The 144,179-nt window shown below is 43.5% G+C and overlaps 5 protein-coding genes and 1 non-coding gene across 9 annotated transcripts; 2 read left to right on the plus strand and 4 right to left on the minus strand.

The window, feature by feature from the left end:
* Positions 1-8,582: 8,582 nt before the first annotated feature.
* On the minus strand, positions 8,583-28,970 carry fbxw10 (F-box and WD repeat domain containing 10). Its single transcript, XM_036956071.2, has 15 exons — positions 28,312-28,970; positions 26,985-27,182; positions 25,569-25,811; positions 22,104-22,231; positions 20,476-20,589; positions 20,139-20,245; positions 19,720-19,923; positions 19,318-19,439; positions 18,421-18,575; positions 18,049-18,191; positions 17,771-17,929; positions 10,819-11,105; positions 10,144-10,344; positions 9,293-10,001; positions 8,583-9,137 (listed from the first exon to the last, which is right to left on the minus strand). The coding sequence occupies exons 1-15, from the start codon at positions 28,847-28,849 to the stop codon at positions 8,909-8,911; spliced, it is 3,537 nt and encodes a 1,178-aa protein (XP_036811966.2). The 5' UTR covers positions 28,850-28,970; the 3' UTR covers positions 8,583-8,908.
* An 809-nt stretch (positions 28,971-29,779) lies between these two features.
* On the minus strand, positions 29,780-29,850 carry trnag-ccc (transfer RNA glycine (anticodon CCC)). The gene has a single exon. It is a non-coding gene; the product is annotated as a tRNA-Gly (tRNA).
* A 189-nt stretch (positions 29,851-30,039) lies between these two features.
* LOC110499247 (histone-lysine N-methyltransferase PRDM9) lies at positions 30,040-35,463 on the plus strand. 3 transcript variants are annotated; one of them, XM_021576257.3, is made up of 7 exons: positions 30,040-30,239; positions 30,537-30,632; positions 30,754-30,852; positions 31,049-31,308; positions 31,741-31,808; positions 31,889-32,079; positions 32,275-35,463. In XM_021576257.3, the coding sequence occupies exons 2-7, from the start codon at positions 30,539-30,541 to the stop codon at positions 34,401-34,403; spliced, it is 2,841 nt and encodes a 946-aa protein (XP_021431932.2). In that variant the 5' UTR covers positions 30,040-30,239; positions 30,537-30,538; the 3' UTR covers positions 34,404-35,463. The 3 variants fall into 3 exon arrangements, with proteins under 3 accessions (XP_021431932.2, XP_021431930.2, XP_036811967.1); XM_021576255.3 differs by having other exon boundaries at positions 30,044-30,239; positions 30,530-30,632; XM_036956072.2 differs by lacking the exon at positions 30,040-30,239 and having other exon boundaries at positions 30,398-30,632.
* On the minus strand, positions 34,814-61,438 carry LOC110499248 (neurabin-2). The gene is made up of 11 exons (XM_021576258.3): positions 60,739-61,438; positions 59,010-60,601; positions 42,994-43,126; positions 42,544-42,664; positions 42,056-42,160; positions 39,259-39,391; positions 37,854-38,006; positions 37,696-37,749; positions 37,047-37,276; positions 36,715-36,808; positions 34,814-36,459 (listed from the first exon to the last, which is right to left on the minus strand). Exons 2-11 carry the CDS (start codon positions 60,462-60,464, stop codon positions 36,409-36,411), a joined length of 2,529 nt encoding a protein of 842 aa, XP_021431933.2. The 5' UTR covers positions 60,465-60,601; positions 60,739-61,438; the 3' UTR covers positions 34,814-36,408.
* sgca (sarcoglycan, alpha) lies at positions 61,031-75,039 on the plus strand. Of its 2 annotated transcripts, XM_021576259.3 has the most exons (11): positions 61,031-63,089; positions 63,480-63,608; positions 65,634-65,782; positions 68,786-68,855; positions 71,188-71,386; positions 72,126-72,294; positions 72,676-72,884; positions 73,018-73,044; positions 73,224-73,403; positions 74,273-74,299; positions 74,419-75,039. In XM_021576259.3, the coding sequence occupies exons 1-11, from the start codon at positions 63,053-63,055 to the stop codon at positions 74,423-74,425; spliced, it is 1,203 nt and encodes a 400-aa protein (XP_021431934.2). In that variant the 5' UTR covers positions 61,031-63,052; the 3' UTR covers positions 74,426-75,039. The 2 variants fall into 2 exon arrangements, with proteins under 2 accessions (XP_021431934.2, XP_090068998.1); XM_090212872.1 differs by lacking the exon at positions 74,419-75,039 and having other exon boundaries at positions 61,261-63,089; positions 74,273-74,303.
* Positions 75,040-77,333: 2,294 nt separating this feature from the next.
* col1a1b (collagen, type I, alpha 1b) lies at positions 77,334-99,062 on the minus strand. The gene is given in 49 exon segments (NM_001124206.1): positions 77,334-77,494; positions 77,907-78,149; positions 78,313-78,503; positions 78,747-79,038; positions 79,144-79,251; positions 79,579-79,632; positions 79,859-79,966; positions 80,084-80,137; positions 80,734-80,841; positions 81,180-81,341; positions 81,524-81,631; positions 81,958-82,119; positions 82,298-82,351; positions 82,517-82,570; positions 83,124-83,231; positions 83,359-83,412; positions 83,566-83,619; positions 83,824-84,039; positions 84,276-84,374; positions 84,831-84,875; positions 85,144-85,197; positions 85,321-85,374; positions 85,564-85,617; positions 85,812-85,865; positions 86,052-86,150; positions 86,396-86,449; positions 86,695-86,793; positions 87,217-87,270; positions 88,352-88,459; positions 88,787-88,840; positions 89,135-89,233; positions 89,438-89,482; positions 89,753-89,851; positions 90,432-90,485; positions 90,610-90,654; positions 90,938-90,991; positions 91,258-91,302; positions 91,421-91,474; positions 91,747-91,800; positions 92,028-92,081; positions 92,452-92,505; positions 92,856-92,909; positions 93,320-93,364; positions 94,219-94,290; positions 94,971-95,066; positions 95,765-95,800; positions 96,226-96,251; positions 96,953-97,156; positions 98,870-99,062. Coding segments are annotated over 49 exon segments (4,377 nt in total). The 5' UTR covers positions 98,952-99,062; the 3' UTR covers positions 77,334-77,347.
* Between the last annotated feature and the right edge of the window lie 45,117 nt (positions 99,063-144,179).

The following is a 144,179-nucleotide window of genomic DNA, read 5'->3' on the forward strand; positions in this document are numbered from 1 at the left end:
CGCTAAGTGCCCTTAGTCCTAGAGTTCAAATCTGCCACCGAAACAGCATGAAAAATAAGAAAATTGATTTGACAAATTAACTATAGGAAATGCAAATATCTGCCTATGTCACTGAGTCTATGCAGATGCAAAACCATGAAGATTATGTCATGGGGTCAACAAGGTCCTATTCCAAAAAGTCTCTTTGTATCCTCTGGCCCAACCTCCACCCCATAGCCTCCCATATATCTATGGGTAACTGTCCTTTCTTTAAAGCTTTTACCCCCCTGTCCTCTACCCCAACCTCCAACATCCCCTCCCCCTTACGTCACCCCACCCCTAGGCCAACTCTAGGAGCAGAAGGTCTCTGGGCATTCCACCATCCATGAAGACTTTCTCTTTTCTACCTTTACTTTGATTTCACGCTCGTTATTTCCCCGTGGCTCTGGTGACCCCAGACAAGGGCTTCCATACCTGGGGGAACAATGGAGGTTTGAACTGCCTGATCGGGCTAAGCTGGAGAGGGGAACAGGGGGTGTTTTGTCCTCTTGCTACCTCACACAGCCGGTTCCCGGGGAGAAAAGGGAGAGGGGGAAGACGCATTGCCGTAAACCCCCAATTTTCTGCAGATTAAATCAAATTAGCAGCAGGGCTGCCTCTGAATGAGGATCATCTCAGAAGGGGGTGTCTTCTCTTCTCCTGCCGTTATCCTCTCTACCTCTTTGCTATAGTTTCCAGCTGTTCTGCTGCTGTAGTCAAAGGAAGAGTCCAACCTTCCCTCCCCAAATCTCCTCCTCCTCTACCCTTTAATGATGCCCCAAAGGCACCGGGGCCAGAGGGCAGGTGGCAGATTGAATGGCTTTGGTTTGTTGGAAAGGACAATTCAACCAACTGGTCTCGTTCTAATGACCTCATAGCTCCTCACTCAGGCATCGGAGAGAGAGAGAGAGAGGGCCGTGATTGAACTTTGAGAGCAGTGAAGTGCACAGTAAACTTGTACCAGGTATCTGTTTACAATCTCTGGAGGCGGAATTTTCTTAGACAATAAAGGGTTTTTGAAGAGGGGGATTTCTGTAGGCTACTAACACAATGCTAAAGTCATAGCTTAATACCCGTACAGCGGGTTTTGTCCAGATGCGGGCACCTCCTCTTGACATCTCTTCACTCCAACGCTTCGCTCGAAATTTGCATCAAGTAGAGCAGAGCTCAACTTTTTCTACGGCTACGCTATCAGGGTTTGCGCTGATCACTTTCCCAAATAAGCTTGTTGACCAATCAGACCTGAATATGACTGCACGTCACATAATAATTTAACGCGTTCATAATTTAATGTTATTATTACACATTGATTAGTTAGCTAAGTATATAAGGTGTTATTTTCTAAAATAACCCTAATTTATAAGACAGTTCTTATTTGATTAATGGTGTTCGGGCCCATCAATGTGAAGCTAGCCACAATAAGGATTGGCAATAAGGATTAGTGGACTTTGCGGTTAGCCTTCAAAATAAAAGTATGTAATTGACAGTTACGCAAATTTATACAAATAGTATAATTATGCCATAATTGAATAGATCATGCTAAACGAGGTTGAAATGTTGTTATATAAAATCAACAAAAGACAATAATTTGTCAATTTGACAAAAATATGTTGAAATCACATTGGATGTATTATGCTTTAATAATGCATTGGGGGCATACTTATTTCACTGTACAGCCTTACCTATGGATTGTGGATCAATGACATGGGGGTATCAGTCTACTCAGTGACACCCAGAGAACATTAGCGTCGTAGCTCTTATGGCGGGACTCTGAAACAACTGTGAATTGAGAAACATTTATTGTCAACTTATGTGTATTGAACACTATTCCTGAGAAAAAACAATACTGTGTGGATGTTTTGGAGTCATAACTCTGAGGAAGACTTTGGGTAAAACTATATTGGGTATTGAGTAGACTGATATCCCATTTCATTGATCCCCAATCCTTAGGTACAGTAAAGCTGTGCAGTGCAATGTGAATGGCAATACACATAATAGACTGGTGAGGTGATTTCACACAGTCATAGTTCCGCAATAAGAGCTACAACGCTAATATTAGCGTAAACTCTTCACAGTTGTGGTCTGTGGGTGTCACCGAGAGAGTGATACCCCATTTCATTGCTTCACATTCCAACCTTGTTTAACATTACCTAGTCTAAATATGGCATGATTCCACCAATTGTAACCTTCTGCATCACTTTCAAGTAGGTACCTATATTTTGAAGGCAAACCGCAAATTCCACTATTGAAACCGGTCAGGTCGAGCCTCCCTAGCCAGATGAAGTTGGCTGGCTGCTAATAACGTTAGCTTTGGCAACAGGGTTATGTAGCTGGCTAGCTATTTATTTTCATGAACTGAAGTTCAATTTCAATAGGCGAACAAGTGACTACCTAGCTAATAGTTACTCACGGGGATTCCCAAATCATTGCTAAGAATAATGAAAATGACTGCAGTTTCTACTGGTCAATGTTTTCAGGTTGGTTGTCCCGGTGCTAGCTAGGTACCAAGCTAAAGCTAGCTAGCTACCCCAGAAGTTGCGGTCGAACAAATAATGTTTTATTACCAATGCGGTATTGTAAACACATCGTTCCTGGCCGGTGTTTGCATACTTTTTTGTACAGCTATAACAGTGCTATTGGCAGTGGTGGCGCTTGCTTGCGCGTGAAAATTCAGAACATAACATTATATAATAGAACTGTGTTATTTGACTTGTCAAATTAAAAGCTTATTTAACGAGTCAAATAGTGTTATTTGACGTGTATCTTTTTTGACACGCAAAGACCCAAACGACGTTCCATAGTGTGTCGTGAAGCTAATAGCAGTGACGCTATTACTGTGTAACTAGTAGGTCAACATCTGAAAAATAGTGCACTTGGTAGTGTGTACTGGTGCTCGACCCCTCGCGAAAGCCAACAACACCCACGACAGAGAGAACGGTTGATTGCCAAGGGCAATGAATGCCATTATCTTGGCGTTAATGGATTTCACATTTGAGTTGTCTTGCCCCCCTCCATCCAAGGTCCATTAATTAATTCAATCTCTGAGAGACAAATTCTTCGTTTTTATAGTGTAATTGTTTCTTGCCTAACGTTAGAACCATTAGCTGCCTTCTTATTCTGTTTTTTAAATGGCTATTGGCAACCTACTGATGCATTACTGCCACCAACTAAACAGTCAGGAAATTCAAAGGCAGTCAGTGCCGTTTAAGATTAGGGAGGATTAATATTTTTTCAATGAGCATGGCCTTATTTCTATTACACAATTTTGTATATTTCTGGCCCTTTGGACACTGTTATCAAATGTCCAATGAGCTTCAATGCCATACAACACTCCTTCCATGGCCTCCAACTGCTCTTAAACGCTAGTAAAACTAAATGCATGCTCTTCAACCGATCGCTGCCTGCACCCGACTAGCATCACTACTCTGGACGGTTCTGACTTTGAATATGTGAACAACTACAAATACCTAGGTGTCTGGCTAGACTGTAAACTCCATCCAGACTCATATTAAGCATCTCCAATCCAAAGTTAAATCTAGAATCGGCTTCCTATTTCGCAACAAAGCCTCCTTCACTCACGCTGCCGAACATACCCTCATAAAACTGACTTTCCTACCGATCCTCGATTTAGGCGATGTCATTTACAAAATAGCCTCCAACACTACTCAGCAAACTGAATGCAGTCTATCACAGTGCTATCCGTTTTGTAACCAAAGCCCCACATACCACCCACCACTGCGACCTGTATGCTCGTCGGCTGGCCCTCGCTACATACTCGTCGCCAAACCCACTGGCTCCAGGTCATCTATAAGTTTTTGCTAGGTAAAGCTCCGCCTTATCTCAGCTCACTGGTCACCATAACAACACCCACCCGTAGCACGCGCTCCAGCAGGTACAGTGCCTTGCGAAAGTATTCGGCCCCCTTGAACTTTGCAACCTTTTGCCACATTTCAGGCTTCAAACATAAAGATATAAAAGTGTATTTTTTGTGAAGAATCAACAACAAGTGGGACACAATCATGAAGTGGAACGACATTTATTGGATATTTCAAACTTTCAAACAACTTGTGTCCCACTTGTTGTTGATTGATTCTTCACAAAAAAATACACTTTTATATCTTTGTTTGAAGCCTGAAATGTGGCAAAAGGTCGCAAAGTTCAAGGGGGCCGAATACTTTCGCAAGGCACTGTATATCTCACTGGTCATCCCCAAAGCCAACACCCTCTCCTTCCAGCCTTTCCTTCCAGTTCTCTGCTGCCAATGACTGGAACGAATTGCAAAAGTCGCTGAAGTTGGAGACTTATATCTCCCTCACTAACTTTAAGCATCAGCTATCTGAGCAGCTTACCGATCACTGCAGCTGTACATAGCCCACCCAACTACCTACCTCATCCCCATATTGTTTTTATTTGCTCTTTTGCACACCAGTATTACTACTTGCACATCAACATCTGCACATCTATCACTTGTGTTAATTTGATAAATTGTAATTACTTCGCTAATATGGCCTATTTATTGCCTTACCTCCTTACTCCATTTGCACACACTGTATATAGATTTTTCTATTTCTACTGTAGTTTTGTTTATCCTATGTGTAACTCTGTGTTGTTTTTTGTCACACTGCTTTGCTTTATCTTGGCCAGGTCGCAGTTGTAAATGACAACTTGTTCTCAACTGGCCTACCTGGTTAAATAAAGGTGAAACAAAACAATAAAAAAAATTGGATGACTTTCATTCACATATTCAATGTAACATTGATAGGTTTAGTAAACAATATAAAAACACAACATACACCATTTAGGTAGACCTTTACTTGACACCCAATGTCATAACACTACTACATGATACTCAAATATTCCCTATGTCCATCATGAGGTTGATATAACCTAGCCTATGAATAAAAGTTTATAACAGGTCGAGAGACAAATTGGAGTAATCAAGGTAACAGACACTGACACATTCAAACCCAGCCTTGCACACTGATCTAGGGCGTAATCATTAGTCCAAACCGTTTCTATTGGACAAATTCAGGTTTAACCCCGTTTCGCTCCATTTGCTTCTGTTTAAGAAGCGTTGGTAACACTTTACTTGACACCCAGCATCACAACACGTTATGACATGGTCATAACCATATCATAATATGTCATAACAGCTGACATAACCTGTCATAATATGATCATAACACTGTCCTGACCCATATACTTACACCTGTTGTGACATATATTGGGTTATTTAATGGGTGGTTATGACACCTACATTAGTGTCAAAACCCACATTTATAAAAAATAAAAAATCCCTGGCAAGAAGTTTCCTTTCGTTTGAAAGTTTGTTTCTTAATTCCTTTGTTGATGTTGTAATGAATTCTTATTATTTTTTGTAGAACATGCATTATGACCATCCTGTGTCATTTTGCTTGGACTAAGAAAATGCACTTTATAACACCATCATAATCATATAAGCCAGATAGGCCTATCACGTACATGCCCTTATGTCAGTCATCAGTCAAAAAGAGGATGTCTTGTCTAGAGGTTGACCGATTAATCGGAATGGCCAATTAATTAGGGCCGATTTCATGTTTTCATAACAATCGGTATTTTTGGACACCGATTTGGCCAATAATTTTTTATTTTTTACACCTTTATTTAACTAGGCAAGTCAGTTAAGAACACATTCTTATTTTCAATGACGGCCTAGGAACGGTGGGTTAACTGCCTCTTTCAGGGGGCAGAATGGCAGATTTTTACCTTGTCAGCTCGGGGGATTCAATCTTGCAACCTTACAGTTAACTAGTTCAACGCGCTAACTACCTGATTACATTGCACTCCACGAGGAGCCTGCCTGTTACGCGAATGCAGTAAGCCAAGGTAAGTTGCTAGCTAGCATTAAACTTACATTATAAAAAACAATCAATCATAATCACTAGTTAACTACACATGGTTGATGATATTACTAGTTTATCTAGCGTGTCCTGCATTGCATATAATCGATGCGGTGGCATTCGCGAAAACGACTGTCGTTGCTCCAACTTGTACCTAACCATAAACACCAATGCCTTTCTTAAAATACACAAGTATATATTTTTAAACCTGCATATTCAGCTAAAAGAAATCCAGGTTAGCAGGCAATATTAACCAGGTGAAATTGTGTCACTTCTCTTGCGTTCCTTGCACTCAGTCAAGGTATATGCAACAGTTTGGGCCGCCTGGCTCTTTGCGAACTAATTTGGGAACGTAATTATGACATAACATTAAAGGTTGTGCAATGTAACAGGAATATTTAGACTGATGGATGCCACCCGTTAAATAAAATACGGAACGGTTCTGTATTTCACTGATAGAATAAACGTTTTGCCTGCAGCTCTGCTGTTTATGACTTCAAGCCTATCAACTCTCGAGATTAGGCTGGTGTAACGATGTGATGTGAAATGGCTAGCTAGTTAGCGGGGTGCGCGCTAATAGCTTTTCAAACGTCACTCGCTCTGAGACTTGGAGTGGTTGTTCCCCTTGCTCTGCATGGGTAACGCTGCTTCGAGGGTGGCTGTTGTCGTTGTGTTCCTGGTTTGAGCCCAGGTAGGAGCGAGGAGAGGGACAGAAGCTATACTGTTAAACTGGCAATACTAAAGTGCCTATAAGAACATCCAATAGTCAAAGGTATATGAAATACCAATGGTATAGAGAGAAATAGTCCTATAATTCCTATAATAACTACAACCTAAAACTTCTTACCTGGGAGAAGGAACCACCAGCTTTCATATGTTCTCATGTTCTGAGCAAGAAACTTAAACGTTAGCTTTCTTACATGGCACATATTGCACTTCTACTTTCTTCTCCAACACTATGTTTTTGCATTATTTAAACCAAATTGAACATGTTTCATTATTTAGTTATTATATTAAGTTAAAATAAGTTTTCATTCAGTATTGTTGTAATTGTCATTATTACAAATACATGTTTTTTTTTTTTTTTTTTAATCGGCCGATTAATCGGTATCGGCTTTCCCCCCCCCCCCCTCCAATAATCGGTATCGGCGTCGGTCGACCTCTAGTCTTGTCCTGCTCCTGAAATCTGGTCCTGAAATCTGCTCATGCATGCGTCCCAGTAATCAGCAACAGAGTATTGTGGTAGGTGCATGTATGACATTAATATGTGCGCAATTACAATGATAATTGAATATGTTACATTTCTGAAAATACTGTTGCATACAATACATACTGTTTTTTAAAATTTGTATTATTATTATTATTTTTTATTTATTTCTTTATTTTACCCCTTTTTCTCCCCAATTTCGTGGTATCCAATTGTTGTAGTAGCTACTATCTTGTCTCATTGCTACAACTCCCGTACGGGCTCGGGAGAGACGAAGGCTGAATGTCATGCGTCCTCCCACAGTGCGCATCCAACCCGGAAGCCAGCCGCACCAATGTGTCGGAGGCTACACCGTGCCCCTGGCAACCTTGGCTAGCGCGCACTGCGCCCGGCCCACCACAGGAGTCGCTGGTGTGCGATGAGACAAGGTCAATACATAATGTTGACAAGTAGGCTATGGTGTAATGTTATGTTTTGCCTTGTGTGGTAGGTTGCATGTTATGACATATGTCAGCTGTTATGACATATTATAACATGGTTATGACCATGTCATAACGTGTTATGGCGCTGGGTGTCAAGTAAAGTGTTGCCAACATTTTTTCAACAGAATCGACGATATGAGTACACCCCTGATCACCAGCACAGTTCACTTTCATTGCAGCCACATACAAAGAGCATCATCACTTTGCTCGTTGTATAATTCCTTCTCTCATCTAAGTGCTCTCCTCCTCTCACTTTTTCCCATTGCTTGTGGACTTCAGTGGGGAGTAGTGATTGAGTGCCCAGTTCTGGAGGAAGGAGAGGTTATTGGGATGGAAACCCCTATGACCTCTCTCTCTGAGCTGACTGACCAACAATCAGATGGTATTATACTGACCCCTACTGGACACTGGGGCAATATTCAGGTTGAGTTTGGAACATATCAACATCAAATCAAATCAAATGTATTTGTCACATACACATGGTTGACAGATGTTGGTTGAGCAGATGTTAATGCGAGTGTAGCGAAATGCTTGTGCTTCTAGTTCCGACAATGCAGTAATAACCAACAAGTAATCTAGCTAACAATTCCAAAACGACTACCTTATAGACACAAGTGTAAGGGGATAAAGAATATGTACATAAAGATATATGAATGAGTGATGGTACAGAGCGGCATAGGCAAGATACAGTAGATGGTATTGAGTGCAGTATATACATATGAGATGAGTATGTAAACAAAGTGGCATAGTTAAAGTGGCTAGTGATACATGTATTACATAAAGATGCAGTAGATGATATAGAGTACAGTATATACGTATACATATGAGATGAATAATGTAGGGTATGTAAACATTATATTAGGTAGCATTGTTTAAAGTGGCTAGTGATATATTTTACATCATTTCCCATCAATTCCCATTATTAAAGTGGCTGGAGTTGAGTCAGTGTGTTGGCATATGCTCACTTTGAAAAAATACACATTTCTGACACAAAACAGGTGAAGTAAAAATCATTCATTAGCAGATAATTTTCTTTATCTGGTCTATCTCCTCATCACATTTCAAAAATAATATATGGATTGGTGGGAGTACAGAAATGCATCTATATATTTACATGATACACAAATAGTGGTGCATATAGTCTCTTTAAAAATAACTCTTGCATAGAAGGTCCAGGATCAGCAAACCAAGAGGGGGAGAATCATACATGCAAAAGCCCTGGGCTATATTCTTGCCCTGGCATGGTCACACAGTTCAAAAAGCTCCATGTGTGTATTGGGTTTAGCCAGCCAAACACCTGTCCAGCTGATTCTCAGACAATCTCAGATGTAGATCTCATGGCCCAGCTCGGGGGCATACACCTGGTCCTGCTTGGGGAAGTTTAAGGCAGGGACACCTTTGACCTTCCTCTTCCAGACCCCCTTCCTCTGTCTGTCCTGGTCCTCCCTGGTCCTATAGCATCCCTCCCCCTGCTGATTCAGTTGGTGGTTCTGGACCCTGAAGTACTCCTCCAGCTGGGTGTCTGTGTGGAGCCTGAAGGCCCCACGCTCCCTGAGTGAATTAATAAATAAATTAACAAATTAATTAATAGATGGATAGAAAAAAAATCAAGAAATACTTAAAAATTAGTTTGACAACATAAAGGCATACTATCATAGAGATCTTATTATGTATTTGTTCTATGTGCAATTCTATGCATATCATACCTGAATGGGTCTAGAGGGTTGTACTGGCTAATGGTCTTATTGGGCATCTCAAAGTTCACGTGGCGTCCTGGCCGCTTGCTGCTCACCTTCATGAACATGCGCTGCGGGGCCTGGACATTAGACTGGGCAGTGGTAGTGAATGCCCCCACCTTACGCACCGCCAGACCAGCAATACCACAGGAGGTCTGGGGCCTCTTCTTCTCTGACTTGGGGCATGGCGTGTGCTGGGTGGATGCTGCGTGGCTGGTGTGAGGCCGCATCACAGCTGGGGAGGGACTGCTGGAACAGATTTCACGGCTGTCGAGGGATTGCCTCAGGTTGAGATCCAGAGTGCGGGTCATAAGGGGGACGTAAGTCTTGGTCATGCCATGTTGCAAGACCTGCTGGCTGGGTCCTGCTGGGGCCTTCTGTGACTGACTCTGGGGGCTCTGTTTTGGGGTTGTAGGTGGGAATGGTGAGGCGTGGGGCTCTGGATCCATCCCCTGGACAGGTAGAGGTGGAGGGGAGCCCCAGGCGTCTCGTACCTGGGCGTTGAGGTTCATGTTGGCCCCGGCTTGGTCGCTTCCCTGCGGCTGGTGTGTGGAGTTGACCTTGAGGAGGACATGCTGAGGGGTGACGGGCCGATGGGGGCCCCTCTTCTTCACTCGGTCTTTCACTGCTTTCTCGCTGCACGTCAGCACCCACTTAGTTGTTACAGACAGCTCCCTGGCTGTGAGAGGGTGCATATACGGTTGATTACAAGGATCAATAGTAAACATGCCCCTTGTTATACAGCCATAAGGACTATAGTCTGTCTCGTTTCTGTCTCTCTCAATTATGTTGAACTTCTATTTCATTCCATTCTATCTCACCTGAGCCAGTGGTTTCGCTCCTGGGTGTGTGACTGGCCCTGCTTTGGGAGCCCTGGCTGTGTCCGCTGACTGGTCTTCCAGGAGAAATGGCAGAGGGGGGCTTGGTGATGAACTCTGGCTGCAGGTCAATGTAGGCCCGGCTCCTACGGTGGCCCTGAAGCTCACTCCACGTGGCCGGCCTCATAGACTCCTGCTGCGCAGCTTTGGAGAGCAGAGAGACCACAGAAATATAATTAGTAGAACGAGGAAAAAGGGTCTAAGATCATGGCAATTTGACTGCATCCTCATGGAAATGATTTTTCTATGTCAGAGACCTTGACAAAGTATAGTCACAGCAGGATGATATTAGCCTAGCCTGGTGGTCCAGTCTGTTTGTGCTTTATCCCATGCTCTATGTTCTGTAGACCACTATTATATGGTTGTTATGCCATACATACATGTAACAATCAATGAATACAGAGGTGTCTGCAAACGGAAATAACACACTATTTCAGAGCAATATTCAGCATTTTGTCTGGCCATAGATGAGAGACAGGAGATAAATCATGAGGGTAGAGGAAGGTGTCTGTAAAGACAAGGGGTTAATAAAAGCGAGCGATAATGGAGCGATATTCAGGTTGAATTTAAGGCTAGCAGTAGGCTAATCGGCCACCAGACCCCCAAAAAAACACTCACCCTGTGCTCGGCGCATGCTGGGGGCTGACAGAGAGCGTGCATGGTGGGACAGCGCGGGCCTCTCCGGCTTCTTGCCCTCACGGTCGTAGATCTTACGATTGGACGAGCCCACCTGTGTCATGCGCTCAGCCCGCACGTAGGAGTAGGGGTACTTGTCTTTATTGAGCATGCTTTTAAGAGTACCCCTGAACTCGTTAAAGAACTCCCTCTCGGCCAGCACGGAGTAGTCCCAGCGCACCCTGGTGAACTGGTAGATCAGAACACTGGTCCCTGTGTTCACCACCATACTGGGAGGGAGAGACGGAGGGTGGAAAGAAAGAGAGGAAGAAAAACAAAGTTATGACAATAACTACTGTTCCCTGAAGGAGGGAAATGAGAGGTACAACATACTATGGGGAGTTGCACTCCCGCGACTTCGGTTGAAGTATCTCAAATCACGCCTGACAAGGCTAATGTAATCCGCACCTCGCTGGAAGCCGCACCTTCCAAAGGTTATAAGTGTGAGACTCGGATTCATTCCTTCAATTTAACACGACTCTTCACCGAGCCCAGGAACGGGTGGCGTGTTTCCAAACAGATGTTGTACCTCAGTTCCCTCCTTCAGGGAACAGTAGTTATAGTCATAACGTTCCCTTTCAGTCAGTCAACTTCGGTACAACACACTGTGGGGAAATAGAATCACGCCCCATGACGACTCCAACAGATACTAAATAAAACGGCCCATGGCAGACCACTCAGACATGCCCCTACAAGATGTGGCACACTGTGAGCAGTGACATCCAAGCGATAAAACCTCACAAAAGTCTGTGGTGATGCCCAACTCGCCGCAGCCCAAATATCTCCTATAGTCAACCCTTTAAACAACAGCCAAAAGGCTGGCAGGGCCCTGGTTGAGTGCGCACGTACACCGCTAGGTAACCCTGGCTGCTATTTGCAAGGGAGCCTCCACAATCCAGCTGGATAAAGAGTGCCCTGCCACGACCTGGATTAGCAAAACAGACAAAAAGCTGGTCACATAACCGGACATTCCTGGTCCGTTCAATGTATGTGCATAATGCTAGCACAGGACATAGGGCATGTAACCTCTGTTGCTCTTCAGAACCAAAAGGAGGAGGCAAAAAGGAAAATGTCTCAAAAGCTAAGGACCTGTAGAACATAGCCTTGAGGTTCAGGGCAAAGGCCGCATTTGGACACGACGCGTCGTCTTGGGCGAACTGAGTACAGAAACGATGTACGAATAACGTGTGAAGGAACCTTTAGCTGAGGCCAAAGCCTCGGGTTTTACAGGAGAGGATCTTCAGACCCACAGACTCCATTGGTTCAAAAGGAGGCCACACGCAGAGCATCCTAACCCAAATCCCAAGTCAGTGGAATAGGTTGAGAAACCGGCATGAGATGGCGCACATCCTTTAAGAACCTGCCAGGACACAAGCCCTGCTGTGGCGCCATCCATTTCCACACGACACGCTCAAATAGACGCCATGTACACTTTCAAAGTGGAGAATGAATGACCCTGCTCTGAAAAGGAACAATTTATTTATTTTGGGACCAAAGTAGAGGTCTGTGCAGGACTGATTTATTTTCATACTGCACCCGCTGGCTTTCTGTCTGGCTACCACGCACACATACAGCCCTCCAGTGGGAAAAAGGCGCCCTTGCAGACGAATAGTAGTAATCATGTTCGGAGGTAAACCACCGCGAGAGTGGACATCTGAGGGGCCAAGTCCACAGACCCCATATTTCTGGCCGAGGGTGTCAAACCTGCCTGTGCGCCTGCAATAGTTGATTCCTGCACAGCGAGAGTTGCCACGGGACCCTGCCCAATAGATCTCCGCCAACCATGGTTGCTTGGGCTATGAGTAGCACAAAATTCAACTACAAGCCCTCCAGGAGCACCCTCCCCAACGCTCGGCTTCCTCATCGAGAAAAACTGACGACAATGCGCGCTTCGTAAATATATACATCGGCCCTGCCGAAAACCATCCAGGGGTGTAGCCTCCACTCCTGAGAGAGGGTGACTTCTGGATAAAAGATCTGGACCCGAGCTAAAGGCAATCGAGGACATGCATCCCCAAAGGGAGAGTATGTGTGCACTGCTCCCCAGCAATAGGGAGCGATCCAAAGTTAGGAGGGAGAGAGACAGAGTCTCTTCGGGATCGTTGAAGCACACCACCACTGACATATTGTCGGTTCTGACCAACACAAGCTGGCCCGACAAAAGTAGGGAGAAGCGCCAGATACACTTAGGACTTCCAGGTAATTGATATGCAGTGTGCTCGGCACCAGGGTCCATACCCCCCGAATAGAGTTGCCTTCGTACAGCTTACCCAACACTCAGCCCATGGGAGACCCCTGACAATAGCAGAGGGTCCCAGCACTTGGCCATGGCCCATAGGCATGACAGGGACATCTGAAGCAACCGGCTTAGGCTGCAAGATGCATCCAGGTGAGTGGCTAGCACACAGCGCTAGAAGGGCCCCATCAACAACAGCCCCACGGTAACAACTTCCATCACAGAAGCCATCATCCCCAGTAGGTGTAGGCACTGGCAAAAACGCACTGTGTGCCTCAGATGTAATTTGGCTAAGCAGAGTTGGAACCTGGACACCCTCCGTGGGGATAGAAAAGTGCAATAAGCTAATTAGTCTAGCTCGAGACCCAGAAACGGAATGTGCTGAGATGGAGTCAGACAGCTCTTTTTCAGGTTTCTTATGAAGCCTAGAGACTGAATACAGGAAAGTAGCATGGATGTGTATAACACTGCTTGCCCCCTCGACTCCGTTGCCACCAGCCAATTGGCTGTAATAGCCAGCAGCTCATGAGCATTCTGAGTTTGTAGATTCTGAGGTGCTTTTTGAGGGCATGTACTGTAGGTCTAAAATGGGAGGTAAAGACCAGTCCCTTTTCCGAACCAGGAAGTACTGGCTGTACCAGCCAACCTGGATCTTCGACATAGGAACCACTCAGATTGCCTGCTTCTAGAGACGAGAGGATATCTCCTCCCTCAAAACGGGCGTTGAGGCCTCGGGAACAGTTGACGTGATGCCACTGCAGAAGGGTGGGGGACGCACAACAAATTGTAGCCAGTACCCTGACGTCACTGTTCGCTTGATCCAGGTCGACACTGCGCATGCACGCCATTGGTCGGAGCAGACAGCGAGCTTCCTGTGAAGTGCCATCTGAAGGGGTGGAACACCACATTGTGGACTTGGATAGATTGATTATTTTTCCATTTCCACCACTCTTGACAACTATGTGTCTGAACATGGAGAAGGGACACTTTCCATCAAACTCACATGTGCGAGAAACAAAACATTTGATATGCATGAACACTGTGAAACTTGGGGTTGAAAAAACTGTGTTTATGTGCCAAGGTTTACCTAAAGCCCGGTCCACCCTGGGTACAAGGGCTATGCCAGTCAGTGATGTACCCCTATTGGCAGTGCCGTCTGGCACCCAGCACTGGTCCGCACAAATAAAAATAGACACAGGGAAAAAAACTTTATCATGGAGGTTACCCATCCACAGTCAAAGGTACAGGCAACAAAAGCACCTTGTAACCTACCTGGTAATGGGTCAGACAGCTCTGAAAAATGGCCCCCTTCTTTGGTAACAGAGGGAGGAGATTCAAAATAAAATAAAATTCCCAGGAATAAAAAGCGTTGAGCTGGAGAAAGACAACTCATTTCGGGGTTTATATGAACCACAGAGACTGTGTGTGGCAAAATAGCATGGCCGTGTCCAACCCTGCTTGTTCCCTCGACTCTGCTACCAACCACCAATCGCCTACAGGGCCCATAACCTGCATCACTAGACACCTCATAGGGACTAATTACGAACAGGCAAGAATCCGCAATGTTCCCGGATAAAGCTTTGGATAAAAGCTTCTGCTAAATGACATACAGTGCATTCGGAAAGTACTCAGTCCCCTTGACTTTTTCCACATTTGATCACTTTAAGGCCTTACTCTGAAATAGATTCAATTGTTTTTTTTACCCATCAATCTACACACCATACCCCATAATGACAAAGCAAAAATAGGCGGTAGAATTTTTAGCAAATTTATAAAAAATGTATAAACTGAAATATCACATTTACATAAGTATTCCGACACTTTACTCAGTACTTTGTTGATGCACCTTTGGCAGCGATTACAGCCTTGAATCCTCTTGGGTATGGCACACCTGTATTTGGGGAGTTTCTCCCACTCTTCTCTGCAGATCCTCTCAAACTCTGTCAGGTTGGATGGGGAGCATCGCTGCACAGTTATTTTCAGATCGGGTTCAAGTCCGGGTTCTGGCTGGGCCACTCAAGGACATTCAGAGACCACTCCTGCATTGTCTCGTTGTCCTTTTGGAAGGTGAACCTTCGCCCCAGTCTGAAATCCTAAGTGCTCTGGAGCAGGTTTTCATCAAGGATCTCGCTGTACTTTGTTCCGTTTATCCACTGAAAAACATCCCCACAGCATGATGCTGCCACCACCATCTTTCACCTTAGGGATGGTGCCAGGTTTCCTCCAGAGGTGACGCTTTGCATTCAGCCAAATAGTTCAATCTTGGTTTTATCAGACCAGAGAATCTTGTTTCTCATGGTCTGAGAGTCCTTTAGGTGCCTTTTGGCAAACTCCAAGTGGGCTGTCATGTGCCGTTCACTGAGGACTGGCTTCCGTCTGGCAACTCTACCATAAAGGCCTGATTGGTGGAGTACTGCAGAGATGATTGTCCTTCCTCCACAGAGGAACTCTGGAGCTCTGTTAGAGTGACCATCGGGTTCTTGGTCACCTCCCTGACCAAGGCCCTTCTCCCCTGATTTTTTCAGTTTGGCCGTGTAGCCAGTTCTAGGAAGAGTCTTGGTGGTTCCAAACTTTTTCCATTAAGAATGATGGAGGCCATTGTGTTCTTGGGGACCTTCAATGCTGCAGAAATGTTTTGGTACCCTTCCCCAGATATGTGCCTCGACACAATCCTGTCTCGGAGCTCTACGGACAATTCCTTCTACCTCATGGCTTGGTTTTTGCTCTGACATGCACTGTCAACTGTGAGACCTTATATAGACAAGTGTGTGCCTTTCCAAATCAATTTACCAAAGGTGGACCCCAATCAAGTTGTAGAAACATCTAAAGGATGATCAATGGAAACAGGATGCACCTGAGCTCAATTTTGAGTCACATAGCAAAGGGTCTGAATCCTTATGTAAATAAGGTATCTGTTTTTACATTTTCATACATTTGAAAAGAATTCTACAAAGCAGATTTCACTTGTCCTTATTGGTTATTGTGTGTAGATTGATGACGAAAATAAAGAATTTAATACGTTTTAGAATAAGGCTGTAACGTAACAAAATGTGGAAAAAAGGAAGGGGTCTGAATACTTTCCGATTGCACTGTATATTATTATACTATATATTATGAGCCACCTATGGGGGAGGGGTGCCCCTTGTGTAAGATTGATATGCCCCCTGAACACCATGAACAGAATGGAATGTGGGGTACCAGTGGGGCATTAAACATGGACAAGCTTCCAATACATGAGACTGAGTAGCCTGTATTAAGCCCGGGCCCTTATGGGCACAGAGGGCTCTGGAAATGGCTGACATAGTACCCCGTTTACCATAACAAAACGTGGGGGCACTGCCATCACAGTAATGTTTTTGCAGAATGCCGCACTGGTTGCTCAGACCTGTGCTAAGGCCCCTCATTCCAGGGTTACCCGAGCCAGCGATTTGGGGGCTGCTTCCTAATTGGAGGAGCACACAAGCCCCGCTTTCTCCACTCCTTCCAACTTGAAATTGAAAATAGGAATTGGGTTGCCTAATGCCAGGGGAACACTAGTAAGCTTCATTCACTGGAAGTGAAAAAAAAATGGTAACCAACGTTAGCCAGGATGTTCTTTAGTCTAAGCTAGGCTAGCTAGCATCATTGACCGCAGCACCGTCCATTTAGAATAACCAAACGACTTAACGCTACGTATACTAAACAACAGAGCTGCCCAAGCAACTCTATCGGATGCAGGAATAGCTAGTATTAGCTAGCTCTCCTCGATGAGTTAGCTAACCTGGATAGCACGCTATGCAGCGCTTGTTAGCTAGCCTGGTCTCAAGTCTATGTAGGACTGGATCACCGAGGTGGGACCGGACCCTTCATTGACAAGTCTGGGAAGAAAGGGCAAGCAGTGCCTGACCGAGGCAGACACAGGCGGTGGTGGGGTACCCACCGAAACTGGCCACCCTCTCTCTTCGAGTAGCCTCCCATAACTGGCGACAGAGCATACTGGAGTCAGGTTGAGAGCGGGCAGCCAACGCACACACCACACCCAGTCAGACACCCAGTCAGACAAAACATTTGCTCTGGCCAAAGAGCCAATCCATCTCCGCATCCCACAACTCAGACAGCCGAGGTACGGGCACTCGGGAGAGGAAGTCACTATCGGAAACACCAAGCCCCCTTAAAAATGCTACACGATTGTTAAGAGTACCTGCTCGTGGACTAGTAGGGGAACAGTGTCAGCCATCCCCTAGTCCTTCACACAAACTGATTTGAGCAAGGGCATGCCAGAGCATGCACCAAGCCGAGACATACAAGACAACAATCGTGAGTATCTATTTATTTATTTGGGCATGGTCGCAAACACTAACCCGGCTTAGCCTTCATCGTCTAGGTTGCATTTTTTGCCATCTTATTAATTGGTATAGCAAGGCCAAGCAATCCGTCAGGCGTGATTTTACATCCTTTAACCGAAGTCGCAAGAGTGTGACTCCCCATAGTAGTTTGTACCAAAGTTGACTGATTGGAAGGGAACCAGGAGGGGCAGAGAAGAGAGGGAGATGTCTTAAAGACATACGCTTCTGGGTAAAATCATGGTTGTCAAAGTAAGAATTAAATGAATGATTACTCACTTGTTAAAATAATTATCACTAACTTGTTGTGTGGGTGCAGGGAGAGTACAGTACTTACTTGTTGCTGTGTGTGTGCAGGGACTGGATAGGGCTGTGTTGACCCCCTGCCTTGATGACTCTCAGGCAGTCCCCTGTCAGGAAGTTGAAGATGCGGATCTTCCCGTCCCCACAGCCGGTAATGACACGCAGAAAGAGGTAGATCAGCGCCAGGACCTCCCTAGAGGAAGACAAACACACACTCACAGCATTCAACTAACCTCGAGATCAAGCAGTCAAAAACCGTACCAAAAACAAAAGTACTTGTTGTTCTTTGTATGACATTTTTTTTATGCTCACTTTGGATGGCGATAGGTCATCAGGTTCTTCTTTATGTCACAGTTGGTGCTCCAGGCCATGACCTGTCCATCAGAACCACCTGACAGGATGTGCCACTGGTCGAAGAACAGACACTTTACAGAGCTCTGGTGGGCATCGATTACCTGGAAGACATGGACTTTGGTGAGGGAGGACAGTGTCAATTTCACTCAAAAAACATTCAAATCGAAACCTACTGAAATGGGAGACCCAATTCCACGTGCCCTTGTTTGAGTTTACTGTACATCTTTTCTTCTGACCACTAGATAAGACTCCTGAAAATATAGATATGGATGCCTTTTGTGTAAAAAGGTCAATGAAGACATTGACCTGACTGAGTACAGACCATCTTACCTTGAGGAGTGAGGCGGTCTCCATACCCCACATTTTGACCAGCCCTTTGTCACAGCTGCTCATCACTAGAGCCTTGTCTATCTTCACACACAGGATGGGGTTGTGGTGCCTGAACTTCAGCTTCTCATAGCAATGCCCTGTCTGCAGGTTCCACACTGCCGTGAAGGTGAAAGCACACATAGTTACTAACACACAAAACAAGGTTGATACATTTACAAGCAAACTGCCTGACATGCTGACTACACCAGCCACCAACTATATTAATTAGGGGTCGAAACACATCAAATATTCATAGACATTTATCTAGCTAGCTGCTGTTGTCATGGGAGATGAACACTGGGCTGTTATTTTACCAGACATACATATAGTCTTCTTTTTATCTGCTTCTTTGTAGAATTTTGACCCGGAGTCATAAAAAAATTGTGTGTTTTTCTACTCCAATGATTAATCCACAGATAAAATGGGAAACCTAGCTAGTTTTTTAGTTAGTTATCTTTAGTTATCATTCCTCGTTTGTCTTTCAAGCATCCACGTGGGTTTGTGTCTTCCTGATATCCAACAAGGAGGAAACTTGCGGCATATTCAGGAAAAAGAACGTCAGTCAGAGAATTTGCGCTGTAGCTCTTGAAGACTTGTTATTTTGTGACATTAACGTTTAAATCCTGTAGTAATTTGACTTAAGCTAACACATCTACATTCAAGTTTTAATTGAAAGAAAGAACCAAGCTCTAGAAAATAAAAAAGATTAACATATTTTTAAAGGGGAACAAATTATCATCACCTAAATTAGCAAGGTCAACTACATATTGAGTGGTGTGGGTGAAATGATTAAATAACATGTGTAAACGCTCACGCACGCAACATGGCTGGTGAGGTTTACGTGTGACACTTACTTACCTTTGACTTTGCAATCATTGGCCCCTGAGACTAGACAATTCCCATGCAGGTCCAGGCAGTTGATGGTACCCAAGTGGCCACGGAAGAGCATAAGGCATACGCCTGTTTTCAGATTCCAACACCTATAGTGAATGTACAGTATACAATATATCAAACCAGTCATTCATAAAGAATCAATAAGTATCATCACCTAAATTAGCACGGTCAACTACAATTGATAGTAAATCACAAGTTTAGCATTAGAAACACAGTCATTCTTCATCACAGTCATTGCTGTGTTTTCAAGCCAAATTCAAAAACCCATAGAATTGAGTAAAACGGGTCCAAACTAACATGATGGTCTTATTGACTAGAGATGTCCATTCTAGTAATTCTATTTCTATGACTTTACCCTCCTCCTACCTGATGCTGAGGTCGTAGCTGGCGCTAATGACCAGTCCTCTCTCCTCACAGAGCAGCAGGGCCCTGATGGAGCCGGCGTGGCCCTGGATCACCGGGGACACCTCCTTCAGTGTCAGCACGTCCAGCAGACGCACCACGCGGTCCTTGGAGCCCACGGCCACCAGCTGACCTCCACTGTAGTGCACCACCCTGGAGGGGTCTTCCCTGTTGACCACAACAAAGATACATCAGTTACGTCTCAAATGGCCCCAATGCACTACTTTTTCATACGGCTCTGGTCAAAAGTAGTGCACTATATAGGGAATAGGGTGTCATTTCGGACACACTCCCAGACTTTGAAATATAGGCCTTGTTACTGTATTATTTGCTTGCAGCAGGTGCTATAATGTTACAAAGACACTGTGGTTACCGTTACCGACCTGTCCAGCAGCACCAGAACATTGTACACTCCACAGTAGACATTCCTCTCTTCCATCTGTATGGCTCGGGTTCTAACGCCAGCATAGATGGCCTCAAAGCCCCTCTCCTGTAGGACAGACAACCACGGATAGCCAGTACAAACGTCAGGGGATCATATTCTAGTCATCAGAATATAGAATAGAATCGTCTTCTGCTTTTCACAAGCCCCAAGAGACACACACACACAAACACACACACACATACAATGAAAGCAGCATCCCCTGGAGCAGTTTTGTCATTTGGGATAAGTGGTGACATTGATTGATATGATAATAAGGTAGATAATGATGTGTTTACCTGTCTGATTTTGGAGAAGATTTCTACGTGGTGCATGTGCTTCTCATCCTCCCTGATGGGCACTAGGACCTTGCGGACTTTGGCATATGTAGGGCTGACACCTGTATTGTTGCTCTGAGAGGGGGAAAAAAAGTCACACAGGTTTATATTAACATGTACTTAGCATGCCATGATGATAATGGACAACCTGTCATCTGTGTGATCTCTAGATTATCTTGAGCTACTTTTAAAATCAATCAATCAATATATTTGCTAAGTGGCATGAAAAAATCTAAATCCAAACACTTGTGTGGGTTTGCAAGCTAAAAAGCCTTTAAAGAGTTTTTAGAGAATCCCTTTGAAATTGGCCTATGTGGCATTGATATGAGTCAGAAACAGTTATTCTGGTGTCAAAATATACTACAAAGTGTAAATAGGATAATCTTGGTCATAAAGTCAGTCTCGTCTAAAATGGAGTTTGGAACGTCCGTGTGTCACAACGGGTAAATGTAGGTTGGGTTTGGATTTAATGATGTCCATGTACCTACTAAAATGGGGTGAACAGCTGCAGTGATTGCTCTCTATCCAATATCAAAGACAGTGAGACAGACCTGCCCAGCACAAAACAACACGTTGCGCATTTAAAAATAATATATATATATATACACTGTACACCTTAGTTTTAATATTACACAACTATAACATCCTAGCCAAAAATGTCCAAATTCTTTTAATATTTCTTCAGTTATCTTCGATTTTTTGTGTAATAAGCTTATGTATGGCATATACAGTGTGTGAAGGGGACAAACATTATTAACCAAATGCAGAATCGGTCAGAAAACACATCTCCAAGACTGAAATCTTGTTTTCCTAATGAGAAACAGAAAAACACAAGTGCCAATTGGCGTGTTCAGTCACTCTTTAATGTGTGGGCTAGATCATTATTGAAATACACTAACACGTTTCATCAAGGTGAAGGCTGAAACATGTTGGTGTATTTTAATAATGAACTAGCCCACCCATGAAAAGCTTTTTAACTTGCAAACCCACACAAGTGCCTTGACTTGGATTTTTTTATGCCACTTGGCAAAGATATTGAGTGTTTGATTGATTTTAAAAGTGGCTCAAGATACTCTGGGGATCATACCGATGCACACATTAAATCTAAATCAGGTGGTTACAAAATTTGGCACTATGTAGGGAATAGAGTGCCATTTGGGATTTATTGAGATGACTGCATCGTGGTCACTAGTTAGCACAGCCATAAAGTCCTAAAATCTGATTGGAAACCTAACCATAACCTTAATCCCACTGATAACCTTACTAAACCTTACCTTATATGCAGACCAAAAAGCACACAAAAAAAAAACATTTAATTGTTTGTTTTTTTTACCATATAGACAAATTTGACTTTGCAGCTGTCCCATCTAGCAGAAACCGATCAGTTCTGCCTTAAGGGCAAGACTCACTTAACACTTATTTGTAGTTATTCTTTTTCCATTCGCTTTTTTAGTACTATTCCCCTTCAAGAGCAGCTCCTGCTACTTATTTTTCTTCAATAATCAATATCTTTATTGTCCCGAATGTTAAAAATCTATGTGTCATTGGTGGATTTAGAGTGTGGTATTTTAATAGTTACCATACAGTACCTGCATCAACGTAGCTTGTTTCTCCACCATCTTCTTGGCATTAAGGTCCTCCTGAGTGTCTTCCGTCAGGTAGCGCCAGTGTTTGGAGACATCCCTGCAGCTGTACAGAGAGGTCTTGTCTAGAAGACCTGAAACAAACAACTTCTGCACTTAAATCTTTGAGGGTATGGTGACAAGCAGCCATCCCTCAAAGGTTGCCGCAGTCCATACTGTAGATCTAATCGATAAGTGGTCCATTGAAGGACGACTACTTGCGATTATTCATAACAGAATGAGAGAATTTGGATTGAAATTCTATTCCGTCTGCACCAAGGAAACCTAGGTGATGTCACAAGGCATTTTGTGTTTAAAAGCATGGAATGAGAAAATTATTCAGAGATAGTGGTTCAAATATTGAACAGTTGTTGAAAAGGTAAATGTCTTTTGTTTAAAAAATAGAAAACTATTATGGTATTTTAAAATTATTATTTTTTTTATATCAGAATTGGACCATCATTATGCAAACACATATCTTTCAAATGTAAATGAAGGCTACATAACAACATTTTAACAACACCTCCAAGGGAATTGTTGTACTGATTGCTAAGCAAAGGTTTGTTGCTCTTCCATCTCATCAATATCCAGGGAGAACAGCTCAAGGTGTGAAGCAGGAGAGGCATAGATCTTTAAAAGGGTAGCCTTGCAAAACAAAGTCATCACCATGGCATAGCTATTTAGCCCGGATACCTTTCTCTATGGGGCTGATTCAAGGAAATGTCAACGGGTACTTCAATCTAGACAAAAGAAGACAGTGCAGAGTATACCGCTGTCCCTGAACAGAGCCAGATAAACACTGCATATCAGGTTGCATAAGGGGTCAGCGAAGTGCACACGCACAGGTTCACTTCTGCACACACTGAATCTGCAATATGATCGACCAGATAAACTAGCAGCTAGGGAAGGTATGGAGTAATATGAAGGTAGTCTCAAGGTATTGCTCACCTGAGGTAGAGTACCTCATGATAAGCTGTAGACCACACTATCTACCACGAGAGTTTTCATCTACATTTTTTGGAGCCGTCTATTTACCACCACAAACCTATGCTGGCACTAAGACACCACTCAATGAGCTGTGTAAGGCCATAAGCAAACAAGAAAATGCTCATCCAGAAGCGGCGCTCCTAGTGGCCGGGGACATTAATGCAGGCAAACTAAAATCTGTTTTACCTCATGTCACATGTGCAACCAGAGGATAAAAAACTCTAGACCACCTTTACTCCATACACAGAAAAAAGCTCTAGCTCGCCATCCATTTGGCAAATCTGACCATAATTCTATCTTCCTGATTCCTGCTTACAAGTAAACACTCAAACAGGAAGTACCAGTGATGTGCTCAATTCGGAAGTAGTCCGATGAAGCGGAGGCTAAGCTACAGGACTGTTTTTCTAGCACAGACTGGAACATGTTCCGGGATTCATCCAATGCCATTGAGGAGTATACCACCTCAGTCACCGTCTTCATCAATAAGTGCATCGACGATGCCCCCCCCCCCCCACAGTGACTGTACGTACATGGATTACAGGCAACATCCGCACCGAGCTAAAGGCTAGAGCTACCACTTTCAAGGAGCAGGACACTAATCCGGACGCTTATAAGAAATCCCTCTATGCCCTCAGACAAACCATCAAACAGGCAAAGCGTCAATATTGAGATAGAATCGTAAGCATCAATATAATGCGTCAATATAAAGATTGAAACCTACTACACCGGCTCTGACGCTTGTTGGATGTTGTTTTATTTTATTATTTATTTAACCTTTATTTAACTAGGCAAGGCTTACAAACTATTATGGACTACAAAGGGAAACACAACCGCGAGCTGTCCAGTGACACGAGCCTACCAGGCAAGCAACACTGAAGCATGCATGAAGCTGTTCCGAGCGACTGTGTGATCATGCTTTCCGTAGCCAATGTGAGCAAGACCTTGAAAGAGGTTCACAAGGCCGCGGGGCCAGACAGATTACCAGGACGTGTACTCAATGCATGTGCGGACCAACTGGCAAGTGTCTTCACTGACATTTTCAACCTCTCCCTGACTGAGTCCGTAATACCTACATGTTTCAAGCACACCACCATATTCCCTTTGCCCAAGAAAGCTAAGGTAACCAGCCTAGCACTCATCTTGGTAGCCATGAAGTGCTTTGAAAGGCTGGTCATGGCTCACATCAACACCATCTTCCCAGAAACCCTAGACCCATGCCAATACGTATGCCGCCCCAACAGATGACGCAATCTCAATCGCACTCCACACTGCCCTTCCCCACCTGGACAAAAGTAACACCTATGTGAGAATGCTGTTCATTGACTACAACTCAGCGTTCAACACCATAGTGCCGACAAAGTTCATCACTAAACACCATCATTAAGTTCTCTGACGACACAACGGTGGTAGGCCTGATCACCAACAACGATGAGACAGCCTATAGGGAGGAGGTCAGAGACCGCAGTGCGGTGCCAGGACAACAACCTTACCCTCAATGTGAGCAAGATAAAGGAGCTGATTGTACTACACAGGAAAATGAGGGCTGAACACATACCCATTCACATCGACGAGGCTGTAGTGGAGCGGGTTGAGAGTTTCAAGTTCCTTGGTGTCCACATCACCAACAAACTTTCACGGTCCAAACACACCAAGACAGTCGTGAAGAGGGCACGACAATGCCTTTTCCCCCTCAGGAGACAGAAAAGATTTGGCATGGGTCTCCAGATCCTCAAAAAAGTTCTACAGCTGCACCATCGAGAGCATCCTGAGCGGTTACATCCCCGCCTGGTATGGTAACTGCTTGGCATCCAACCGTAAGATGCTAGAGAGGGTAATGCGTATGACCCAGTACATCACTGGGGCCAAGCTTCCTGCCATCCAGGACCTATATACTAGGCGTGTCAGAAGAAAATTGCCAAAGACTCCAGTCACCCAAGTCATAGACGGTTCTCTCTGCTCCCGCACGGCAAGCGGTACCAGAGCGTCTAGGTCCAAAAGGCACCTTAACAGCTTCTACCCCCAAGCCATAAGACTGCTGTGCAATTAATAAAATGGCCACCCGGACTATTTGACCCCCCCCCCCCTTTGTTTTTACACTGCTGCTACTCGCTGTTTATTATCTATGCACAGTCACATGTGACAAATATGATTTGATAATAGCTGCTGAGACCAGTATTATTCATGTAGAATACTGGAGAGGGGGATATGCAGTGATGTAGTAGTAAACAAAATAGGTGGGTTAACTGATCACCGATCACGGTGAAAAAAGTTATGCTCCCTATACTTTCAATGCATTTTTTTTCAATGCATGTTTAGTTGCATTTACCCTCCACTACACATCTGAGGATAGATATTCTCATGTAACACCACAGAGTCCTTTGAATGATAGCTTAGACATGTTTTGGAGGGGTAGAGGGTGGGGGGGGGGGGTACATGGTGGCTCACCTAAAATCCTCTTGGCAAGATGAACAGGGAGACCCCGGATGAAGTCTCTGTATCGGCGGACCCCAGACAGAGAGGTGGAGGACCGAGGGACCACCATCAGAGCAGGGTCGTCTGAACAGGTGGAGTCTGTGTCACTATCCTCCTTCACCACCCCCATACACACACTGCCAAAGCCCTGCAGGCCTTCAGAGGTAGGGCTGGCACCCACCACCCATGGAGCTACATGGAGTTGGCAGCTATTGGCTGAAAATAAAGAAACACAGTGAGGCAGAAATTCATAGTGGACTGGATATGGGGAACTTTGAAGAGTGCACAAACATTTGACCAACCAAAATGTCAATGATCGTTGTAGTCTACTTTGATTATAATAATAATAATTGATTGGGTGCTTATATTTGTCCTATTAATCAAACATGACATTTTTATCATATGACATTTTTATCATAACCATTCATTAACACAGGCACTGCAGGAGCGGACTGGGACAAGAATTCAGCCCTGGCATTTTATCCACACCAGCCCACATCACTGCGCCACCTCACCATTTTGTTTGCCTCCCAGTCTCAGCATCTTTTCTGCTGTCACTCTGTGCTTCTTCTTGTTCTCTGTCTGTCTGCTTATTAACCCTTATTCGTTCTACACCTACCCTAAGTGTTAATTACTATTACAGGGCTCCTAACCTCATCCCCAGGCTATTGCACACTGAGCATATACAGTAAGTCTGGGATATCAATGATTCAAAGTAGGCCTTAGTGGGAGTGAATTCTATGGGAGTGACCTACAGACTAATGTATTTGTCATCATTTCATTTTAGTGAATCACATGACTGCATGTGATTCACTAACATCACAACATTTCCCCTTGGTGTCACTGGGTAAATTCAATCAATTGAATTTACCACAGGTATACTCCAATCAAGTTGTGGAAACATCTCAAGGATGATCAATGGAAACAGGATGCACCAGAGCTCAATTTCGAGTCTCATAGGAAAATGGTCTGAATACTTTTATGTAAATAAGGTATTTCTGTTTTTTTATTTTTAATACATTTGCAAAACTTTCTAAAAACCTTTGATTCACTTTTTCATTATTTTTCATTGTGTGTAGATTAATGAGGGATAAAATAATGTAATACATTTTAGAATCAGGCTGTAATTTAACAAAATGTGGAAAAAGGGAAGAGGTCTGAATACTTTCCCGAATGCACTGTATATATTGTTTTAAATGTGTGTACATTTCAACCAGCCCACCCAACTAAAAAATGGTGCAGCCCATCTGGCATATGCCAGAATTGCCAAATGGCCAATCCAACCCTGCCCCACTGCCCTTACAGGTTGACCGTAGATAAGCCTACAGTTACTAACATTCATTCCTGATTGCAACAAAACACAAAAACATTTCTAACAGCAACACTCACAGAGCTCTGGATCATGGCATGTCTCCTGGCCTCCATCGATGGTGTTGATGTCAGTTTCATGATGCATGTTGACAGGGTCATAGAAGGAGCTGGCCCAGATGAGGAGGTCCAAGTCTGGATGACTCTCCTGCGAGTTGAAAGAGTAGGTGGATTCTGGGATAGATGAGGTGTCATCCTCATGATCCTCATCCTCCAGCACTGAAAAGAGAGGTTTGATTATTATGGGTTAAAAATACATGCAGTTTTGCAAATTAGCCTACAATTCATAGAGATAACTTTCACACTTTTGCATGGAATATCATTTCATGTGTGGTCATTATATAGGCTACAAAGGTGCTCAAATGAAAATGAACTTAGTGGAGGGTGTCAGTAAGTTGTCATAAAACTAATTAAAATCAAATGTTATTTGTCACATGCGCAGAATACAACGGTATAGACTTTACCATGAAATGCTTGCTTACGGCCCTTCCCAACGATGCTGAGTTTAAAATATATATTATATATATATATATATATATATCATAAAAATAAAGATAGTAAGACAAGAAATAAAAGTTATTATATTATATTCCTGGGGTTAGTAGTATAAAGAAAAAATTAACCCAATAATTCCAATAATTTACAGTGTTGCATTACACTAATATGTGACAAGGTTGGTAGCAACATATGAATATCGTTGTGGAGATCTGTTGCAGCTCAAGTCGACTACAACACCCACAATGCAATGCTCTCTCTTTGGGCTGCCTACCTGCATAGTACCTACTAGCAAGCGTAACTACATACACAATAATACCAAAGTCAATATGTGAAAAAGTCGGCATGTGAAGTTGCTAGTTAGCTGTAAAATCGGCTACAAATTGTACTTCACTAACAATTTAGGAGTCTACAATATCCCCATGTTCAACCTGCAGATCTGTGCGTCAGAGAGGAGTATGATATTCGCAATGGCACCATGAAATGCACCCTGGACTGAAGGAGCAGACAAACTGGAGAAACGTTAGACCCTCTGTTAAATTACACATTTCTCGAGGTAGCAATATCGCAAAAATGGCTCATTCGAGAGAAGTCAGCCTCCCGCATTATGACATCGGCCAGTATTGAAATCTGACATGTATGAAATACGTTTTTGCGATCTAAAAGTCGTATTCCTATTAACTTCCAGTGTAGTGAGAGTGGTTTTATCGCAATGCTACGTCATACAGGACGAATGTCTGCATACTTGAACGACAATAGCATACATACATGAACACATGAAATGACACAGGGAATTGATAGAACATCGCTCAGAGATCCACATTCAAAATGGGTTAATCTTTACTTTCAGTACCTGTACAGTTAAGTTGGAGGAAGGCCCGTTTTGCTCTAACTATAAGCACACTTGTCAAGTTTCCAAGCATGTGAAGAAGCCCTGTATCGCATAGGGAAAGAATTCCTAAAAGATAGTTGGATTTTGTCCAGTGGTGGCTGCGACTGAACCAGTCCCAAGTGTCAACCATCTCTATCCCAAGAAGTTTGGTGTCAAGCGCTCGGTCCTGGCTCCAAGTGGTCATATCTTCTGAAACACTTGACTTCTGTCGTGACCTAGTATAGGTGAAATCTTTCCCAAATGTCACTTGCAGTACTCTTTGGATGGTTTCGAGAATCTCGACACTTTGGCACCGCACGAGAATGCCAGTAAGGAATCTCCTTTTGGACGAGTCCCCTGCGCGCGACATCCACTGGGTCGAATCGTGGAGCTTGGAAGTGAAGATGCAAGATTGGCAATTTCCACAGATGTTGAAATCCGCATCTTCCTTCTTGCAACAAAGCCTGTCTATTGTGTCGACTCTATATCCACACTGTTCTTTTGATCCAAAGCGTTTCATTGCGTTGGTTTATTAAGCGTAGTTTAATTCCAAATCTTTAAAAAAGGTATGTTTCCGACTGGCTGCACTGCAACCTGGTTGGAACTTCTTATCGCTGTTGCTTGGTTGTTGCCATGCGACTAGCCCAAGGGTTGCTTGTCAACTTTTTTTTGGTTGCCTGGAAACCCGAGGTTGAATTGTATTGAATTCTAAAAACAGAAATTAGCGTTTGAATCAGGAAAGTTTCCTGTCACAACCTTTACAAGCCAGAATGTTAAATACATTTATATTTTAACGTACACTACCAGTTGTCTGTGCGGTAGGAATGTGAGACAATATAGAAAAGTATAATCACATCAACCTTTCAAAGCACTGCTTTCAGATTTCGATCATTAAATTATGATCAGAACCATGTAAACTGCACAAGCTCGCCAAGTATGCATGTGTCTTGTGCATGTACTATTATTTGTATATTGTGCTCATTCTTCGGGTGATGGAAATTGACATAATTATACTTTCCTGTGGATATATTGTCTCATATTCCTACCACCAAATTGACCAACCGCATGGACAACCGGTAAAGTACGTTCAAATGTAATTTTATTCACAATTCTGGCTTGGAGGGGGTCATGAGAGGAAACTTTCCAGATTCAAAATGCAATTTCTGCCCGATGTAGAGTTCAATGCAATTCAGCGTCTGTTTTCCAGGCAAGCCCAAGGGTCGAAAGATTTGTTTTTTATGTAGACAGTTTTTCTGACGATGACTAACCAAGTAAACTCGCTGTTGTTACTTTGCCAAGTATGCATGTGTCTTGTGCATGTACTATTATTTGTATATTGTGCTCATTCTTCGGGTGATGGAAATTGACATAATTATATGAAGATATATGAAGATCTCCTTCATCGTGTAAATTAAAAAAAGTCATTTCTGTGTCAAGATAGCAAAATCAGTGCGCCGCCCGGGAATCGAACCCGGGTCGAAAGAATGGGAATCTTCCATGATACCACTACACCAGCGGCGCTGCTGATAGGTAGTGTAGTTTGCGATTATATGAAGATCTCCTTCATCGTGTAAATTAATTTATAAGATTGTGTTTTGTATAGAAAAAATAAAGCGTATGACTAATACTCTGGTCATCAAAGCATAGTCAATCATTGCAAAAAGTCACATTTTAGAGGCAAGCCATCATTGTGGAAGATTTTCACTTCCGGGTCATGTAAAGGGAATTGCGATACAAGCTACCCATGAATGGTTGCGGTCCGCCATCAAAACAACTTGAAGAAGGAGAAGCTACTCATGAATTTTCTCCTCAAAAGTCAAATCCGTTTTCCAAAATTGACATACACTAGTATCTAAATGATAACGAAGATTATTAGTAAATACAGGTTTCAAGAAGATCAGGTTGTCCAGGTGTGTCAATATTATTTTGAACATTAGCTAGCTATCTTGCAAGATAATGCTAATTCCACATTGCTAGCTAGCATTTTTGTATGTAGCTTGCTAGCCAACAACATTGTGCATTTTGACATTTAGATGTTGTATTTTCTTTAGTAGCTATTAAATTAAGTCGTGAAATTGGCATAATATCAGGACAAATGGCTTTTGCCATAGTTTATCACACAGGGTGAAGGTTTTGTCCTGATACATGGCTGTTGTGCTTGCTAACACTGTCATTGCTACCCTACTAACCGAATATGGAGTCTACAGTGATGTCTGAAGAAGTGATCGTCGTGGAGTGGGCAGATCCTGGTGTGTCAGAGGAGGGATGCCAAGTCCAAATCATTACAGACAACCCCTCTGCAGGTGTGGTACTCAGGCTGCAGTAGCCAAATTCAATCAGTTTCAGATAGTGATTGTCATGTACTTCTGTGTCAGGAACATTTCTCATATACTCCCTTTTCTCACTGGATCTGTGTTGTCACAGTGTTCTCTGACAGCCTGGTCCAGAATATATTGGTGAACACTGTGGTACAAGGCCAAGAGGAGGGTCATCAACTACTAGATGACAACGGTCATGACCTCTGTGAGTGAGAACGAATTCTGTGTACTCTGACTATCTTGAATTCCAAGGCCATCATTGATCTTTGCATGCATCTTTCAAATCATAGTTGCTTAGATCTACAGTTGGTAAGTGGAAGGCCATGTTATATCCAGTTTAGCTTACCACATGATTGTACCAGCTTACTTAGGCCTATCACTTTGTATTTCTATTTTTACAGATTGTGAGGAGTGTCATACCTCCAACAAAGACCAGTGTGGTCTGTCCTTCATGCTGGACTCTCCCACTCCAATGGGTATACCCCAGAGGGCCCTCCTCACCCTACCCCATGGGCTGGTGGTAGGCAGGTCCAGTATCCCAGGGGCAGGCCTGGGGGTCCTAAACCAAGGGCCAGCTGTGGCCCCAGGAATGCACTTTGGCCCCTGTGAGGGGGAGGTGACTACCAGGGAAAGAGCAGTAGCAAGTGACTATTCCTGGGAGGTGAGTGAGTACTGATATACTGGGCAATTGTGATATGTAGGGATATTCAGATGGCTGATTTAGGACCTTTTTACTGACTAGTGTGTTTGTTTCCTATGATGTGTTTTATCTGTTTTGCTTTCTGTAGTGATATGTGTATATTTTTCTATTTGCAGGGCTCATCTATAAAAGAGACCTTGGTCTCAGCTTGACTCCCTGTCAAAATAAAGGTTAAATAATGTACAAAATACTGTACAATAGTTTCGGTTACGGCACCCTATTCCCTACTTGACCACAACCCTAGGACCCTGGGTGATATTTGGGTGCACCTATAGTGCTATTCCATGGAAATCTTAAGCATTGTCTCTATACTCTATTTATGACTGTTGTGCCGAGTCAGCTGAGATTATTTGTCATGTTTTTCTATAAAAAGCATAGCTTCTTTTTTTTCAGGTCTGGAACAGTAAGAGTGAATCTGAGTACATCGATGCTGCACGAGACACTCATTCCAACTGGATGAGGTAACTTGTAGGACGTACCCTCACTTATTCTAGAGTCTGTCTGTCTGTCTAAGTCACATTACGCTCTCTCTCTGTCTCAGGTATGTTAACTGTGCTCGTAATGAAGAGGAGGGTAATCTCATAGCACTCCAGTACAGGGGAATTGTTTTCTTCCACTGCTGCCGCTCCATCCCCCCAGGAGATGAGTTCCTGTTTTGGCCTGGGGGCAGATTCATCGAAAGGTTTAGGGACCCCTCTGACCAAATCTGGCTCCGAAAGTGCACCCCTTCAGGTACTTATCGTTCCCAGTCTCCTTTTACGACCTTGCTCAGGCACTGGGCGTCTAGAAGGCTTATGTGAGGGTGTATAAGGAATAATAATAGGGAATATTACATTTCTGAAACTCAAAAAGGTTGAAAGAATGCCAGTCACTTTAGTAATGTTTAGTAAGACCTAACTTTTGCGTCTTCTCTTCTCTCTGTTTCAGAGTTTAGAACAGATTTGTCGTCTCAGGTTTTCCTCTGCTGTCAGTGCCAGCTTACTTTCACCACCAAGTCCTACCTTCAAAAACATACAGAGAAATCACACTCTCTGGACCTATCCCCTGCGTCTGAACTGAGTGAGCTTGACAATCACCTTTCTAACGGCAATGTAAAGCCAGACCCTATGTCGTCGTCCTCTGTAGGGGAGTTGGCCTACCGGTGCCCTCAGTGTCCTAAGAGCTTTAAGCAGAAGGGCCACGTCCAGAGACACATGCGAAATGTCCACTCCAAGGTGAAACCGTACTGCTGCATCCATTGTAGGAGGTGTTTCGCTCAGCTGTCTTGTCTGGCCAGGCACCAGATACGAGTTCATGGAAAGAAGAAGAAGCAGGGAATAGAAGAGTTTATGACTGAAGAGGTCAGAGGGAAGAGTCAGCCATCCCCTGACAGGACCCAGGAAACAGAGTCTTGCACCTCCGATGCTCCACCTACAGGGACCTCTGTCTTATTCCCGTGTCCTCACTGCCCATTCTCTTCTACTGTGGAGAGCAGCCTTTGTCAGCACATGAAGAGCCATGACCAAAGGGAAAAGGTCATCAAAATGCAGGCTTTTGTAGAGGTCAGAGGGGAGAGCACCCATAAACCTGAATCCCCAGAACTCCCCTCTGATGCTATACATACAGAGCCCCAGACAGATGAGCCGGCACAAAGAGGTGAGGAGGCCAACAGCTGCTCTCAGTGTGGGAAGCGCTTTAAACAGAAAGGCCACTTTCAAAGACACATGCGAGCTGTCCACTCCAACGTCAGACCCTACTGCTGCCCCCAGTGCAGGAAGTGTTTTGCTCAGGGGTATGACCTGGCGAGGCACCAGCTACGAGTTCACGGAACGAAGAAGAAGCGTCGAGTAGTAGAGGTCAGAGGGGAGAATCTGCCCCGGCCGCCCTCTGACAGCGCCTGGGAACCGGAGCCCCCCTCCACCAATGATTCACCTACAGAGACCCAGACTGGAAGAGCTCCCTCTCAGAGACTAAGGAACCTCAGAGTAAAGTCCACCAGGACCTCTAAAGCCAAAACTAAGACAAACGCACCAAAACAAAGACAAATCAGTACCAAGAAGAGATCGCATTCAGATCCTGATTCAGATGCTCTGGACATGGAGGAGATGGAGGGAGAGGCTGTTGGAGAGGAGGCCCAGTACAGCTGCACTGAGTGTCAGGGAACCTACGACAACCCAGAGTCTCTCAGATCCCATCAGTGCATCCAGGTCGTGGTGGGGCCGCCGCCGTATTCTTGCTCTACATGTGGGGTTACCTTCAAACGGTACACCACCCTGAATAAGCACAAGCTCAACAAGCACCCGAAGGAAAATCTGCGTTATTGCTGCACCCGCTGTGGTAGGTTCTTCAGTCAGGCTGCCGGTCTACAGCGCCACCTGGAGGCAGAAGTATGTAAGGACATCCAGCTGAGCTCTGAAGCTGTCCCCTGCTCCTACTGCCAATTCTCCTTCACCGAGGAGAGGTACCTCCGGAAGCACGTTAAGAGACACCACCCTGAGGAGTATGTCTCTCAAGCCTCAGGCCTGGGCTCAGGCCTCATTCCGCCAGAGCAGAAGGCCGTGGAGGGGGGAGAGGTCCACCTCTGCTTTCAGTGTGGGAAGAGCTACAAGTATGTTAAATGCTTCAAATCTCACAGGTGTTTCCAGTCAGTCACAGCCAAACGGTACTTGTGCAATGACTGTGGGAAAGGTTTCTCTTGTTTCTACAGCCTTAAGCAGCATCAGCGGATTCACACGGGAGAGAAGCCATACCGCTGTTCTTATTGTGAGAAGTGTTTTAGCCACTCTGGACAGCTGAATGTGCACGTGAGGATACACACAGGGGAGAAGCCTTTCCTGTGTACAGAGTGCGGAGAGACTTTCCGTCAGTCTGGGGATCTGAAGCGCCATGAGAGAAAGCACACTGGGGTGAAACCATGTACCTGTCCTGAATGTGGGAAAAGCTTCAGTCGACCTCAGAGTCTGAAAGCTCACCAGCTGCTGCACAACGGAGAGAAACTGTACAAGTGTGATCAGTGTGTCAAACGGTTTTCACGAAATTATCACCTGACGAGACACCATGAAAAGATGCACTCATAATTTGGGCTGCACCACCCACACACTTTACTACTTGGTTAAGTTGATATTTCTGTAGCAGAGCAACATTCACAGATCAGAATACCATTCTATTTACAACACAAGTACAAGCATGTGATTTGTGTTTTATTATTGCTTGACCTCACTAACGCTCGTGTTTGAATGGAAGCAAGCCCCTGCAGCAATGTTCCAACATCTAGTGGAAAGCCTTCTCAGAAGAGTGGAGGCTGTTGTAGTAGCAAAGGGGGACCAACTCCATATTCATGTTCATGATTTTGGAATGAGATGTTTGACGAGCAGGTGTCCATACTTTTGGTTATGTAGTGTATCTTTGTACCTGGAGGACAATTCAGTTTGTAAACCCGAAGATGAGGGAAATAGAAAATGAATTTAAAAAAAGACTGACTTCATTATCACGGTTCACCATTTATTCCACAAAACAATGCAAAGCATGTGCCCTGTACAAGCCTAAAATCTTATGAAAATACATAACATGCTCATGAGATATTTCTTAATTTCATAAAATTATCCAACACTGTCTTTGAAATCACCCAGATCTTGCCTCCAAAATTCAACAAATATCCATTCTAGACAGTTTCTTTCTTTCCATTGCTTATCTTACCAGCTTTAATCCAATACCTCACATATGGCGTTTACCATATAAACAAGCAAATATTTCAGTCATCTTAACTATGGGAGTTGACATAAATAGGCTTTTTACAGTAAGTTTCCCTCCAAACTGTGAAGAAGCAGGTGAATACTACCCGGCAGTGATTCCATGTGCTACAGTAAGGGGAATGGGGAGTGCACAATAGCTGCTGGTGATGTTTCATCACCTTCGAAGTCCATGGTTGTGTTCATTAGGGTACACAACGGACAAGTCCAGATAGGACTAGTCCCTCCCTGTTTCAGTCCATTTTATTCTGTTTGGTTTCTAATGAACATGCACCAGTTGTGTTTCCCAACACTTTCCATCACCAGTTCTTGTGGTCTGCCATTCAGTCAGTGTTGAACACATCTTTGATAACATCCACAATAAAATTAAAAAACATCAGATTTCAAATCTTGTCCATGTCCCTTTGTAGCAGAGCAGATTTGGAAACGTTCTCTTCTGGTCCTTTTTACAATGAGTTATCTAATGTAGGTTCAGTTACTTAAGGGGTTGTTACTGAGGGTTTACTGTGCTCTTACTGAATCGCATCAGTAGCCATTACTGGGTAGCGGAGTTGACTGGCTAACAATACACATGCTCTGCGATTGTTAACTCAGAGGTAGGGAGCAGTTGACTGAAGTTGAGTGACAAGCCCCTGCAAAGGTTGGATTGCTGATCTAATTGTAGAAGGAGATGGATAACCTACGGTATTCTCTTATGTTCCAGTGAAGCACCAACACAATCATTCTACATCTTCTCCAGTGTCAACATTTTACAATTACACGTCTTCCTCAGTCACATAAGTTATCATATGCACCAACTCTTGACTCCATTAGTGCATACATGTTAAATGTTTCACATGTATTAATAAAATAATATATACAAACCACACAGTATTACAGCTGTAAAATGACAACCCCAGAAAATAAAACATCACAAAACAAAGAAAGGGAATTTGTTTTTGCAATTGAAATCAAAAGCCTGGTTTTCTAATTCACCCAAACACTATTTTCTATCGAATGGCCAAATACGGAACAACGGTTAGAGCTCCACAGAAGTTCTTGCCAGTATTTTTTTAAATGTTAAGAAAATGGTTGATTAAACTAATCAGACAAACCAGTAGCCGTTGGCAATATTACCAGATGGGAAATATTCACAAAACAAACAACAAAAACAGGATTGAAAGGGTTGTTAGATAAAGAGATTATATGCAGCAATACAAAGCCTGAGGGTACACGTATGCAACCGCAAACCAATACTAAAGTTTGAGGCAAGAAATACCCTGGGTCCACTGCAAATACACTAACATCCTGGTATTCACTTCATGTTCTTGAAGAGACATAGGAAACCAGGCTTTTATAAAGGTTCAGATTTCAGCTCTTCAACCCTGCATTCCAGATCTGCTACCTGCAACCAAAGTAACACAGAAGGTTACAGTTATGTATTATGATAGACTACTAGAAACTTTACCAATGCTCTGCTTCACCAATGGTCTCCCCAATGGCTGCACACAATGAAATATATATCATTTAACAGACACTTATCTAAAGCAACTGACAGTCATGCATGCATACATTTTTCGTATCGGTGGCCCCAGCAGGAATCGAACACACAAACCTTGGTGTTGGAGCCACACATACAGCCATCAGTCTCCACTATTACCTGTTCATGGAGCTGTCCTGACTCCTCCTTCAGTGATGCCTCGGCCCCGTCCTGTACACAGCGCTGAGTCTCCTTCTTCAGGTACTCAATCTCCCTACAGATGAGACGTCACAGAGACACTAATCACACTCAAGTTTTTCCCCTATATTAATTTAGCAGCGGTGGCCCAAATTGTTGCCACTGCAAAAATACTTTTCTGCAGAGACGCGCTTTTAAATGGATAGTCAATGGCTCCATGACTGGAAGTCTATGGGAACAGCTAGCATGTCATTGCGCTAACGCTAGTAGCAATGCCACCTCTGTGTGTGTGTGTGTGTGTGGCCCGGCCTTACTTCTGCTGGTACTCCTTGATGAGGCGCTTGGCCTTGCTGTACTTGCGCTCCAGAGCCTGGTACTGGGCCTGCGTCTCCTTCAGGTGCTCGTCCACAGCCTGACACAGACTCTGGGCCTCCATCCAGTAGCCCTCCAGCTTCTCCATGCGCTCCTTGTTCTCCTGCAGGGTCTGCTCCAGCTGGTTCTTGTCCATACGCCAGCGCTGCTTGTCCTGCTCTGCATGGTTCAGCTGGGAGTGTGGAGAAGTACACACACAGATGCGCGTAAGTACACACACACACACAGGTAAATTAACGGACTGGCCGTAAATGCCACTGAATATTAATTAAGTAGTAGATGTCCTGTACAATTAAACATTGGGACATCACATTTAATAACAATCACGATATATATATATATATATATATTTTTTTTTTTCTTCTTTTATTTAACCTAGATTTAACTGGGCAAGTCCGTTAGGAACAAATTCTTATTTACAATGACGGCCTACCAAAAGGCCCCGTGCGGGGACGGGGGCTAGAATTAAACATATTAAAATAAAAATATAGGACAAAACACACATCACGAAAAAGGGAGACACCACAACACGACATAAAGAGTGACCTAAGACAACATAGCATAGCAGCAACATAATACAACTTAACCTACCTTTCTTTTCAGCTGTTGGATCTCTGCCTGTGTTACAGCATGCTTTATTTGAAGCTGAGGAGAGAGTTAAGGAAGTTGTTGCAAAATCTGTCCAAAAGGTAGTGCAGTATATAAGGAACAGGGCAACACCGCCCTTTATCTTTAATGCTTCCTCTCACCTCCCGGTACTTATGGGCCAGCTTCTCAGGGTCCGTCTCCAGGGGAGAGATGTCCTCGTTCTCAGCCAGGTCAAACACCTCGATGGCAGACGGCTCCGTGGGGCTGACCTCCTCCTCCTCATCCTCCTCCTCATCAGTACCATATTCACCATCCTGGGGAAAGAGAGGACCGGTGAGCCCGAAAGTAACTATTCGGTTTGGGGTTTAATTTTTCTCCAGCTCTTAATTGACAGGGCCAAAGTGTCTGCATATTTGAATAGGTTTGAATAGGTTCAATATGCTTCCATCAATCCCATTTCACAGTATTTTTAGAAATGCCTGTGCCTGCTGCTACTATAACAGCATCATGGTTATAAGAATTTATTCTTAACTGACTTAAATAGTTAAATAAAGGTAAAATAAAATAATAAATGGTTGGTTGGTACTGAGACTGGCCACTAGATGGCGTATAACACCATTGAAGAGCATCCCTAGATTAGGGGAGGGAACACAGAACAAACCCTCAACCATTATGCCATCATTCTGCATGTCAACGTAATAAGATGGAGAACATAAGAATGTCCTGCATCCTCATAGGATTTTGATTGGACAGAGGTTAGAGGGGGAAAAAAATCATCCTTTTGGGTTGTAAGTACTCTAAAATCTCTAACCTAACAACCCAGAGATGAAGAGGCCAAAACACCAGAAACACTGATTCATTTTGAAAAAGAAGTCCTAGGGAGACAGAATTTAATTTATCCTATTTGGCCTATGCTCTCTAAACTGACCTGTTGGTATGCATCACAAATGGCACCCTATTGCCTATTTAGTCACAAATGGCACCCTATTGCCTATTTAGTGCACTACTTTTGACCAGAGCCCATAGGAAGAATAGGGTGTCATTTGGGAAGCGCACGTGTGTTTATACTGTCTGGAGGCTATACTGGACAGTAACAGCGTAGCTAAGGACACACGCCCATTCAGCTCACTCGATACAGCCACCGGCTTTGGGTCAATTCTGACAAAGATGTGATTGGCACACATACAGTATCTTAATCCTAAAGGGTAAAAGAGAACACACAGAGGGAAAAAATGTATCTAAAAATGCCTGTTATTATTATTTTTTTTTAAATAAATTAGTGACCAGGTGTCAGTTTCGCTCTAAACTAGCCGTGTTCAGGGTCGTGTTCTTTAAGCCACAGAGTAGCAAAACATTTCATAACATACAGAAAACATCTGTATTCTTATTGGACACGTTCTGGTAGTAACTCCCCTGTTTGTCTGTCCATCTGTACTGTACTTCTTGGTTGTCCATGTACTGGCTGTAGACTGGTTATAGACCTACCTATACTGGTTGTAGACCAACTGTATACCTACCTTCTGGTCATCTATGTACTGGTTGGTTACAGACTGGTTGTAGACCTACCTCTTGGTCGTCCATGTACTGGCTGTAGCGTTGTTCCATCATCTCTCTCTGCCAGCGCTCCTGTTCCAGGGTCTGTTGGATCAGCTGGGCCACCTCACTCTGCTCACCTGGCTTCTCCCGACCAATCAGAAACCTGCATACAATTACAGATTTTGAAAATGGCTTTCTATGTGGACTGCAATAAGACGAACCTCTATGATATGGTCCCTTAGCAAGAGGTTAAATAATCTGAATTATATAACCTCTCAACCTTGACCCAATATGCTCCAGTGTAATACTCTCCTCAGCTATGTAAGAGGAATAGGAGTAGTGCAGTTCAGAATGAGTACCCATAGTCAGTCAGTTATCAAGACCACCACAACAGCCTTAGAATGCCCCCCGTAAACTATCAGATAATTAAATGCTAAACACAGTTCCCATCCTCATTCACCCATCCATTCCCATGGCTGACATTTTTATGAATAGGCCCAACTGACCGCCTGCCTGCCTCAACCCTTCCTTCCCAGTCTACTGATCTATAATGCATGAGCTCCCTCTAAAGTCACACAACACTAACAATTACACACACACACACACACACACACACAGCTCTACTGATCACTAGTTCCAGAATTATGAATGAATGAGCCTGTATACGACGACAAAGCAGTGCTGGGGATTGAGGAACAGGCAGGCGACTCTGGTGCCCCATTCAGTCAGCCACAAATAGACCCCTCTGGCATTTCAGAATGATAATTGTGTTGATGCCTGCTGTGAGCATGATGGTGATGTTTTTTTTATGCTCTTCCATGGTTCAAACGTGAGTTTCAGCTTTGTCTGTGGTCCTGTTGCTGTATCTCGAAGGGAAGTTTTCGCTCTTCATCATGGCCCCATTTGACCTCTGATGACTGACTACTCTGCATGCCCTGGTCTACACAGTATGTATGTGGGAGGATGTGGTCATGTAGACAGTCTTCTCTAGAGTCTAAAGCCACTGCAAAACTAAGAAGAAAATGTGTACAGAAAACCTTAACGGAGTCTCGCGTCACGCAGTACTACAAAGAAAATAGAGTAGGGACTAGACTTGATGAAGTCGTTTAACCTGTCTGTATTCAAGTGTTTGAGAGAGACGTCCATCAAGGCAACTCTATTCTCTCTCAGTAGCTAATTGTTCTCAAAGCAGTAGTAAACTCAGCAAAAAAAAAAAAAAAATGTCCTCTCACTGTCAACTGCTTTTATTTTCAGCAAACTTAATGTGTGTAAATATTTGTATGACCATAACAAGATTCAACAACTGAGACATAAACTGAACAAGTTCCACAGACATGTGACTAACAGAAATGGAATAATGTGTCCCTGAACAATGGGGAGGGGTCAAAATCAAAAGTCGGTATCTGGTGTGGCCACCAGCTGCATTAAGTATTGCAGTGCATCTCCTCCTCATGGACTGCACCAGATTTGCCAGTTCTTGCTGTGAGATGTTACCCCACTCTTCCACCAAGGCACCTGAAAGTTTCCAGACATTTCTGGGGGGGAATGGCCCTAGCCCTCACCCTCTGATCCAACAGGTCCCAGACGTGCTCAATGGGATTGAGATCCGGGCTCTTCGCTGGCCATGGCAGAACACTGACATTCCTGTCTTGTAGGAAGTCATGCACAGAACGAGCAGTATGGCTGGTTGCATTGTCATGCTGGAGGGTCATGTCAGGATGAGCCTGCAGGAAGGGTACCACATGAGGGAGGAGGATGTCTTCCCTGTAACGCACAGCGTTGAGATTGCCTGCAATGACAACAAGCTCAGTCCGATGATGCTGTGACACACTGCCCCAGACCATGACGGACCCTCCACCTCGAGGCCTTGGTGTAACGCTCATTCCTTCGCCGATAAACGCGAATCCGACCATTACCCCTGGTGAGACAAAACCGCGACTCGTCAGTGAAGAGTACTTTTTGCCAGTCCTGTCTGGTCCAGTGACGGTGGGTTTGTGCCCATAGGCAAAGTTGTTGCTGGTGATGTCTGGTGAGGACCTGCCTTACAACATGCCTACAAGCCTTCAGTCCAGCCTCTCAGCCTATTGTGGACAGTCTGAGCACTGATGGAGGGATTGTGCGTTTCTGGTGTAACTCAGGCAGTTGTTGTTGCCATCCTGTACCTGTCCCGCAGGTGTGATGTTCGGATGTACCGATCCTGTGCAGGTGATGTTACATGTGGTCTGCCACTGCGAGGACAATCAGCTGTCCGCCCTGTCTCCCTGTAGCGCTGTCTTAGGCGTCTCACAGTATGGACGTTGCAATTTACGGCCTGCAGTCCTCATGCCTCCTTGCAGCATGCCTAAGGCACGTTCACGCAGATGAGCAGGGACCCTGGGCATCTTTCTTTTGGTGTTTTTCAGAGTCAGTAGAAAGGCCTCTTTAGTGTCCTAAGTTTTCATAACTGTGACCTTAATTGCCTACCGTCTGTAAGCTGTTAGTGTCTTAACGTCCTTTCCACAGGTGGATGTTCATGAATTGTTTATGGTTCATTGAAATGGGAAACAATGAAGATCTGTGAAGTAATTTGAATTTTTACAAATTATCTTTGAAAAACAGGGTCCTGAAAAAAAGGTCCTGAAAAAAAAGTGTATTTTTTTGCTGAGTTTAGTTGGTGAGGAAAAGAAACCTGCTAAAAATGATTTTTTTTTTAACTAGAAGCCTCTGTAACATCAGAGTGTTGCATCCCAAATAGCACCTTTATTCCTTATATTGTGCACTATTTTTCACCAGAGCTCTATAGACCCTAGTCAAAAGTAGCGCACTATTGCCAAAAACATATCCTCACTTGACAGTGCCTGTGGTGTTCCTGAGGACGGAGGCAGCGAAGGTCTGAGTGACCCCCACCAGACTGGTCCCATCCACCTCCACTATCAGGTCATTCACCTGGATCCTGGGTGGAGAAACACAAAGCAGCACAACAACCTCAGCACCACAGTCTAATAATATGCTTACTTTTTCATTCAACCATTCATACAGGTTTGTCTCGGAGATAGAAATCTGTTTTGCTAGCGAGACCTGCTCCCGCAAGGAACCGTAATGCGACCGAATTGACTCCCTTTATTATTCCAAACCTATTTGTGGAAAAGCAATAACATATCAAAATCCGCAAGCTAGACAGAGATGTGAATACTACTACTAGACATTCAAGTTTGGCTCATCTCACATGCTTGATTGCTTCTTAGATGTATTAAATCATGCAGAACCTGTTCAGGTAAGTCTGCCAGGAGTGTAGATGGAAAAGCCGTAGATGAAGGCCACCATTTTGTAATGTACCTGCCATCCCGGTGCGCTGCTCCTCCATCGGTGACCGTCTTGACAAAGATGCCCAGTTTCTCCAGGCCCATGTCTGCCCCCGCCCCCATCCCAATGATACTGATACCCAGCCCATCCCCATCTGAGGACAGTGAGACAGTGAGAAAACAATAAAATCATCGTAATCCATGATGAAAATGAAATGCTCTTTTGTTTCATAATAGCTTTTAAAATCAGAATGTCCCTCTTGGGAGAAGGGATAACTGGAAGGCAGATGGAGGGATGATAGATGTGTTCTGATTGAGTGAGGGGATTGATCTCTGATTGTCTCAAGAGAATGGCGATTACAACTCCTCTTTACAGTACTGTGAAGGGGAGTTTTCTTAAGTGGGCAATCTGGAATGTTCTTTGTTGTTTTTCAAATCACAGATTGCCACATTAAGGTTATGGGGTAACTGAGCTGAGGTGTACCTTTCTCCAGCTCGACGGGGAACAGATCGAGCCTCTCCACCCTCTTCTCCAGCTCGTACTCTGCAGACGCAGCCATGGGGTCCACGTCCTCATTCCGACGATCATAGTCCTCGTTGGGGTAGGTGGCAAACACCTGACAGATGAAGAGAACACAAAGTAGCTTATTACAAAACTGTTTAAACATACTTTTTACCTAGGCAGCGAAGGTCTGCGGAGGTCATGTGTAAAGCACTTTGTGACAACTGCTGGTGTAAACCGGGCTTTATAAAATATATTTTTGTTGTTGCTGATATATTTACTGATTGAGCAGTAGTTGCAGGTTTATCATTGAGTATGAGGATGTTTCTATCCGTGTTAGAAGAGGGCCTTAGTTCCATTATGTTCTGATAGGGTGGATGGAGGTGGGACACAGTGAAAAGAGTGACCACATAGTGTTTAGTGCAATATACTGTCACGTCATTCACCTAATAAAAATGGACACAAACCATTTCCATCACCAAATTTGCCTCAGTTAAAGCTGGTTTCAACTACCAAAATGCTATTATATTCAGGTAACAGACTTCAAATCAACCCCGGTATAAAACCCAGGCACCTCTCATAAAATAGATAGTGACCCATTTCAGAGCAGAGCTTCCACTTTAGCCCAGCTCCAACAGCATTATTGCATCCCAAATGGTACCATATTCCCTACATAGTGCACTACTTTTGACCAGAGCCCTATGGGTAGTGCACTATATAGGGAGCTATTTGGGAATTAGCCCATGACAGTATACATAAGCACCTTCAGCATTCTATTGCAGTCCTGGCCACTGCAGCTGCCACACACACACACACTCTCTTTCTCGGCCACTCTTCTCTCTGGTCTTCCAGGGAGGCTCAGGTCACATGTGCACCTCACATAACCACTCTCCTACTAAAGCTACACAGGACCTGCTCGGTGCTTTACCCTCTCTTCTCTTTCCATCTCACTGTTCACCCTCCCATTCGTATCCCTCATTCCTCTCCTCTTTTTCTCTCCATCCCCAATAACCTATTCTCTTCTCTCACTCTCCTCATTCCCTCTGGCTTTTATTTTTTTTTTATATCTCCCTCTTTTGCTTCTTCTCCAAACTCCCCAATATAACCTCATCTTTTAATCGTTTCCCTCCAATGAATAACCCTCCTCCTCTCTGTTACAACGGTCTTCATGTTTGCTACCTTTCGTCATCTGTTTGTGCCCGTCTCACAGTAGTCAGTACACACACACACCTCTTTGCTTGTACAGTGTCATCTAAATCACATGGTCTCTGTCTCCGTAGCAACCACAGTGAAGTGCTTGTCAGATTTGACATTGCTCTTATGATTCAACCAACCTCCCCTGAGAGAACTAAATGGACTATTATCTGTTTTCATACATCATTGAATACTAGGAAGGTTGAGGTGAGGCACATTTCTTTGGCTGGGCTAAACTGTATCTAGGTCTGTGCAGTTGGATCAAAGGTTTTCAAATAGAACACCCGGAAGAGGTCTTGCATCAAAGCAGCCGTTGTACCGTACATATACTGTTGACGACGCAGCCTATGACCACGTACATGCCAGCCCAGAGCTATACATTTAGGAACACACACACACACACACACACACACACACACACACACACGTTAATGACTACCTAAACCGGTAAACCTCTGACTGGTGTAGACCAATGGCGTGGGTTTGGCATATGGTCTAAATAGGTTGTGTGATTTAGGTTACCTTTGTATCTCGGCGGATTAGGATCATTTGGATTATAAGCAGACAGAAAATATGTTTAGCCTTCGTGTGAATGGATGTAGCCTGGCACTAGCACAGGGGTATTCAAATCTTACCCTACGAGGTCCGGACTACTGCTGGTATTCTGTTCTACCTGGTAATTAAGTACACCCCACCTGGTGTCCCAGGTCCCTGATTAGAGGGGAAGAATGACAGGAAGCAGTGGAACTGGCATGGAGGTCCAGATTTGAGTTTGAGGGCATTAGCACATCAACAGTTAAAACAACTGAAAGTGGTCCCCCAAAGCTCTCTATCTGTGTGCATCCGAAATAACCCCCTATTCCCTATATGGGGCACAACGTTTGACCAAAGCCCTATTCTTGTATCTGTGCCTGTTTGTTCTGTGTCTGAAGCACCATCATAGTGCTAATAGAATTGCCCTTAACTTGATTTGTCCACTTTTCTGAATTTAATTGAAAAGTAGTTCACTACATAGGGAGTAGAGTGTAATTTGGGATTTGGCCACCGTCTCAAATGGCAGTTCGCTCCTCGAGTTTAATGGCCACAGCTGGTGGCCCTTCCTGACTCCAAGGCCTGGTGACCAGAGACCAACTACAGTTCAGGAAGTATAGAGTATTAACATGTGTCAAAGGAAACAAGTCCCCTACATCCAGATGTGTCTGTACTCTGTACCACCTGCCTGTGTTGGGCTGCATCATCTGCCTGCAGAATCAGCTCTGCACACTGACTGACAAGGCAAAGACACACTGACATGGTGCACACACACACACTGACATGGTGCACATACACACACTGACATGGTGCACACACACACACACTGACATGGTGCACATATACACACTGACATGGTGCACACACACACACACACACACACACTGACATGGCGCACACACACACACTGACATGGCGCACACACACACACACACACTGACATGGCGCACACACACTGACATGGCGCACACACTGACATGGCGCACACACACACACACACTGACATGGTGCACACACACACACACTGACATGGTGCACACACACACACACACTGACATGGCGCACACACACACACACACACACTGACATGGCGCACACACACACTGACATGGCACACACACACACACACTGACATGGCGCACACACACACACACACTGACATGGTGCACACACACACACGCACTGACATGGCGCACACACACACACGCACTGACATGGCGCACACACACACACACACTGACATGGCGCACACACACACACTGACATGGCGCACACACACACACACTGACATGGCGCACACACACACACACTGACATAGCGCACACACACACACTGACATGGCGCACACACACGCAGAAAGCTAACACTTTCTCCTTCCAAAGTCAAGAGATTTACTTCTTCCTTATATGGGAGTATCCCACTAAAGGCCAGACAGACACTGATCATCTTACATGATGCTCTCATATCCTCCCTCCCTCCCTCCCTTCTGTACTGTATGCACGCACACACACAGTCGATGAACACTGGCTGAGCTGGGCGGGGCAGATAAGGTGGCATTGTGGCAGTCAATAAGCGACATGAGCCTGCCTGCCAGCCTTTCCCCCTTTCAGGAGACAAACATGGGGATTAAGGTGGGGGGCTGGGCAGGGGGAGGCTGGGGCAGGGCAGGGGGAGTCTGGGGCAGGGCAGGGGGAGGCTGGGGCAGGATACATGCTGCTGCTCCAGTTGTGACAGATAATAGGTCACAGTGGCTAACAGATGGCCAGGAACACCCCTCCCTCCAACCCTCTCTGCCACCAATCGCACTACAAAAGCTGTGTGTGCAGCCAGTAGCTAAACTAAGCGAACGCCTTCTGTTGTGTCAGAACAGGGAAACCAAACAGGGAAACCGCTTGGAATGTATCACATATTAAAAAGCACCAGCAACACACAAATGACTAGGTTGGTACTATGGGAGGTATATAGAGGCATGCCCTCATGCTGTTATATATTTTTTCAACAATTACCACAATGGCTCCTTGGCTGCACCCTAAATGGCACCCTAGTCCCTATGGCCCTGGTCAAATGTAGTGAAGGGGAAACAAAGCTTCCTGAAGCATTGAGCATTTCCTGCCAATTGTGTCGAAACTAGGTTAATAACTAGCGGATTTGATCAACACAGTGTACATTGCCTAAATTCAACATACCTGGTCTTCCAGGTCAGTTAAATCCAAAACACGAAGTGCCTGCGGCACTCCAGGCCCAGGGTTGCCTACCCCTGAACTAGAGAATAGGATGCCACTTGGTACACAGCCCTTGGCTGGGAGGGATGTGGTTGGGTAACATTGTGGTCAAGTGGTTACATCCTCCTGGTCCCGGGTTTCCCAACCTCTGTCCCCAGGACCCCTAAAGGGTGCACGTTTTCCTTTTTTGGGAAACACGGTCCTAGTAGAAAGCAGTTTACCCTGTTCCTCCTCTTGTTGCTTTCCCCAAAAACAAATCCAAATCTGGCTTAAACCCAATAGGCTGTGTGGATGTGGTGTTGACGGGTGAGTTTAGCTGGTTTCTCACAACAGAAATAGCATGTTCCTCTCCACACAGTCTCTCCACAAGTTCAGCTGCTAACCTATTAACATTACCACTGGGGAGTTTCACACTTTTTTTTATAACACTCTTAGTCGCTCTTCCTATTACATTTTCTTTTTTACAAGATGTTAGTTTTCACTGTATACTATTTGCTCTCCATGCATGCTAGAATCTCAATGGCTTTTCTTGATTCCTTTGCATCCTCTGTCCTGGCCTCCTCAAAACCCATTGGATGCAAAGGTCAGAGATCCCTCCCCTCTGACATTCTCATCCAATGGGTTTTGAGAAGGAGACGAGGAGAGTGGAAGTGAGGAATCAAGGCAACGCAATTGAGATTCTCCCCATGTCCCATTGAAATGGCACTTTAGTCAGAGCTTTCTTCAACTACCAAAGTAGAATTATGGGATGGAAAGTGATGAGATTGGCTGTCTTATGTGTCCTATTAACATCTTCATTCATAGACTGCCTGTTCTGAACTATCTGCTACTTGCAGTCTCAGAGCATTTCATTTCAATGTACCGGATATCTGTTGCAATTAACCCACTAGATGTGTGATAAATTGGTTTCTGAGAGCTGGCTTGTGGCTTAAAATCACACCGCAGCAGCAACAAGCTCAGTACAGACTTAACGTCCCTCCGAGAACCACTCAGGTGGGCCTACCTCCAACAAACACTCAATCTCCCACTAACTGTCCTGAAGACAATCAAACCTTAATCAAACTGCAGAAACAATCTTAGCAGGTATAACAGACTTAACATCTCTCCGAGAATTAAGCAGACGTACCTACAACAAACACCTAATCCCACTAAGTCTCCTGATGACAATTTAACCTTAATTAAACTGCATAAACAAGTTAAATATAAAGGAAGGGATAGCTCCAACAAACAATCAGTCAGTTCCAATGCGCCTGCCACCCGTTCCCCCTAATTCGTCAATATATGCAGATCTGAATGGTCTGGAAAGGTATAAGCTTCCGCATATACAGTACCAGTGAAAAGTTTAGACACACCTACTCATTCCAGGGTTTTTCTTTATTTTTACTATTTTCTACATTGTTGAATAATAGTGAAGACACGAAAACTAATAATACATATGGAATCATGTAGTAACCAAAAAAAGATAAACAAATCTAAATATATTTGATATGAGATTCTTCAAAGTAGCCACCCTTTGCCTTGATGACAGCTTTGTACAAACTTGGCATTCTCTCAATCAGCTTCATGAGGTAGTCACCTGGAATGCATTTAAATTAACAGGTGTGTCTTGTTAAAAGTGAATTTCTTTCCCTCTTAATGTGTTTGAGCCAATCAGTTGTGTTGTGACAAGGTAGGGGTGGTATACAGAATATAGCCCGATTTGGTAAAATACCAAGTCCATATTATGGCAAGAACAGGTCAAATAAGCAAAGAGAAATGACAGTCCATCATTACTTTAAGACATGAAGGTCAGTCAATGTGGAAAATTTCAAGAACTTTGAAAGTGCAGTAGTAAAAACCATCAGGCGCTACGATGAATCTAGCTCTCACGAGGACCGCCACAGGAAAGGAAGACAAGGAGTTACCTCTGCTGCAAAGGATAAGTTCATTACAGTTAACTGCACCTCAGATTGCAGCCCAAATAAATGCTTCACAAGTAACGGATGCATCTCAACATCAACTGTGAATCAGGCCTTCATGGTCGAATTGCTGCAAAGAAACCACTACTAAAGGACACCATAAGAAGAAGAGACGTGCTTGGGCCAAGAAACACGAGCAATGGACATAAGACTAGTGGAAATCTGTCCTTTGGTCTGATGAGTCCAAATTTGATATTTTTGGTATGTTTGATGTTTGTGTCTTTGTGAGATGGAGAGTAGGTGAACAGATGATCTCTGCATGTGTGGTTCCCATCGTGATGCATGGAGGAGGAGGTGTGATGGTGCTTTGCTGGTGACACTGTCTGTGATGTATTTACAACTCAAAAAAGGCACACATAACCAGCATGGCTACCACAGAATTCTGCAGCAATACACCATTCCATCTGGTTTGTGCTTAGTGAGACTATCATTTGTTTTTCAACAGAACAATGACCCAAACACCTCCAGGCTGTGTAAGGGCTATTTGACCAAGAAGGAGAGTAATGGAGTGCTGAATGATATATTAATCACTTGTGAATGATGCCCAGCTTGTGTGCAGTAAGGCAAGAAATGTCGCATGCCTCTTTTTGTTCAAATTTTTCCAATCATAGTCCCCCACCTCATGTAGCCTAGCCAGTAGGCCTATACGTTTTGATATGGTTTGTATCGCAACTAAAATGGCCAAATAACTTCTTAATTAAGCACATTAATCCGCGTTGCAACTGGTGTTGAGCCTGAACTGGCGTACAGTTTGGGGAAGATCATTTTCACCATAAAAATGCACCTTTATAATAAAAGCATTACATGAAAATGGTGTTTTCCCGCTAATTGATTGCATTTTGGAACGTTCGCACTTCTAGCCTTATGCCGTGTGCGGATTATTGAGCTTATAATGTGAAGAAATAGCCTAATAGTTTATCAACATTTCAACCTAAACATTTCGATCGGTTGCATGAGCATCATTGCTTTTGAACGTTTTTTTGATGTGAGTAGTTGTATTCATTTGGGGTCTATCGCATCCCACAACTGTCCCAGACTATGTTCGGAATATTTATGTCTCGTAGGCTAGGGCTTTTGCTGTTCATTGGGCCTACTCATCTTGTCGGCTGACGAAAAGTAAAGGTGGACAGTCCTTCTAACATCTTCAATATGGACCTCGGAATTCGATAAGGACGTGCGCAGTTGCACCCCCGATGTGTCTGTCTTCACTTGTAGCCTACTTCGGAGCGGAGATAGATGCCTGTGAGAAGAACTCAATCAAATGATGGGTATTGGCTAATAAGAATTGAGATATGAGAGAGACGTGAGTGAGAGGTGCTTCGGAATACGCAGCTGAAAGGCGGCAATTATAATTGTTATATTCAGCCCAAGGGCACAGCGTCCACTGGGCGCAAAAGGCATGGATTTGTTTAGGGGCCATTATGGCCCCACTAGGGGGATGCTGCCGGGAAATTCGAGGCATTATCAAGAGCTTGTCAAATTGTGAATGAGAGATTGATGAAGTGTGTGCAGGCTGTGAAAGAGACAAAGCAGAGAGCATGCCTTTCATTCAACTTTTCTCAAATCATCATTAGTCGCATCATGCAGCCTTGGAATATATTAAAAATCAAAACATATAGCCCAATGTTTGTATCGCAACTAAAGTTACATGAATATCTCTAAATTAAGAATAGAGGAGAACCCATTTCTTTGTTAACTTCTCTGGGGAAGGGTGCAGTATTTTGACATCCAGATGAAAAGCGTGCCCAAAGTAAACTGCCTGTTACTCAGGCCCAGAATCTAGGATATGCATATAATTGGTAGATTTGGATAGAAAACACTAAAGTTTTTAAAACTGTTAAAATAATGTCTGTGAGTATAACAGAACTGATATGGCAGGCGTAACCTAATAAATTGATAATAAATAAATAATACATTTCAGCTTACCACTATTTTCAATGGCTAGTAATTTTAATAATAAGGCCAAGTCCCCCGGATTGCAGTTCCTAGGGCTTCCAATAGATGTCAACAGTCTTTAAAAAAGAGTTTCAAGCTGGTTTTTGGAAAAATGACCTAGAAATTGTAGTTTTTCTAGGTGGCTCCCATTTTGGCTGTAGTGTTTCCAAGCGCGTGGAGGAAAACGCGTTCTTTCAAATTTATCTCCGGTAATGAACATACTATTGTCTTAAATGTTATAGTTTATTTGCGTATTAGGATACCTAAGGTTAGATTATAAACATTGTTTGACTTGTTTGGAAAAGTTTATTAAAAGTTTATTAGTAATGTTTGGAATTCATTTTTTATGTATTTTGATGGAGGGAAATTGAGTGGATTATTGACTGAAGCGCTCCAGCTAATCTAAGTTTTTATGGATATAAAAGAAGGACATTATCAAACAAAAGGACCATTTGTGATGTAACTGGGACCATTTGAAGAGCCAACAGAAGAAGATCAAAGGTAATGCATTTTTTATATCGCTATTTCTGACTTGTGTCGCACCTGCCTGGTTGAAATATGATTTATGTTTTTGTATGTTTTTGTATTTTTGAAATCTGACACGGCGGCTTGATTAACAAGAAGTTAAGCTTTATTTTGATGTATAACACATTTTCAAGAATGTTAAATATTTGAATTTAGTATTTTTGGATTTCGTGCTCTGCAATTTCACTGGATGTTGGTCAGGTGGGACGCTACCGTCCCACGTACCTTAGTTAACCGCTCAACACAGAAGAGCTGCATGTGCGCACTCCCTCAGATTTCATTTGGAGAAAACATCCTTTCTATTTTATGTTCAATTGTATTCTTCATACTATAAATATATATAAAATAATGCCACGGAATTCTAAGCAAATCTTGTCTGCTAAATGAACTAGAAGGTCAACTCAGAGTATGCTATTCTGTTCTTCTGAAATATGACATTTTCTTCATATCATGTTTCTTTAGACTTGTCTAAAATAAATACAGCGATTTATTGTGATGGTGTAGGCTATATTAAAATTGATTTCTTATACTTTTTTTTAATGTAGGATGTTCCAAAAGTCTGCGTCAGTGGCTTGTAGGCTATGCGTGGAAGCCAGGAGCTGCTAAATGTTAACGGTCAATTTCCTTGAGACTGGCAGTTATTTGCTTGACAATCACCTGCTGACAAAATGCCATGACCTCCACAGCCCTAGCTTCACATACAGAAACGACACACAGAGGCTGCATGCTGCAGGACTGTACTGTGGTGTGCATTGAGTTGGGTGGTGCAGCCCATAGACTGTATAATACGGTCCAGCCCATAGACTGTATAATACGGTGCAGCCCATAGACTGTATAATATGGTGCAGCCCATAGACTGTATAATACGGTCCAGCCCATAGACTGTATAATACGGTCCAGCCCATAGACTGTATAATACGGTGCAGCCCATAGACTGTATAATACGGTCCAGCCCATAGACTGTATAATACGGTGCAGCCCATAGACTGTATAATACGGTGCAGCCCATAGACTGTATAATACGGTCCAGCCCATAGACTGTATAATACGGTCCAGCCCATAGACTGTATAATACGGTCCAGCCCATAGACTGTATAATACGGTCCAGCCCATAGACTGTATAATACGGTGCAGCCCATAGACTGTATAATACGGTCCAGCCCATAGACTGTATAATACGGTGCAGCCCATAGACTGTATAATATGGTGCAGCCCATAGACTGTATAATACGGTCCAGCCCATAGACTGTATAATACGGTGCAGCCCATAGACTGTATAATATGGTGCAGCCCATAGACTGTATAATACGGTGCAGCCCATAGACTGTATAATACGGTGCAGCCCATAGACTGTATAATACGGTCCAGCCCATAGACTGTATAATACGGTGCAGCCCATAGACTGTATAATATGGTGCAGCCCATAGACTGTATAATACGGTCCAGCCCATAGACTGTATAATACGGTCCAGCCCATAGACTGTATAATACGGTCCAGCCCATAGACTGTATAATACGGTCCAGCCCATAGACTGTATAATACGGTCCAGCCCATAGACTGTATAATATGGTCCAGCCCATAGACTGTATAATATGGTCCAGCCCATAGACTGTATAATACGGTCCAGCCCATAGACTGTATAATACGGTCCAGCCCATAGACTGTATAATACGGTGCAGCCCATAGACTGTATAATACGGTCCAGCCCATAGACTGTATAATACGGTGCAGCCCATAGACTGTATAATACGGTCCAGCCCATAGACTGTATAATACGGTGCAGCCCATAGACTGTATAATACGGTCCAGCCCATAGACTGTATAATACGGTCCAGCCCATAGACTGTATAATACGGTGCAGCCCATAGACTGTATAATACGGTGCAGCCCATAGACTGTATAATACGGTGCAGCCCATAGACTGTATAATACGGTCCAGCCCATAGACTGTATAATACGGTCCAGCCCATAGACTGTATAATACGGTGCAGCCCATAGACTGTATAATACGGTGCAGCCCATAGACTGTATAATACGGTCCAGCCCATAGACTGTATAATACGGTCCAGCCCATAGACTGTATAATACGGTCCAGCCCATAGACTGTATAATACGGTCCAGCCCATAGACTGTATAATACGGTCCAGCCCATAGACTGTATAATACGGTCCAGCCCATAGACTGTATAATACGGTGCAGCCCATAGACTGTATAATATGGTGCAGCCCATAGACTGTATAATACGGGCCAGCCCATAGACTGTATAATACGGTCCAGCCCATAGACTGTATAATACGGGCCAGCCCATAGACTGTATAATACGGTCCAGCCCATAGACTGTATAATACGGTGCAGCCCATAGACTGTATAATACGGTGCAGCCCATAGACTGTATAATATGGTGCAGCCCATAGACTGTATAATACGGTGCAGCCCATAGACTGTATAATACGGGCCAGCCCATAGACTGTATAATACGGGCCAGCCCATAGACTGTATAATACGGTCCAGCCCATAGACTGTATAATACGGGCCAGCCCATAGACTGTATAATACGGTGCAGCCCATAGACTGTATAATACGGTGCAGCCCATAGACTGTATAATACGGTCCAGCCCATAGACTGTATAATACGGTCCAGCCCATAGACTGTATAATACGGTGCAGCCCATAGACTGTATAATACGGTGCAGCCCATAGACTGTATAATATGGTGCAGCCCAGCCAAAAAAGTGGGACAGAATGACCTTGCTGATAATCTGTCTGGTCCCCCATCCCCCTCTCATGGGCAATGTGTGACTGGCCAATAGATTCACTTGGTAGTACAGTGTGTGAGATGACTGGCCAATTGTTCCTTACCAGTGAACCTGTTTTATCATACCTGGCCACATTGTGATGCATTACATCTCTCTGGCTTCCCTTGTGTTCCAAGTAAAAACCCTCAATTTTACTAACGCTTGCAAACATACCTGCTAAATACGTTTTCAACCCATTTCAATATCTAGTCAACAAAGTCTACTGGGCTATAATCACATCAAAAACTGTTTTTCTATTCTTTATTTGTTTGAATTGCAGACAGTGTAAAAAAACAAAACAATCAAATGTGTATTCATGACTGAAGCTAGCTCCGACTATTATGGGATGCCACTGGGTAGGCTGTAAATATTCATCAGATTCTTGGTGAAGAATGGACAGAGGTGGAAAGATAGTTGAAGAGGGACAAAGGGGAATTCTGTCCCTGGTTGAAAGAGTGTACGTTGCAGATAGTTTTTTCTACACACATGGTACAAATTTTAAGGAGATTATTTTTTTTTTAAATGATTACACACACACACACACACACACACACACACACACACACACACACAAATCACTCCAATCAACATTAGGATCAATAATTGAAAGCATCTTGTACCAGGAGAATAGGAGAGAACAGTTATGAAATACAGTGATGTAAAACAGGAAATATAGAGTAAGGACAATAAAACAAATAAGAAATGAGGAACCGGAGAGCAGGTTCCTGTGTTTAAAACAAGCAGACAGCCCCCAAAGGAGAGGCCTGTCTGTGGTAATTACAATGCTGCTATTTTTATCAACTTATCATAAAACAAGAGGAGAATGGTGACAGATGGAGAAAGAGAAAAAAAAAAGAGAGGGAGTGAGAGAGAGGAGGGTGTTAGAGTGAACAAAGCCAGTAGTGTGAACTGAACTTTACCCCAGCGATGCTGTGTGTGCCAGTTTGAGAAGAGAGAAAAAAAAGAAATACATTTGACACAGACCCCAGTGGCTGTCACCACAACAACTCCTATGTGTGGGCGTCTGGGTGAGAGAGAGAGAGAGAGAGAGAGAGAGCACAGATACGATGAGGGGGAAATATTCACAAAATAATGGCTAAGCACGAGCACTTCCTGTACCAGCGAAGGAGAGAAAGACGGAGACGGAGAGAAAGACACACAGAGATAGAGAGACAGTGAGATAGAAATAGAAACAGCGAAAGAAAGACACAGAAGAAAAATACACACAGAGACAGACAGACATTCAGCAACAACAAAAAAGCTAGTGACAATACTGTGTGACCAAAGTCCTGGCAGTCATTAAACCATGACATTGTAGCCACCAAATAAAGGGCCTTCAATTTGTCCTTCCTCTGACTCCCATGCATTCCCACTGAACCCATATCAATCCAAATAACAAAAGAGACTCTGATACAGAGTGAAGGACTGTGTCAGTGTGATGGGAGGGTTTCAGAGGACAGACACTGTTGGGTACAGTAGTAGTAGACTGAACATATCAAAAAGACTGACAGTCGGCCACAAATCGCTTTGAGATTTCTTGAACATAGAGCTTGGCGATATGGACAAAAATCCATATTGAGATCAAATTGCTTGAATTGATGCGATGACGATAAATAGAATGACAAGTTCTACCCTTCATTTGCATTTTTATCAATGATCCTTTAAACGACCACCACTAGTTTGATGGTCGTAGCCATCAATTATCCCATTAACTATCACCCACATTAGCAAACACATTTAGTTTCAAACTTCACATTTCTGAAATATATTGTACCGAACGAGATCAGCAAAATGCCTGCGATAAGTTGATTGGTGTCTATAATTTTCGGTTTACTTTCCGAGCTCTACTTGAACATATCAAAAAGACAGGGAGACAGTCAGCCACAAAGCGCTTTGAGTGTTATTTCTGTTAGAAAAAAGCGCGACAGAAATGCAATAGATTATTGTTATTACTGTCGGGTACAAGACCACAGCACAGACCGACCCACTCTGCTCTCTGTTAGGTCTAATGAGCTGTCGCTGCTTTGTCACACCACGCAGATGGCGAGCCAATGTAAAACCCTACAGGAAGTCAGTTTTCTCTTTTTGATACTCTCATAGGGTCACAACTTCTACTGAAGTGATCTGGAATTATGGGTTATCATAACTGGTTGAAACATAACTTATGAAATAGCACAGATTCAACGTCTATTCCACTTTGGTTCAACGTCATTTCAGTGAAATGACATGGAAACAACATTGATTCAATTCCTTCATTGGTCAAACACAATTTGACGATGCATGACTCTGTTCGAGAGAGAGAGAGAGAGAGAGAGAACTTGGACGGTCATGATAGCTGTTTCAGTAGCTGCTTGAGCTGGCACTGCATGTGTGAGTGTGGGACTTAATAGTATCAACGCACACTTGACTTGGCAGAGCTAGGGCTTCTCTCTCTCCATGTTAATGCTGGAGACCTCCGGGCAGGGAGACTGAACTGGGGTAGCAGAGAACAGGTCTACATACCAAATAGCACCCTATTCTCTACATTTTTTTATTTTTTATTATAACATTTTTATTTCACCTTTATTAAAACAGGTAGGCAAGTTGAGAACAAGTTCTCATTTACAATTGTGACCTGGCCAAGATAAAGTAAAGCAGTTCGACAGACAACAACACAGAGTTACACATGGAGTAAAACAACCATACAGTCAATAATACAGTAGAAAAATAAGTCTACATACAATGTGAGCAAATGAGGTGAGATAAGGGAGGTAAAGGCAAAAAAAGGCCATGGTGGCAAAGTAAATACAATATAGCAAGTAAAACACTGGAATGGTTGATTTGCAGTGGAAGAATGTGCAAAGTAGAAATAATGGGGCACAAATGAGCAAAATAAATAACTACATAAACACAGTAGGGGAAGAGGTAGTTGTTTGGGCTAAATTATAGATGGGCTATGTACAGGTGCAGTAATCTGTGAGCTGCTCTGACAGCTGGTGCTTAAAGCTAGTGAGGGAGATGCATACATAGTGGACAACTTTTGACCAACGACCATTCCCTACATCTCCCATACTCAACCGGCGGACCACAGTCCGGATCCGGAACCAGAACTGGGTCAACACGGACCGCGGGTCCTGACTACAAAATGTAAATAAAATAATAACTGCATGGGGCACTACTTTTGACCAGAGCTCATTCCCTACAGTGGGCCCCGGTCAAAAGTAGCGTGCTATATAGGGAATAGGTTACCATTTGGGACACAGCTCATGACAGAGCAGTGAGACTGCGCTGGGGGAGCAGAGAATCGTACGCTGCTTCTTGGATCATTACACTTCCCAGTCAGTAGAGTCACTGAATCAACTTCTCCCCTCCTAGCCCTGACATGGGATGTAGCCTCCAGCTTATTACGGGGTCTACAATAACGTACGTCTATGTCTAGAATCATTTGTGATGGGCAACGATACGGAAATTCAATATCAGTTTCATTTTTTATTCAATATCAATATCATATCGGTTTGTAGAAAACACATTGCAAATGTGTGAATGTTCACTTCTCTGTGAAATCCAGACAACTGTTGTTTATTGCCCATTGGGATAGGTATTCTGGTAGCACAAACCTACCTAATGAGTTTGAATAAAATGGGAAGCCATCTCCAGTATATAAGCAGGCAATTAAATATGCTAAGTCTGGATAAAGGAGGCTACAGCCATATCAGGATAACTTCTTTACCATGCTGAGAGAAATCATCAGTATTACTTCTTCCTCATGTGTAACTTAGTAAAGTACATGGGAATGAACCAACCACCAACATAACTCAACCCGTCTTCTTCTTCTATGGATTTTAATGGCAGTGTACACCTGTCTTTTTAGGTGCATTACCGCCATCGATATAAAACCAACCACTGCACTGCTGTTGACCTTTTACACCTTTTATCCCGACACACAATAGGAAAGCAGCTACGCTAATTATTCTGCCTCTTTGTTCCTCCCTAACAATTATTTACAGACACAGAGAGAGAGACATACTGAGAGACAGAGAGCATTTTGGAGGGAGTTACAGAGAGAGCTACAGACAGAGATTGAGCGAGCTACAGAGAGAGAGAGAGAGAGAGAGAGAGAGAGAGATCAAGCTACAGAGAGAAAGCTACAGAGAGCTACAGACAGAGATTGAGCGAGCTACAGAGAGAGAGAGAGAGAGAGAGAGAGAGAGAGAGAGAGAGAGATCAAGCTACAGAGAGAAAGCTACAGAGAGCTACAGAGAGAGAGCAAGAGCTACAGAGAGAGCGAGAGCTACAGAGAGAGCGAGAGCTACCTAGAGAGCTACAGAGAGAGAGCTACAGAGAGAGAGCTACAGAGAGAAAGAGAGCGCTAGAGAAAGAAAGCTACAGAGAGCGAGCTAGAGAGAGAGCCAGAGAGAGCTACAGAGAGAGAGAGAGCTACAGAGAGAGCTACAGAGAGAGCTAGAGAGACAGAGCTAGAGAGAGAAAGCTATAGAGAGAGCTGCAGAGAGAGGGAGGGAGCTACCGCTAGCTCCCGCTGCATTTCAGATAAGGATCGACAGACTGGTTCTTTCAGGGCCATGTCAGCTGCACAGTGGGAATGCAGGCAGGCAGTGGCAACTGGCTGGGAACAAGGCTACTGGCACAGAGGGAGGGGGAAAGGGGGAGAGGAGGAAGGGGGGGTGACTAAGCGTATAGTAATGTATGGCGTGAAGGAAATCCGTGGTAGTGACCAAGTCAAATACTACTACAAAAGGACTGGTTGTAAAGATGGAAGCCTGTGCCGTGTTAAATATAATTGAATGCAGTGCAATAGTGTGTACGTGACCATGTATGTTCTATTAGAGTGTGAGCTCACCTTGATAGGCCCCGTGCTGAAGCAGATCTTCCGGCTGGGTGGAGGGTCCTCCTCTTCAGGCAGACCAGGTTTCTCATGACAGCTGGACTCAGGCTCATAAGGCTCATCTTCATCATCCTCTTCCTCATCCCGCTGGCTCCCTCCAGAGTCCTCCCCCACTGCGCTGTACGTTCTGATATCCACCTGTTCTCCCCCTGACTGATCCTCCTTTACAGTTCTCTCTTCTCCCTCCTCCGCTGTACCCCCCTGGCCCATCACTCCATCTCCACCCTGCCTCCCTCTCTCACTGCTAGTGCCCTTGGGAGAGGTCTCCCTCACCTGGGCCTCGCTCTCTGTACTGTTCTCCCCATTCTCCAGAGAGATGTGGTGGATGTCAGCTTTCACTAAGGTGCTGCTGGGCTCCTGGTCACCAGAGTGATCCTCAGACTGGCCTTCAGCTTTGGCCTGGGTTCCAGTCTTATCCCGGCCCTCTTTGGGCTTGGGGAGTGTCGGGACACTGTGGCCTCCATTCAGGCCATCGGAGGTGGAGGAGGATGAGGGGGCAGCCCTGAGGCTTCTGGGAGGCCCATCCAGGTCCCTCTGGCTGCGCCCCCCACCACCCTCCTCCTCCTGGCTGGCAGTTGGGAGGGCAGAAGCACGGTTCGCCCTCTTGGAGATGATTTTGGAGTTGAGCTGCACCCCCACCTTGGTGCTGACCCCCCGGGAGGGCAGTGGAGGGGTGGAGGAGAGGCGGTGCAGGTTGTTGCGGAGCTCTGAGGCCCGTTCAAAGACAGCGCTGAGCTGGGAGACAGTGGGGGACACGGCCTCGGTGGTGTCCAGGCTGTCCAGGGATTCTGTGCTGCCGTTGAACCGGGCCACCACGTCCAGCCTGCCATCATGGAAGCCCAGGCCAGAGGTCCGCTCGGTCTTCAGCAGGACCCGGTTGGTGGCAGCGGCCTGCTTCTCCCGCTCCAGCTGCTGTGCCGCCTGCTGTTGTTCAAAGATCTTCCGTGTCTCTTGCATCTTAGAGTAGCTGGGTGATGAGGCTAGGGGAGCCTGCCCGTTCTCTGCTTTGGCATTGGGGTTGAACCGGTTAACCCGCTCTGAGACAGTGGATCCCAGCTTCAGCAAGGCGCTGTGGTCCACATTCTCATTCAGGCTACCGGCTCTGGGGAGGGAGAGACGCACCCTCTCAGTAGTCTTCTCCAGGTCCTCCCCTCCCTCCCCCTCCCTGCCGGGAGATGTGCTCCCTGGGCCTTGCATCTGCTGAAACATGTTCTTGATACGGTGCACGTTGGAGCCGTAGCTCCGGCGGCCGCGGGGGCCTTCCTGCATATAATCGCCATTTGCAGCATTGTCCTTCACAGGCTTCAGCGCCTGTATCCCCGCCTCGTATGCGTTCCGGTGCGGGGATGGGCTCCTCAGCGTCGAACCAGAGCCGGTGCTCTTGGAAGATGAGGTATCGGTCTTCATCATGATCAGTCAAGCTTCACAACGGCTGCTCAGCAACGGCATCTCTCCCTTTCTCTTCCTCGGTTGTCAGCACAAATCGGTCCGTTCTCACCAACAGTCAATTATTTTGGGGAGACGGTGAACCTACGTGCCGACTAGAACTGAATAGCAGGAGAATAAAAAAAACAACGGTTATTGTTTTAGGCCGCGTGCATCCAGTATCCCAATCCTATGGAATGGAGGAAAGTGAAAAACGATGCATTCATTAGTCAAACTCGCTAGTAATTAAAACACCAACCTGACGGAAAAACCTGGAGAAAATGCCCTGGTTACAAAAACATCACTGCAGAAAACTGGAACAGTAACCCAATGAACGCTGGATTTTCCACTGACGACAGATTTATTCAGTTTAATCCCTTTTCAAGAGCAGCATCATCATTTTGATCTCTTGGTTTTCTGAACTGCTGATTTGTGGCTCTGGGTCCTCCTCGCTCGCGTAAAAGCAGACCGCTACGGAGGATGGAACGAAACTGGGTCATAGCACCGGTCGGGTTCACTCTACGTTTTTAGTCCTTGAATATTAGCCTAGCGATAATCAATATATGTGAAGGTCTACTCCATACACGAGTTCTAAATAATTACAATTATGATATCAAGTAGACGAGACAAATAAACAGAAATCTTCTTTACACGGAACTTTTTGGGCACTTTAGGACCCTGACGAAATCAAAACCAGCATGCATCAGATTACTGTGTCCAATGATGATGTATCCTTTTTATATCGTCGTTTCCTGCATTCACCAGTGCCTGTCTAGCCTACACGTTTGATGATAATATGTTATACAATGTTTTAGCAGTAGTCGGTGATAGCCTACATTCTTGTGAGGGCGTAGAGTAGACAATGCCTCGTAGTCTGCATCTAAATAATGCGCTCCATACCGTGTCAGTCCAATGCGTTTTCCCTAGCTACGAATAGACTGTAAATTAGCTATCTCAGAATATATAGGCAGATAACGGTTAACATAACGACCATTAATGTATTTTTATTCGAAATTACAACATATGGAACCAAGAAGCAGAACTCCAATTGAGATAGGCCATGTTGTGCACACCCTGACGCATACAGTACATAGTGGCATTTTCAATGCATCATAAGGCTAACCTAGTCTACTTTTTTTAATGATCCGTGATATAGTTTAAGATTACATAGTCTAAGGTGTAGGCTAGATATAGTAGCATAGCTACATATTTGATGTAATTCACGAAAGCCACTGGAAAGTCAGTGATATCAGTGTGAATAATATGGAAAGGCCCATCAACCAGCAATTACATTTTTGGAGAACACAGAAGATACATTTTAAGGGGTGTTTCAGTAGTAGAAATTAAACAGTAGAGTGACTAATCTATTTCATAGCTTTTATTTGTTAGATTTTTTATTAATTTTCTCCCCACATATATTTTGTGGAATCACAATTGCCAGATAATTAGGAGGATTGATTGAATATGATTAATGGCAATCTTCACTGAACAAAAATATAAACACAACATGTAAAGTGTTGGTCCCATGTTTCATGAACTGAAAGAAAAGATCCCAGACATTTTCCATACGCACAAAAAGCTAATTTCTCTCAAATTTTGTGCACAAATTTGTTTACATCCCTGATAGTGAGCATTTCTCCTTTTCCAAGATAATCCATCCACCTGACAGGTGCGGCATATCAAGAAGCTGATTAAACAGCATGGTCATTACACACGTGCACCTTATGCTGGGGACAATAAAAGGCCACTCTAAAAGGTGCAGTTTTGTCACACAACACAATGCCACAGATGTCTCAAGTTGTGAGGGAGCGTGCAATTGGCATGTTGACTGCAAGACTGCCCACCAGAGCTGTTGCCAGATAATTTAATGATAATTTCTCAACCATAAGCCGCCTCCAACTTCGTTTTAGAGAATTTGACAGTACGTCCAACCAGCCTCACAACCGCAAACCGCGTGTATTGTGTCGTGTGGGCAAGCGGTTTACCGATGTCAATTGTGTTCAACAATGAATACAATTACATTTTATTGATGGCAATTTGAATGCACAGAGATACCATGACGAGATCCTGAGGCCCATTGTGAGGCTAATTTTTTGTGTGTCTGTGAGTCATGTGAAACAGTCATGTGAAATCCATAGATTAGGGGCTAATACATTTTTAAAAATTGGTTGTTTTTTTCTTATGAACTTGAACTCAGTAAAATCAATCAAATTGTTGTATGTTGCATTTATATTTTTGTTCAGTATAGTTTTTTCTACCATTGTATAGGAGGGGTGGAAGACTAGGGGACACAGTTAGACAGGGAAGGCAGACTACACGGCTAGTGTTTTTATTATACCTCAAACCTACAGACATGCAGGCACACACACACACACACACACACACACACACACACACACACACAAACACACACATTCAGACAGACAAACACACACACATGTACTCACACACACACTTCAGGAAGTTATTACTGTATAGTGTGTGGGTCAGAAATAGCCCTGAAGTGCCTGCCTGACTGGGAGTGACCTAGCCCTCCTCTCCTCTTGGCCCTGTCAATCACAGCTCAAAACAAGATGGCAGACTGGACAGGCTGGAGATTTATTTTAACAGGCAAGGTTAAGTATTTGTTACTTTATAATTGTGAATATGACAACATTGACAAGCGGTTTTATTATTGACAAAGATCACTTCTTCTATAGCTAATATAATGTATGTTTTATGATGGATATTTTAGAGAACTTACCAGTGATTAACTAAAGTAGGTGAGGAGAGGAGGAGATTTGTGCTGCCAGTATATATACAATTTTGAAGTTATATGACATCATGTGAAATTACAGAAAATATAGTTTTAACAGCTATACTGCGTAGTGTTGTGGACATGGTGTTTAAGTGCAAATCAGTTCACTGTCCAAGTTTCATGCTATTTGTAACCTCATGTAACTTTGCCATATCCAATAGTGATATCCTTTGGTACTTGTGCTCCTATCTACATGTACGCAGTGTGTGTGACCAGTGTACTAGTGGTCAAGGCAGACATCAAGGCTTATACCCCTGTGGGACAGCTGTTTGTGTTCGAGCTGCAGAGAGAGGCCTTCCAGAATGAATTTGAACCCTTCCTGAAACACTATGGTAAGGCTGATATTTCAGTAAGTCACCTCTTAGTGTACAGTTTAACTTTCCACTGGGCACACCACGTCATTTCAACGTGGGTAATACTTGGTAGATACATGTACATTAATCAATGAGATTCCAACCTATTTTCACCCACTCAAAAAGACTGCCAAAAGTTTGTTGAATTCCAATTTGTTATTATGTTTTCAACCATCTAAAAGCACAACCAAATTCCAATGAAAAAAAAGTCATATTCTTGGTTAATTGTCACCTAATTGTGTTATCATCGTGCTTTCAACCATTTAAAAGCACACTATAAAGTTCAAATGGGAATACAATGTCAGGTATTTTGTTTATTTAATACAACAAGCTTAATGTGTTTTCACTGTGCTTGATCTAATAGCACAATCAAATTACCTGGATTACAGCTAGTTGAGATTACATTAAAGTATGGTACAAGTGATCAATTCTGTTTGAGATTCTGTGCAGATTAATAGAGCAATTGTGACGATTTCCACAAACCTGCGACCCTGAACATAAGAAGACATTTATTGTTACTGTATCCTCAAAATATGTCCATGGCTGTGTTACTTATTTTAAGGTTGGGTATGTACTGTTACATTAGTTTGTAAGATAGCCTTAACATTTGGGGATTTACTGTCTTCCAAATGTAATATTGAATTGTGTTTGGTTGACAACATAACCAAATATCAACATTTAAAGGAGATGTATCTACTGCTTGGATAGTTCCATCTGAGCCACTGGCTTAATCCTATTCTTTAACTTCTATTTTTGGATGAGATGGAGACCTGAATCCAGAAAATAATTTGTTAACTTGCCGAGAAGTTAAAATACTATTTACTGTATTGCAAAAGTTATATGGAGTTGTGTTTGGTTGCCAACGCAAACAAATATCAAGTTTTAAAGGAGATGTGTCTTCTACTTGGACAGCTCCATCTGTGCCACTGAGACTGGTTTTAAATCCAGTTTGTCTACAAATGAAAGAATAGGACTAAATCAAGTCAAACTTTACATATACTTTAAATACAGCTTGATTTGATCTAATCCTATTATTGCACTTTTATTTTTGGTTGAGATGGAGACTTGAATCGAACGTATTTATTATTAACATGTAGATTCTATTTGAAATCAACCAAAGCTTGAAGCCCTTGGCCTATACAGTATGTATTGTCTATTTTTAGTTGAATCCTAGGTTGAATTGAAATAACAGCTGTTGATGACTTCCCAAATGATATGGGCCTAAATAGCATCTTTGATGATATACGACTGATAAGGTTTGGTTTCATTTCATTTGCTCTGTTGAACCTACACTTTGGAATGACTTCGATATCAACAGTGAATCTATTAAGTGGATATTTTTCAACAATTGTTTCCATGATAGCACATTGGTGACAGTCATTGAAAAAGATCAAAGCTAAGCAGGGTTGGGTGTTGTTAAAACCCTGGGTGTCAGACTGGAGGGATAACTGTAGATAGATCAACTCTCCAGTAGGAGGTGCTGTCCAGCCTATTGTATTCTTATAGTGGATAATAAGTTGAAGATCTGACATGGTTTCAAAGGTACAAATTCAACATATTTTATACAAGGTTTGTCTATTTAGAAAAAAATTACCATGATTAAATAATCCTGTGGTTGAAATTTGAAACTCAAAACAACAGTTCATAACCTTTAAAAAAAAATCTAATGTATTTTCCACGTAAACTGACACGTTGACAAATGAAGTTGAAACAACATTGATTTAACCAGTTCGTGCCCAGTGGGTTGAAGCTTGTCATTACTAATAGCAATATATAACAATGTAAAGCCTTCCCAATGAATAGATATAAATGTTGGTTGTTTATTGTAATTTCTTCATATCGTTACACTTAAAGCTTCCATACATGTATTGTTATGTCCCAACTGACATTCATACAGCAAATCAGCGGGTATCATGAGGTAGGTGTCGGTAAGGTTCAAATGATATACAACCAACAACCATAATGCTTCTCTCTTCTCTCCCACTCTCTCATTCTGAAAATCAGGGCGGGTCTACAATGATCCCATGCTGTTTAAGTGCAACATGCAGTCCTTCCCGGACCTGCCTGGCTGGCTTCGATTTACCCAGAGGCACCACTATGATAACGGCTTCCTCTACGGCACCCCACTGGCCCAGGGAAAGAGTATGATAGAGGTACACAGAGCAGACTCATCAACTAATGGTGCTCTGAGATACACACAGATTACGTCCCAAATAGCAACCTATTCCCTACACAGTGCACTACTTTTGACCAGAACCAGATTGGGGATAAGAGTACCATTTGGGACTCAGTCACACTGTCATGAGGATCTAGTTTATAACTTCTCTCGGTTGAAATGTGTATGATTCTGCATTGAAAAATGTTAAACATATTTGAAGCATGAAGGTGAAGGATATTTCTGGGCACAGTATCTAGCTTGTAATGGTCAAAGGATAAGATATTTTTTATTTCCTCTTTATTTAACCAGGTAGGCTAGTTGAGAACAAGTTCTCATTTACAACTGCAACCTGGCCAAGATAAAGCAAAGCAGTGCGACACAAACAACAACACAGAGTTACACATGGAATAAGCAAACATAAAGTCAATGTGGCGAATAATTACAATTTAGCAAATTAAACACGGGAGTGATAGATGTGCAGAAGAATGTGCAAGTAAAGATACTGGGGTGCAAAGGAGCAAAAAAAATAGCAGCATGGGGATGAGGTAGTTGGATGGGATATTTACAGATGAGCTATGGACATGTGCAGTGATCTGTGAGCTGCTCTGACAACTGGTGCTTAAAGTTAGTGAGGGAGAAATGAGTCTCCAGCTTCAGTGATTTTTGCAATTCGCTTCAGTCATTGGCAGCAGAGAACTGGAAGGAAAGGCGGCCAAAATAGGAATTGGCTTTGGGGATGACCAGTGAAATATACCTGCTGGAGCATGTGCTATGGGTGGGTGCTGTTATGGTGACCAGTGAGCTGAGATAAGGCGGGGCTTTACCTAGCAAAGACTTATAGATGACCTGGAGCCAGTGGGTTTGGCGACGAATATGAAGCGAGGGCCAGCCAACGAGAGCATACAGGTCGCAGTGGTGGGTAGTATATGGGTCTTTGGTGACAAAACGGATGGCACTGTGATAGACTTCATCCAATTTGCTGAGTAGAGTGTTGGAGGCTATTTTGTAAATGACATCGCCGAAGTCAAGGATCGGCAGGATAGTCAGTTTTACGAGGGTATTTCTGGCAGCATGAGTGAAGGATGCTTTGTTGCGAAATAGGAAGCCGATTCTAGATTTAATTTTGGATTGGAGATGCTTAAGGTGAGTCTGGAAGGAGTGTTTACAGTCTAGCCAGACACCTAGGTATTTGTATTCTAAGTCAGAACCGTCCAGAGTAGTGATGCTGGACGGACGGGTAGGTGAAGGCAGCGATCGATTGAAGAGCATGCATTTAGTTTTACTTGCATTTAAGAGTAGTTGGAGGCCACGGAAGGAGTGTTTTATGGCATTGAAGCTCATCTGGAGGTTAGTTAACACAGTGTCAAAAGAAGGGCCAGAAGTACACAGAATGGTGTCGTCTACGTAGAGGTGGATCAGAGAATCACCAGCAGCAAGAGCAACATCATTGATGTATACAGAGAAAAGAGTCGGAACAAGAATTTAACCCTGTGGCACCCCCATAGAGGCTGCCAGAGGTCCGGACAACAGGCCCTCCGATTTGACACACTGAACTCTGTCTGAGAAATAGTTGGTGAACCAGGCGAGGCAGTCATTTGAGAAACCAAGGCTGTTGAATCTGCCGATAAGAATGTGGTGATTGACACAGTCGAAAGCCTTGGCCAGGTCGATGAATACAGCTGCACAGTATTGTCTCTTATCGATGGCGGTTATGATATTGTTTAGGACCTTGAGCGTGGCTGAGGTGCACCCATGACCAGCTCGGAAACCAGATTGTATAGCGGAGAAGGTACGGTGGGATTTGAAATGGTCGATGATCTCTTCGTTAACTTGGCTTTCGACAGAAAGGTAGGATAGATAAAGGTATGTAGCAGTTTGGTCTAGTCTAGAGTGTCTCCCCCTTTGAAGAGGGGGATGACCGTGGCAGCTTTCCAATCTTTGAGGATCTCAGACGATACGAAGGAGAGCTTGAACAGGCTAGTAATAGGGGTTGCAACAATTTCAGCTGATCATTTTAGAAAGAGAGGGTCCAGATTGTCTAGCCCTGCTGATATGAGGGGTACAGATTTTGCAGCTCTTTCAGAACATCAGCTATCTGGATTTGGTTGAAGGGGAAATGGGGGAGGCTTGGGCAAGTTGCTGTGGGGGGTGCAGGGCTGTTGGGGTGGCCAGGGTAGGGGTGGCAAGATGGAAAGCATGGCCAGCCGTAGAATAATGCTTATTGAAATTCTCAATTATTGTGGATTTATCGGTGGTGACAGTGTTTCCTAGCCTCAGTGCAGTGGGTAGCTGGGATGAGATGCTCTTATTCTCCATGGACTTTACAGTGTCCCCAAACTTTTTGGAGTTTGTGCTGCAGGATGCAAATTTCTGTTTGATAAAGCTAGCCTTTGCTTTCCTAACCTCCTGTGTATATTGGTTCCTAACTTTCCTGAAAAGTTGCATATCACGAGGCTAATTCGATGCTAATGCCGTACGCCACAGGATGTTTTTGTGCTGGTCAAGGGCAGTCAGGTCTGGAGTGAACCACATATGTTCCTGGTTCTACATTTTTTGAACGGGGCATGCTTATTTAAGATTGTGAGGAAAGCACTTTTAAAGAATAACCAGACATCCTCTACTGACGGAATGAGGTCAATATACTTCCAGGATACCCGGGCCAAGTCAATTAGAAAGGCCTGCTCGCTGAAGTGTTTTAGGGAGCGTTTAACAGTGATGAAGGGTGGTCGTTTGACCGCAGACCCATTACGGACGTAAGCAATGAGGCAGTGATTCGCTGAGATGTTGGTTGAAAACAGCAAAGGTGTATTTAGAGGACAGGTTGGTTAGGATGATATCTATGAGGGTGCCTGTGTTTACGGATTTGAGGTTGTACCTGGTAGATTCATTGATCATTTGTGTGAGATTGAGGGCATCAAGCTTAGATTGTAGGATGGCCGGGGTTGTTAAGACATCCCAGACACCCTTTAACATCTCACTGTTTCTCTTTCAATTTCAGATCACAGTGACTAACAAACGGAGCTATGACACATTCAGAGACAGACTGATCATAACGATTGACCCTCCAGGTATGTATTCTGTGATGGGAGAACAGTTCTGGGAAATAATATATTACATCATACTATCGAGTCTAAACATCCAAAATGGCACTACTTTTTTACCAAGGCTCAAAATGGCACCCTATTCCCTATATGAGTGATTCTACAGAAGTGGTGTAAATTGCTTTCCCGCCCCAAACAAAGTATCCAAACTTCGGCAATAACCACTGATATATATTGTTCAACTGATATAGTATAAATTCATTGTTTATACACCTATATCTATTGAGAGGTGGCTGTCCCAAACCCTGGCCCCTAAACTTTATGTTTGAAAATAAAGCAGTTCATGATTATTATTTTTTAACACTATTATTTCAATAGAACATATTGAGTTGTTCTATTATTACATTGAAAGACACTGATCTAATTATTTTTGTTTTGTTTATTTCACACGAGGTTGGTGTGGGCTTGTGTTATTGACTGGAGCGGATTGGGTGGAATGGTACCAAACACATGGTTTCCAGGTGTTTGATGTCATTCCATTTGCTCCGTTCTGGATATTATTATGAGCAGTTCTCTCCTCAGCAGGCTCCTGTGGTTTAGTTTTTTTTTTTTTTTTAAATATGCTGTCCCCAGTTTTGACGTCACCACAGAAACACACTTTAAAATACTTTTGAATGAATGTCCCTTAAGACCCTACACATATCAGGTGATGGGATTGCACCCCTCTCCACTATGGCCACAGTAGTCTGACTGCAAGCATTTTGGAGAGAATTTGTGAGCAAGTTGGAAATATGTAAAGTATGGTTTTGGGACTAAAGTATATGTTTGCTGGGATGTACATCTGTCCAAATGAACGATATGAATGATATGTTAGCTATGGGATCTCTTCAAAGTCCAAAATCAGTCAAAAACTCTCCAAACCGAAACGATCACAACCGAAACAATTGACACCATAGAGATATATATCTTTGTATCTGTGCCATTATGGAGTCTATGACAGCACGGGCTGTATCCGCTATACTCTACCAACTGAGCTACAGAGGACCACCATGTGGACAAGTGCACACTTCAGGAAAAAAGTGTAGAGTATTGAGATGCATAGCCAGCACTGGGCTCCAACCATCCAATAGCCCACACATTGACTTATGTTTGGCAAAACACAGACGTCTATAATGCTCTAATGTACTATGCTGCACTGTACACTACTGAGCTCTACTGTACTCTACTGTACTGCACTCTACTGGGCTCTCATGTTCTCTACTGTATTGTACTGGAATGTACTCTACTCTACTGTACTTTACCTGACTGTGTTCTGCTGTACTATACTGTACTGTACTGTACTGTAACCTACTCTACTGTACTATACTGCACTGTGCTCTACTATGTTGTACTGTACTGTATTCTACTGTACTGTAACCTACTCTACTGTACCCTAATTTCCTATGTTCTACTGTACTGTGCTGTACTGTGCTGTACTGTACTGTACTCAAGTTTACTCTACTTGAGTTTATTACAATTGAAGAAGGGCCCATGGACTCTTGATCTATGCGGTCTATAAGTTGTCATGGTCTCAAATCACTGGGTCTGGATCTTGGGACCAATGTCTTGGTATAAATATTGGTATTGGCTCCTGGATAGTCTTTGCTTTACAAACCATAAGCAACCCAATTTGAAGAAGACAATGTGCTCTGATCATAAGCTGATCCCTCCCAACCCATAGGAATCCCCACCCAATTGACTACTTTTAAATGGTGGAAGCCCTCAATGGCAATGCCTATACCAAAACGAGTTAGTCCCATCTAGAGCCCTGTATTTAACTTTATGATTGGCATTTGACACCAAAACGCCTGTTATTCTGCCAAAATAAAGATAGGTAAATTTAAAATTTTTAAAACTGAATTACTTATGCATCTAATTAATTATATCAACTAACAAGTTTCTTAATTTGGTATGCAAATTTCTAAAATGAATCTGTAATAGAAAATGATCACTACTGTGCATGGTTCTCCCTTTAATGCAACTTTTACACTATGCTAGTAGTGACACATTTAGTGGGATGGTAAGGAATTCAGGTAAATATTTCAAATATTCAATACAAACAGTGTGTAGATATGTCTATCTGTCATATTTTAGAAGACATATGTGCTTAAAGTTTGGGAGAAATAGGACACAAATGTGATTTTTTTTTCAACCCCCAATTTACACAAGTTCTGTAGAATGACCGATATAGTGCACACTACCTTTGAGCAGATTCCTATGAGGCCTGATCAAAAGTAATGAATTGGGTGCCATTTCAGATACACACAGTGACAGCAGTGAATACTGGTTCATTTGTTTCTCCCATTGGCCTTTCTTTCAGCAAAGAGAATGCCCTACCAGGCTGAGTTCTTCATCCCACTGAGGGAGATTGAGAAGGTGCTGCCCTCTACAGTTCAGGAAGAGATCAGGCAGGATATGATGAGGATGTGGAAGACAGACAGGCTGGACTTTGTCAATATCACGTCTGCGTTGGACCGAGGTGGCCGTGTCCCTCTGCCTCTGGCTGGACACTACGAAGGGTAAAGAAGTGTCACATTTCAACTGTCGCTGACTGTCACCTATACTAACTTTCAACAGAGAGCATCCCAGACCAGAAGGAGAAGTACACTATGAATTCACACTATTCATTCCCCAACTAGGCCTTGTAGTGTACATGTACACTACCGTTGAAAAGTTTGGGGTCACTTAGAATTGTTCTTGTTTTTTAAAGAAAAGCACATTTTTTGTTCATTACATTTTTTGTTCATTAAATTAACATCAAATAACATGTTTGGATACACTTGGATTAGCTAACACAACGTGCCATTGGAACAAAGGAGTGATGGTTGCTGATAATGGGCCTCTGTACAACTATGTAGATATCCCATAAAAAATCTGCCGTTTCCAGCACAATAGTCAATTTCAACATTAACAATGTCTACACTGTATTTCTGATCAATTTGATGTTATTTTAATGGACAAAAAATGTGCTTTTCTTTCTAAAACAAGGACATTTATAAGTGACCCCAAACTTTTCAACGGTAGTGTATCTGAACAAAAATCGTCAAATCATGCAACGTGAAGATTTAATGATCAGAAAACATTCAGCATTTTCAGTATCAAAACATTTTGGGGGGGATGAAAGAGGTCAAACTCAAACTGAAATTTAAATCAAGGGAATATTTTATTGACGTTTTCAGCACATGATACATTTTAGAATATACAGTAGGTACAGTACAGTCATTGTTAACTAAGCCAGTGTCATGCATTGGGTCCCAGGGTGTATGTGAAGGTGGGTTCAGACCAGTACTTCTCTGAGTGCTTGTTGAGGCTCCAGACTGCTGAACATAGGAGACAGTGTGAGGCCGGGGGCAGGGCCAAGATCCCTGGGGACTGCAAGGTCTGCTCCTACCCAGGCAACTGTGTCACCTGGTGCAAGTCCACACTGGTGAGTCCACAAGCACTGGTATATCCAAAACATCATTTTTTGTCATTAGATTACTTTGGGTGAAAACATAACATTACTAACAGTGACATTTATCTGAATGAATAATGAAATGAATCACCTGCAGGTATTATGTCAAATTTTTGTAGAGTGAGCTAATCTACACACATCCAAAGCCAGAGCTGCATTTAATGGTAAATCTGCCTCACACACAAGTATTGCCAACATGTTTTTGCTATTCATTTTCAAGGTGTAGATTGGTGGGAACAAGCGTTTTAATAATTTAAATAACATTAAATAGCATATCAACACGGTCATCACCTTATATTCCCTCCCTCCTAAATATGTATCCTCCTCTGCCATCCCTGTGTCTACTGTACGTAGATTGATCTGTCCAGACCAGTGATCCCCCCTCCTGCCCCCACCATGGGCCCAGGTATCCTGGATGCTGGGGGGGTCTATGACCCTCCTGAGTCCCCCCCTCCCAGAGACTTCCTGCCAGACTACATTGTGACTGTGATCGTCCCCCTGGCTCTGGCCATCATCCTGTGTCTCCTACTGGCCTACATCATGTGCTGCAGACGAGAGGGAGTGTATGTTTCTTTTGTACTCCACTGAGATTGGCTGAAAACCTAGCAACCTTCAATTATTAAATATCTTTACTGTTTGGCAACTTTGGATTACTATTCATAGTTGTTACATAACATGTTTTGTTTTTATTTGCAGTGAGAGAAGAGATGGAAAGACACCAGAGTACGTAACCTTCCATTCCACATATCTAAACCCACTACATGAGACTGAAGATGTATTACATCACACCATCAAGGAGATTAAGGAAGATGGACAATGATAATTGCCAAGGATAAGCTTAGTATCACCCCCACACTTGACTAATGTATATAAACCTTCCTCCCTTCTGTCTTTTCTTTTAGTATCCAGCTCTACCACCACCACACCATCCATGGTAACACCAGTGAGCTGCGGAGCATGGCTGGGTGTCGTGGGGTCCCTCCTCCCCTCTCCACCCTGTCCATGTTCAACGCTCGCACCGGGGAGACTGCCCCACCGTTCCAGACTGACAGCCCCAGCATCCCCCTCATCCTGGCCCAGCAGTGAGTAGTCTACTGTCACTACTATTAGTAGATTGTTCACTGCAGTAGCTCAACCTGGTGGCCCAGCAGTGAGTAGTCTACTGTTACTACTCAATCCTAGCCTGGTGGTCTAGTTGGTCTGTGCTTTAGCCAACTTGTTTGTTGCCATAGGTATTGGCTGAGAGAGAGAGAGAGAGAGAGAGAGAGAGAGAGAGAGAGAGAGAGAGAGAGAGAGAGAGAGAGAGAGAGAGAGAGAGAGAGAGAGAGAGAGAGAGAGAGAGAGAGAGAGAGAGAGAGAGAGAGAGAGAGAGAGAGAGAGAGAGAGAGAGAGAGAGAGAGAGAGAGAGAGAGAGAGAGAGAGAGAGAGAGAGAGAGAGAGAGAGAGAGAGAGAGAGAGAGAGAGAGAGAGAGAGAGAGAGAGAGAGAGAGAGAGAGAGAGAGAGAGAGAGAGAGCGAGCGAGCGAGCGATTCGGGTTGCTAGATCGAATCCCCGAGCTGGCAAGGTAAACATCTGTCATTCTGCCCCTGAACAAGGCACTGTTCCTAGGCTGTCATTGTAAATACGAATTTGTTCTTAACTGACTTGCCTAGTTAAATAAAAATGTATTCCACTTGGATTATAATATTTGGTATAACCTATACCATCGCCTAGTGGAGCAACTTCAATGTGAGCCAGTAAATTTCAAATCAGGCATAAAGGTGGTTAATATTGGGGTTGATGGTTAATATTGCAATATACAATTTACTTTTTATTTTATTCAACACATGTATGTTATAAACACATTATTACTTTAATTAAACGATCAAAAGCAGTTTAGTAAACAAAACAAAATCACAATCATTGCTATTAATTTCAACCATAACGTTCAATTCTTCATTTGTTTTCGCAGGGAAATCAACACTGACACACTACCCAGGTAACACAGTCGAATAAATGTGTCTGAATAAATGAGTAGAACTGTACAACAACAAGAAAAGAACGATTATGAAATACATACATGGATTATTTTTTACAATATTGTTTTTGTTCCAACAGGAAATGAAGCCATCCAAACAGGACATACTGTACTCCCACTGAATGTATTATGGGTTTGCTGCTGGTTTGCTGTAGGATTTGAGATGTTTTCTCTTCACATTTCTTTATCCTCTTTCTTGATCACATTATACTTTGATTACAAATACTTTGGAGTGACTCCCCTTATGGAATAACCACATGAATTTCACATGTGAATGTTTGAAGTGTTCCAAAAAAAAAAAAAAACATATTTTCATGTGATCAAATGTCATGTATGTGAAGTCAATGTGATAAAATATGACAACATGATGTAAAGTAACATGTGATAACATAAAGTTAAACATGTGAAAACGTGATCACGTGAAGTGTTCCAAAAACACCGTTTAAATATGATTTCACATGTGAAATTTATAGTGAAATCATGCGAGTTTTCTGTAAGAGTGAGTGTTGAGTGACTGTAACCTCTGAACTTGTGTTAAACATTTTTATGCATTAGTGGATTTAATTCATTGTGCCATAGGTTTGGACTAATGGAGTGCATTATTTATTTTTGAAAACAAAATCCCTGGTAGATATATAGCCTACATGTAGAGGTAGAATTAATATATTGAATGTTTTTCCTTAATAAAACCCTTAACCAACTGTATTATTGTTTTAATGGTCAGCGCGCCATCACCAAATAGTCTGTGTAATAATTATGTCATTTCCATTTAACAACATTGGTCCATTGATTGCTTATTCAGAGGAGTGCTGCCAAGACATGCCCAGTACTTACCATAATACTATCAAAGAGAAGCAAATTAGGAACACAATAAAAACAGAAAAATAGGCTACAACAAATACACAATTCAAAGTGAACCACACACAGGAGCATGCAGCATCGACTATTCCATTTGATCCAAATCATCCGTAGGAAGACAAATTCCCTTTAAAAATATATATATATTACCAGAATCAAAACTCCACTTGTCATCTGGGCTTCATATACAAAACAAAAATGCAGATGATCCATAAAAGGGCATTGTAGTAGAATAGCATCCACACGTTTCAGCATGTCTCCGTTTTGTGACTGGACTTGTGAACGTGTCTTGCCACGCAGCACTCTGGTTTGGAAGATTATGTTAAAACGTCTTTCCATAGTAGACCTGCAGTAGGTAGACGGACAGTAACCAACACAGTAGCCTGCCCCACTCTGTCGTAATTCTAGAACTGTTCCATGGAATTCCACTAGGGGTCAGTACAAGGCTACATTGCTAATTATAGGATCCAACAAAACGGTGATAAGGCTCAGAAGCTTCAATCAAAATGTGTGGCTGACTATGCAGATGGTCATGTATATTGTGGTCAACTAATATTTATTATTGCGTAATTCTTGTGTAGCTGCAAATTTGGAGCACTAGAGATGTAATTTTCTTTTCGTTTATTTCAACCAAAACAACTATGCCCAATAGCACGTCATTTTTTTTCCAAATTGCTCCTTACCATCCTGCATCTGTCCCGCAAGTCACACTCAGGGCTCGATGAGGAGGAATGGATAGCCCACCAAGTCAGTTTTGACAACTAGGGCTACAGTTAATTCCTTAATATTATGTTTCCCAAGAAAGGGGTCAACATGGGCTTTTTTTGGAATGATGTGTTTGACAATATGCCTAGAATATCACATTTCCGGATTTTAAGGGAAGGAGATTATTTTACCAACAGCCAAAAATAACCCATATAAAATATTTCATTTGTATAATCAATCAGCCACTGTCACTGGATTGTCGCCTGCTGGTTTGATTTAGGTATGATGTGAAATGAATGGAGGAAACCAAGGTGACATGTCAAACATTGAGTAGACCACTTCACATGCTTTATTCAGTATCCAAATAATTAAAAACATCTTGATTTATTATACATGTACAACATCAGTACAGATTCTCTTTTTTCAAAACCATGGAAGTGTGTCTGCTTCTCAGATTTTTTTTACTCTTTTCTTTTTTTAGAAACTCTATTTTTTCAACAAACAAAACACAAACGAAAGGATGGGGGGGGGGTTGAGTGGTGCAGTGAAAGGGACAATCGGAAGGGGAAGGCACACATAAAGGGTTGACACTTAAACATCAGGTGGGGGCAGGGGAAATGAAATATAACTAAAAACAAAACCACTTGCTTAAATCTGCACCAGACACCATAGCATGAATTATATCCACAGTAAGTCATATTCCGGAACTGTTAATTAACCAACACTTGACAAAGAAAACAATTGAACTACATTGACAACAAGGAAGACATTGTGTTGATTTGTTAGCACCAAAGATCCGATGGTTGTTAGCTAATTATGACAGGAAAGGAATTCTCTATCAAATACCAATAACTGGACCTCATGTGTTGATATTATAGCACCTTTTGACAGTTGTTTTCTTTCTAATAATACTCCTGTAGCGTAAAATCTGACCTAGAGTTCATGAAACATGTTGGGTAACATGGACTTCTTCTCTGAGGTAGCCATTAAGGTATTTAAAGTGAAGGTGAACTTTCAGATGTTTTTTTGTCATGAATTTAGAACAAGACACTCGATTTTTAAGATGTATTTAATACCAGAAAATGGTACATAGCATTTGATGGTTTCATTGTCCTTCCGCAGTGGTAAAAAAAGTCACCTGTATCTCATTGTGTTTCTCCAGGGGAGATTTTACACTTTACGACTTAAAATCATTTTCTTGTGTCCAGTGGAAACAAAATATTTTTTTTTAAGTGTCCTTGCTTGTTGTAGGTTTCGGTTGAAGTAGCAGTCCCCTCAAACAAATTATTCAGAATCAAAAACACACAAACGACGTCTTCAGCAGAGTAGTTTCAAACTCGTGGAACTGTTTGGCAACCGAATGAGTTTGTAGGTAATGCATAGAAAATAGAATTAGAGATGCCGGCTAGAAAAAAAACAATTTCATGTCCACATTTCTTTTTTTTTTTATACGAAGCAGACGGGGCCAACTTCGACGCCAAACTCCTGATCAGGTGCACCAACGTCCATAGGAGCGATGTCAATGATGGGCAGGCGAGATGTTTTTGATGTCTTGTAGTCGATGACGGTCTTGCCCCATGTGCCAGTATGTGACTGTGGAATGGAGAGAGAGAGAGAGAGGAGGGAGCATGGGTCAGAATCCAAAAACCAGTCTTGGTAAAAAGGGGTTGATAACACACTAACCTCTACATAACCTCTCTTGTATTTAATCACTTCATCTATCTGGAGTTCCTTAATATGCATTTCACACGGTCTAATCTCAAAAGGAAGCCAATACACCACCACCTCATGTGATAGCAGATGAACAAAACAAAAAAGAGAGGCGCGATATAAAGACAACAGAGTAGAAGAGAGAAGAGGAGAGTAGAAGACCGTAGAAGACAGTTAAATACGAGAGTAAAGAGAGAAGAGAATAGCAGCGAGTGGAAGAGCTCAGAAGGGAGTTGAAAGATAACGGAAGAGAGTATAGGACAGTAAAAGTAGACAGTGGTAGTAGGCGTCTCACCGTGCAGCCGTCCTCGCTGACGCTGTATGTGAAGCGGCTGTTGCCCTCGGCTCTGATCTCGATCTCGTTGGCTCCCTGGAGCAGCAGGGCCTTCTTCAGGTTGCCCGTGGCCTCGTCCATGTAGGCAATGCTGTTCTTGCAGTGGTACGTGACGTTCTGGGACGCTTCGTTGGACATCAGGCGCATGAAGGTCAGCTGGATGTTGACGTCTTCTGGGTTGGATCCCTCGCTACCATACTGGAACTGGAGAGGGAGAGAGGATGGGGGTTAGTATCATGAAGGTAGTGTTGTAGTGAAGGCAGGACACTACACCTCAAGTCCAAGTCAAGTCCCATGTCCCTAGCGATCCAGGTTTGAGTGTAAGACCGAGTCACTTTGTCACCTGGTTACGCTGAATGGTCCATACCTGGAAGCCATTGTCCATAGACTCTGAGAACCAGACGTGCTTCTTCTCCCTGATGTTCTTGCTGGTGTACCAGTTCTTCATGGGGACGGTATCCTGGGATGGATAGACACAGGTCTCTCCGGTTTCCATGTTGCAGTAGACCTGGACAGCATCCAGAGGAGAGCCCTGGTTGGGGTCCACCCAGTACTGGCCTGTGGGTTAAAGAAAGAACAGAAGATAAGCCATCAAGGTGCTTAAGATGAAAATAAAAGTTAAATAAAGTAAAGTTATTCTTTGAGTTTTTTTTATGTAGGCTGCTAGCTCTTTGATGTTTTTGGCTGTGTTTTGAGTGTCTTATAATTTCAACCAACCAACCAATCAATCACTGATCACAGCATGCCTAGTCCGTGACCAGTGTCTGTCTGGAGGTGGGCTGGACTGAGCCTGGAACTTACCGCTCTTCCACTCGGGGTGGCACATCCTGATGTCACGGCACATGCGGGCGGGGTTCTTCTGGGATCCCTCGGGGCTGCGGATGTTCTCCACCTTCTGGCTGAGGCTCTTCAGGGTGGTGTCCACATCCATGTCACGGCCGTTCATCATGTCAGGCTCGTCAGCGCGGTAGTGGTATCCTCCTCCTCCTCGCATGGGGTCAGGTCCCTTCTCCTGGTTGTAGATCGGTGCGACATGGAAGCCGCCACCAGCGGGACCTGGAGGTCCGGGCAGACCAGGAGAACCAGGAGCACCCTGGGTAGAAAAGAAGAGGATAGGAAGGGGTCAAAACTGGCCTCAAAGGCTGTGTGCTGTGTGCTGTGCTTGTGGAGGAAAGGAAGAGGTCAGTGTGAGACTTACAGCTGCTCCCATCTCTCCGTTGCGACCACGGGGTCCGGGGGGTCCAATGGGTCCAGGCAGACCGTTCATGCCATCTTTGCCAGTGGAGCCAGAAGAACCATGGGGTCCCTGTAGGACAGAGACAAAACAACAACTCCTTTAGAAGTCATATCCCTTGAAAAGGAAAAGGCACAACACTCGCTCAACATTATTTACTTAAACAACTATTAACAACTTGACATTTCAGCCTTCATCAATTGCCTTCATTTAGAGGTCCTATTCCTTCCATTCCACCGGCAACATCACTTTAATGAAGGAATAGATCGGAAATCCCTGCGTAATCTGATGTGTGTAATCGTGTTGTTATGGTAAAGAACACAACATGACATATGTATATTGTATTATCAGCCTTGATTAATGTTCTACTGGTGGGCTTGAAGTGTGTGTCACACTCACTCGGGGTCCAGAAGGTCCGTTAAGTCCAGCAGGCCCAGACTCGCCAGGGGATCCCTAGAACCAGACACATCACATTAATCACACATTAGATCAGCCATGGTAAAGCCTAGAGAACAACAGATCTTCAACCCAGAGACAATGTGCATGTTTCCTTAATGCCTCAGATAAAAACTACTTTTAAAATGGCAGTACATAAGCATAAAGAGTAGCACCTTACTTTAACATATGATGCATTAGATTAGACAGGAGTTGTATAATATAATAAGCCTGGTATACTCACAGAGGGTCCAGGAAGACCGGGCATGCCGTTTAAACCTCTGTGTCCCTTGTGGCCTCTCTCTCCACCCTCTCCAGCCTCTCCCTTGTCTCCACGAGCACCAGCAGGTCCCTGCAGATATATGCCAAGGGGTCAAACAGGTATTCAACACTGACAATAAAGATCGGACAGCCTTACAATGCATTAGGTTAAGGTGTATGGATGCCAAAATGCTGACAGAAAACTTACAAGACCACCACGACCACCAGCAGGACCGTTAGGGCCAGCGGGACCAGCAGGACCCTGAGGGAGAGAGAGAGAGAGATAAAGAGAGAGAATCAAGGATAATGATAAGTGTGTAAAGAATAACTGCATATAATAAAATATATAAATAATACCTGAATGAATGGTGATTCACTAATCTGCTCATATACAGCACACTGATGTATCACAGGGTATGTATCCCAGGGTATGTCAGGGTAACATTGATGTATCACATGGTATGTATCCCAGGGTGTGTCAGGGTAACATTGATGTATCACATGGTATGTATCCCAGGGTATGTCAGGGTAACATTGATGTATCACATGGTATGTATCCCAGGGTATGTCAGGGTAACATTGATGTATCACATGGTATGTATCCCAGGGTGTGTCAGGGTAACATTGATGTATCACATGGTATGTATCCCAGGGTATGTCAGGGTAACATTGATGTATCACATGGTATGTATCCCAGGGTATGTCAGGGTAACATTGATGTATCACAGGGTATGTATCCCAGGGTATGTCAGGGTAACATTGCGAGCTAGTCCAACAAATGTCCAAAATGAAAAAACAAATTCTAAGGCCTGAATGTTAATATAGTCGACCCCTAAATTGACGAGAAGAGGTACTTACAGACTCTCCACGGCTACCAGTCTTGCCAGAAGCACCAGAGGGACCGGGGGCACCGGGAGGTCCGGGAGCACCAGGGGAACCAGCATTACCATTCTCACCACGGTCACCCTGCAATGAACACACACACACACACACACAGACAAACACACACGGACAAACACACACACACACACACACACACACACACACAGACAAAGAGCCATCAGGGTAATGTCACCAGTGATGGGGACAAGTGTTGGTGGATGAGGTGAGGTTCCTGTTGGTGGATGAGGTGAGTTTCCTCTCTTACATTGTAAAGCTCTTTGAGCATCTTGAAAAGCTCTACTTAAAAATGCAGTAAGTGTATACATTATAAGACAAATAGTCTGTTTATATGTATTATCCAGCAGCAATGTTGTTTATAACAGAGGTTCAGTGTAGCAGGTGGTTTGATAGTGGAAGCTTACCTTGGGGCCGGGGGGTCCATCGCGGCCAGAAACACCATCGTGACCAGTGGAACCCTCACGACCAGCTTCACCGGGCGCACCAGACAAGCCAGGGGGTCCCATGGGGCCAGGGGAGCCACGCTCACCGACGGGGCCGCCAGGTCCCTGCTTACCGGGCTCTCCCTGAGAGAGGACAAGGGACAAGTCAAGGGTTAAGTGTCAAGTGTGAAGGCTTTAGGAGTAGAGACAAAGCTAAGACAAAAGTGATTTTTTTGTGAGTTAATACTTTTGATAAGAGGTTAAGAGTAATATGGTCAGTGTTTTGGGGGGGGGGGGGGGGGGTTGTTGTTGATGGGAACACTCACAGCTGTTCCTGGTATTCCTGCAGTACCGCTGGGTCCCCTTCCTCCGGGGCCACCCACAATACCACGCTGTCCAGCAATACCTCCGGGTCCGGGGGTTCCTGGGGCTCCCTGGAGAAAAAGATGACAGATTATTCATGAACAAGCCTTTATAAAGAGATTCATCAACATGGTTTCAACTTGACTACATACATATGTTACAAATAAAGTAGCATTACAGATTTTAATTTGTATTTTTTTCTGTTTTATAGTTGTTGTTTTTTAACATTCCATCTGGTACGTTACATAGTTTTCATTTTGTTTTGTAATGCTTGAAATATATAATAATTGTTGTTTTGGCCCAATATCCCTTCATCCCTTTAGTATTTAATGTGTTGTTCTGTTTACTACTTTGTTTATAGCTGCTGTTGTTGTTTACATATGTTTACTTGACTTACCATTGGACCATCGTTACCCTTAGCTCCAGAGGCTCCTGAGGGACCTGGGGGTCCGGCGGCTCCAGCCTCACCGGGGCGACCAGCGATACCAGTTTCACCACGTCCACCTCTCTGTCCCTCTTTACCAGCGGGGCCTGGGGGGCCTGCGGATCCGGGGGCTCCCTGAAAACATTTAGGAGGTGAGGCGAGTTTGTTCAGAGCAACACTTTTTAAAATATAAAAGTATGTGAGTTAAAGATGTTTAACTCAAGAAGCCAAACTTGATATGTTTCAGTGTGCATGAATGGGACTGTTTGGTAGATTGTTGAGAAGATGGAGGACCTTGGTTAGGTGAACTTACACTTCCACCAGGAGGACCGACTCTCCCACCAGGACCAGGCATACCAGAAGCACCCTACGGACACGGACACACACACACACACGCGCACACACACACATGAGATAACAGAATAGCTTTCACAAAAAAACACATACTTTACAACTATTTGTTTTGTATACATTTTTGTTCAGTTTAAAGCAATTAAAAGTGTTGCTTTGAGGAGAAGTTTAAGGTTCTTACAGGGGATCCAGGTGCACCACGAGTTCCTTTAGTACCAGAATTACCAGCGGGCCCCTGAGGACACAAACAGCAGGGAGTTAGGCCATAAAGACAATAAATATAACCTAGGATAATGAATATATGCACTGAACATTACTATATTATTTAGAACAGTGTTGTTGTCTGTGTCGAACTGCTTTGCTTTATCTTGGCCAGGTCGCAGTTGTAAATGAGAACTTGTTCTCAACTAGCCTACCTGGTTAAATAAAGGTGAAATGAAATCAAATAAAAACAAACACAGGACAAACTTACAGTCACATCACCTATTCAGTCCTCAGCACTTTTTCAATCGGTCACTGTATTACAGTACGTTTCAGGATATATATGTTGTACACAGGTGCCCTGTTAGCTAAAAGTAACTTGTCCTGTATATTTGCAAACTGCTCCTGAATTTGTTGATTCAGGAACAAACAGCAACATGAAAAATGTATTTTTCTATCTATCTTGGAAATTTGAATGCAAATGATTAGTACGCATCAGTTGGACACATTATAAAATGTTCTAGTTGGGGGGGAGGGTCTGGGGGGTCGGGAGTTAAAGCTGATTGGACAGCCTCAGACAGCCATACCTGAGGTCCGGGAGCACCAACAGGTCCACCGGGCCCGGGAGCACCAGCCTCACCCTTGGGGCCGTTGTTACCGGTCTCTCCCTTGTTGCCAGGCTGACCATCAGCACCCTGAAGTGGGAAGAGAGAAGTGGAAAGGACTGGTCATTACTGGGTTATGGGATTCCACTGGAAACAGAACTGTGACCAGCTTCAGAGTGTTCTGGACTGGACCGGGCTGGGTGATGATGCTACTCACAGGGGGTCCAGCGAATCCAGCAGGTCCAGGGGCACCATGCTCACCACGCTCACCCTGGAGGATTATGGGTAGAAAACACACAGGGTCAGAGGTTGGGAATGAAAAGCTTATACAGTGTGATAAAGAGAAATGGCGTGCCATCACTCGGCGTACTACACCACCGTCATAAGCAGGTGAAGATGTAGTATGTCATTGGACGATACTCACAGGGGAACCGCGACCTCCAGTGGGGCCAGGGGGGCCACCGAGACCACCCTCACCCTAAACACAGAGAGAGAAAGAGAGGCAGAGTGGCGACCAGATGAGAATTAAACTATCTCATATTTGTCTCAATTGAATACTTAATACTTTAAAAAATAATGTTATACATCAAGGCTGTAGCTACACTATAGTTTTTCAACAAATGATATTGCACTGTTTACTGAGTAATAAAACCGTTTCATCCAAACAGCATTTTGCTCTTACCTTCTCTCCATGAGCACCAGTGGGTCCAGGGGGTCCGATGGGTCCAGTCATACCACGCATGCCGTCTTTTCCAGGGCCACCGTCGGCTCCCTTGGGGCCACCATCACCTCGTTCTCCCTTGGCACCAGAGTTGCCGCCTGAGCCGCGCTCTCCGGGCATTCCCTGCAGACCTGGGGCTCCCATACCGCCAGGGGCACCAGCAGCACCACTCTCACCCTAAACAAATATGGTAGACAGAGACACATACATTAAAACTCCTTTCACATTATGGCCAAATAATATATCAACAAAAATATTACATCCAGAAAAATATTTGTTGTGGTGCAAAAATAAATAAGAAAATGACTAATGATATGGTTGTATGGGGCCTAATGTAATTCTCAGTCCTTGGATCAACATAAGGACCAAGTCAATGACGTCATCTGTATCTGTGCTCTCCAGTGTTCTCTTACCCTAGCTCCATCGTTACCGGGAGAACCATTGGCTCCACGGGGTCCAGCGGGGCCAGCAGATCCGATGCCACCACGCTCACCTGGGAAACCTCTGTCACCCTGAGGAGGAGAGGGGAGGAGAAGAGGTGGAAAAGAGGGGTGGAGAGGAGAAGACGGGGGGGAAGAGGAGGAGAAGGTTGGAGGAGAGGAGAAGACGGGGGGAGAAGATGGGAGGAGAGGAGACGACGGGGGGAGAAGACGGGGGGAGAAGAGGAGGAGAAGAGAAGGAGAAGAGAAGACGGGGGGAGAAGATGGGAGGAGAGGAGAAGACGGGGGGAGAAGATGGGAGGAGAGGAGAAGACGGGGGGAGAAGATGGGAGGAGAGGAGAAGACGGGGGGAGAAGAGGAGGAGAAGAGAAGACGGGGGGAGAGGAGCAGGAGACGATGGGAGGGGAGGAGAAGACCGTGAACATCATGTTTAGTAATGGAACAGCTACTGAAGAGGGAAGCTTAGACAGATGGCAGCTTCTGGGGGTTCAGATCCTATTCAGAGCTGCAGTAAGGTACTGTACTTACTCTGGATCCACTGGGGCCAGGACCTCCAACCTCACCGGGCCCACCCTGTGGAGCGACAGGGGAGAGAGGATCAGTCAATCAACCAATCAATCAATCAATCAATCAAATGTATTTATAGCCCTTTTTATAGCAACATTAGCCACATAATGACATTTATTGCTAGATAGCGGCTGATTAGACTTCAACAACTGCATTTGGGTAAAAAACTTTCTTTCCAGCAGTATATAAGATATACTTTTCCAATTTCAATTCAAAATGTCATGGAATTACATCTAGAACCTATAGGACCTCTGTGATGGAGGGTACTATTTACCTGCTCACCAGCCTTGCCAGGCTCACCAGTAGCTCCCTGAGTTCCAGGCAGACCCTATAGGGAAGATGGGAGAGGTGTGGTTGAGATTTCAGGTCAACATGTAACATTATTGGTTGAAAATGTGAATATGGAGACAAGTAATGATTGTGGAGGTTAGGTTTGTGATTGGTAACCTACTTGGAATCCATTAGGCCCGGCGGGGCCGCCCTCTCCTTTCTCTCCTTGAGAACCCTGGAACACAAGGGGGGAACTATATCAGCGCGCAGTTTAAGTATGGTGTCTGGGTGGCTCATGAATGAATTCATACAAAGGTGTCTCAATGTGTTAAGAGACAATCCAATATTGAAGGAGACAATGTACTGGGGATGTGTCTGGCTAAATGTACCATTCATTCTAAGAAAGATATTTGTGAATACGTACAGCAGGCCCTTGGGGTCCAGGAGCACCAGAGTCACCATCTTTACCAGGAGCACCCTAGACAGAAACAAGATGGCGTCTGTTACAAACCGAAGAAAACACACAAATGGCCTATAGACAAAGGGCCCTATTCTGACTTGATATAAGTTGACTTAACATGGACTTCAGTCCAAAATTGGGCCCATATCGCATAAAGGACAGTATGAAGGATCGATCCTATCTGTTTCAGGTATAAGTATAGCTTTACTTACAAGACCACCAACAGCTCCAGCTTCACCTCTCTCACCGGGCTTGCCATTGTCACCCTATACGGAAGAGACAGACAACATTTATATTTTATACAGTGTGTCAGAAAACACACTGAACACACGACCCCTAACATTCATTTAGATTTGTTCAGTATATGAAATAGTATGGTGAAAATAATTAGTTAGTAACAACTATTTAGGAGGGAAATGAATGTCAATTTGTTTGTATGTTTGTTTACTCACACCAGGTCCTTTGGGTCCGGGGAATCCCATGACTCCAGGCTGACCTCTGGCTCCTGAGGAGCCTGGGGGTCCGGAGCGACCGTCGTTTCCAGTGACACCCTACAGGACATCAGGAGAAGAGAAGGATCACACAGGTTATGAAAGGGTTTGGTGCCTTCCAGATTGAACAAATGACATGACTACCACATGATCCACTGTCGTTGCATCACGACTAAGAGACGTGGAGGACAAAACGTGTCCTCTCGATAATGTCCTCTTGCCAATATAGTTTATTATATATCATAGTAATAATATAATAATTAGGTATGCATTGCGTTTGCAGTGAATAGGTCAGTAGTACTTACAGCAGGACCAACTTTCCCATCGGGTCCGGGGCTACCAGGGCTACCAGTCATACCCTGCAGCAGGCAGGGAGAGAAGAAAACACATTAGATGACATTCTACCTGAGAATACAGGTTACAATACTCAAAGACTACAAGTCTGCACAAAATCTATGTGAATGATATATCATGTCCTAAACTGTGCATGCTCTTACAGTAAAGTTAAAGGTCACATGGTGAATTGATGGTCGTTTTTTTTTTTTTTTTTTTTTAACAATGAGAAAGAGAGAAATAGAGAGAGATGTGGACAGGTACCACTCACCTTGGATCCGGGCATGCCAGGCTCGCCAGGACGACCAGCCTCACCAGTGGCACCTTGGGCTCCCATTGGTCCATTGGCTCCACGCTCACCAGGGCCACCCTATCACATAGGAAGATCAATTGGTGATGTCTGCGCCATGTTTTGATAGGTAAGCATTACAGTAAGCTCCAGGGCTCAGAGGTGAAATAGTGCTATATGAGGGTAACCATAAGGACACACACAGACAGCATATTTAAGGATCATGTGCTGAATAAAATGTGTTTCTAGGTTCAATGCAATGTTCTGCTACGATGCTTACAGTACTCCTTCATGTCATGTATGACCAAACATGGCGCTTCACTCCACACACCAGGTGTCATGTTTCTTAGACTATGGCTTTATAGTTGAGGGTTTATTAATTATTAAAATCAAATCAAAGTGTATTGATCGTATACACACTGTACACATATTATATCATTATTATTATTATTATTATATCATTATTATTATTATTATTATTATTATATCTGACTATTGACTCACCTTGCCACCGGCAGCTCCATCAGAGCCGGGGAAACCACGCATACCAGGCATACCCTGTTGGAAGAAACAGGATCAAAATTACACATGGGACCATAGCACAGGCACATCATGTCACAAAGTCAGGGCTTGACTGACAAACACTGAGAGGCCAACGTATTCTACAGTATGCAGATGGTTGTGGGCCTAAGTAGTATAGACCGGTGGCTGAGGCTCTAAGTAGTATAGACTGGTGGCTGAGGCTCTAAGTAGTATAGACTGGTGGCTGAGGCTCTAAGTAGTATAGACTGGTGGATGAGGCTCTAAGTAGTATAGACTGGTGGATGAGGCTCTAAGTAGTATAGACTGGTGGCTGAGGCTCTAAGTAGTATAGACTGGTGGCTGAGGCTCTAAGTAGTATAGACTGGTGGATGAGGCTCTAAGTAGTATAGACTGGTGGATGAGGCTCTAAGTAGCATAGACTGGTGGCTGAGGCTCTAAGTAGTATAGACTGGTGGATGAGGCTCTAAGTAGTATAGACTGGTGGCTGAGGCTCTAAGTAGTATAGACTGGTGGCTGAGGCTCTAAGTAGTATAGACTGGTGGCTGAGGCTCTAAGTAGTATAGACTGGTGGCTGAGGCTCTAAGTAGTATAGACTGGTGGATGAGGCTCTAAGTAGTATTGACTGGTGGCTGAGGCTCTAAGTAGTATAGACTGGTGGATGAGGCTCTAAGTAGTATAGACTGGTGGATGAGGCTCTAAGTAGTATAGACTGGTGGCTGAGGCTCTAAGTAGTATAGACTGGTGGATGAGGCTCTAAGTAGTATAGACTGGTGGATGAGGCTCTAAGTAGTATAGACTGGTGGATGAGGCTCTAAGTAGTATAGACTGGTGGATGAGGCTCTAAGTAGTATAGACTGGTGGCGGAGGCTCTAAGTAGTATAGACTGGTGGCTGAGGCTCTGATGGTTGGTTTATGGTTTTTCATATTCTAAAATAAATAAACATATTTACTGTAATCATATGGAGAAAACAAAACGCAAACACTTTAAAATGAATCTGTCTATGTAGAGACACATTTGTTATGAGGAGAGGCACTTCAGGGAAGGGTTATCTGACATAGGAGAAGGGGGCTGAGGAGTCAGAGGTGGGGAACGTACACGCTCTCCAGGGGGTCCAACACCACCAGCTCCACCGGGCTCACCACGGGCGCCTCTCTTTCCCTCCTCGCCAGAGGGTCCAGGGGGTCCACCGGGACCAGCGGAACCCTGGTTGGAGAAAGAGGTGGAAAGGAGGGGTCAGACATGAGACCAAACCCATAGTACAGTAAACTCACCAGTCTAACAACAGCTTCAGAAGAAACAGGTTATACACCTGGGTTAGACACCTATGGCCCAGACACAGATTGATCATAGTCCTGAACAAAAAGCTGCATTCATTGGGATTTTCCAGTGAAGATGCTTGTTGGTCCAGAACTGGGCTTGTTTAATCTGTGTCCCGGATACAGGCTCTAAATGTTTTCAGACATGGTAAGCTACAGTGTGCAAGATTGTGTTTCCATAGGTGATATATCATAGAGTTCATTGCAAACTTACAGGCTCTCCCTTTACACCGGGCTCTCCCTTGGGGCCTTGGGCTCCGTGCTCACCCTGTAAGGGAAAACAAACAAACAAATCACATCAGGTAACACACCACTACTTCCTGGTCAATATTACACATCACAAAATGGAGTGAAGTGCTACAAAAGTTATACCCCATAGAGAGGCATTAAATTACTGTGTTCTATTGAATTTTGTGTTGTACCAATTTACAAAACAATACTCGCCATGACTGCTTGTTCAAAATAGCACAAGCACATCACAAAATAATGCAGCACAGCGAGCGTATACAATAAATGCTATTTGACCAATTTACAAAATAGTGATCGTAACAGTGGTACTCACATGGTTACCCTTGGGGCCGTTTCCACCACCAGATCCAGGGGGTCCAGCGGGGCCACGAGTTCCTGGGAAACCAGGAGCACCAGAGATACCAGCAGCACCCTTTGGGACAGACAAGAGGAGACAAACGTTAGTGTACCAGTACCCGTTGGACATACTATACTGTTAGTCGTTTTGCATAAAAGCGTCTGCTAAATGGCATATATTATCATTTCCATATGAAGTATTACCCGTATTAATTTGAACATAATCTATCATAGATCATCTGAACAATCAGTTTGATGTATCCACATGGCTCATACTTACAGTGGAACCCTTGCCTCCTGCTTGGCCATCACCTCCAGGGGCACCCTGTTTGGTTAGAGGAGAAGAGAGGAAAAGAGAGGAAGAGAGAGGGGAAAGGGTTGGGGGAACATTATATTGCAGTAAACTTCAGGGGTCAGAGGTTAGATGGTGCACTATGAGGGAAACCATAAGAATATACACACATACATACATATATATATATATATATATATATATATATAAGGATATACAGTATGTATGATAAGGACATATAAGCATTAACAACCAGGACAAATAATCATATAAGCAAGCATATGCATGCACAATAGTACTCACAGAGGGTCCAGCAGCACCAGCGGGTCCGGGGTTACCGGGCTCTCCACGAGATCCTTGGGGTCCGTCTGAGCCACGTCCTCCTTGAGGACCAGTCTCTCCCTAAGGGGGGCAGCAGAGAGGGAATTAGGAGGGTGTATGGATACTGGATATTTAGTCTTTGTGACTGATGTTACAGTTGTATGTGTGTAGGGGGACGGAGAGGGGGGGGGGGGGGTTGTGTGTGTGTGTGTGTGTGTGTGTGTGTGTGTGTGTGTGTGTGTGGGTGGGTGGGTGTGTGTGTGCATAGGAATGTAGGAAGATAATTAATAATTTGTTGTTTTTATGTCATTCATATTCTGTACGACTTCATCTTCTGACTCCTCTCATTGTTTCCTCTCTAATAGAGCTCTGTACTGACGAGGTGTACATATGCCATCTGGTGGCCACTGCCTATATCAGATCAGGTTCTCAATCTGGGTTCTAATTCTCTACCCTTCTGCCCTAAGAGTGTACTTGTTCACTTTAAATCATGGATTTGAGAGGAAAAGGCTGGTGTAAGAAATGTGGGTGAAACTGCCTCTATCCAGTGCTTTCAAATGCATGGTGAGGATTGGTACAAGGGCACACTTTGGGAGAATTGGGATGCAACAAGAGGATTAGGGTTAGGGTTAGCGGGTTGGGGTGTGGGGGTATGACATACTTTAGCTCCAGCACCTCCGGGGAATCCAGGGGCACCAGATGGGCCAGTGGGTCCCTGAAAAGATCAAATAAACACTTGTTAAATTCGCATAGTCAGGACCAACACATGACACTGAATGGTGTACCCTGAATTGCTTTGACAGGTTGACAGGTTAGTCACCAGTAATAAAGATACTTACATTAGATCCAGCAGGACCAGAGTTACCATCGTTACCACGAGCACCCTAGAGGAAGAAGCGGGGGAAATTATTATCAATTCTATTTATTTCTGGTTCTGATAAGAACAATTTATGAAAGCATATTGGCCAGGTGAACAAGTGTAAGCATACTGCACATTAAAGAAAGGAGTTGATATTTAGGGGTATTGCAGCAATGCATCAACATGACATCAAGTCTCAGACTTTTCTGTGTCATTGGAGATAGTGTCTAAGGTTTTTCTGCGATTCATGTTGTGATCAAACAATCTATCAATCAAATGAAGTGAGGGCAGTGCAGTGTGGTACTTACAGAAGAGCCAGCGGGTCCAGGGCGACCTCTCTCACCAGGAAGACCACGTGCACCCTGGGGAGACGGGAAGGGTGAGGCAGAGGGAGTTCAGTAATGCTAGATAGTACAGTAATGACCAAACAATGTCAGCGGCTGGCTACTTTCACTGGGCCATAATGTTTTGTTTAAAAAACTGACATTATTTAGTCTTTGCTACTCCTGGAAAGCAGGTTGATATCTTTAAAGTTCCTGAGAGTTAATGGGCTCTGATGTGTTTATTGAGACGAGAGCTTTACTTAAATTAAATCAAAGTGTATTTGTCATATAAACGGGATACTCACCATAGCACCGGAGTTGCCACTGGATCCAGGGGAACCACCCTCTCCCTGTGGTCGGAGGGATAAAGAGAAAAATAGGAAGAAAACACCAGGGAACAGATGAGTTCTCCACAACAGGTAATGATAGACTCACATGGTGATAGATATCATTAGATAGACTTCTAACCTTAGGGCCAGCTGGGCCACCGTCTCCCTTGGCGCCATCCATACCGTTGAAACCCTGAGGAGGAAATCAAAGAGCATTTGTTAGGTTAGATGTTATTCTGTATGGTTAGGAGTGTAATGTAGGAAAGTTGTAGTGTCATGGCCATCATATAATCGTGGGAGTAGAGTGAAGTTTCCCTTAGTAGCTTTCCTTGGGTCAGTTATTCATTTCCCCTGCTAATGGTTAGGGAAAGGATTTGGGGAGGGAAAGCTGATCCTAGATCTGTACCTAGGAAAAACTTCACCCTGGAGAATCCTCATGTCCCTCCTCCTCCTTATATTACTCACTCTGTGTCCCTTGATGCCGGGGAGGCCAGGAGTTCCGGGGGTTCCACGCCCACCCTGTAGGATAGGAGAAGAAGAAATGTTGTGGACTCGTCTTCATAAGAGACATAAAGAAAATAGTGTTGCCTTTTCAGTGTTGAAGCTAAAATGTATTTTTATTGGTCTATTAGAATGGTTCTCATCAAACACACAAATCTGCCCTGTAGGTCCTTTACTGATATGAACCAAGTCTGTTTTCACAGGAGCTACTGACCCTTGACCTATAGGGTTAAAGGGCTACTCACCTGAGGGCCAGCGGAGCCACGCTCACCGGGGCGACCAGACCTGCCAGGCTCACCCTGTAGAGTAGAGAGGAGGGATGGAGACAGAGGTTAATGGACAGACACAGAGACAGAGAGGTCCTCTCACTGTGAATAATTCTGCCGCTAATACAAACAGTGATAATAATGTGGAATAAAAAACTGTATAAAAAATGGATGATACAATTACTATGATTATATTATATATATTATTAAAATGTATGTAATGATAACATGTCAATACAATATACATTGGGGAAAATATTGTGGTGTAAGTTGCAAAGGGGGAAAACTAGACAAGTCTATGTTGAGTTCTGTTTTTACAAATGAACATGGCTTTCAAGCTACAGATCTAACAAATGGAATGAAATAGAATGAAAATTGAGATTGTGCAAAAAACATGACGTACATTATCTCCGTTCTTGCCATGGGGGCCCATTGCACCACGTTCACCCATGGGACCCTACAAGGAACAAACAAAGATGAGTGGATGTGTGTGTGTGTCCTTTCAAAATTGATGATATTGTGTGTCGATGTTGGTTCGCAAAGGTTGCTAGTGCATGAGTATAGTTACTATAACTGCTGTACATCACACATGTCAGGGCTCAGTGAAATATAAAGTAAACACAATTGGATGAAGTGTGTGTGTCTGTGTGTGTGTTTGTGGGGGGGGGGGGGGGGGGGGGGGGGCTTTTTGGGGGGTATGGAGGGGCTGCTACTACAACTATTGGTCATGGTCAGGAAGTGGTGCTTTCAGAATATGTGTCAGTTGATATTTAAATCAAAAGGAAGTTCTCATTTTTGGATACTCACAGAACCGCCAGGCTCACCGGGCTCGCCAGGGGGACCATGGTGACCGGGGGGACCCTGGTGGAGGACAGGAACACAGATCCAACCATGTGACACAGGTTATATACACTACTGTTATTAGAAATGCGGCCCAGTTTTCCTGGCCTAAAAACATGCTCAATGAAGAATCTCCATTGAATTATCTTTTTAGTTCAGGATCAAGGTTAATCTGTCTGGGAAACCGGCCCTATAAGAAGTATTGTTATAAGATATATATTACTTAAGTCAAATATAAATATACTACACTGTATACTGTATAAATGTATGTACAACAAATGTTATAACTGGAATGATTTTCACACCTATATATCACACCTGGTATAACAAAAAGAGATTCAAATAAATGTTTTGTTATTTGTCTCATAAAACATGAGATGAGTGAGGTTGTTGTTGTTGAAAATGAAAAGAAATAATGAAAGGATACTTACGGTGTTGCCTGGTGGGCCAGCAAGACCACGGGGCCCCATAGGGCCCTGATGGAAAACACAACAACCAATTAGTCAATTAATAAATGACACCATTGGTAGCAGTACATTACCTCCCTTGATTGAGATGAATATGTGAGGTATTGTAATCTAAAGCATAAAATACATAGCTGATCATTGTGAGCAATCACTACCAGAGGACTGATGCAAACCTAAAAGTGTTGTACTGTACTGTACAGCTTAGTGTAAACTACACTGCATTGGCAAATCGTCACCTAACCATGACAGGATCCATGATCTTCAAAACAGCAATACCATGTAGCTAGAGTTGATGTGTGCGCCCCCGCGGAAATTCAAATGAATTTGAATTCAACTCAAATCTTGGTAGTGTTCAGACCTGCCTAATTCTCACTTGAAACATAGTTTTTGTGTCTACTAGGCTAAATTACACATTCTATTAACATCTGACTCCAGAGTGATATGTTCTTGCAATTTGTAGTCTATGTCATTTCAGATTTAGAAATTATATTTTTTCACAAAGTAGTTTGGATGTAGTGAACTACTTTTTCAAAGTAACTATAGAGCTAAATATTTTATATGGGTATCTATAGTGTAGCGTAACTTCTTCCATTGTGAAGTAATTGGTAGCTTAAACTATATATCTTAAACACTGCTCTGAAGACTGCTTTTGTAGAGGCTTGGTATAGACCACATACATAATGGTTGTGCATTTCTGAATCCAGACAACAGAAATGTTGTCATCTAGTATGTGCTGCATACAGTTCACAATGGTGCTTGATACTGCCTGAGACCAGACCTCTTAGCTCAATTTAGCCTGCAAATGTGGCTCCACTTTGATCACTAAAACAGCACAGAGGAAGACAAGATGAGGACATTCATACCATCTGTCCCATTTGGGCCTGGCCACCGCTGGATTTCTGGTCATAACCATGGTGCATCTGAGGAGAGAAGACCTGCAGGAAAGGAAATAAATAATCAATTGTTTTCTCATTTCTTTAAGTTGTGGATGTTTCTTAAAGCATACAGCATAGAGGTGACAAAACGGCTGGTTACAACTGTTCATAACTGGTTACAACTGTTTATAAAATTGTCTGTAACTCAGTCATAGGTTGAGTCCTGGATGGCACCCTATTCCCTATATTGTGCACTACTTTTGACCAGCGCCCTACTGACCCTGGTCAAATGTAGTGCATTATATAGGGAATAGGGTTCCATTTGGGATGCAACCTTAGTCAGAAGAGGGAAATAGCAGCTTGATACATGAAACAATGAATCATACAATGTGGCTAGTCACTACTATCATCACCATCAAGAAGGAGGAATAGTCTCCCTCTACTACCAACTGTCTCAACAATCATAACAGTTTATTGTGTGCCTCTGTATTCTGTCTCTAGTCTAACTCCTCTCCTCCACAAACCAGATTTAGAGGCTAGGGAGCTGTCCACACACCGCTGGTGCTGAAAGGAGCAGGGAGATACACTCACTACTCTCTAACTTAGATATCTATTAATAATTCCTCTCAGGCATACCAAACACCATGGATATTGATAACTCTGGTACTAGACTGGTAGTGACTGGTAAATACCCACAGGAAATAGCCTTTGGATATGATTTTGTCATGGCGGTAACTTACTCCGCCGCCAAGGCCAGGAGGTCCAGGGGGGCCTGGGGGGCCGGGCAGGCCAGGCTGGCCATCCACGCCATCGTTACCTGGAACACCCTCAGGACCCTGGAGAGATGGACAGACAGACAGATACATAGGTTCTTAGTAAAAAAGACAGAGAGATGGATAAGCATCCCATGAATAGCAGTTCTGGCTCTGCTGTTTTCCCCACAAAACAGAAATCTCAAATTATTGAATCTGGGGCTCCATGTGCTAGAAAGCTACATCTGGATTTTACCACCCACAGGAGCACTTGACCTGTGATGCAAAGGTCAAAGTTCCACCAAAGGTTGATAGGTCAATAGGTCAAATCCTTGAAAAATGCATACCAGTCTCTAGAAACGAATGTCAATCATTACTTTGAAAGATTGGAATAAGTTAAGTAGTTAAAATGACATAGTATTAACTATACTGCAAAATAGCTTTTCTGTGCTGAGGTGCTTAAATCTGTACTGAACAGAAACAGCAGATAAGTCAAAGCCTTTGCCTAAACCCCAGCTCCTCCCCTTCTGAAATACCCACCCATGTTTACAATCTTTTACAATTCAAATCTCAACCTCAACCTTAAGCACCACTTCCACAAAGCCATGCTTCGTCCAAAGAATCAGTGACACTAATGCACTAGTGATTTCCCCCCTATGTCTTTCATGGAAAAACTGTACCTTTAGTAAATATATATATATATATATATATATATATATATATATATATGTATGTTTGTAGGATTTCATTTTATTTCTGAAAATAAACCGTTTAAAACTTACATCGTCACCCTTGGGGCCATCACCTCCCTGTGGTCCCTGTGGATGTACAACAAGAGGAAGAGAATCAGGTGTGCTGCAGTGCTTGTTTCACTGCACGACACTTCGATGAGAGCGGTGTAAGCCTACTGGGCTATGAACTACTAGAGTCAGTACACATGTAGAGTAGGCCTAGCATAAATGAAGGCATTGAACCTTTGGTGGAGGATTACATGGTAGGCCTACAGCACAGTTGAAAGGTATCACAGTTTGAATAAATATGAACCATAATGAACATATGGGCTTATTTATGAGGCCTGTAAGAAGGCCAGAGTTCAATCATTATTCAATAATGTTAACACATTGATCATTTGATTTTTCACTGACATAATAACGCAATAATACATGTGTTATAACACATATAAAACATGACATAATAACATAATTAACACAATCAATACTAGCTGTAAAATGTGCATAAATACCTGAGGACCTTCTGGTAACTGGGGATCTATGAAATCAATTAAGAGGAAGAGGTCATATTATTATTACCCCTTATTAACTCATATCACCCATGAACTTTGTAGTAAAAAACATATCCTGTAAAACAATGATTCTCAATGTACAATAATACCCTGTTGACAATTAATGTATGGCTGGATCCCATATAGCAGGGTGTGAAGGCATTACAGGCCTAATGCTGATTAGGCCTATATACCTGCCTTGGGGAGGCAGGTAGCCTAGTGGTAAGAGCGTTGGGCCAGTAACTGAAAGATTGCTGGATTGAATCCCGGAGCAAAATCTGTCGTTCTGCCCCTGAACAAGGCAGTTAACCCACTGTTCCCGGGTAGGCTGTCATTGTAAATAAGAATTTGTTCTTAACTGACTTGCCTAGTGAAGATGTGAGTGTAAAATGTATCTGCACATCCACATCTCCAGCATTGAACAGGGTTAATCCATTCATAAAGAAGGTGTGGGGGAAAGAAAAGCAATAGTAATATCCGATGTGATTTTTTTTTGCTGCTTATCCTCAATGAGGTATCCACAGTCCATTCTAAGTAATGGCCAGCGTGTAAGGCTGTGTAAGGCCCGATCGGTTCCCTTTGTCCCCCTCTGTCTATAACTGGAAACGTTGCAGCCTATTGGTGCCACTGGGGGCGCCAGAACGCTACCAAAAGGCACAGGTGTAAGTGGTCATCAAAGGTAGGCTACCCTCGCTCTCGGAGTCATCGGGGCAGATAGGACAGCATTCGCCGTCGGGGATGATAGGGTCCGCGCAGTCGGTTGTGTCCTCGCAAATCACTTCGTCGCACATAACGGTTCCGCTGTCGCAGACGCAGATCTGGCAGGGTTCTGGTTTCCATACATCCTTATCGTTGTACTGTTGGCCGTCCAACGAGCAGCTGCCGAATCCGCCTGCGAAGATGGAGAGTTTTGGAAACGTAAGGTAAGTCACATGGCAATTGAATAGACCTATCAGAAGTGAGCATTTCAAAAGCAAACGCTTGCTGCAATTATACTGTCTGAATGTCTGATAAAATGGGATACATTATTTAATCAGAACAAACTGTTTAAGCATACTTCTTCTAATGTGTAGGTTAGACCCAAATCTAGTTGAATAGGAATGACACAATGCACGACAAATTCGAAAATAGCAACCAGTCATGGCTGTGAAACTCGAGTCCTGCCACAGGTAGTCATAATGTAGTATCCTAGGAGACCACTCCCATTGAATGACATAGGCATAAGATTAGCAAGGCCTATACCTACCAACATCCCAGGCTCATGGCCCAACTAGAGAATATTTTTGATATATCATAGATTTAGAGAATTTTTAAGAGAAAGTAGCCTACAGAGACAGGGTTCTCTCTTCATTGTTTTCCAAACTATAGACATAAATGATCTGAATGTCCTATTGTGTTGCACTGGTTGTTGCCTTTGCAGTAGACCAGTATTGGTCAAAGGCCATGGGGATGTCTAATGGAGTTGTGACGTGGTTGGTGAAAATGCAAAACAAAAAAGTTTCCAAATGACATGAAACTCTTCGTGTCATGCATAATGTGTAATGACATTTACCCAGGCCTATGTTTGAACTTTGAACTACAAGCGAAAGGATATGAAGTAGGCCAAGGCCTATAGCCAAAATCAGACAGGCCGGTATATCCTACATGTAGCGAAGCAAGGCACACAGGCGAGGGTTCGTGTGGTGATTTGGGCAGTCGGCCCAGGCTTGTTTTGTCATTCTGGTGATGAAGCCAACATTTCCAATATCTGCCACAGAGCTGCGCTCCAAGCCTGTACAATGACATTATAATCCACCGAGCCACACCCCCCTAGCTATACCCACCCAATCTGATAAATTGATGTCTAGACAATTCCTGAAGACGTCATAGTACAACTATTTTCACTTAATTAGCCTCCCTGGTTTAAAGTTATTATAAATCAAGCAATGGAAAGTTCTTATTGCAGATGCCATGAAGTGTATTAAATAGGCTACACATTTCCATGTATACTAGTAGGCTAATGGGGAATATGGCTTTCCTATCGCCTAATCTTTCAGGAGTTTGTTTCAGTCCAGGCACAATTCGTTGTTGCCATTGTACATAATATAATTCCTCGATTTTGGTGATAGGCGTCAATGCCAATAATATTTTATTATTTTTCTGAAAAACATTTCCCTATTTCTTATTTGTATTTAACATAAGTAATATAATTGTTTCAAGTGGTTTGTAGATTTGTATTTTATTCCAATTCCATTTTAACATCATGTCATCATTGCGCATCCAAGTTTTTGCAACAGCTAGAATTTCCCTAGCCGGAGGACATGAAATAGCGCGTGAAAAACGAGCGCATGGGGCTCACTGAACATGTGTCTGCACGCCAGAGAACCAGCAGCCATGAAAGCAAAAAAATATACAATCCTTGTTCAATGCATTGAGCTTCGGAGCTCCGAAAGCAATGATATAACCCCTTTGATTATATTTGCTGACAATATAACGTCAGGTTAGGACAGGGTAGGTAAGCGTTATTTACATCATCCCAAACATAATAGAACGGTCCCTTTACGCGCTATCCATTGTTCTTGCGAGCGTCCCTGTGTCCCATAATCTCATATAAAGTGATACTTACTATCGTCCTCTCCTTGACCTCTTGCCAATAGCACTGCTGCGCTGAGCAGCAGCGCTAACCGAATATCCACAAAGCTGAACATGTCTAAATATTAGACATGTAGACTCTTTGAGGCAAGGGGAATCCTGTTTTAACTCCTCAGACTCCAACCATAAAAAGCAGGGTCCGGCACTTTGTTACTCCAATCCAGACCCTGACAGAACCTCCCTACTGCCTAAACAAATGAGTGAACTGGGTTTTTATATGCCAAACTTTTGGGGAGGTCCTGGGCGCAGAAGATAACTTGTACAAGTGAAAGGAGTCCCTCCTTCACAAGGGGGGAGGAGGGTGTCAAACAAGTTCACATTTTGGTTAAAACGTGGACATTCAAACACCGGTGCGGTTTTTTCCTTTTTCATCTTCAAACGGTTACCCGACCCGGTGGATGGTCTTTGTACTGACCACTTTTGTTCAACTTGAGGCAAGGTGTGGAGAACACTCCATCGTTTTGATCAACACTTTGGAATCTGTTTTCTCTTAGCCAAAACAGAAGGCTATATTCCCTGCTGTATATCTGCAGTGTTGGGGAAGTTGCTCTGCAAATATACTTTACCAAGCTAACAATTACTTTACAATGGAAGGAATTCAGCTAAACTTAAGCTAACCTTAATGAATAAAATATAATTTACTTAACCAAAGTTAGTTTGGGAAAGTAGTTCACTACATCTAAACTACTTTGTAATATATTATCATATCTACATCTGAAATGTCATAGACTACCAAATTGCAAGAACATATCACTCTGGAGTCAGATGTTAACAGAATGTGTAATTTAGCCTAGTAGACACAAAAACTATGTTTCAAGTGAGAATTAGGCAGGTCTGATGTTGAAAATGAGAGGACATTATTGCCTTATTCACCCATATTTTATTTTGCAAAAAAAAGTAGTGTGTAGTTCCAGTTGTTAGCTACACTGCTACATATATCAAACATGAACTAACTACTGAAAACATTACCTAGATTTGAATTTAGTTCAACTACCACCAAGCTACTGCAAAATGTAGTTTAATTACTAGTTGAACTACATGTAGTTCACTACTCCCCAACACTGTATATCTGATAGATGCAATTAAGTGTTTTATTGTTTCAATTGTGTTGTAGCCTAAGGACTTTTTTTATGTGGCATAACAGCTGGTTTTGTGTTGTGAATCTTGAGATTTTGTTGGACGGGGATGTTTTTCAGGACTGTGTCATGAAAGGCAAGATCAGAATAAGTATCTGATTGCACAGAAAGTCACCAGTGTTTCCAGATTTCTATGAAATATGACCTACAATTAATTACAATTTGAGTTAAATAGTTCAACTTCTAAAATAGTATGTTAAAAATAAGCTGTTCTGTGTTGGAATGGTGTGGGTGTATACAAGTCATAAAAAATATTCATGCAAGTAGAAGGCTGATTGGCCAGCTCATCCTCCTCAGGAGGATGACATCATCCTCTATGAGGAAATAGCAAGCATTTTTTTTTTAGAAATCTGTTTGAGATACAAGTATGATGTAGGATTTTTGAAGTGTTTGTTTATTTCCTCCAATTTATGCATTGGCCACAAATATGAGTATAGGACCTTATTTGGGTATGAGTTATTATATATGAACTTTTAAACGTGAGATTTTTACTGGACAATTACTTTAAGCGTTGATTGACTTATATACACAGACTTTTACACACAGAGATGTTAATTGTTTATGCAAGGCTGGCTAGGGAACCCTCCATCTCTCCTCCATGGGTCAGGGGCCTCATGTCATTGTATTGATTGATTGCACTGATGTTAACATTATTGAATCGTATTAGGATGAGATTAGACATAGACTATATGGCATGTGAGTGGCCCAGTTATAGATGACTTATAGAAATGCCCCGGGGGAAGCTTGAGATACTGATGTTTTGAACGATATGTGTTATGAGTTTGTGAAGTCGTTGAGATGGTTTAGAAATGAATAGATTACTTGTATACACTCTCATTCAAGTGTTTACTATTGAAGAAAACTTATATTAAATTAAATACCTAAAATGTGCATCCAACATTCTGTTTTTATTCTCAGGAGTTAGAAGGCTCATTCATTTTGTGATTTTGTTTCACTCATCACATGCAGCGTATGGTTGACACAAATTTGACAAAGACTGTTGAATGGCATACAATCGAGCACAACGATCGCTGCTGGCATTGAATGCACTGTAATTGCATGACATGCATAATGCAGCTTATCCAAATCTGAGTTGCCCCTCCCATGTGTCCGATGACGCTAGAGAACAAGAAGAGAAGAAAATGTGGCAGTCTTACAAAGCCCTCTCATTGCACTCTCAGTGAGAGGACACGTTGCAGCTTCTATAAACGTGGCCACATCTGACCTCATTCCTTCTCCCATTCGGGTTTTCTTCTGCTGTATGTCACTAAGGGCATTCAACCTAGAAACATGTCTAACGTTCTTATTACAATGAAAAAACGTCATATCAGAGGGGAAAATGAAATGTTTTGCTGCATTATTATTACAACTTTATTGAGCTACTGTTGTAAAACAAAAGATAGACTCTATGGGCTGGTATCCTGGACACAGGTTAAGCCTTGCAGAAAATATAAATTATATTTCAGAAATTATTCAACATGTATCCATACAGTTGCAGTACTTTGTGTTTTTTCTGTCCTTCCTGCACCTGCTGTTGTCTATGGGTGGTTTTCCCCCCATTTCCATATGCAGGGCCATGTTTACAGCCTTCTGCAGGCACCATTTTGTAGCTCTAAACAGTTTTTCTCTACTGTCTGTTATGTTAAAAACCAAATGAAAGTTGAGGAGAAGGACTGTCTGTTCAAACAATTGATTGACAGGCATCTGTCAATAACCTAATTCTCAATTCCATTAACACTTCTGAACATATAGTACCAGTCAAAAGTTTGGACACACCTACTCAGTCAATGGTTTTTCATTAGTTTTATTATTTTCTACATTGTAGAAAATAGTGAAGACATCAAAACTATGAAATAACACATGGAATAATGTAGTAACCAAGAAACTTTTAAACAAATAAAAATATATTTTATATATTAGATTATTTGAAGTAGCCACCCTTTGCCTTGATGACAGCTTTGCACACTCTTGGCATTCTCTCAACTATCTTCATGAGGAATGCTTTTCCAACCGTCTTGAAGGAATTCCCACATATGCTGAGCACTTGTTGACTGCTTTTCCTTCACTCTGCGGTCTGACTCATTCCAAACCATCTCAATTGGGTTGAGGTCTGGTGATTGTGGAGGCCAGGTCATCTGATGCAGCACTCCATCACTCTCCTTCTTTGTCAAATAGCCCTTAAACAGTCTGGAGGTGTGTTGGGTCATTGTCCTGTTGAAAAGCAAATGATAGTTCCACTAAGCTCAAACCAGATGGGATGGTGTATCGCTGCAGAATGCTGTGGTAGCCATGCTGGTTAAGTGTGCCTTGAATTCTAAATAAATCACAGACATTGTCACCAGTAAAGCACCCCCACACATCACACCTCCTCCTCCATGCTTCATGGTGGGAACCACACATGTGGAGATCATCCGTTCACCTACTATGCCTCTCACAAAGACACGGCGGTTGGAACCAAAAATTTGGACTCATCAGACCAAAGGACATATTTCCACTGGTCTAATGTCCATTGCTCGTGTTTCTTGGCCCAAGTAAGTATCTTATTATTATTATTATTGTACTTTAGTAGTGGTTTCTTTGCAGCAATTTGACCATGAAGGCCTGATTCACGCAGCCTTCTCTAACAGTTGATGTTGCCATGTGTCTGTTACTTGAACTCTGTGAAGCATTTATTTGGGCTGCTATCTGAGGTGCAGTTAACTCTAATGAACGTATCCTCTGCAGCAGAGGTAACTCTGGGTCTTCCTTTCCTATGGCGGTCCTCATGACAGACAGTTTCATCATAGGGCTTGATGGTTTTTGTGACTGCACTTGAGGAAACTTTCAAAGCTCTTGAAATGTTCCGTATTGACTGACCTTCACGTCATAAAGTAATGATGGACTGTCGTTTCTCTTTGCTTATTTGAGCTGTTCATTGTCTTTTACCAAATCGGGCTATATTCTGTATACCAATCCTACCTTGTCACAACACAACTGATGTGCTCAAACACATTAAGAAGGAAAGAAATTCCACAAATTAACTTTTAATAAGGCACATATGTTACTTGAAATGCATTCCAGGTGACTACCTCATGAAGCTGGTTGAGAGAATGCCAAGAGTGTGCAAAGCTATCATCAAGGTAAAGGGTGGCTACTTTGAAGAATATCAAATATCAATTAAATTTAGATTTGTTTCACACTTTTTTGCTTACGACATGATTCCATATGTGTTATTTCATAGTTTTTATGTCTTCACTATTATTCTACAGTGTAGAACATAGTAAAAATAAAGAAAAACCCTTGAATGAGTAGGTGTGTCCAAACTTTTGACTGGTACTATATGTTGATCTGTACTATTACTTGAATTCTATCACCTATTTCATCAAATCTTATGTCACCTATTTAAGATCAATTGTGCTGACTGTCATTGTGGCTCTGTGGTTAAGAAAGTACTTGTATTGTACAATGTCCTGATAATACTGTGAATACTCTTCATAAGCAGTCTATTACACATTTATAATTTCATTTCTAACATGCTTCACTGCTACAGGCCTACTATATAAAGCCATTGTTTACAAAGGACACATAATAACCCATGAAGATGGTTCATGGTGCCCTGAGGCAGAAGTTTCAAGCCACAATGCAAGCAAACTCACTTCCTGAATCTCCTTTGATAAGAGAGAGAATGTTAGGGATAATGATAGCGTGTGTGTGTGTGTGTGTGTGTGTGTGTGTGTGTGTGTGCGTGCGTGCGTGCGCGCGTGTGCGCGTGTGCGTGTGTATTTTCAACTACAATTAAAAATGCAGACACACAATCTTGCTCTCTTTCTTTCCAGCCGTCCCACAGTGTTTGCGTCTGTCCTTCAGTCCTCTGTAATCATGAATGTGTCCTGTCAGAATAGGGATATCTGGTTATTGCAGTCCCATTGTCACTATCTTTGAGTAGAAATCAGGCTTGTTCCAACTACTCAATGTCTGGCTCAGCTAACAAATTCAATTTGGGGAGAAATGTGTACTAGTTATACAGTGATCTCAAGCAGCTGTTGTTAGTTAATATCACTCACTAAGTTTATAATTTTAGGACCAGAGCAATGGGAAAGGTCTTGCTTTCAGTTGGAACGGAAGTTCATGGAGTGAGAACAGTGAGTTTCAAACACTTAATCAGAATGTCAATGTTTTATTTAAGTGCGTTGGACATCAAAGCTATACTACAGTAAATGGAAAGACAACTCAAATGCATGATGAGTTTGTGATGGTCTATCCCTGCTGTTTTAGTTTATTCTGTAACATTCATAGTCGTTAAAGATGCTAAGACACTGCCGTTCCAGTGAAACGAGGAGGAAACCTGCAGGACGGAGTTCTAAGCAGAACTTGGGATTTTGGTGTTTTTGTTGGGCTGAATTGATAGTAATCTATATTTCTGAGGTCACAGTGTCAAGGTTCAGGCTGGTGGTCAGTATGGAAACAGACTGGATGAGAGTGTGGCGTTTCAGCAGTCTGTATGGTCTCCAGGGACAACCTTTTTCTCACAAGTACTGCTAAAATACCTGCCTCACAAACTGCCAGAAGGATTTTGGATAAAAGTCTACAGTATTTGGTAGGAGGAAGCCTTCACATCTTTAAAAAGGAGAAACGAGATACCCTTACTTTTGAATCACATTCAAATAAAAGTCTGACAATAGGATTTGGGAGAAGGACGTCTTTATGACTGTCTTACAGTAATGTTATCAACAGTGGAGACTTATAGCCTCCACATCTTAATGAAAGGAGGAACAGGAAACCCCCTCGTTTGAATTAGACGCCCAGAATCCTTACAACTCTAAGAAGAAAGAGGAAATCCCAATATTTTCATTGGCCCATAGAAGTCATAACCAAAGAGTAACTGTGTGAGAGAGAAGGCGTTATGCCACAGTGGCAACTGCTACAGTCTACTCTGACATGACTTACTGTTTTCCACAATGAAACCCAATACTCATCCCTTACAGAGAATAGGCTAGGTTGAGAATGGTGGCCAAGACACTATTGTCAAAACACATCTCACTCTTGACATAAGACAACAGAAAGTCAGCCAGGACGTGAATGTAATAAAATTGTGTTCTCAAAAAAAGCACCTTTGAAGACTTTTAATACTGTAATAGGAATCTAATATCTGAACTCAAGCCTAAAGCCCATTAGGCTTTGGAGCACTGTAGCAGGCATAGTTTTAAAGGTAATATTAAAGGCAGAAAACAGAGCATTCCTCTCCAAGCCTCTGAGCTATACACTGTAGCAAGCAGCAACACAGCATCTGGCTTTGTCCACGTGTTTCTACTTGAAACGGATGGAGCTTATGCGAGATTTGCTCCAAATAATTGTGATGCCAAAATCTGGTTGATACTATCAATCATTGTGAAGACAAAGTCGTATTTGGAACCCTGAGAGGTTAATCTATAGCTAGAGGCACGGAACAGTCCCCCGATGTATCAGTTGAATATGAAATGATTCATAGTGCATAATGATTACTATGTAATGGCCAGCTCATTACGATTTAGGATTTTTGGAGCCCAGGTTTTGGGTTAACCTGGCTCCATGCAGACATGTTATGTCCTCTAAAATGAAGGCAGTCATCTTTTGTGATCCCAACCATTCCAGACAAATTGTAGGTTAGGAATGGGCAAATTGTATTTGGGATATGATTGCCTGAAATGTTTACTTTTAAATGTTAATGTCTGTTATTATGTAAAAGAAAACATATTGTTGCCATAATAGATCTGAAGTAGCTAAGATCTTTATTCTTTCTGAAGTCAGAAGCGATAGAAGTGTAAAAACATTAAGTAGTGTTATCCTGATAACACTCCAACTTTTTCTTTAGATACTGTGCAACTTGCCACAAACCGACATATTCCACAATCTCTGCAGTTATTTTTCCAAGCCACCCTACAAGCAGATATGTTCTGTGTAAACATAGATGATTAATACAACACTCTCAGGAGTAAGAATGAGTAGAGAAGTGCATCGAAATGTCCATCTACCCCAAGTAGGCACAGGCCTTCTTCTTCGCTTTCAACTCATATCTTCCTATACCTTATCAGCCTTGTGGGGTGTGTGGTAGATTTATTCAGGCCTATATCATGTTAAAATGAGTCATGGAATGTAATAAGGAAACCCTAAGAGACATTGAGCAGTGCTGTCCTGCACTCTCTGTAGCCAGCCAGACAGCTGTACCTCATTTCTGCTCCGAGTCCAGTCTCTCTCTCTCTCTCTCTCTCTCTCTCTCTCTCACTCTCTCTCTCTCTCTCTCTCTCTCTCTCTCTCTCTCTCTCTCTCACTCTCTCTCTCACTCTCTCTCTCTCTATCTCTCTCTCTCTCTCTCTCTCTCTCTCTCTCTCTCTCTCTCAAAATTCAATTTAAGGGCTTTATTAGCATGGGAAACACATGTTAACATTGCCAAAGCAAGTGAAGTAGATAATAAACACAAGTGAAATAAACGATACAAATTAACACTCACAAAAGTTCCAAAATGATGGAGACATTTCAAATGTCATATCACGTGGAAATAGTTCAAGTACAAAAGGGAAAATAAATAAACATAACAATGGGTTGTATTTACAATGGTGTTTGTTCTTCACTGGTTGCCCTTTTCTTGTGGCAACAGGTCACAAATCTTGCTTCTGTGATGGCACACTGTGGTATTTCACCCAATAGATATGGGAGTTTAATTGGGTTTGTTTTCTTTGTGGATCTGTGTAATCTGAGGGAAATGTGTGTCTTTAATATGGTCATACATTTGGCAGGAGGTTAGGAAGTGCATCTCAGTTTCCACCTCATTTTGTGGACAGTGTGCACATAGCCTGTCTTCTCTTGAGAGCCAGGTCTGCCTACAGTGGCCTTTCTCAATAGCAAGGCTATGCTCTGTACGTTGTCAAAGCTTTCCTTCAATTTGTGTCAGTCACAGTGATCAGGTTATCTGCCACTGTGTACTCTCTGTTTAGGGACAAATAGCATTCTAGTTTGCTCAGTTTGTTTGTTAATTTTTTCCAATGTGTCAAGTAATTATATTTTTGTTTTTTCATGATTTGGTTGGGTCTCATGATCCTGGGGCTCTGTGGGGTCTGTTTGTGTTTGTGAACAGAGCCCCAGGACCAACTTGCTTAGGGGACTCGTTCTCCACTCTTCTCCATCTATCTGTAGGTGCTCTTTTCTGGATTTTGATCATAAGCGGGTATCGCCCTAATTCTGCTCTGCATGCATTATTTGGTGTTTTACATCTTACATAGGATATTTTTGCAGAATTCTGCATGCAGAGTCTCAATTTGATGTTTGTCCCATTTTGTGAAATCGTGGTAGATGAGCGGACCCAAGACCTCACAACCATAAAGGGCAATGGGTTCTATAACTGGTCATCAAAAAGAAAGGAGGACCAAGGCACTCTTCATATAATGAATTAAAAGGCCTTTATTTGTATGGCATGCTCAATGGAAACAAAGTTTAAAAACTCTGATGCGTTTCGGCTGCATGGCCTTCGTCAGGGAGTACAAAGAAATTATAATACAATGTCCTCTTTTGAACAGATTTTTCCAATCAGCCCTGATTTGAAGAGGGAGTGGCTGCAGAATTCATTGGACAACATCTAGTAAGCAATACTATACACATTAAAAAGGTTATGTAACTGATTCAAGTATTTTTATAATTAGTATTTCTCTCTCCATTTCTCTCTCTTCATCTCTCTCTCTCTCAGAGTGAGAGTGACAGGGTCAAATATATGGCGTTTTAGTAGTCCTGGAGTGTTCAATGCTTCTGTGAAAATAAACCATCCAAGCTCTGTACTAGTTTGTTCAAAGTGAGAGTCCAGTATTATCAGGAGGGTACGTCTATCTGCAGCATATGGGGAAAGCTCAATTACATTTATTACAGGGTGGATGCTCCTCACCTAACCCAATCCACCTCACTTAACCTGGGGCTGGCTGTGTTGCCAGTGGTGTCGTAATGGACTGTAATCATGTAAATCCCATGGGTTTGGCTTCAGGGGACCACAAGAGTGGTGGTAGTGGAGCACCACTCTTGTCGTCTCCATACTAGTCATTTTCATCCAGGGTGGTAGTTTTCTGCTTAAGCTGGGGATGGAATGTTGGAAGAGGACTGTATCATACTGTAGGAGTATATCTCTGGACAGACTCATAAATACCAGTGGTGGGGCTTCTATTGTATTTTGGGATAACCGTATTGCCATCAATTTCACCTCACGGTGGTGGATCCATGTAGTTAGTGGGCGTTGGAATGACTTATCTCTTAGCTCTTTATTTCATGAGAGCTTTCTCCATTGACAGATAATTGAATCACAGATTTACCACCAATGAATGCATAAAAATGGAAACAAATGGAAAAAAAACACTAACTTGAAGACTTTATGCTGTTATTTAAATAATAGCCTATAAAGAAAGAGGTACCCTATTCCCTTATGAATGAACCTCCTCCCCTTGTGGTGCTACCTCCCCAACAGGCCATGGGAAAAGTAGTGAGGACTCCAAACCTTAATCCTCTGTGGTCTTCATCCTTAATAAGCCATCAAGACAGCACTCAGACACAAACCTCATTTCATATGAATATTTGGTTAAGTTGCCTCTAAACCTAGTGAGCAGATTTTGTCAGATTTGATGGAGAATGTTCAGTTGTTTAGGAAGACATTACACATACTGGTAAAAACCTATACCTCTGGAAAGCATTGGGTTTTCTGTCCTCAACTCAGCCTGAACACAAATTGTAGCGAAGGTCTTTTTCCTCTGTCTTGGTCCAGTTTTCTTCTCCTTCTCTGGAACCTGCCATTGCTGGAGGATGCCCTCTCTCCCTCCAGCCCTCTCTCCCTCCATCCCTCTCACCCTCCAGCCCTCTCTCCCTCCAGCCCTACATCCCTCTCACCCTATAGCCCTCTCTCTCCCCATCCCTCTCACCCTCCAGCCCTCTCTCTCTCCATCCCTCTCACCCTCAAGCCCTCTCTCCCTCCATCCCTCTCTCCCTCGAGCCCTCTCACCCTCCATCCCTCTCTCCCTCCCACCCTCCATCCCTCTCTCCCTCCAGCCCTCTCTCCCTCCATCCCTCTCTCCCTCCATCCCTCTCTCCCTCCATCCCTCTCTCCCTCCATCCCTCTCACCTTCCATCCCTCTCTCCCTCCATCCCTCTCTCCCTCCATCCCTCTCTCCCTCCATCCCTCTCACCCTCCAGCCCTCTCTCCCTCCATCCCTCTCACCCTCCAGCCCTCTCTCCCTCAAGCCCTCTCTCCCTCCATCCCTCTCACCCTCTCACCCTCCAGCCCTCTCTCCCTCCAGCCCTTTCTCCCTCCAGCCCTCTCACCCTCCAGCCCTCTCTCCCTCCAGCCCTCTCTCCCTCCAGCCCTCTCACCCTCCAGCCCTCTCTCACTCCAGCCCTCTCTCCCTCCACCCCTCTCTCCCTCCATCCCTCTCTGCCTCCATCCCTCTCACCCTCCAGCCCTCTCTCCCTCCAGCCCTCTCACCCTCCAGCCCTCTCTCCCCCAGCCCTCTCTCCCTCTCTCCCTCCATCCCTCTCTCCCTCCATCCCTCTCTCCCTCCAGCCCTCTCTCCCTCATCCCTCTCTCCCTCCATCCCTCTCTCCCTCCATCCATCCATTCCTCTCTCCCTCCAGCCCTCTCTCCCTCCATCCCTCTCTTCCTCCATCCCTCTCGCCCTCCAGCCCTCTCTCCCTCCAGCCCTCTCTCCCTCCCTCTGTGTTCTCCACTCATCCCACTCCCGCTCCACCACCACTCAGACATTCAGAGTCAGACACACTGAGTACATGGAAAATATGACTGAATTCTTCCCTAACTTCAGATAATGTGCAAGGCTGGTGCTGCTGCCTCTGGTGCTCTGCGGGCAGGCATGACACAACTAAACACAGGGGTAAAGAAAGCATACCAGGCAGTGAGCAGTTTCTCTGAGGTTGTGTTGCTGGTCTGGACGCAGTGTGACACATTCATCAATTGAAACCTTCTTCACAGCTGGGCAATGGTGGAACTTGTTCATACTTAATGTCTATGGCAGAGCTAAGAGTTTTTCCAACTTGTTCATAATTGTTATGGCTGTACATGCAGCTGATTATTCTTGATCTAAAAAAGGGTCTGGGGGAGTTAAGGACTTCTTGTATGAAAAGGTGAGATATTGTATCCAATGCCTCCACTCCACTGCTATAAGGGAACCGACTGATGGTTCAACTAGTTAATGTGTCATAGAGAGACGTTGGAGCACAAAGCATGAAGACAGCCGTCAACAGATATGAGTGATGACCAACTTATGACCCCCCCCCCCCACCCCCCCCAAACAGAGGGAGAGACTATTGTGTCGGAGAATAGGGGGAGTCTGGCTTTGGGTGGGGTTGAGCATTTGAGGAGAGAAAAGGGAATGCATTTTTTGCATGTGAGGTGTTCAAATTGAAATCTTATGCTGAGTGCTTTTCCGATGTAACCGCCCCAAAAACGTTATATCAAGCTTTTCTGTGTGGCATTCAGACTGTCCTCAAGAGTGCTGACGCTATCATGTATCTTTTACATTTGATCAAATGGATTATGCAGTCATTGTTATCCATGGCAGAGGGTTTCAGGGTTTGGAAATATGCAGAGGAACTCAGAAACTCTCAGCCTGTTCGACATAAGCCATAATTTCCATTCCCCCTGGCAGGCTGTCCATCTCCATCTTGGTTCAATGCCAGAGAAACATCTGGGGAAAAGGGAGTTTCACAGTTTATTTCTAACTCCTTTTATCTTTTGTTTGTTCCCTTTAATTCCTTCAAATCATCTTTATTGAGGCTGTCTTGCTGTTTATATGTCCAGCTAGCTTTAATGATCATGAAAAAAGGTCTGCATGAGGTCAGTTGTTTGAAAACTTATATGAAATCTATAAAGATCTCGCCTTGAAATTCCCTGTTTCTTTTTTTATTTTATTTTTACAAACTTGATAGTTTAAATTAAGTCTGGATTCCTAGACTGAATTCAGTTTGTCCTCAACTGCAAACCCTAACTAATAGTACAGTGTACAGGCTGGGGGAAAAACGTCTCAGACGAGGTACATTACGCCAAGGCCAAACATTACACCGAGGCCCATGTCAACAGGTGAGTATGTGAAAATGATTAGGGGAAATTAGCTCATAGAAAGAATGGTCTGGAAATCTCTTCAGTTACCCCGGTTACCTGACGCTCCAGTGTAAAGCAAGCACTCATAAATCCTGAGGCGGCTCTGGAGAGATGTTCATAGTCTGAGAGAAGGGGAAAGAAGAGGTAAGGGCAGAAGGCAAGAATAAGAAAGGGAGAGAGAGAAAGAGGAACTGAGAGACAGAGAGAAAGGGAGATAGAAAAGTGAGAGAGAGAGAACGAGGAAAAGAAAGAAAAAGGAGCGAGAGAGAGAGAAAGAAAGAGGGATGGGGGAAACCTCACCCTTGACTCAGCCAGGATGGGAAGTGGAGAAGATTGGAACCCTGGGAGGAAAATGTGCACATCTTACGGATGACTCACGCTCTCCCCTCATGCTAAAACTAAACTCACCACAACCTTTTAAGACCTCATTTTGTGCAGGGATGCTTTTATAGTCTGTGAGACACGCTATTCATATGAAGGGTTTTGTTTCCTTTCTTTGTGTTAGCGCTGCACAAAAGCATATGGAATTTGAATTTACCATGTGGAAAGTTCAATTAACCGACTGCTACCAAGTTGATATACTATATAAAAAATGAAATACCTCTACCTCAGCAGAGGCATGTGGTTTAGTCTGATTCACAGCAGGCTACTGAGAAGAAGGCCCAAAAACAAGCATGTGATCATCTCACATGGCAGCCACAGTTAGCATACTTTATCCTCCCTATCCTCTGATTTTCCCATATTTCTCTTCACTTCCAAACAGAAACAGCATGTTATGATACTGTAGCACATGGCAGCCATAGTTAGCGTACTATTTTTTCTCTCCCCTCTCCGCTTTCCCATTTTCCCTCTTCATATTCTGCCCCCTATTCTATGCTTCTCTTCAGAACAGCAGGTAAATCTATCGGTCCAGCTGCGTGACGGTTCCTCAGACACATCTGTCCCGGTATCTAAGCCAACGCACTTTGGAGGGGGACTCTTTTCCCATTGAGATTGGCTCAACTAAACAGTGTTCCTTGTAATGTAACAAAACTGCACACACAAAAACATGTTCCAGATCTACCATATCACATTGATGCTTAAAATCATTGATGCATTTATAAGAAACATAAACTACCAATGAACAAGTAAATTAATTCCTGAATCAAAAATATTTTTTCTGTCTTTGTTATAGCAACCTTAGTTTAACAGGTCTATTTTCCTGTTGTGAAAATATGGTTTGTATTTACTCTGATCGGTCTTGTAAACCCTAGATGGCTTTCAACAGCAGTCAGAGTGAACTTATAAAAACCTAAATAGCATTCACTCACAAGTAAACATCCTCACAATAAATACCTATTAGAAATCAAAACAAGTATTGAAAGAAGTCTGGAGTGCTTTTTGCAATTACATAACTTCACATGGTGGGATTCAGCATAAACAATGACAAACAATGAGAAAAGTTCACCAGCATAAATAAGAGCTGTCTATACTGTTTGCACTGGTATGTACTGTATAAGATGGAGTCACATGAGGTTGGTGGCACCTTCATTGGGGAGGACGTGCTCAAGGTATTGGCTGGAGCAGAATGAGTGGAATGGTATCACATAAATCCAACACATGGTTTCCATGTGTTTAATGCCATTCCATTTGCTCCATCCAGCCATTATTATGAGCCATCCTCCTCTCAGCAGCCTCCTGTGGATGGAATTATCACCCATCTAAATAATGTTGTGCATCACCAGTTTTACACTATACCTCTCTGCCTCGATGTCTTAAGTCCAAAGGTTAAAGTCCAAAGGTTAATGTTCAAAGGTTAGTCTCTATTCACTCCCAACTTATTTTTACAGAGCCCATAACGGCCATAAAGATTTACATGACATCAGTGAGAGGCTGTTAATGAATGATGAGAAAAGGCCTGCCTCTTGACTGTGTGTTGTGTTGGTGGTATTCCCTCTTAAGCAGGAAGTGTGGGAAATGAACCATCTGTCATGTACAGCAAATTGGCCGGTGACAATTTTTCAGTGCAGCATTTCTCGTGTAGATTCAGGAGCTACCCCTTTCCTGCAGTAAAATGACCAAATCACCCTTTAGTGGACTCATGGGTTGAATGTTCGTATAAAGACAGGTGTTTGCCTTTCCAAATAATGTCCAATCAATTGAATTTACCACAGGTGGATTCCAATCAAGTTTAAGAAACAGCTCAAGGATGATCAATGGAAACAGGATTCACCTGAGCTCAATTTGGAGTCTCATAGCAAAGGGTCTGAAAACTTATGCAAATAAGATATTTCTGTTTTTATTTGGAATAAATATGCAAACATTTCTAAAACTTGTTTTCGCTTCGTCATTATTGGGTATTGATGTTTTATTTAATACATTTTAGAATAAGGCTATAACTTAACAAAATGTGGAAAAAGTCAAGGGGTCTGCACTGTATATAAAGGGTAATATTGGGATGCAAACTCAAAATGGAATACTGACATAGTACAAGTGTCTTCTTTTTTTTAAGCCCATAACCATGTATGTGAGGTGTATACTTTTGTTTCAAAGTAGATTTGTTTAAGGCTACCAACAAACACTCTGTGTGACCCTGATTTAGCCCACTGCGGTAAAAATGTTAGATTTTTTCACGTAGTCAGCTCAGGGATTCAAACCAGCGCCATTTTGGTTACTGGCCCAACACTCTTAACCACTAGGCTATCTGCAGCCCCGACAACCAGTCTCTGTCACTAACACATACAGTCATGGGTGTTAACGCTACAATTTACTTAAAAAGAAAAGGCACCATGGGGAATATGCTAAATAGGTGTTACACCATACAGTGTTAAAACACCCAACAATGATTTACTGTAAAACTACAGGTGTTCGTTTTTTACACTGAGAAAGTGTAACAGAGTCAGCACTAAGCAAAGTGAGTCCAGTTTACTCTAAATCAAGTGTTATGTTTTACACTGTAGGTGTTGCGTATTACTCTATAGTGGAGCTGTGCAAACACCACAATTGAGTTAATTTGAACACTTTAAGAGTCAAATGGGGAACACTGCAACAAAGTTAAAGCTTTAAGACTTTCAAAAGTATTATTGTAACACCAGTACAGTGGGACTGTGACGGTTTTCTTGATGTAAAGTAGAGTCGGACCAAAATGCGGCATGTCTATTGCAATCCATGTTTAATGAAGAAACACACTAAACACAAACACTACCAAAACAATAAACTTAACGAAAACCGAAACAGCCTATACTTGTGTACCCTAACACAGAACAATGACACTAAGGACACTAAGGACAATCACCCACGACCAACTCAAAGAATATGGCTGCCTAAATATGGTTCCCAATCAGAGACAATGATAAACACCTGCCTCTGATTGAGAACCACTTCAGACAGCCATAGACTTAGCTAGAACACCCCACTAGCTACAATCCCCATACATGCACACCACCTACAAAAACCCATGCCACACCCTGGCCTGACCAAATAAATAAAGATAAACACAAAATACTTCGACCAGGGTGTGACAGAACCCCCCCCCTAAGGTGCGGACTCCCGAACGCACCTCAAAACAATAGGGAGGGTCCGGGTGGGCGTCTGTCCATGGTGGCGGCTCCGGCGCGGGATGTGGACCCCACTCAATCAATGTCTTAGTCCCCTTTCCTCGCGTCCCTGGATAGTCCACCCTCGCCGCCGAACATGGCATGGTAGTCCTCACCCAGAACCCCACTGGACTGAGGAGCAGCTCGGGACTGAGGGGCAGCTCGGGACTGAGGCAGCTCGAGACTGAGGGGAAGCTCAGGCAGGTTGATGAATCTACCAGATCCTGGTCGACTGGCAGATCTGGAAGAGTCTGGTCGACTGGCAGATCTGGAAGAGTCTGGTCGACCGGCAGATCTGGAAGAGTCTGGTCGACCGGCAGATCTGGGAGAGTCTGGTCGACCGGCAGATCTGGGAGAGTCTGGTCGACCGGCAGATCTGGGAGAGTCTGGTCGACCGGCAGATCTGGGAGAGTCTGGTCGACCGGCAGATCTGGGAGAGTCTGGTCGACCGGCAGATCTGGGAGAGTCTGGTCGACCGGCAGATCTGGGAGAGTCTGGTCGACCGGCAGATCTGGGAGAGTCTGGTCGACCGGCAGATCTGGGAGAGTCTGGTCGACCGGCAGATCTGGGAGAGTCTGGTCGACCGGCAGATCTGGGAGAGTCTGGTCGACCGGCAGATCTGGGAGAGTCTGGTCGACCGGCAGATCTGGGAGAGTCTGGTCGACCGGCAGATCTGGGAGAGTCTGGTCGACCGGCAGATCTGGGAGAGTCTGGTTGACTGGCAGCTCTGGCTGCTCCGTGCTGACTGGCTGCTCCATGATGACTGGCAGCTCTGGCTGCTCTATGCTGACTGGCAGCTCTGGCTGCTCCATGCTGACTGGCTGCTCCATGCTGACTGGCAGCTCTGGCTGCTCCATGCTGACTGGCGGCCCTGGCTGCTCCATGCTGACTGGCGGCCCTGGCTGCTCCATGCTGACTGGCGGCCCTGGCTGCTCCATGCTGACTGGCGGCCCTGGCTGCTCCATGCTGACTGGCGGCCCTGGCTGCTCCATGCTGACTGGCGGCCCTGGCTGCTCCATACTGACTGGCGGCCCTGGCTGCTCCATGCTAACTGGCAGCTCTGGCGGCTCCTTGCAGACTGGCAGCTCTGGCGGCTCCTTGCAGACTGGCAGCTCTGGCGGCTCCTTGCAGACTGGCAGCTTTGGCGGCATCCTGCAGACAGGCAGCTCTGGCGGCTCCTTGCCGACTGGCAGCTCCTTGCAGACTGGCAGCTCTATGCAGACTGGCAGCTCCTTGCAGACTGGCAGCTCCTTGCAGACTGGCAGCTCCTTGCAGACTGGCAGCTCCTTGCAGACTGGCAGCTCCATGCTGACTGGCTGCTCCATGCTGACTGGCGGCCCTGGCTGCTCCATGCTAACTGGCAGCTCTGGCGGCTCCTTGCAGACTGGCAGCTCTGGCGGCTCCTTGCAGACTGGCAGCTTTAGCGGCATCCTGCAGACAGGCAGCTCTGGCGGCTCCTTGCAGACTGGCAGCTCCATGCAGACTGACAGCTCCTTGCAGGCTGGCAGCTCCTTGCAGACTGGCAGCTCCTTGCAGACTGGCAGCTCCTTGCAGACTGGCAGCTCCTTGCAGACTGGCAGCTCTGGCTGCTTCATGTAGACTGACAGCTCAGGCTGCTCCATGCAGACTGACAGCTCAGGCTGCTCCATGCAGACTGACAGCTCCTTGCAGGCTGGCAGCTCCTTGCAGACGGGCAGCTCAGGCTGCTCCATGCAGACTGGCAGTTCTGGCTGCGCTGAACAGGCGGGAGACTCCGGCAGCGCAGGAGAGGAGAGAGGCTCCGGCTGCGCTGAACAGGCGGGAGATTCCGGCAGCGCAGGAGAGCAGAAAGGCTCTGGCTGCGCTGAACAGGCGGGAGACTCCGGCAGCGCAGGAGAGGAGAAAGGCTCTGGCTGCGCTGAACAGGCGGAAGACTCAGATAGCGCATGAGAGGAGAGAGGCTCTGGCTGCGCTGAACAGGCGGGAGACTCCGGCAGCGCAGGAGAGGAGAGAGGCTCTGGCTGCGCTGAACAGTCGGGAGACTCCGATAGCGCAGTAGAGAAGAGGCTCTGGCTGCGCTGAACAGGCGGGAGACTCCGATAGCGCAGTAGAGAAGAGAGGCTCTGGCTGCGCTGAACAGGCGGGAGACTCCGGCAGCGCTGTAGAGAAGGAAGGCTCTAACAGCGCTAAACAGGCGGGAGACTCCGACAGCGCTGGAGAGGAGGAGGGCTCCGACAGCGCTGGACAGGCGAGGCGCACTGTAGGCCTGATGCGTGGTGCTGGCACAGGACGTGCAAGGCTAGGGATGGGCACAGGAGGCCTGATGTGTGAGACTGGAACCAACTTCACCAGCCGACTAAAACGGACCTCAGGACGAGTATGGAGCGCTAACCCAGGTGCCATCAAATCCCTGACACGTTCCGTCAGGCGAATTCTATGCAAAATGCACCAACACAGCAACTCCCTCATTTCTCTCTCCTCCAATTTCCCCATTAACTCCTTCACAGTCTCTGTTTCGCTCACCTCCAACACCGGCTCTGGTTCTGGTCTCCTCCTTGGCTCCTCACGATAAACAGGAAGAGTTGGCTCAGGTCTGGCTCCTGACTCTGCCACACTCTCCCTGAGCCCCCCCCCAATAAATTTTTGGGGGTGACTATGGGGCCTCCGTCCGCGCCGCCTTGCTTCCTATATCCTTCCGCGCACTGCTCCATCGAATCCCAGGCGGGCTCCGGCACTCTCCCTGGGTCGGCCGCCCACCTGTCGATCTCCTCCCAAGTCGTATACTCCATACTGTACTCCTCTTTGGGCTGCGCCTGTTGTTTCTTCTCTCGCTGCACCTTTGGGCGGCTACACTCCCCTGGTTTAGCCCAGGGTCCTCTCCCGTCGAGGATTTCCTCCCATGTCCAGAAATCCTTATTGCGCATCTCCTCGCGCTGCTCCTGCCTGTTGACACGCTGCTTGGTCCCTTTGGGGTGGGTGATTCTGTGACGGTTTTCTTGATGTAAAGGAGAGTCGGACCAAAATGCGGCATGTCTATTGCAATCCATGTTTAATGAAGAAACACACTAAACACAAACACTACCAAAACAATAAACTTAACGAAAACCGAAACAGCCTATACTTGTGTACCCTAACACAGAACAATGACACTAAGGACAATCACCCACGACCAACTCAAAGAATATGGCTGCCTAAATATGGTTCCCAATCAGAGACAACGATAAACACCTGCCTCTGATTGAGAACCACTTCAGACAGCCATAGACTTAGCTAGAACACCCCACTAGCTACAATCCCCATACATGCACACCACCTACAAAAACCCATGCCACACCCTGGCCTGACCAAATAAATAAAGATAAACACAAAATACTTCGACCAGGGTGTGACAGGGACTCGTGTACACTGACAATAGTGTAATTTTTACAATTTAAGTGTTAAATGTACACCAGTGATTTTGCTGTGTTCTGAGAGTGAGTTTGTGTGTCTACTTGTGTGCACCACAAGCTCATACATGTGCAAACCGTATGTGTGAGCAAGAAATAATAAGCAAGAAACATAGCATGTAATTTTGTATCACTGTAACTCACTAGAATGCCAAATGTGAATGTGATGTTGTCAGCTGGCGCCCACCTGAAATACGGAATTGTCATGGACCAATATCAGTATCTGACATATACCTGAATAGTGCCTATGTATTGGTTGAGTTGCTAATTCAACCAGTGAGAACACGTAAGGGATAATCAGCAAGGGGTTATGCATTGTCTGGAAAATAATGAATGACGTTGCATTATTATATGCAACTGAGTTGCATTATTTTCCAGAGAATGCAAAGCCCCTCGATGATTATCCCTTTCATACCAAGGCTGTAATTTAACACATTTACTGCTAGAAATGTTTTCATTTGCAGGTAGAAACGTGTCCAACATCCACTAAATAGCTAGACAGTTTAGTAGATAGTAACAGTAGTTGCCTTGGTGACCTAACAGACTTGCTAGTTTAGCGAACCAAACCATCAGTCCTAGCTTGCTATTATGACAATCAAATTCAACAATGCCAATAATGTTTTCAATTCAACGTTTGCTTTCAAAAGCAGCACAAACATAGAACATGTAAGAACTATAGCCATTGAATTCTACCGTGCAAATATACTGTGCATAATTGGGAAATAATGCACGCCCTATAATGCCCTTCAAGCCAATCAGAAATGTGTATTCAACAATGCCATGGTATAATTTGACATAGTCCATGTTCTTAACCGACCTGCCTAGTTAAATAAAGGTAAAAATGTTGAAGCTAGTATATACAGTACAGGAATGTACTGTAAACCAATGAGACCTATATGAAGGGGTATACTGTGAAAAGTCAGATTCTCTGTGTTGTGGGTCATGGGGAGAGCACCATCAGACGGAAACTCTTCTGAGCTTGTGCAGACAGAGGCCCAGCACCCCAACTCTGTGCTGAAACAGCTTACAGAGGGACCAGACCAGGAGCTTTTTCTGCTCGCTGAGTAGATCAGAATGGTAGAGAGAGAAGCAGCAGCAGTGACCTCAATGGAAAAGAATTCAGCGCCGCGGTTGATTCTCCCTCCCCTAACATCCAACTCAATACGTGTTCTTCCCTGAACCCACTGTTTAGTGGAGGGAGAGAATAAGCCTTTTCCTATTTTAAAATGGCCACAACCGTTCTCTTTCCTCCCCCTTCCTCCTCCATCCACTGGATCAGTGTAACATTGGTTGCCACGTTAGACTATTTCTCCTCCCTGCTGCTGTTGTTCTCACTGGGAATAGAGATCAAAATCAAGTTATTGCTGGCACATGTTTGCATCCACTGAATTATTTCTTTATTGTACTAAATCCTCTCTTCAGTAAAGAATGAGATCCATTTGGACTGTCTCATTTTACTGGTTTGACTTTGTGGAAACGCTGAGAGTTTGCAAAAGCACAGCACAACATCCACAATTGTGGTCCTCTTCAACCTAGTCATAACATAGCCTCTAGTGAGTGGTATAGCCTACCACCGGAGATTTGGTTCTGGGTGCCGGGATTAACCTGGGCTGTGTCCTAAATGGCACCCTATTCCCTATGTAGTGCACTAGTTGGACGCAGACCTGGACATTATACTGTCGTTGACCTGTGATCCCATGTCCTCTTTATTAGTCTATTCTCCTTGTTTTGGGGAGGATTCTGTCATGGAGGCCGGTGAGGGGGATATTTCATGTGGTGCTCTTTGAGGCTCGCCTGGTGCCAGCCACATGTTCTTTTGTGACGCAGGGGCAGACGAGAACCAAGATTTATGCAGAGCCTCCTATTTCACCCAGGAAATGTGTTGCTTAAAGCTTTCAGATGTTGCTTGGGGGATGGGGATTGGAGATGGGTCATTGGTGGGCAGAACTACAATAGGATGCCAAGGCTGGAGGCAGCAGACCCTCTTTACGGTTTATTTGAGTTACCAAATGTTATTGGACTGTGTCCCAAATGGCACCCATTCCCTACTTTGTGCATTCTGGTCAAAAATAGTGCATGACATAGGAAATGATTTGGGACTTAACCTTACTTTGAGTTACATAGTGAGAGACACACTGACTCAATTAGCATGGATGGAAGTTTCCCATCATGGGAAATATAGTGTTGTGACTATGATTTGTCATGTGGCTCATCACATATGAGGCTCATGTGCAATTCATTTGACCTTAGGGCCCTGGTCAAAAGTAGTTGCTAATATGTATTTGTGGGCGTCTTTCTTTTGGTCCTCTGACGTAGATTTTTCTGAACCAATCATAGAGGTCCTCAGACGTATGGTCTGGACCGGCCTATATTTGGCCCAAACATATGCATTCAGATCAGGTCCGGTCCGGGCCAGCCTTGATTTAGACGTTCAGATCAGGTCCGGTCCGGGCCAGCCTTGATTTACACGTTCAGATCAGGTCCGGTCCAGCCTTGATTTACACGTTCAGATCTGGTCCGGTCCGGGCCAGCCTTGATTTAGACGTTCAGATCAGGTCCGGTCCGGTCCAGCCTTGATTTACACGTTTAGATCAGGTCCGGTCCGGGCCAGCCTTGATTTAGACGTTCAGATCAGGTCCGGTCCGGACCAGCCTTGATTTAGACGTTCAGGTCCGATCCGGACCAGCCTTGATTTACACGTTCAGATCAGGTCCGGTCCGGACCAGCCTTGATTTAGACATTCAGATCGATTCCGGTCCAGCCTTGATTTAGCCCAAACATAGACGTTTATAATTGGTTCAGATTTGGTCCGGACCAAATATGAACCAATCATAGACATCTATGTTTCAAAACTTTGGACAGTACTGTACAGCACAGTAAAGTAGAGCACAGCACAGAAGAGTAAAGTAGAGTCGAGTACAGTACAATACAGTAGAGCATACTAGAGTAAGTATGTGTACTTTATTGTATTTAAACTTGGGATATCACTTTTAACAGTAAAAGTCCAAAAAACACTGGAGGACATCTTTAAAGCTTTTTAAAAAACAAAAAAAAGTCCATGTGATAAATGGGAGCAATAATACATATTTTTTTGCAATCTTCAGTTCGGTCCTCTTTGTTATTAACCTCTACAGGATCACCCCCAGGACATAGACATATCTGATATGGGCAGAAAGCTTCAATTCTTGTTAATCTAACTGCAATGTTTCAGGTCCTGAGCTACAGGCAGTTAGATTTGGGTGTGTCATTTTAGGAGATTTTTTTTTTAAATGGTCCGATCCTCATTAAGAGGCACGAAAATGATTATTGTGATTTAATGCCTACTTAATTGAGAATGCATAGCAGTTGAAATTTGCCCATAGAATCAATGACAAAAAATATATATATTTTCAATGTCTGTAAATTATATATTTTCAATGTCCGGAAAATACTTATTTTCAACATCCCTAAAAATACATATTTTTGAAGGCCGGAAAATACGTATTTTCACCTTTCATTCAGCACCTAAAATACTGTACATGTGATGTCAAAGTCTGGAAAAGACTTCTAAAATATGTATTTTCAATGTAATTTTGCTTACTGGGTTCTTTCTGAGGCTGTGGCCTGAGGCTTAGCTATGTATGGTATATATTAAACAAGTTACACTTAATTTCCTGCGCTATGTTTATGCAACTGTAATTCTCAGACTCAGCTCTCAGACACCTGGACTGAACATTAGGTCCTCTCTTTCAACCTCCATTTCTTACGATTCAATGTGGCCACTGCAATTTAAAGGGGCAATCTGCGATTGCTACATCAATTTTGGAGGATTTTTAAATAATGAAAAATACCCATCGATTCTCAAAGAATATATTATGCCTCATGAGCTTAGTTCCAACTGTCGTACCCCATCAGAACCCCCCCAAAAAATTACTCCATTGTTTTTATTTGGGGGGGGGAAATGCTGTAAATCATTTAAATCTCTGGATGGTCAGTCTTTGCATCCATAGGTCTATATATGAATTTGAGAGTGGCTAAATTTCTCCAGCTCTATTCCTCAGCTGTTTTCTAAATCAGTGGCGGGTGCCCACTTGGTTGTTTAACCTGCAGATTGCCCCTTTAACCAGTGGCCGTTCCGGCCCAATTCCTCAGTTAACTGCTGTCATTAAAATGTCCCTTAAAGACAGAATGGCTGCTTATTTGAATTCTGACTTTCTTTACACGATATCAACGGAGCGTTTTCTGTTTAGCTCTTCCTATTGCAAGGGTCAAAGACATACGCAAAATCCGTAACAATGGGCTCACACAAAAGTAATCTGTTCCAAAATGGCTGACTATCCAGAACCTAAATAGACATTATTCTACTGTAAGTAGCAGAAGAGCTACTGTACTTTTCACTTCTTGAAGTGACATGTCTCCCCTGCACTAGAGGATAGGCATTGTCTTCTTCTATCATATTCTTTAGAAAATCCCATTTAGTTCTCATAGCACAGAGACACTCATTTCCCATAACTCAGTGCTCTATAATTCAGACGCCTGAAATAAAGAGCAGATTTAACCAACCCATCAGTCTCAGATGACTCATAGGCTGCATCCCAAATGGCACACTATTCCCTATTTAGTGTACTACTTTTGACCAAACCCTATGCGGAGAATTGGGTGTGCCATTTGGGATTGCATACCATAGACTACACAAAAAGAGTGGCATATGAAAGAGAATAGCGCAAGGTCATTGCCTCAAGTGATGTGGACTCTGCACAGAGAACACATTCAATATAAACTACTAAAATACTTTGTCCCCAAATTAGAGGCTTTAGAGAGAGAAGGACTGACTGGTTTGCGTAACTTGGTTTATGGCCTAGTACCACACAGATTGCAGCCTTGAATATCATTTTCTCATTTTTTATTATTACTGGTGTCCTGCCAGGTACCTCCTTCCCTGTCTGCTCTGGCTAGTGTTTGAACAGAGGGTTGGATGATACACTGATGATGTTTAAAGGGCAGCCATTTTGTGAACTTTCTGGTTTTAGAAATTCAGTCTACAGCGCTCCCACTTTTATTCTATCTATACTGATTCAGTTTATTCTAATGTTGACAGCCAGCTAGGGATTATTTTATTCTAATTGCTCAAGCATTGTATCCCTGTTCCCTAAAGAAGCTGAACAGCTATATTATCACCTTGGGCTGCTATCCAAACTTCCATAGTGTCGATTGACCAATCAGAATAGCAGGAGATTTGGATTTAAAGGACCTCACACTTATGTGTGTGCCAATGTCTGGAGTCCCATAAAGAAGTTACAAATTGAGCCGATATTATCTGTTTCAGCAGCTACTTTCTAACAGTGTTTTCTACGATGCCAAGCGGCAGACATACACAATTTCAATTCCAGTTTTTAAAACAGGTAAGGATATCCGTTCAGTGGAAAAGACTTGAAAGCACTCCAAACTCTAACTTCACAGGTTCTGTTCTCTCTCTGCTGCCTAATGTATTTTGCAGTGCCTCTATCTAGAAGCGAGTTCATTGACTTACTAACTCTCGAAAATGTTTGATGTGTGACAAAACCAGATGCTCCTTGGACTGCAGTATTGAAACTAGATAGAACATCATCTGTGACTCAGCAGCCAAGTAGCTCAGACAGGCAGTGCGAAGGCTGAAACGTGTCTGCCTGAACTCAATGTCTTTCTCACAACAACTTCTCAGTGTCTCAAATTGGAATTCACAAGTCCCCGAAAAAGCATGTTATAAAACATCCTTTTTACAATCAGCATACCTGTGCATACCTATCCGCAACCTGACCATGACTTCACTAAAGACATTAGACACCATTGCAACCAGTTTTGCCCGCTGGGAGGGCAAGTTTTTTTAAGGTGAATTGGGCACACCCTGTCTGTTTCATGGGGATCTACAGTGGCATTTTGCTGTAATCCATTTGTGGTGGTAGAAAAGTATGATATAAACAGTATGGGTCCTGTCATTGCTGTCATAATTACACCCATGCTCTATGGAATTTAGGGCTGAAGTTGTTTGGTTTACGTTGACATAAAGACCCGTCTAAACTTTGTGATAGCCAGGTAGTGCATCAAATTCCACTTCTGTCTACCTGATTAGCAAGGCACAGCACATACATGTTTTAGCCATGTAAACCATAAACATCCAAATGGGCTATAGATAAATAGGAATAACATGGGCTATAGATAAATAGGTATAACATGGGCTATAGATAAATAGGAATAAAATGGGCTATAGATAAATAGGTATAACATGGGCTATAGATAAATAGGTATAACATGGGCTATAGATAAATAGGTATAACATGGGCTATAGATAAATAGGTATAACATGGGCTATAGATAAATAGGTATAACATGGGCTATAGATAAATATGTATAACATGGGCTATAGATAAATAAGTATAACATGGGCTATAGATAAATAGGAATAAAATGGGCTATAGATTAATAGGTATAACATGGGCTATAGATAAATAGGTATAACATGGGCTATAGATAAATAGGTATAACATGGGCTATAGATAAATAGGTATAACATGGGCTATAGATAAATAGGAATAAAATGGGCTATAGATAAATAGGTATAACATGGGCTATAGATAAATAGGTATAACATGGGCTATAGATAAATAGGTATAACATGGGCTATAGATAAATAGGTATAACATGGGCTATAGATAAATAGGAATAAAATGGGCTATAGATAAATAGGTATAACATGGGCTATAGATAAATAGGTATAACATGGGCTATAGATAAATAGGTATAACATGGGCTATAGATAAATAGGAATAAAATGGGCTATAGATAAATAGGTATAACATGGGCTATAGATAAATAGGTATAACATGGGCTATAGATAAATAGGTATAACATGGGCTATAGATAAATAGGTATAACATGGGCTATAGATAAATAGGAATAAAATGGGCTATAGATAAATAGGTATAACATGGGCTATAGATAAATAGGTATAACATGGGCTATAGATAAATAGGTATAACATGGGCTATAGATAAATAGGTATAACATGGGCTATAGATAAATAGGAATAAAATGGGCTATAGATAAATAGGAATAAAATGGGCTATAGATAAATAGGAATAAAATGGGCTATAGATAAATAGGAATAAAATGGGCTATAGATAAATAGGAATAGAATGGGTGTCACGATCGTCGTATTGAGGAGACCAAAGCGCAGCGTGATGTGAATAAATATTTTTAATGAAAACACATGAAGTACACTAAACAAACAAACAAAATAACAAGACGACCGTGACCTTTTTTGCAAGGAGGAATGGGAAAACATTTCAGTCTCTCGATGTGCAAAACTGATAGAGACATACCCCAAGCGACTTACAGCTGTAATCGCAGCAAAAGGTGGCGCTACAAAGTATTAACTTAAGGGGGCTGAATAATTTTGCACGCCCAATTTTTCAGTTTTTGATTTGTTAAAAAAGTTTGAAATATCCAATAAATGTTGGTCCACTTCATGATTGTGTCCCACTTGTTGTTGATTCTTCACAAAAAAATACAGTTTTATATCTTTATGTTTGAAGCCTGAAATGTGGCAAAAGGTGGCAAAGTTCAAGGGGGCCGAATACTTTCGCAAGGCACTGTAAATAGGTATAAAATGGGTTATAGATAAATAGGTATAAAATGGGCTATAGATAAACAGCTTTAAAACGGGCTACAGGTTTTCACTTGCCCCTTCAATTGGACACAAGAGATAAACAGTACTGGAACGGAAGACAATCATCAGGGATAAGAACAGTGTGTAGTCATGGTGACGAGGCTGGAGGGAGAAGTCTTTGTTTGGTGTCTCACCAGCAAAGCTCCCCCACCCTCCCTTGCCTCCCTTCTGTTGCAAATGGACAAACATTTGACTTGAGCATGTAAAAATGTATTCTGTTGGTGAGTGAGAGAAAAACTTAGGGAGCAGCCCAACTGTCTCTCCATATTCCCCTACCAGACAGAGAGATCCACTGCAAACATCCCACATCCCATCACCCTGGCCCAGCCAACATCCCCTCTCTCTGTCAGCTGGGAACCAGAAACCCTTCAGAGGAAATACCAGGGAAGATACACAGAAGAAATCAAGAGGAGAGGAGGGAAGGGGAGACCTAGTCAGTTCAACAACTGAATGCATTCAACCAAAATGTGTCGATCGAATTTAACCCAACCCCTCTGTATCAGAGAGATGCCTTAATGGACGTCCACGTCATCGGCCCCCAGGGAGCAGTTGTTGTTGGGGGTTAACTGCATTGCTCAAGGGCAGAATGGCAGATTTTTCCACCTTGGGATTCAAACCAGCGACCTTTCAGTTACTGGCCCAACACTCTTAACTACTAGGAGAGGAGGTGATGAGAAATGGTGGTGGAGAGGAGAGGAGAGGAAAACAAAGGGGAATAAGAGGAAGGAGTGGAGGATAGATTGGGATGGGAAGAGACAGGAGGAGTTGATGGGAGGAGAGACACACTGACTGACAACTGAGCCAAGAGTAAAAAAAAAAGAAGAGAACTGTAAATAAATAAATGTCTGAATTTGAGGTTTCCACGTCACATGTTTAACTGGAAAAGGGATAAGGTGAAAGTGAGTCACTTGTGAATTAGGAATGGATGAAGCCAGAGGATACTAATTATCTGATTGGCCATGTAAAGATTGCTAGTTTTCTGATTGTGGACAGATGCTCATATTTAGATGAGCCACTAGTTTCTCCATGCTGCTAGTTTCTCCAAGCTTCGTGTTCAGCTGGACCTTTGAATGGGGTCAAGCTAGCCGCCTGTTTCCTTTCTCTACATCACAGCATAGATCAGAATCCTAGATCCAGCCTCTGGCCCACCTACACTCACTAAAATAAGGCTTCCACTGAATACGTGTTACGGTTTTCTTCTGGTGAAGGAGAGGCGGACCAAAACGCAGTGTGGTTATTTTTATTTAAAAAAAAATTATACATATACATTTAATAAAGATGAAAATAGAACAATATACAAAACAAGAACACGTGAAAAACCGAAAACAGCCCTATCTGGTGCAACAAACACAAAGACAGGAACAATCACCCACAAGAGACCTAAAGAATATGGCTGTCTAAATATGGTTCCCAATCAGAGACAACGATAAACACCTCCCTCTGATTGAGAACCACTCCAGGCAACATAGACTTACCTAGAATACTTCACTCAACACAATCCCATAACCTACAAAAAAACCCTAGACAAAACACACCACATAAATCACCCATGTCACACCCTGGCCTAACCAAAATAATAAAGAGAACACAGAATACTAAGACCAGGGCGCACACTTAAACCCATAGGGGAGGGTCTGGGTGGGCGTCTGTCCACGGTGGCGGATCTGGCGCTGGACGTGGACCCCACTCCATCATAGTCTTTGTCCACCTCCTTAGCCTCCGGCTCTGGCAGATCCTGGCTGAATTGCAGATCCTGGCTGAATGGTGGATCCTGGCTGACTGGCGGATCTGGCAGATCCTGGCTGACTGGCGGATCCTGGCTGACTGGCAGATCTGACAGATCTTGGCTGACTGGCAGATCCTGTCTGACTGGCGGATTTGGCCTATCCTGGCTGACTGGCGGATCTAGGCTGACTGGCGGCTCTGGCGGATCCTGGCAGACTGGTGGATCCTGGCAGACTGGCAGTTCTGGCGGATCCTGGCAGACTGGCTCAGGATAGACGGGAGACTCTGGCGGCTCATGACAGACGAGAGACTCTGGCGGCTCATGACAGACGGGAGACTCTGGCGGCTCATGACAGACGGGAGACTCTGGCGGCTCATGACAGACGGGAGACTCTGGCGGCTCATGACAGACGGGAGACTCTGGCGGCTCATGACAGACGGGAGACTCTGGCGGCTCATGACAGACGGGAGACTCTGGCGGCTCATGACAGACGGGAGACTCTGGCGGCTCATGACAGACGGGAGACTCTGGCGGCTCATGACAGACGGGAGACTCTGGCGGCTCATGACAGACGGGAGACTCTGGCAGCGCTGGACAGGTGGGAGACTCTGGCAGCGCTGGACAGGCGGGAGACTCCGGCAGCGCTGGCGAGGAGGAAGGCTCCGGCAGCGCTGGACAGGCGGGAGACTCCGGCAGCGCTGGAGAGGAGGAAGGCTCTGGCAGCCCTAGACAGGCGAGGCGCACTGTAGGCCTGGTGCGTGGTGCTGGCACTGGTGGTACTGGGCCGCGGACAAGCACAGGAAGCCTGGTGCGGGGAGCTGCCACCGGAGGGCTGGTGTGTGGAGGTGACACTGGATGGACCGGACCGTGAAGGCGTACTGGAGATCTTGAGAGCAGGGCTGGCACCAACCGCCCTGGCTGGATCTTCACCCTAGCCCGACAGATGTGAGGAGCTGAGATGTAGCGTACCGGGCTAAGCTTGCGTACTGTTCCACCGCATAACACGGTGCCTGACCAGTACCACGCCCGCCACGGTTAGCACTGCTAGGCGCACTGTAGCGCTGAGCTGGCACAGGACGTGCAAGGCTAGGGAGGTGCACAGGAGGCCTGGTGCGTGAGGCTGGCACAATCTTCACCAGCCGACTAGCACGCACCTCAGGACGAGTATGGAGAGCTGACCCAGGTGCCATCAAATCCCCGACACGCTCCGTCGGGCAAATTCCGTGCCTCATGCACCAACACAGCAACTCCCTCATAACTCTCTCCTCCAATTTCCCCATTAACTCCTTTACAGTCTCTGCTTCGCTCACCTCCAACACCGGCTCTGGTTCTGGTTTCCTTGGCTCCTTACGAAAAACAGGGGGAGTTGGCTCAGGTCTGACTCCTGACTCTGCCACACTCTCCCTGTGCCACCCCCAATACATTTTTGGGGCTGACTCTCGGGCGTCCATCCGCGCCGCCGTGCTTTCTCCTCATACCAGCGCCTCTCCGCTTTCGCTGCCTCCAGCTCTTCTTTGGGGCGGCGATATTCTCCTGGCTGTGCCCAGGGTCCTTTACCGTCCAATTCGTCCTCCCATGTCCATTCCTCTTTGCGCTGCTCCTGCTGCCGCTGCCTGTCACCACGCCGCTTGGTCCTGTTGTGGTGGGTGATTCTGTTACGGTTTTCTTCTGGTGAAGGAGAGGCAGACCAAAACGCAGCGTGGTTATTTTTATACATCTTTAATAAAGATGAAAATAGAACAATATACAAAACAAGAACACGTGAAAAACCGAAAACAGCCCTATCTGGTTCAACAAACACAAAGACAGGAACAATCACCCACAAGAGACCTAAAGAATATGGCTGCCTAAATATGGTTCCCAATCAGAGACAACGATAAACACCTGCCTCTGATTGAGAACCACTCCAGGCAACCATAGACTTACCTAAAATACTTCACTCAACACAATCCCATAACCTACAAAAAAACCCTAGACAAAACACACCACATAAATCACCCATGTCACACCCTGGCCTAACCAAAATAATAAAGAGAACACAGAATACTAAGACCAGGGCGTGACAATACGTTTAAATAACTTGCCTTATTGAGGTGGATTCCAGCCATGACTTTGATTCCTAATTAGTGAGTTAATTCGCCACCTTTTTAATTGCTATGCTCAATAAAATATTTAGAGGTGCAGGTCAGGGAGGCCTCTTGAGCCTCCACCTGTTTAAACCCACCTATTTAGCCATGCAAATAAACACCAGTGAAAAGAGAGAATGACACCTTTTGTCCTGGAGGCTTTGCTAACACAAATACAGATCACCATTTTATTTCTCAGCCCTGCCTGCCACATCAACAGAGGGAGTACGCTTGGCTGAGGTGCAAATAGAGAGAAGAAAAAACATGTCCTCAGATCGAACTAGAGAAAAAGAAACAACACTTAGAGCCAAAGTGGGAGAGAGAGAGGGGGAGGGAGAGAGAGAGAGAAAGGGGGGAGAGAGAGAGAAGGGGCAGGGAGGGAGATAGAGAGAGGGTGAGGGAGATAGAGAGAGGGGGGGAGAGAGAGAGGGGGAGAGAGAGAGAGGGGGGGGGAGAGAGAGAGGGGGGAGAGAGAGAGAGTGAGAGAGAGAGAGGGGGGAGAGAGAGGGGGGGAGAGAGAGAAGGGGCAGGGAGAGAGAGGGGGCAGGGAGAGAGAAGAGGCAGGGAGGGAGATAGAGAGGGGGAGAGAGAAGGGGGGGCAGAAGAGAGCACTTACACAACTTTAGTTTGTATGGATGTTGCATTTTGGATGTTGGATTAATCCACGCATGCACTGTTACTGTCAAGAGTGTAAGAAACTAATCTTCTATGCTGCGTATAGAATTCTATCTAGTCTGTTTTCTTTGTCTTTCCTGTGTCTTCAACAAATAATGATGTAACGTCGATCACGTTTTATTCTGTTTTTAGGAGAATAGCTCCACTAATAATGACTCAACATAAATATGAATGTTTTAAACTTTATTTATTTTAGCCCACCTCCTCTCCTACAATATTTTAGCCTCCCTATGTTTACACAATTGTTACGTCCCATGAATTATGCTCCATGTTCACTTCAGCGACTACGGGAACCAGACAAGTTATGTTCAAACAAAGGAAAGACATGCTTTTGTCTCAAAGATGTAGCCTATGAGTATACTTTTACTCTGCAGTCAAATGTGTATTTGAAAGCGGAAAAACATTTTTGAGCAGCCCACTTTAAACAGGGAATGAGTCATCACAGCATAGCTCCTCTTTGTTCTGGGTTTAGTCAGATGAAGATGTGGAGTTGAAGGAAGGAGGAATGGAACTTTGGAAGGGATCGAAAGTATAACAACGTGTTCATTATTTAGACAGACATTATCGGAGTTCCAAATGAGCAACAGATAGCCAAGCGGTTAGATTGTTGGGCCAGTAACCAAAAGGTTGATTGTTCAAATCCGCAAGGTGAAAAGTCTGCAAATGTGCCCTTGATCAAGGCACTTAGCCCTAATTTCTCCATGGTTGCTGTTGATAATGGCAGGGCGTGACCCCACTCTCATGGGGATATGCAAAAAACACATTTCCAATACACATTTGTTTCAAATACGTCAAATTTAAGCATCCACCAAATGATTTAGTATTATAAATGGCACCCTATTTCCTATATAGATTTTACCAAGCCCCACACAGCCAAAAATAGTGCACTATTTAGATAATAGGGTGCCATTAGGGATACATAGGTTTCGGTGAGACTCCTCCTTGCCTCTGATAGGCACAGGATATTTTACCTCAGAATTACAGTACCCCACCCAGAGATGTATATTTAAAGCATCCTCTCCCCTCCCTCTTTCCCTGTAAATGACACAAATGACTACTATTATCCTCCTTTCAAATGCACCTACTACAGTGGAAGAATCCCTAAGTGACAATTTGGGGGGGGGGGGCGTTGAAAATTGTATATAGTAAATGTTATAGTCTGGGTGTGAACATTCACAAAAACACATCTTTGAACATTCTAAACTACAAGAATGTAGCCTATGATATACAGTATGCAGTAGGGTGCCATGTTGCAGAAAAATATCAATTCTAGCCTGCATGTATAGTTATTATTTATGCATACAGTGGTAGTATCTGATTTTAGCCACAGAAAACTCCTTTGTTGTTGACCCAGTAGGAACATTATTGGAGAACATTAAGCATAAACACCTGCACCCTCTAATCTTCAGCATGTTGAGACTGAGCAGACAGCATTCCTTCACAAAACAGCTTTCCCAGAGTAGCCCCTCTTTAAAACAAGAAACCCGGCCTTAGCCATATCCTGCATTGACTTTGGCTATCATCACTATCACTAAAACGCACAGCTGAGTGTGAGAAGGAAAGTCATTCTAGAAATGTAGCCTAACAAATAACAAATGTTCATTTGGGAGAATTAATATAGAAATTTGTCCATTCACCACCACATCAGTGAATCTTTCCGTTGTACATCCCTCTCAGAGGTTCAGAGCTCAATGCAGATACAGACAGTTGGAGACCTTCCCAAAGAGAAACATTTCATTAGCTTTGTTCATGCCTGAGCTGAGAGAGATACACAAGCCATCTCTCCCCCCTCACTGCCACATCTCCAAATCTGAATCTCTCTCTCCCTCTCCCTCTCTCCACTTCTCTCTTTCCCCTCTCATTCTAGCTCTATCACCCCCCCTGTCTTTCTATCCCTCTCCTGTCTCTACCTGCCTTGTGCATGATTCTACATCATTCATCAGCTCACTATAGGGGAGAAGTAACACACACCAAATGAGTCTCTGCCTCTCCCTGCCTTTCCCCTCCTGGCCCTGCCGCACCCTGTCCTGCCCTGCCCATCCCTGTCTTTACTGAGGGAATGTTATTAGGATTGGAGGGAATGAATGATTTACTGTGGATATAGTCTAGAGCCTAACTGGCCAACCAGGCCTGGTGATCTGTACAGTTTGGGTGATATGTACTTCTACCATGTTGAGGTTCTTTGAGAATTATTTCAATGTACAATAAATGAGTTTTAGATCATTTAAAGTGAGTCACTTGTGAATACTTACATAGCTGTCATGTTTACTAGTTATTATTCCATGTTAAGTAGGATTTATATCGTATGTTATGATGTTTGTTACACTGAGTTACTGTACTTTCTACTGATTAAAGCAGAGGATTGGAGTACAGTATTCAGGCAAGAAGCTGAAGAAGAAAAAAGCATAGAAACATTTTCTAGTCCTCTAAACGGCTCTCCCATTTCCAGTCATTGGTTGGCTTTTGTTCCACTTTTTCTCCATCCCAATGAGTCTAATTTTTTCCATTCCATATTCTTGAAACTTGATCTCTTCATGGTTTCAAACACAGCTTTACCATCCATGTGTTTTCCTGCTTTTGTTTTATACCAAAGACCCCTAATAGTACCTCATGATGCCTACAGCTATAGGAGGGAGCAGACTCAGGTACTGTTAAGTTGAGTTCAGGCATGCGAGTGATGAAGATAAAAGGTTTGATTGAATCGTTAGCGCTGAAGTTCCGTATTATAGCCTGAATTAACATTTAAAGGCAATGTTCCCGCATTAGAGGAAACTGCATTCATGGTAAACGCTGCATATGTCGGTTCCATCAGAAATGACCTTTACATTTCAACCACGCTATAGCCCTCAACTTCTGTGATACGGATTGAATAGAGACCATAGGTGAGAGAAAGGGATGGCAGATTGAGGAAGGAAAGGAGAGCATCATTCTGTTCTCATAGACACATGAGTTCAATTCCTCCTGCATCTGGAATCACTTAGTTTCATGTTGCTGGATCCGTTTTAGCAGAGGTCTGCTGTATGACTTCAGCTGTGGTAACAAAACATTTACAGGGAAAAATAGTAACGACAGTGAACCTGATTGATTTATCAAAATTATTGTTTTGTTGCATTCTCACAGGTAAAATTAATCAGTGCACTTTACTTATTGTGCACTATTTAACCTCATTGGAAAATACATGGTGATTTTTGCATGAAAATTAAATCCTAGCTCGACCCAGGAAGTGTAACAATTGCAGTGGCGTGTATTCATGGCTGCCAAGGGAAGCCGCCCGTAGCATTGGCCTCCCTTGACAAAAAAAGTATAAAAATGAACCAATCAGCGTTGAGCTAAACTGAACGAGCTCAACTGTGATTGGTCCTGGCACACAAAAAGAAAGTGTCAAGGGAAGCCTGTTTGGATTTTGGCGTCACTCCTATCAAATCACATTGAGAGCATACATCATTGACAGAAAAACTTAAATTGTTGCATCTTGTGTAGTTGTCCTCCGGTGGCTAGCTAGCTAGCTAAAAATCATCCCTTTCCTGAATTAGCCATGGATGGAGATAGGGATTTGGTGTTACTTCATTCTCTGTACTGACCAATGATTGTAATGGCGAATCAGATTCAACCATTAATTCATACATTGTTGTGCCCCTGGCCTGAGAGGATGAAAGTTCAATATGTAGCTAGATGTAGAAGGCTAATGTTAACTAGCTAACGTTACTCATGAATGGAAGTTAGGCTAGCGAGCAAGCATTTTAACCAGATAGCCTAGGTCAACAAAAATAAAAGCATGTACTGTATGACAGAGTGATAAGAGGATGACATTGGCGTTTCTCTACAAGTAGGGGGGGTCAACATGTTCTTCTAATTGCATGAATGCGCACGCGCACACACACACACACACACACACACACACACACACACACACACACACACGCACACACACACGCACACACACGCACAGAAATCAGAACCATGGAGAGCCACATCATATTTAGCTTACGTTGATTGAACTAAATTGTTTTTACAATCTTTTAGTTGTCACTGTATTAGACTAAGCAGAGGTGATTTGATGATGTTGAAATGTTGAAGTTGAAATGGTGCTTGAATAGTGGAGGCAGCTCCTGTTTTCTTTGCGACTTGCAATAGTTGTTTAGCGGACCGAAAATGTCAGAAACATTATCTTGCTTGACCATGCTGTAGGTCATGTAACTTTCTGTTACTGTACATGCAATATACTTAATGAACTTCGTTGGACAGAGGTTGCTATCCGGTTTTGTAATAAAACAAAGGTGTGGTTGAATTTATTATGCCACTGTGTCTTCTTATTGTCTCGGTCTTTGAATTAACAGGTTATAGAGTAAACAATTCCATTATCACACAACACCACATAGGTTGAAATAGGTTTTTTATGAGTTTTAATTCATGAGTTTTAATTGTTTGCCCTCAATTTGCGTAGATACAATTTGGAAACTCAAGCTATAGGCTGCTGTAGGGCTGAACCTGCTGAGTTCTACAATGTTTTAATTATAACCCTTTCCCTGGCTTTTCTCCATTTTGTGTCAGGTGAAATATTAGTCACTATCGGGAGCCACTGTTAGTAATACCCACATACATTTATAACTCACTTTAGTGTTAGTTTTCTTCCATTCCGCATAATTTCATTCCATTCCATTTTCCTTTCTTTCCGCTGTCATATCCGTCCGTGTATGTTACAGTTGTTGAAGGATGAGGACCAAGGTGCAGCGTGGTGAGCGTACATTTTACTTTATTTACAAATGACGCCGACAAAAAAAACAATAAACCATGCCGCTCAATGCTATGTGCCATCAAACAAAGTTAACCTCCCACAAACACAGGTGGGAAAAAGGGCTACCTAAGTATGGTTCCCAATCAGAGACAACGATAGACAGCTGTCCCTGATTGAGAACCATACCCGGCCAAAACATAGAAATAGAAAATCATAGAAACACAAAACATATAATGCCCACCCCAACTCACGCCCTGACCAAACCAAAATAGAGACATAAAAAGGATCTCTAAGGTCAGGTGTAGTTGTTCCTGACGGTCGCTAGCAATACTGGATCATGTTAGGCTAACGTTGTGCAATAATTTGGGTCATGTAGCCTATTTGAATCATTATGTAACTCAGACCACACGTAGCAGGTTAAACCTGGAGCCTGGTACACGGTTCACCACGAGTGGATCGTTGTCATACAGCTTCATGATGAGTGAAAATTAGGGTCGATTTATAGGACTATAGTTCATCCCCTATTGTACACTTTTTTACACCATCCAATATTTAATGGATTGAACTTGAATATGAATGAATATGAATGAATCAAACAACACAGTATTTTTTATTCATCAATATATTTAGTGCTCTCCAAACTTGTTTTTTATGATTCATACATACTTTCTTAACCCTAAAATATGGCTAAATAATCTACAAGATCAGAGTATTTTTTTATCTATTAGTTGGTGCTGAAACGGAGACGAAGATGCGTAGATGATATTCTTTCATTGATCCCTGATTTCTAAACCCGTTCTCTTGATGTATTCTAGTCTCTCGACAAAATTTTAATTAAAGATACACAGTATTTAAAGGGATGTCTTGTACTAAAATCCCCATTGAATGAAAACTCCACAAGACAATCTGTTGGTCAGCAAGTGGGAGGGTTTTCAGCAGTTGAATTACACTTTTACCAGGTAAGTTGACTGAGAACACAGTCTCATTTACAGCAATGATCTGGGGAATAGTTAAAGGGGAGATGATTAGGTGGCCATGATGGTATTTAGTCAGGACACCGGGGTTAACAGCCCTACGATAAGTGCCATGGTATCTTTAGTGACCACAGAAAGTCAGGACACTCGTTTAACATCCTATCTGAAAGACAGCGCCCTACACAGGGCAATGTCCCCAATCACTGCCCTGGGGCATTTTGATATTATCTTTAGACCAGAGGAAAGAGTGCCTCCTAATTGCCTTCCAACACCAGTTCCAGTAGCATCTGGTCTCCCATCCAGGACCAACCCTGCTTATCTTCAGAGGCAAGCTAGCAGAGGGATGCAGGGTGGTATGCTGCTGGTGTTTACATTTTTTCACTGCGCGTAAGGGAACCACTCCTGCAAAGCCTGTTACGCACCTTCATAAGGTAAGTCTGAATACCAACTACTGCATAGGACAGGCGTGCATAAGAAATAACACATTTTCTAAGTAGGAACTGGGCCCTTAAGCAGATTCAACACTCAATTCAGAACATATTGAATATACTCAGCTGTAATAGATAGCATATGTGAAGCATGGACATTACCTCCCCATCATTTATTAGATATGTTTATCAGTTGTTTCTTTACTTCTGAATTGATTTGTTTAGAACCAATTATAAACATGTGGTTTGTCATGTAATGGTGCCTCTGCCTCCAGGAGTACTTGAAGAATGAGTGTTTTCATCATTGATTGTCTGGAAGACCAGACTGGGGATTGGAGAAGCAGAAATAAGTTACATAAGCCTGGGTTGGCACAATTTTGACAATAGTTTGAAATGTTTCATTGTCTAATTCAAATGAGTATTACTAAACTAGGGCCATGTTTTCTCACATCACACTTTACAATTGCTACGGGTAACTACTTAGCTTGCATGTGATGTAAGATTCCTACATTTCTGTATCTAAGATATCTTCGCTCCAGTACACAACACCAGGCACGACAAGCATTATTTTTACATGACCTCCTGTGGCCAAATTCCTTGGCCGGTTCCAGGCATAAGCAACATAAGCAGTCGCCTAGGCACTAGGGGGCCCCGGGCACTAAGGTCTAGCTAGCTATCTAAACTTGTAGTAATCATGGCTGAATGCCGACGCATGGTACGTGCCCAGGGGCCCTGAGCTCCAGGGGTGCTCCCATTGATTTTGTTGGTCATTTTCATCCAGATGTAATATTAACATGGCATAAGTCATTACAAAATGTGTAGAATTGCAGGGAATAAGCCTTAAAGGCCCAATGCAGCCATTTTTGTATCAATATCAAATTATTTGGGGGAAACAATTTAGTGCCATACTGTTAAAGATTTCCATTCTACCCCCAAAAAACGATTTCTCAAGCTAAAATTTTACCAGGACTATCTGGGAGTGGTCTGAATGGGGAGGGGAAACTGAAACTAGCTATTATTGGAAGAGGTTTGGAACCTTCTTTGTTATTGGTCTATTAACCAATTTACCATATGATGACATCACCATGGAAAGCTGAAACCCTGGTTCATGCAAACCTGCTGATTAAAAGGTTTTGTGTAGATTATATTTTCAACCAGCTATCAGGAAATAACACTGATCGTTATTTTTCACACTGATGTGTTAGTTTCACCAGCTGTTGTACAATATAGTACAAAGGAAAAACATATAGTTTTGACTGCATTGGGTCTTTAAAACTGCTACAATGTACACGATATATACAAAAGTATGTAGACACCCCTTCAAATGAGTGGATTCGGCCATTTCAGCCACACCTATTGCTGACAGGTGTGCAATCTCCATAGATAATCATTGGCAGTAGATTGGCCCTAATGAAGAGCTCAGTGACTTTCAATGTGGCACCGTCAAAGGATGCCACCTTACCAACAAGTCAGTTTGTCAAATTTCTTCCCTGCTAGAGTTGCCCCGGTCAACATAAGTCCTGTTATTGTGAAGAGGAAATGCCTAGGAGCAACAACAGCTCAGTCGCGAAGTGGTAGGCCACATAAGCTCAGAGAACGGGACCAGCGAGTGCTGAAGCGCACAGCGCATAAAAATTGTTTGTCCTCGGTTGCAACACTCACTACCAAGTTCCAAACTGCCTCTGGAAGCAACATCAGTACAAGAACTGCTTGTCGGAAACTTCATGAAATGGGTTTCCATGGCCAAGCAGCCGCACACAAGCCTAAGATCACCATGCGGAATGCCAAGTGTCGGCTGGAGTAGTGTAAAGCTCGCCGCCATTGGACTCTGGAGCAGTTGAAACGTGTTCTCTGGAATGATGAATCACGCTTCACCATCTGGCAGTTCGACGGATGGATCTGGGTTTGACGGATGTCAGGAGAACGCTATCTGCCACAATGCATAGTGCCAACTGTAATGTTTGGTGGAGGAGGAATAATGGTCTGGGGCTGTTTTTCATGTTTCGGGCTAGGCCCCTTAGTTCCAGTGAAGGGAAATCTTAATGCTACAGCATACATACCAATGACATTCTAGACGATTCAGTGCCCACGTGCACAAATCAAGGTCCATACAGAAATGGTTTGTTAAGATTGGTGTGGAAGAACTTGACAGGCACAGAGCACTGACCTCTACCCCATCAAACTCCTTTGGGACCAATCGTGAACGCCGACTGCGAGCCAGGTCCAATTGCCCAACATCAGTGCTCAACCTCACTAATGCTCTTGTGGCTGGATGGAAGCAAGTCACCTCAGCAATGTTCCAACATCTAGTGGAAAGACTTCCCAGAAGAGTGGAGGCTGTTAAATCAGCGAAGGGGGACCAATATTAATGCCATATAAATGCCTGTGATTTTTTCAATGAGATGTTCAAGCAGGTGTCAGAATAAATATATATTTTATAAATGTTTCTCTCCGCTGTCAAGAGGGGTGCAAATAAAATGTTTTGCTGCGAAGTGTTGGGCCCCCCAACCAAATCTTGTTTAGGGCCCCCAAAAGGCTAGAGCTGGCACTGACCAATTCTTATATATCTGAATGAACAATAGGTGTAACCACTGAATGGAAAAGTTTTTTTAATCAACTCAATCTACCACCATGATCTGTAATTAAAATCAGTCACGAGACCAAAATGTTCTGGGAGAAGTTGTCGTCTGAATTCACACCCATCCCATCTCTCTCCCAGCCGGCAACTCCTCCTTACCCCTCCTAACCTCCCTAACTGTTACCACCGCCACTAAGTCAGTAATGAGTCTGTCCTTATTATACAGTGACAAGCAGCACGACTACCTCATTTAACACCACAAATAGTGTTCAGGAAAAACTGTAGGCTGCTGTACCGTCTCAACACAATAAAAATCCCACATTGACTGGCAGAAAGTAAGGTTGAGAAATGGAGTCATGCTGCTTTTAATCCTAGTGTTCTCTGGTCTGGGACTGAGTCTGTGGCACAGCTTTTCAATCTGTGTCCCAAATGAAATCCCAATTGAAATCCTACTCCAGAGCCCTGGTCAAAAGTAGTGCATTATGTAGGGAATATGGTTCCATTTGGGCCACAGACTCTGTTATTGTAAGCACTGGTCCCGCTGGAAGACTAAACATTTGTGTGCGGAAAGGATGAATCATGAGGCAGAACACACTGTCCGTGCAGCTCAGACAGAACAGAACAGACTGCAGCACCAGCTCTCTGCCTCAACGCCCCGGCTGCTAGTTAGTGCACATCTGGATAGAGCGGATGAACTAAAGAATGAGGAAAAAAATGGAGTACAGACTACAGCTCAACAAATAACCCAGCTCTCTGCCTCTCTCTCTCTCTCTCTCTCTCTCTCAGCACCAACCCCAGTTGCTAGTAACAGACACATCTGGCTAGATGGGGGGGGAACTTGGGATGATTATAAAATGGAGAGAAAATAAAATTATAAAATGGAGTGAATAGATAATGAAACTTAAACACAAAAAATGGTTCATATGGAGATCTCTCTGACAATAACAGAACAATAAAGCAACGTTTAAAAATTATTATAGTCCTAAATCAAGAAAACAAGAAAAGGGCCATTATTTACCATCATGTTGGTAAAATAACATTTTATCCTAAAAAGATCATGCTCTATTATACTGTAAGTAGTAAGTTCAGCCTCAAAGCAACTTGTGAGGCAACATCCTCCCAAGATCTCTGCACTGCAGTATAAACGTGTCTGGATGGCCCGAGGGTGCAAGCTGTGCGGCCTCCTCAACTGTGTCCTAAAGGGCACTCTATTCCCTGTTTAGTACACTATCTAGGGAATGGGGTGCTATTTATGACACAACCCTCCACCGCAGTCACGACCCCATTGAGGGCTAGCCAGAGAAAAGACGACCCTCCCACACTCAGCCCCATTGAGGGCTAGCCAGAGAAAAGACCCCCTCCCACACTCAGCCCCATTGTTTTCTTTGAAAATCAGGATGGAAGAACCAGGGTCGCACCGCTGGAAAACAGAGCTGAAAGGCCTCACACAACAACCCAGACCTTGCTCCGAGTATCTCTCAGGGTTATTTTCTGGAAAAAGTGGGTTGACACATGTGAATGTTGGCTTTTTGTTACCTTGTTATTAGCATATCATTTCCATGTTATTACCTTATTGCCACTAGACTGCCATGTATGGTTGGCTAGATTTAGGTAGATGCTGTTATTTTTGTATTGATTGTTTTTGGTATGACGAACAGCATGTCAAATCATGTGAAACCATGTGATTTTGAAACACTTCACATGTGATGTTATTTCACATGTTCACATGGGATTTCACAGGTGATGCCCTGTAAACAAAGATGAGTTGTTATGATACACACACAGTGCTTTTAATACACAGCACATGTCTGACGTAGATGACTACATTGTGTATGTTTATTTATACAGTTATTATTATTCAAAATGTCCTTACCTGGGATTTGAACATTCCAATTGTCCTGCTACACCACCATGCATGTGTTAATAACTGATTTCAACTGTATTCCTACACTTTGTACTTCAAAGTTCATCTCAGCCTTGTTAAAACAACACTCATAGAAAAAAAACAAATATATTTATCATAGTGATTCAGGAGTAACATTAAAGCAGGATAATATTCCCCACCAACATTAGACAACTATACAGAAAACCCCCAAATTGCTGAAATAGTTAAATGGAATCAATTTTGAGAGAATAGTCAGAATAACTAAAATAGCAGTGCAAATGGACCTCTTTTACTAAGTGCAGATATGTATTATAGGTATTGAATGTATACAAGAAAGTTATAGCCCATTTGGTGTATCACAAAGGTCAGTATACATTAAATCCAGAGGTTGGGAGTTCAAATCCCAGGTGGGGTCCTACTTTATCTGAACAGCAATAATGCATGAAAAACATGATCACGTGTAGTTTCAAATGTTAAGTGTTTAAAAAACATGTTTTCACGTGAAATGTCACAAATGAAGTCTTCTGAAAACACTTGTTTTCACATGTGTAATGTCACATGTGAAGCGTTCCAAAAACACATGTTTTCACAAATTATCACAGGTAGAAACAAATGATTTCATATGTGGACACATGAAACGTGACATTTCATAATTGTATATTATAGTTTGATTACATTTTAGGGTATCTGAGGATTAATAGAAACGTATTTTGACTTGTTGAAACAAAGTTTAGGGGTAGATTTTCGGGTTCCTAACTTGGCATGTTGAGCGAGTGGATAACTCAAATCGATGGCGCCAACTAAACTGACTTTTTGGGATATAAAGAAGGATTTGATCTAACAAAACGTCACTACATGATATAGCTGGGACCCTTTGGATGACAAATCAGAGGAAGATTTAATCACTATTTTACCTTTATTTAACTAGGCAACTTCTACAGGCTAGGCGTCCCGCTAGCGGGACAACTTCCGGTGAAGCTGGAGGGCGCGCAATTCAAAAAAATAATCATAGGAGCCTCCTGGGTGGTGCAGTGGTTAAGGGCGCTGTACTGCAGCGCCAGCTTTGCCACCAGAGACTCTGGGTCTGTTGTAACCGGCCGCGACCGGGAGGTCCGTGGGGCGATGCACAATTGGCCTAGTGTTGTCCGGGTTAGGGAGGGTTTGGCCGGTAGGGATATCCTTGTCTCATCGTGCACCAGTGACTCCTGTGGCAGGCCGGGCACAGTGCCAAGGTTGCCAGGTGCACAGTGTTTCCACCGACACATTGGTGCGGCTGGCTTCCGGGTTGGATGCGCGCTGTGTTAAGAAGCAGTGTGGCTTGGTTGGGTTGTGTATCGGAGAACGCATGACTTTCAACCTTCGTCTCTCTCGAGCCCGAACTGGAGTTGTAGCGATGAGACAAGATAGTAGCTACTAACATTTGAATACCACGAAATTGTGGAGAAAAAGGGGTAAAATTCTATAAAAAAAATAATCATAATAATCATAAAAATGATGGATATTTAACATTTACAAGTGTCTTAATTCGGTTGAAAGCTTAAATTCTTGTTAATCTAACTGCACTGTCCGATTTACAGTAGGGTTTTCAGCGAAAGTATGCCATGCGATTGTTTGAAGATGGCGCCCCACATCAAAATATTTTTCCACTGGCGCAGGTTTCATAAATTCACTAATTGGGTGGCAGGTAGCCTAGTGGTTAGAGAGTTGGACTTGTAACTGAAAGGTGGCAGGATGGAATCCCAGAGCTGACAAAGTAAAAATATGTTGTTCTGCCCCTGAGCAAAGCAGTTACCCCACTGTTCCTAGACCAGTTACCCCACTGTTCCTAGACCAGTTACCCCACTGTTCCTAGACCAGTTACCCCACTGTTCCTAGACCAGTTACCCCACTGTTCCTAGGCCAGTTACCCCACTGTTCCTAGACCAGTTACCCCACTGTTCCTAGGCCATCAATGAAAATAAGAATTTGTTCTTAACTGACTTGTGCAGTTAAATAAAGGTTATATATATATACATAGTGTTCAAAAACTAGTATAATAGATTGCTGTTTAAACCGGAGTGATGATCGCACCTTAAATTCAAAATACGGGGTAGAAAATGTCCCATTATACCTACAAGGTACCAAACTGTACCATGTGAGTTGTGTACCTTTGAAGTTTACCTTTGACCTTTTTGTACCCCCAGGGAACAATGCTGTAGTGTACCCTAACCATACCATTATTATTTGAGAGTGTGTTAATATGTTTCAAGCAATAAGTATGAACCTGGTGACAATACAGAAGCATCGATGAACTCTCAACCAAGAGGTTACAATTTCAAATTCCCAAAAAATTAATATATATTCTGTGACGTCAGTCCTTGAGCACTGCTAGTTTTACATTAGTTATGTTGGTGGTGATAATTTGACAATTATTTACTTGATTATGGGCAGCTTTTAGCAAAGTGCCAATAAGTCTGTGGCCCGTATCTCTTTCACGCGCACAGATCTGGTGGTATAGCTGCACTGTAGCAGGACATTTCAGTTTGCTAGCGAATGAGACGTTATGAGTTCAAATTCTTTTTAAGGCTAGGTCACAGTACACAATTATATAATTAACACCTTCAAGTTGTTGTATACATTTACTTTATTTTTACTGCAACTTTAGGCAAAGTGCAGAAGTGTATTCTTGACAATAAATATATAGCCGATCACCACTAAGTCAACAGACCTGGTGGTGTAGCAGGAACTTCACATAGCTCGCAACCAAGCGGTTGAGTTCAAATCCCAATTGAGGTTATATTCAGCAAACAGCATCACACTGTACTAACACATTCAGTATCATAGTCATGTTTACATTTCACATGAAATTGTGTTTTCACATGTGCTCACATGATGATTTCATGATTACACAGTAGGCTCACTGTGCTACACATCAAACACTTCGTTTTCTTCCTGTCTTAGTCGCTAAATATCTCTACGTAAACTCTGATTGTTACACATTCAAGCAGTGGACAAAGGTACTTAAAATGTTCTTTAAATATATATTTTATATACAGTAAATGCACGCTGTAAGTGAAAGCATTTTAAAACTCTTCCAACTGTTCCTAAACCACTTGTTTAGGTAAATAAATGTTTCTGCTGTGTTAAGAAAGCATAATATTTTGTCGACCCAGATGAGACAAATGAACAGTGGTGGTCTGAGGAATCTAAACCAACTGTAAGAGATGTAGTCAGCATGTCCATGTAAGGTACTGGTACGTAGG

The sequence above is a fragment of the Oncorhynchus mykiss genome, chromosome 20 (assembly GCF_057628025.1).
Source record: "Oncorhynchus mykiss isolate SJ-2025 chromosome 20, ASM5762802v1, whole genome shotgun sequence".
Classification (NCBI taxonomy): Eukaryota; Metazoa; Chordata; class Actinopteri; order Salmoniformes; family Salmonidae; genus Oncorhynchus; species Oncorhynchus mykiss.

What these genes read in the sequence shown, in the direction of transcription:
- sgca (XM_021576259.3), top strand. Translation starts at nt 63,053, where the DNA reads ATGGCAGACTGGACAGGCTGGAGATTTATTTTAACAG. An exon ending in AGGGAAAGAGTATGATAGAG is followed by an intron (nt 65,783 to 68,785) that starts GTACACAGAGCA and finishes TTTCAATTTCAG; the next exon opens with ATCACAGTGACTAACAAACG. An exon ending in CCCCTCATCCTGGCCCAGCA is followed by an intron (nt 73,404 to 74,272) that starts GTGAGTAGTCTA and finishes TTGTTTTCGCAG; the next exon opens with GGAAATCAACACTGACACAC.
- LOC110499247 (XM_021576255.3), top strand. Translation starts at nt 30,186, where the DNA reads ATGATAACGAAGATTATTAGTAAATACAGGTTTCAAGAAGATCAGGTT. An exon ending in AAGAAGATCAGGTTGTCCAG is followed by an intron (nt 30,240 to 30,529) that starts GTGTGTCAATAT and finishes CCGAATATGGAG; the next exon opens with TCTACAGTGATGTCTGAAGA. An exon ending in ACTCATTCCAACTGGATGAG is followed by an intron (nt 31,809 to 31,888) that starts GTAACTTGTAGG and finishes TCTCTGTCTCAG; the next exon opens with GTATGTTAACTGTGCTCGTA.
- LOC110499248 (XM_021576258.3), bottom strand. Translation starts at nt 60,464, where the DNA reads ATGATGAAGACCGATACCTCATCTTCCAAGAGCACCGGCTCTGGTTCG. An exon ending in AGTACATGGACGACCAAGAG is followed by an intron (nt 38,007 to 39,258) that starts GTAGGTCTACAA and finishes CTCTTTCCCCAG; the next exon opens with GATGGTGAATATGGTACTGA. An exon ending in CAGGACAGCTCCATGAACAG is followed by an intron (nt 36,460 to 36,714) that starts GTAATAGTGGAG and finishes CTTTGGTTGCAG; the next exon opens with GTAGCAGATCTGGAATGCAG.
- fbxw10 (XM_036956071.2), bottom strand. Translation starts at nt 28,849, where the DNA reads ATGAAACGCTTTGGATCAAAAGAACAGTGTGGATATAGAGTCGACACA. An exon ending in TCTTGCCAAGAGGATTTTAG is followed by an intron (nt 22,232 to 25,568) that starts GTGAGCCACCAT and finishes TGTTTGTTTCAG; the next exon opens with GTCTTCTAGACAAGACCTCT. An exon ending in AGCTACGACCTCAGCATCAG is followed by an intron (nt 19,440 to 19,719) that starts GTAGGAGGAGGG and finishes CATTCACTATAG; the next exon opens with GTGTTGGAATCTGAAAACAG.